This window comes from Dama dama, chromosome X, assembly GCF_033118175.1.
Source record: "Dama dama isolate Ldn47 chromosome X, ASM3311817v1, whole genome shotgun sequence".
In the NCBI taxonomy this organism is placed as follows: Eukaryota; Metazoa; Chordata; class Mammalia; order Artiodactyla; family Cervidae; genus Dama; species Dama dama.
The window spans coordinates 123,549,578-123,693,334 of record NC_083714.1 but is presented as its reverse complement, the minus strand read 5'-3'; the positions used below and the strand labels follow the sequence as shown (position 1 = coordinate 123,693,334).

Sequence of the window (143,757 nt, the reverse complement as noted above, 5' to 3'; positions counted from 1 at the left end):
CTAATGTCTATTAATTGGAATTTAGCAGTCATGTTGCTAAAACATCTTTTCACTATCCACTGTGTGCAAAGTGCTACACAAACCTGCTTAAAGGTTTAAAACCCCAACTGCTTAATAAGTTCCTTGTCATTCCTTCATGCTTTCTTTTTATTTCTGTACTTTCTATTTCCAGTATTTACTTTAACATGAAAGAGGGATATGCTATATATACATATATAGAGAGAGATAGATAGACAGATATAAAAATAGAATTATAGATTTAAGTTATATATATATAATCTATATATCTCTTTCCCCCAACAATTTCAAATGTTTTTTCCATTTCAGTGCTTTTCTTTGTATGTTTTTGTTTTATAATCTAGAATATCTTTTCTTTTTCTGAATATACAACTCCTACCCAGTTCAAATGTCCTGTTGTCTAAGTCTTTCCTGGATAAATCAAAATAGAGTTATTTATTCCTTTTTGAATTTTCTTAACACTCTCTTGCAGGGGCAATTCCTTTGCCCTTGGACATGGGGTATCTTTTTTTGGTGGTATTCAACATTCTTCTGTCGATGCTTGTTCAGTAGCTAGTTCCAATTTTGGAGTTCTTGCAGCAGAAGATGAGCACATGTCCTTCTATTCCACCATCTTAATCACAGCAAAAACAGTCAGCAAAAACAAGACAAGGAGTGGACTGTGGCTCAGATCATGAACTCCTTATTGCAAACTTCAGACTTAAATTGAAGAAAGTAGGGAAAATCACTAGACTATTCAGGTATGACCTAAATCAAATCCCTTATGATTATACAGTGTAAGTGACAAATAGATTCAAGGGTTGAGATCTGATAGACAGAGTGCCGGAAGAACTATGGTCAGAAGTTTTTGACATTGTACAGGAGGCAGTGATCAAGACCATCCCCAAGAAAAAGAAATGCAAAAAGGCAAAATGGTTGTCTGAGGAGGCCTTACAAATAGCTGAGAAAAGAAGAGAAGTGAAAGGCAAAGGAGAAAAGGAAAGGTATACCCATTTGAATGCAGAGTTCCAAAGAATATCAAGGAGAGATAAGAAAGGTTTCCTCAGCAATCAATGCAAAGAAATAGAGGAAAACAATAGAATGGGAAAGACTAGAGATCTCTTCAAGAAAATTAGAGATACCAAGGGAATATTTCATGCAAAGATGGGCACAATAAAGGACAGAAACGGTATGGACCTAGAGAAACAGAAGATATTATGAAGACATGGCAAGAATACACAGAAGAACTATCCAGAAAAGATCTTCATGACCCAGATAACCACGATGGTGTGATCAATCACCTAGAGCCAGACATCCTGGAATGCGAAGTCAAGTGGGCCTTAGGAAACATCACTATGAAGAAAGCTAGTGGAGGTGATGGAATTCCAGTTGAGCTGTTTCAAATCCTAAAAGCTGATACTGTGAAAGTGCTGCACTCAATATGCCAGCAAAACTGAAAAAGTCAGCAGTGGCCTCAGGACTGGAAAAGGTCAGTTTTCATTCCAATCCCAAAGAAAGGCAATCCCGAAGAATGTTCAAACACAATTGCACTCATCTCACACATTAGCAAAGTAATGCTCAAAATTCTCCAAGCCAGGCTTCAATAGTACATGAACTGTGAACTTCCAAATGTTCAAGCTGGATTTAGAAAAGTCAGAGGAACTAGAGATCAAATTGCCAACATACATTGGATCATCAAAAAAGCAAGAGAATTCCAGAAAAACATCTACTCTGCTTTATTGATTACACCAAAGTCTTTGACTGTGTAGATCACAACAAACTGGAAAATTCTGCAAGAGATGGTGATACCAGACCAAATGACCTGCCCCCTAAGAAATCTGTATGCAGGTTAAGAAGCAACAGTTAGAACTGAGCATGTAACAACAGACTGGTTACAAATTGGAAAAGGAGTACATCAAGGCTATATATTGTTGCCCTGCTTATTTAACTTATATGCAGAGTACATCATGGAAAATGCCAGGCTGGATGAAGGACAATTGGAATCAAGATTGCCGGGTGAAATATCAATAAACTTAGATATGCAGATGACACAACCCTTATGGCAGAAAGCAAAGAAGAACTAAAGAGCCTCTTAATGAAAGTGAAAGAGGAGAGTGAAAAAGCTGACTTAAAACTCAACATTAAAAAATGAACATCATGGCATCTGGTCCCATCACTTCATGGCAAATAGATGGGGAAACAATGAAAACACTGACAGACTTTATTTTTGGGGACTCCAAAATCACTGCAGATGGTGACTATAGTCATGGAATTAAAAGACGCTTGCTCTTTGGAGGAAAAGTTATGACCAACCTAGACAGCATAATAAAAAGCAGAGACGTTACTTTGCCAACAAAGGTCCATCTAGTCAAAGCTATGGTTTTTCCAGTAGTCATGTATGGATGTGAGAGGTGGACTATAAAGAAGGCTGAGTGCCAAAGAATTGATGGTTTTGAACTGTGCTGTTGGAGAAGACTCTTGAGAGTCCCTTGGACTGCAAGAAGATCCAACCAGTCCTTCCTAAAGGAGCTCAGTCCTGGGTGTTCATTGGAAGGACTGATGTTGAGGCTGAAACTCCAATACTTTGGCCACCTGATGCAAAGAGCTGATTCATTTGAAAAGACCCTGATGCTGGGAAAGATTGAGGGCAGGAGGAGAAGGGGATGACAGAGAATGAGATGGTTGGATGGCATCACCGACTCAATGGACATGAGTTTGAGTAAACTCCAGGAGTTGGTGATGGACAGGGAGGCCTGGTGTGCTGTGGTTCATGGGGTCGCAAAGAGTCGGACACCACTGAGCAACTGAACTGAACTGAACTGAACAGGAATCTCTCTTTCCAGTGGCTATAAAATCAATTTTCTGAACTGAACATTCTCTTCACCTATCATCTTTTCCTTTGAGATTAAAAATATTTATATATCTGTTTTAGCTCTCCTTAGATATATTTTTAAAAATAATTTAACTTATTTATTTTTGACTGTGTTAGGTTTTTGTTGCTGTGTGAGATTTTCTCTCTTTGTGACAAGCAGGGGCTACTCTTCATTGTGGTGCACAGGCTTCTCATTGCAGTGGCTTCTCTTACTGCAGAGCATGGTCTTTAGGCATATGGGCTTGGTAGTTGTGGCTCCCAGCATCTACAGCACAGGCTCCATAGCTGTGGCCCACAGACTTAGCTGCTCAGTGGCATGTGAGATCCTCCTGGACTGGGGAATGAACCTGTGTCTCCTGCATTGGCAGGCAGATTCTTCACCACTGAGCTACCAGGGAAGCCCCTCCTTAGATATCTTGAAAGTAGGAACAGTCTTGGACATTTTTATTTATGTGCTTTGCGCACCTTGGGTGCTCAGAAAATATTTATTGAATGAAGCAAAAGATTTATCCTGTGGGTGTTGAATAATGATTTAAGAGTTAGAGGATAAGGTAATATTTACAAAAATGAGTCCACCAGGTCATTAATTGGTCTCTGTTTTAAGGAGTCTTCATTATTCCTAAAGATTTCTTTGAGTATAGATTAAAACCTTAAACATAGTGTTGAGTTTCATTTGTGTGCTTATGTTAGAAGGAAGAAGAGGGTTAAGCACAGATGGATGGCTGAAGAGACAGGGAGGCAATTGAGTGGCCTGAATCCCCTCCTTTTGGCATGGGGAAATGTAGGAATTTCCAGTGGTCATGGCCAGGATTACCTGGCTAGAGCAATTTTGCTAATAACCCAATCAAGGAGGCTGGCTATCAGATGAGGCACCTTAGCAACAAGAGGCGACAGGATGTTCTGCTACATGGGGGCCTCTTTTGTCAGAGAGCAGCAGAGGAATAAGGCTTCTTGGAGACTCATGAAGAACTTCAATGTATGTCCAACAAGCAGATCAGTATTTAGGCATTGTCGCACAGAGGGCATCTTCAGCCTGTCAACATGAGAGAAACTGGAATAGCCACAGTGAGGATTAAGCTTTAAAGAGAGAGGAAGGGGACTTCCCTAGTGGTCCAGTGGTTAAGATCCCATGGTTTCAATGCAGGGGATCCAGGTTTGATCCCTGGTCAGGGAACTAAGATCCCACATGTGGCGTGGTGTGGCCAAAAATAATTCTTCTTTTTAAAAAAAGGAAGGAGGTGTCTCAGAGCCAGACCCTGCCAACACCTTTCATCTCAAACCCCATAGTCAGGACCACCACTCAAGCCTCACCTGAAGATAAGAAAAGATGATGAGATTTTTTTTTTTTAAAACTTGGAAGTTAATGCTTTAATTCAAACCAAATTTTAAACCCCAACATGGCCACAAAACTAGGGAATCTTCATGAGATCATATTTCTGTACTAGAAAGGGAGATTCAACAATCCCCTAGAGAAGACAGTACAGTAACTGGCAACACTGCAGCCACTTTATTTTCAGATTCCACCAAGCTGAAACTTCTCAGTAAAGCCAGTTACATTAGTCAACAAAGGACTGTCTTAGTCTTCTAGGGCCATACACTGGGTGACTTAAACAACAGATATTTATTTTCTCACAGTTTTTGGAGGCTGGGAAGTCCATGATCGAAGTTCTGGCAGGTTTGGTGTCTAGTGAGGGCTCTTTCTGTTTTGCAGAAGGCCACCTTCTTGCTGGTGGGGTGGGTGGGGGTGTGGGATGAGATGAGATGAGGTGAATCTCTAGAGTTTTTACCTTTTTTTTTAAGTCACCAGTTCTATCAGATTAGAGCTCCAACCTGATGACCTCATTTGACCTTTCTCACCTCTTTAAAGGCCTTATCTCCAATACAGGCTCATGGTGGGTTGTAGTGCTTCAACATATCAACGTATGACTTTAGGGGTACACAATTCATTCCACAGCAAAGACCTCTTACCATGAAGCAGAAACTATTTACCAAGACAACAGAACAGAGCAAACCAGTCTAAAAAATGATTTCCCATTCTATCCCAAATGCCTGTGTGCTAAGTTGCTCCAGTCGTGTCTGACTCTCTGCAACCCCAAGGACTGTAGCCCACCAGGCTTCTCTGTCCATGGGATTTCCCAGGCAAGAATACTGGAGTGGGTTGCCATTTCCTCCTCCAGGGGATCTTCCCGATTCAGAGATTGAACCTACATCTCCTTTGTCTCCTGCATTGCAGGTGGATTCTTTACCTGCTGACCTATCGGGGAAGCCCCAAATATCCCAAATGCCTGGATATTGCAATTTCAAATGGAAGCAAGAGCTTTCAGACCTTCATTAAATAAATCTTGGATATATGGTCATGATTAAGACCAAAGGAACTAAAAAGCTGATTGGAAATTCAGAGGCTCAGTCATTTGTCTCCAATGCCAAGGTAGTTGATGCTGCCAAATACCGGGGGACTTGGGGGAGTGAATTTTCAGAATAATTTATCATGGCTTAAAAGTCAAAATATGTTCTTCAAAAATTAACATGTGCCATTGGCAATCTAGAACTCAACAGCAGCAAGCCAAAACCTACAATCGACAATACATTGGAGAATACAGATAGTAGGAGTTAAATTGAAATTTTAAGGCCAAGTCCCCTCCCACCTAAAAAGGTTGCAACTGAAATCCACTTGTTAAGTCGGAATAGAAAGTCTGATCTTAAGAGATGTTTCTGACTTCCAGTTTTAGTTCTGACATGTAAAGAGCTTAGAAGTACTCACAACAAGAAAACAACTGTTCTCAAGGAAAAAATCAACAATTTTTGTATTCATCAGAGAATGGAGCTCCTTAGCAAACTCCTGCCCTCCCAACTGGCGAGACAGAGAAAAAGCCATAACACTAGAGGAAATTTTAGCCACTGACATCACAATTACAGCAAAAAGTGTACACAGCCTACCCCTTCCTAGTCAGATAAATTTAAATTTCACACTCTCTCAGATCCTTTTACCCAATACATCATGTTTGGCTTTCAATTTTTAAAAATCACAAGTCATACAAAAAGACAAAAAGCACAATCTGAATGAACAAAGGAAGCATCAGAACCAGACTCAGATATGGCAGAGAGTTTGGAATTATCAGACTGAGAATTTAAAATAACTACGATTAATATGCTAAGCGTTCTCAAGGGAACAGTAGACAAATGCAAGAAAAGACAGGGAAGATAAGAGACATGGAACTTTAAGAAAGAATCAAAAGAAAATGCTAGAAATCAAAAACACTGTAACAGAAATGATGAGTGTGTTTGATGGATTCATAAAGAAAAGAATCAGTTAACTTAAGGATATATCAATAGAAACTTTCAAAACTGAGAAACAAACAGAAAAGAATGAAAAAAAAAACTGAGCAGAATGTTCAAGGACTGTGGGACAGTTACAAAAAGGGTACATATATGTAATATCAATACTGAAAGCAGAGAGAAAGGAACAGAAGAAATATTTGAAGTTTTAAAGGCTGAGAATTTTCCAAAAATAAAGACAGACACCAATCCACGGATCCAGGAAGCTCAGAGCACAACAAACAGGATAAATAACCCCCAAAATCGATATGTAAGCATATCATATTCAAACTGCAAAAAAATCAAAAAGAAAATCATGAAAGAAGTCAGAGAAAATAATGCTTACCTATAGAGGAATAAGAACAATTCAACTGGACTTACCTTCAGAAACCATCGAAACAAAAAGAGAATAAGGTAAAATGTTTAAAGTATTGCTGACTGTGAGGATGGCCGGAAGGGGAAAGCTAATGGCAGTAATGGGAGATGAGGACACCATGACTGGCTTCCTGCTGGGTGGCATAGGGGTGCTTAACAAGAACTGCCACCCAAATTTCCTAGTGATGGACTTCCTTGGTGGCTCAGATGGTAAAAGCATCTGTCTAAAATGCGGGAGACCCAGTTTCAGTCCCTGGGTCAGGAAGATCTCCTGGAGAAGGAAATGGCAACCCAATCCAGTGTTCTTGTCTGGAAAATTCCATGGATGGAGGAGCCTGGTAGGCTACAGTGCATTGGGGTCGCAGAGAGTCGGTCACAACTGAGCAACTTCACTAGTGAAATTGAAGACACAGACACTTTCCAGCAGTTTCTAAACTGGGATGACATCAGCAGCATCCTTATCCACCAGTACATTGCAAAGATGGTGCAGGCATGCACTTGATGCCCTCTGGCACTGCATTCCAGCCATACTGGAGATCCCATCCAAGGAGCACCTCTGTGATGCTGCCAATGTCTCCATCCTGCACAGGGCCAGGGGCATATTCATGGCTGAAAACCCGCACTAAGGGACTCTCTGCAGCCATGTAGCCTCTCCCTAGGCTTGCTATCAACCCTTGTCTAAGATGTGAGCCTCTGAGTTCCAGTTCCCTGCCCCTTCCCACTCCACTGAGAGGCTAGGTGAGGTGCTTCCAGGTACCAGGGCTCTGCCATTAAAATCAAGGCTGGTTAGGGTAAAAATAAATAAATAAATGAAAATAAAGAGAGGAGACACAAATTACTGGTGTCAGAAATGAAAGAGAAACTAGCACTACTGATCCCATGGACAGTAAAATGATAATTAAAAAATACAGTTGACCCTTGAATGACACTGGTTTGAACCATGAAAAAATTTTTCCAATAAATACAACAGCACTACATGATCCACAGTTGATTGAATCTTGGATGCAGAACCATGAATGTGGAGGGCCTACTATAAAGTTGTGCATGAATTTCTTACTGCACAATGAATCAGTGTCCCTAACCCCCATGTTGCTCAAGGGTCAACTATGTTTTGAACAACTCTACAACCACTAATTTGATAAAAGATGAAATGGACCAATTCTTTGAAAGACAAACCTATAACCATTAAAGAAATTAAAATCAATAATTAATAACCTTCCAAAACAGAAAACACCAGGCCCAAATGGTTTCACTATTTTTTTTTAATAAAAAAAAATTTTAACACCAAAAACATTTTGTATTGGGGTATATATGTACCACATCTTCTTTATTCATTCCTCTGTCCATGAACATTTAGATTGTTTCCATGTCTTGGCCATTGTAAACAGGGCTGCAATGAGCCTTGGGGGTACATGTATCTTTTTGGGCCATGTTTTCCTCTGTATATATGCCCAGGAGTGGGATTGCAGGGTCATATAGTAGTTCTAACTGTAGTGTTTTAAGGAACCTCCATATTGTTCTCCATAGTGGCTGTACCAATTTACATTCCCACCAACAGTGCAGGTGGGTTCCCTTTTCTCCACACCCTCTCCAGCATTTGTTATTTGTGGATTTTTTGATGATAGCCATTCTGACTGGTGTGAGGTAATATCTCATTGTGGTTTTGATTTGCATTGTTCTAACAGCAATTTTGAACATCTTTCCATGTGCCTATTGGCCATCTGTATGTCCTCTTTAGAGAAATGTATATTCAGATGTCTGCCCATTTTTTGAGTGGGTTGTTTGTTTTGATGCTATTAAATGTCATAAGCTGTTTATAAATTTTGGAGGCTAATCCCTTATCAGTCACATCATTTGCAAATATTTTCACCCAATCTGTGGGTCGTCTTTTTGTTTTGTTTATTGTTTCCTTTGCTGTGCAAAAACTTTTGAGTTTAAGTAGGTCCCATTTGTTTATTTTTGCTTTTATTTCCATTATTCAGGGAGCTGGATTAAAAAAGATGTTGCTGTGATTTATATCAGAGAGTGTTCTGCCTATGTTTTCCTCTAAGAGTTTTACAGTATCTGGACTAACATTTAGGTCTTTAATCTATTTTGAGCCCATTTCTGTGTATGGAGTTAAGGAATGATCTAATTTCATTCTTCTACATGTGACTGTCCAGTTTTCCCAGCACCATCCATCAAAGAGACTATCTTTCCAATGTTGTGTAGCCCTGACTCCTTTGTCATAAATTAATTGACCATAGGTGCATGTGCTTATTTCTGGGTTTTCTATCCTGTTCCATTGATCTATATCTCTATTCTTGTGCCAGTATCATACTGTTTTGATGATTGTGGCTTTGTAGCATAGTCTGAAGTCAGGGAACCTGATTCCTCTAGCTCTGTTTTTCTTTTTCAAGATTGCTTTGGCTATTTGGGGTCTTTTGTGTCTCCATACCAAATGGTTCCACTATTGAATTTCATCAAACATCTAAGAAACAAATGATACCAATTCTCTGCAGTCTGTTCCAAAAGATAGATGCAGAGTGAACACCTCCTAACGCATTTTATGAGGGTCAGCATTATCTAATACCAAAACCAGGCACAGACATTATAAGAAAGGAAAACCACCAATCAGTATCTCTCATGGGCATAGATTCAAAAATCCTCAGCAAAATATTAGGAAATCAAATCCAACAATGTATAAAAAGGATATGACCCCACAACTCAGTGTGTATTCTAGATATCCAAGGGAAGCTCAAAATTTTAAAGTCAATTAATGTAACCCATTACATTAATAGGTAAAGCAGAAAAATCACATGATCACAGTAATAGATACAATAAAAGTATTCAGCAAGATACTACACCCTTTCATAGTAAACTCTAAGTCAACTAGAAAGAGAGGAAATTTCTTCAACTTGATAAAAGAAATCTGCAAAATGACTACAATTAACATAATTCTTAATGATGAGAAATTATAAATGATGCTTTCCCCCCTAAGATGGGCAACAAAGCAGGTATGTGCCCTCTCACTGCTCTTTATCCAAATTATACTGTAAGTCCTATCTAATGTAATAAAGATAAAAAGAGTAAGGAAAAGTGTACAGATTGAGAAGAAGGGGATAAACTCTCTTTGTTTGTAGGTGATATTATTGTCCATATACAAAATGTCAAAAAAATTAACAAAAAAACCCTTTCTGGAACTAATAAGCAATTGTTGCAAGGGTGCAAAGTCCAAGGTTAATATATAAGAGTCTGTTACTTTCCTATATGTCAGCAGTATACATTTGGAATTTAACAATAAAAAGCATGATATCATTTATGTTAGCAGCAAAAAATCAAAATCAGTCAGTCAGTTAATACTTAGGTATAAATCTAATAAAATTTTATAAGGTCTACATAAGGAAAACTGATGAAAGAAATCAAAGGTCTAAATAAATGGAGAGATATTCCATGTTCTTGTACAGGATGACTTGATACTGTTAAGGTGTTAGTTATCCCTAATGTAATCTATAGATTCAACTCAATCCCAGTAAAAATCCCAGCAATTTACTTTGTGGATATCAACAAACTGGTCGTAAAGTTTATATGGAAAGGCAAAAGATCCAGAACAACCAATTCAACACTCTAAAGAACATAGTTGGGGGACTGAAAATTCTCTAATTCAAGACTTACTCTAAAGCCACAGTAATCATGACAGTGTGGTATTGTTAAAAGAATAGACAAATCAATTTAATTGGGCCAAAGAGCCCAGAAATAGACCCATACAAATATAAGCAACTAATTGTTGACAAAGGAGCAAAGGCAATCCAGTGGAAAAGAATAGTCTTTTCAACAAATGGGGCTTAACAGCTGCAGATTCACATTCAGGAAAATGAATCTAGACACTGACCTTGCATCTTTTATGAAAATTGACTCAAAATGAACCATAGACCAAAATGTAAAATGCAAAAATATAAAACTTCTAGGAGATGATAGAAGATAAAATCTAGGTGACCCTGAGTTTGGCAATGAGTCTTTAGATACAATGCTAATTCTTTCTTTCCATGAAAGAAAAAATAGCTACGTTGGATGTCATTAAAGTGAAAAACTTTTGCTCTGCAAAAGATACTCTCTTAAGATAATGCAAAGACAAGCCATGCCCAGGGAGAAACTATTTGCAAAAGCACATCTGATAAAGGACCTGTATCCGCAACATATAAAGAACCATTAAACCTCAACAACAACAACAAATGGACAACCCAATTTAAAAGCTGGTGGACAGTTTATCAAAGTAAATATACAGATGGCAAGTATGGCACATATGAAAAGATGCTCTACATTATATGTTATTAGAGAATTATAAATTAAAATATTAGTGATATACTACTACATACCTACTAGCATGGCCAACATCCAAACCTCTAACGACATCTAATCCTGGTGAGGATATGAAGCAACAAGAATTCTCCTTCATTGCTGGTGGAGATGTAAAATGGTATAGCCACTTTGGAAGACAGTTTGGAAATTTCTTACAAAGCTAAACATAGTCTTGCCATATTTTAGCGTTCATGCTCTTTGGGACTTATCCAAATGCATTGTTAATTATGTTCACATAAAAACCTGCACAGGAGTATTTATGGCAGATTTACTTATAAATGTCAAAATTGGAGGCAACCAAGATGTTTTTCAGTAGGTGAATGTAAAAACAAATTGTTATGCAGTCATGCAATAGAATATTATTCTGTGATAACGAGAAATGAGGTATGAAGCCATGAAAAAACATGGTGGAAACTTACAAGCATAGTGTCACCTGAAAGAAGCCAATCTGAGAGAATTCCCCAGTGATCCAGTGGTTAAGACTGTACTTCCACTGCATGTGGCCTGACTTTGATCCCTGGTCAGGGAACTAAGATCCCACGTGCTGTGTGGTGGGGCAAAAAAAATTGTTTTTTCAATTAAAAAAGAAGAAACCAATCTGAAAAGGCTACATACTATGTAATTACAACTATATGACATTTTGGAAAAGACAAAACTATGGAAACAATAGAAAGATCAGTGGCTGCCTAGTGTTGAAGAAAGGGGAAAGGATGAATAGTTGGAGCATAGGGAATTTTTTAGAGCAATGAAATGCTTCTGTATCAGAGACAGAGGAACAAGAGGGAGGGAGGGAGGAAGTGGGGAGGGGAAAGGGAGAACAATTCATGCAGATCAACATTTTCTACATAAATGGACATGCTCTATATCTGTGCTGTCCAATATGAGAGCCCTATATAACTACTGCCCCTGGAGAAGGGATAGGCTACCCACTCCAGTATTCTTGGGCTTCCCTTTTGGCTCAGCTGGTAAAGAATCTGCCTCCAATGCGGGAGATCTGGGTTTGATCCCTGGGTTGGGAAGATGCCCTGGAGAAGGGAAAGGCTACCTGCTCCAGTATTCTGGCCTGGAGAATTCCATGGAATCTATAATAGTCCATGGGTTCGCAAAGAGTCAGACATGACTGAGTGACTTTCACTTGTAACTACTGAATACTTCAAATGTGGATAGTGCAGCTAAAGAACTGAATTTAAAATTTTATTTAATTTTCATTCATTTAAATTTAAATAGTCCCATGTGACTAATGGTTAATATATTGAATAGCACATGTATATATACTTTTCTCAACTGAGAATATTCAGTGTTTAAAAAAACTCATTGGATAAGTCATTTTGAGAGTGTACTACACTTAAAATATTAACTTTAAATATTTTGGATATTAAAAGTAGATTTATGTTCCATCTCCTGGAAATTTATTTGAGGGAAAAATGCATGAACAATGAAATAACAACTGAAATGTAACGTATACACATAAACTACAGACACTATTTTCAGCTCTGTGAGGATATAAAGACAATTATAAAGATAAAAACAAAAAGAGGTTAATAAATATTTTTGTTGTTGTTCAGTTGCTAAGTTGTGCCCAACTGTTTGTGACCCCAAGGACTGCAGCACACCAGGCCTCCCTGTCCTTCACTATCTCCCAGAATTTGCTCAAACTCATGTTCATTGAGAGTTCCATATATAAATATATGGAGAAGTCTTAAAAAGGAATGGAAAAAGAATATTTTGTGTGACCTAAAACCTGTTTTTATTCTTACCTACCAAAAATTCTAAATGTTAATAGTGCCCTAGGAAGGTTTCAAGTAACATTTTGAGCCATTCTCATTTTATTCATCCTGTCACAGTTTGGACAGTTTGAGGCTTGTATTTTAATAAATGTCCGTAGCTAGCTAGAAAATATTCATTACTGAAGGAAAACTCAGCAGTTGAAAATGATCACCAAAATGTTCATAGAAGTTCCAGGATAGCTATGGACTTCCAATTATTATATTTGAATTTAAGTGAAAAACACCTTATCTTCTGGGAAAGTCTTATCCTCTAAAAGTTTAATACTTCATTGAAATATGTCTTTTTAAGAACTTGCAATTTCTGTTGCCCACTGCTTTTCCTCAACTAATGCTGAGAGACTGGGAAGAACCCACCACTGCCCCAATGTCTGGTCATTTTGTTTACTTCCAATGTTCTCACTTCCCATCCGACTCGCTCCAGCACACAAACTCTGCTTTCCCTACATCATTTGTGTGAGTCTCTGCAGCATGACTGTGCATTCTAGACATGTGAATAGACTCTGAATTCAACAAAACTCTCCTTTAATTTAAACAGAACCCTAATTAAAACAGTGCTGCTTTAATTTCAACACCTATTTATTTATATTGGTGGCTCAACAGTAAAGAATCCACCTGCCAATGCAGGAGACGCAAGAGACGTGGGTTTGATCCCTGGGTAGGGAAGATCCCCTGGAGGAGGAAATGGCAACCCACCCCAGTATTCTTGCCTGGAGAATCCCATGGACAGAGGAGCCCGGCAGGGTTATAGTCCATAGCCCATGATGTCACAAAAGAATTGGACACAACTGAGCGACTAAAACAATATCTTTGTATCCTTCATTGATCATTGGATATTGTTCTAGATATTGACTACTTCATTACTCTTCATGTGGACTCCATTTTGTTCTTTAAATAGCTTACCTGTGTGTTCATCTTCAGCAAAGAGCTGAAAGCCAGGGAAGTCTCGGTTCTATCAATTTGGACTTGAATGCACATTTGATAAAATCCAGAACTTAAGGCCCCACCTCTTTGGATCACAGACACTTGATCTAGATCTCTTGCTTTCAGTCACGAATGTCACATTCAATCCAACTCATTAAATAAATCTAACAAATATAGGCCCCTTGGTCATTGAGTGTTTAGTAGATATTAAAGTCTGAAGAAAAATTACATTCTGCATTCTATATTACATTCCTCACATCCATCACTGACAAAGCCTGAAGTTCAAATCCTGATACTGGATTTTTGTTTTCCTTTATTGTTGCTCTCTGAATAGCATATGCAATTTTCAAGTTATTGTCTCTGTAGGATTCTTCTTTTCAAAGAAAAATCATTGTCAATGGTTTAAGGAAAACCCTGCCATGATCAAAGCAGTCATAGTCATTGGATGACAAAAAATAGGGAGGAATAATTTGAAGTGCAGCAATCTTTTTCTGGGAGCTGAATTTCTTTAGCCATCTGCAAACTGAAAGGAACTAACTAGGTGGTAGAATTCCACCATTGTTCACTACGTGGTTTGTGTATGCCAAGCTGAGATATTTTCAGAGTCTTTCAAAACTGCCTGATAACAAATAGAAAGAATAGTTTGATGACAGCTGATGTCTCTGAGTAGTGGAGATTATATTGTTGTCTTCCTTTGTGCTGTTCCTATTTCCCTCCCTCTCTATTAATGATCAATTGAAACATTAATATTCTGGGATAGATTTTTATAACGAGATGGAAAAATCAACAGAAACTTAAGAATGATTTCTCTAAAACTAAACTGGGATTTTGAAAACCTGATAATCCACTTAAACATTGATGGAGATATTTTTATTTTGATCTGGGTTGCTTGCTCTATAATGAAAGAATGGTATATGGTAGCACATAATTATAAAACTTGAAGTTGTCTCCCAGTATCAGTGGATACCTAAAGATGTGCTTTCAAATGAAGAGAACTTTAGTAAAGTCACAAAGCCTTGTTTCAGTTCATTGATGAATGATTTTATAATATTATAAAATCATATATACATCCAAATGTCACAGAGGGAAATATTAAAATACTAAAATCCTATTGAAGAGGCTTTGCTAAAATATATGCCGGAGGCACAGATTTCAGAAATGGTTCTATTTAATATCTTTATTAATTAGCTAGTACATGACTAAAACAATATATTAACGACAGGCATGAGTTTTGTTCCACTGAAAGAAGACGCTAATGAATACTAAAATTACCCAGGAGATGCATTATGCATTAATATAGCTCTAAATATGTTACTCATATGCTGTTTTTTTTAATGTTAGCTATCTTGAACCCCCACCTTGTTTGAAATCCTTTGAAATGCAGCATTTTAGAAAGTAACTTGATCAAATCAATGCATTTCTAATTACCTGGCTAGCCTAAGTCCAGATCACAAGATAAGACTGGGTTTGTGTTATAGCTTTGCCTGGGAAACTACTTTCGTTTTTAAATTTATTGGAACTGTAAAGAGGAAAGTGGATAAGTGCTTTCAGCTGTACTCTACACTTCTACAGGCATCTCTGGGTCATGGCTCTGAAACCCTGTCTCTACTCTCTGTCTTTGCCCTTCCCAGATCTACTATGTGTGTCTTCTGCAGGAACTTGGCCTGCTCCAGTTTCTGAACTGGTCATTGTAAGAATAGCAGAGACGATACCAGTAACTTCAACCCTCACATCTGGAGAAGTCCAGAATCAGGTCTTTTGAAGGACACAGTACACTGTACCACTTGGATGAATCACAGACATTCGTGTAACATCCTTATTACCACATCCCATTGCCACTCCCACTATGCAAAACTGGTTCCTCACATGGAATTTCTCTCTTGTGGTTTCCAAACATTCCCATTACCCACTGAACCTGAATGCCTACCCTGGATTCACACCTTTTTTGAGTAGGTCCCCTACAACTGGGCTGACTCGAGCATATTATCTCCTTTAGAGCTTTGGATGCTTACAAAATATGCATCTACTTTCCTTTGAGTAGCCATAATATAGCATTGTTCTTTGGTGAATTTGGGATGACCTATAGTTACCATGGGCTTCCCAGGTGGTTCAGTGGCCCGCCTGCCAATACAAGAGACAAAGGTTCGATTCCTGGGTCAGGAAGATCCCCTGGAGGAGGAAATGGCAACCCACTCCACTATTCTTGACTGGGAAATCCCATGGACAGAGCCCGGTGGGCTATAGTCCGTGGGGTTGCAAAGAGTCGGACACGACTGAACAACTGAGCATAGTTAACATATGACCCTTAGAGTATGTCTCTCAGTGATCAAATATGTCAAGCAAGTTTTGGATGTGGTTTGGAATTCTGGAAAATATAGAGAGTTAATATTTCATGTCACTTATTAAGCTCCTTGTGTCTTAGATATCATCTTTATTGGCACTAAAGAAGCTATTTTGTTTTGAAAATGTCCCTGGCCTGAATTTCTTGCCCCATCCAAGGGCCACTACACTGTCACTGAAAATAGCAGAAAAACATAAGCTGAAGATCTGCCAGGAACATTGCAGACAGCACCTCCAAAATGTTCAGTGCCGAAGTCCTGAGAATCAGTGTGAAAAAAAAAAAAAATGGCAAGAGGACATGTTTTGATAGTCAAATATGTTCAGAAAACTTATCACGCTATATTATCCTTCTTGGAGTTTCTCAGTACATATTGGCATGTTGAGAGGTTTGGGAAGTCTTGCAGTGAAAACAAAACTAGAACTTAACTTTGTTTAAATGATTTGCTGTTTTATGAATAGCACCTAATACTATTTAACAGGCCCTGTTTTTGAAAATACTGATGTCAGCACCACTCCAGCACTGTTTAGGGGATACATTTGATTCCCTGTAACAATGTCTCAGCAAGACAGGCTGGCACAGTATGATGTTCCACCCATCACTGCTGTCATTCCCTCCCCAATAGGTCCCTGGTACATCCTCAAACCTGCTTTGCACCGCGTACCATGATTTCTCCAAATATCTCCCATATGAACTGAGAATAATACAGCTCCAGAAGGGAGGAACTTCAGAGGTCTGCGCCAGCCCTGCTGTGAGACCTGGGAGGCCCAGGCAGAGTTTCAAGCTAAGGACCCTCACTTCCCCCACAGGTCGATTTGCCAGACATCCTGTTAATGAAAAAACAGGTCCTATATTTCTTTGTCCGGTGTTATTTTCTCCTCAGACAACTCAAGGAAGTGAGGTATGAAGGGGATGACCCTGTTAGGCAGAGGGGGGAATTCCATACTCTGTCAGGAGTCAGGGTGAGCAACCAGCATGAGCAGTGAAGGGACAGCTGCTGCTGCTGCTGCTAAGTCGCTTCAGTCGTGTCCGACTCTGTGCGACCCCATAGACGGCAGCCCACCGGGCTCCACTGTCCCTGGGATTCTCCAGGCAAGAACACTGGAGTGGGTTGCCATTTCCTTCTCCAGTGCATGAAAGTGAATTTGCTCAATCATATCTGACTCTTCATGACCCCATGGACTGCAGCCTACCAAGCTCCTCCGTCCATGGGATTTTCCAGGCAAGAGTAGTGGAGTGGGGTGCCATTGCCTACCCCCATAGAGAAGGTGTCCCCCAGAGTCAAGGCCACACCATCAACCTTGGGAGGACCCAGATGGAGGTGACCATATGAGGTGCCTCCCTCACTTGCTTGTTAGAGTTTCAGAAAGATGAAGGCCTTTGTCTGAAGGGAGATGGCCTCGGGTCAGTACAGTGTCCCAGTAACTGCTAGGAGTCACAGGGAGGACCCCGAGTGAGAACTGAGGGGACCACCCACTGTAATACAGGTGCACTTAACAGAGCCCAATTCTGCCCACCCTACTGTGAGCTCTGAAAGTGAAAGAAAGAGTTAGTCCCTCAGTCGTGTCCAATTTTTTGTGACCCCATGGACTGTAGCCCATCAGGCTCCTCTGTCCATGGAATTCTCCAGGCAAGAATACTGGAGTGAGTTGCCATTCCCTTCTCCAGGGAATCTTCCCAACCCAGGGATTAAACCCGGGTCTCCTTCATTGCAGACAGATTCTTTACCATCTGAGCCATCAGGGAAGCCCACTATGAGCCCTGAGAAGTCTCCAATTGGGTTAGCTGGTGGAGCTGTGAAATGCCTTCTCAGTTTCTTCAAGTGCTTATGGGACAAACAGGCCAGGAGACCCATGAGGCTCTAGAATACCACACTTAGAAAAAGTCTGGTGGAGTTGGCCTTCATCAGAGCAAGCAAACTTAGTTTACCAGCTGACACCACTTCTACCTTCCCCCTCTTCCTTAGCCTGCGGTGTCCCATTGCCATGCCTCCTACCCACACTCTTGCTTACTGGTACCAACAAAAGCCATCATGCCTCAGTATGAGAACCAGTGGTGCAGCACATATGAGCAGTGCTTTCAGGACCACAAGGAGACCCAAAGACTCAGCATCAGGAGTGTTCATAGGCACCTCATCAAGCATATCAGCTGAGAATTCCGGTGGTCAAGCAGAGAACAAAGTCAGAGAACCACGCAGCTTTGCCAGACACTGAGAAGTTACCCAAACATACTTTCAATTAGAAAGTGGTTTTGTTGGTGATTTTCCTGGGACTCAGTTATCAAATGAAAGAGCCCCTCACAAATTCAGACATGGTGAATGTCAGAAAAAATGATAAGGAGCACTTCACTTCCTGGTATCCCTAGGAGAGCCTCTGAGCATATGCAGCTGGTCTTTGGGGGTGGATGTGAAGGAAGTGGACAACTCCTGTGTCCTTCTCAGAAAACTGGACCTCACCTAAGATGCGAAGCTGAGTTATGTAAAGGGCATGCATGCATAAGATCAAGCCCTTGGTGACTGTTCTGAGCCTAATATTCATGACTGTATCACAGTGGGAGGGATGGGATGCCCTGTGCTCTTGTCCCAGAGCAGGTGAACACAGTATGCAAATTAGATATTTCATTCACGTCGTTTCCCGGGAGCTTCTGAGAAATAAATGTGATTCTCCTTCGAGGCAGGATGGTAAGAAGCCACTGGGCACCTTTGCCCTGGGCGGGGAGGGTCAGAGCCCTCAACATCAGACTGGCATTTAAATTAGTTATTGTGTATAATTTGCCAAACCCTGTATGTTCTAGGTTTTAGGTGGTGATTAAATGAATGAAAACAAGGGTAGATTAGATGGAAGGACTTTTCATAGGGAGGGAAGTTGGTGATCCTTTACACAGATTTAGGGGATTTGTGTTGCATCTAACTGGGGATGTGTATCTTATACCCATATTGAATAATTTATCATGTGATAGGGAAATATTACATAGTGTTTCTTGCTAATCAGCATTTTGAGTGATTGGATTTTATTTATTTTTAAAAACATATTCATTTATTATTTATTTATTTGGCTGTGCCGGATCTTACTTGTGGCATTTGGTATCTTCAATCTTCATTGCACCATGCAGTATCTTTAGTTTCAGCATGCAAACTCTTAGTTGTGGCATGTGGGATCTGGTTCCCTGACCAGGGTTTGAACCCAGGTCCCCTGCATTGGGAGCATGGAGTCTTTGTCACTGGACTACCAGGGAAGCCCCTAGATTTTTTTGGTTCTAGGATGCTACATATTTTCTGGCTTCTGCTGGAGTTAAAAAAAAAGCAACAGACTGAATTATGTCATCAGGGTCCAAATTAATCACAGTAATAAATGCCATGTTGAAGTCTCAACACAGGCCAGTCAATGTGCCAGATACTTAACACATTTTAACTACATCCTACCAGTTCTACAAGACAGAGCTTATATCAAACTTACTTCACAGATGCAGAGCCTGGTGCTCACAGAGTTGTCATGTGCCCTAATTTATGTGACTGTTAAGGGACAAATTTGAAACTTGATCCAGGTTGGGATTAGTCAAGGGCCCAGTCAAGAGCCCACATTACTCCAGTTCTTCCAGTCTGAGGCCCACCTGTGTTTCTTATATTCATTTTTTTTTCCTTCCTAAAAATGCAACTCAGGTAATTAAAAAAAAAAAAACAAAAACCCGTGCTTATACTACTGGATTGGAATACTTTCCCAGAGCAATGTGAGTACCAAAATAAATGACAGGCATGAATAAAGAAAAGAAAGCTAGTACTCAGTAACAAAATGATCATCTACATATGCAATGTCAGCTAACTCAAAAAATCAGAGGCTCAGATAATCATGCTGGACAGTCCCTTCCCCATAAATATATAAATCTCTCAGAAAAGAATTTACATCAGAATCTAAGTCTGGCTGGTGAAGAGAAGGAAAATATGAGTGTATTTTTCCCACATGACAGAATACCACCTGTATGGAACTCCTGCCTTATGCTTCAGCTTCTCCATCTCACATCACTCCTAAGACAGGGACCAAGGTTTGTGGTAAGGACACTGCTCCGTGTTTGTAGGAATGAGGCATTTCTCAGGAAACCTTTAACCCAAGAGGAAAGAGCCAAGAGGAGGGTCTCAATGTTAGAGGGCATGGAAGACTAAGACCCCAGAATACAGGGGAGTCACACCTAGACAGTTTTCCATCTGCTATTGGACTTAGCCCCAGAGAGAGCTGGCAAGCTGAGCACATCCTCACGTATTCTTCAGGTTTCTCAGGGACTTAACAGCCTTGGCCTAAGAACAACAGAAAGAGGTAAGTAAAAAGAGTGCCAGTCTTTGATAGATATGAAGGTGGGGACCCTGAATGAGGAATGATGGAAGGACCCAGTCAGAAGAGTGGGGTTTCTGTGAAGTCTGGCTCAGGCCATCAACCCTTAGAAGTCCAAAACAGTCCTGGCTCAATGTGGCTAATCCTGGCTTCCAGTTGGAGGGTCCCAGAAGGGGAGTATCTTGATTTAATGGGAGAAGCTTCAAGTTAGCAGAGAGTAGAGTCCCTTGCCTGGTCAGGTTCAGATTCTGACCAGAATCTGAACAAGTATAATGGAAGCACTCACCCCAGAACAGAGAAGCCCCATGAATTCCCCAATGCTGTCAGCCCTGAGATGCACAGGACAGATGTTTGAGGTAGAGGAACCCCCTCAGTCTCCCTAGACAGTCTTATGGAGATGAGGACCCTGGACTGGTGGGACAGTCACAGATCTGCAGAGAGAAAACCCAGGCCTTAACAAGAGTCAAAGAAAGTATTAACAGGAGACCTCCAAAACTAGAGGGAGACAAATAGAATTCAGTAAATTCTTAGCCCTGAGAGACCCAAAAGAGCTACTTGTGAGTGGTCCCCTCATTCCACCAGTGTGATCTCAGGGAGGGCAAAGCCTTCTCTAGCAAGATCGGACCCCAGTTCTGCAGAGTGGGTAATCTTGACCATAACCGGCCTTAAGGTGAGGACCATCAGTATAATGAGAGGATCTCTCCACCAAAGAGGGAGGCTCACAGAGTGGTGCCCCTCCTGACAAGCAGAGATGCTCAGAGCAGCGCCCTGACTCCCCCCACTAGGGACTCAGGGAGGCGAAGGCTTTGGGGACTGGAGAACTCAGGTTCATAGGTGGAGGCGTCCCGGGCTCTGCACAAGGAGGACTCGGGGACGGATGAATATTGAGCTACCAGGGTTCCCGTAGCACGCTGCCCCTGCCGTCGACCGCACGTATGACCTTACGCAGCTCCCTTCCACTTCCGCTTCGAAGGCGAGAAGCTTGACCGATAGCCGCAGCGACCGTTTGGCGGAGACTTAGTGTCCAGGACTCGTCCGGAACCAAGGTGAGGACCTGAATGTAGCTGAAAGGACTTTCCCAGCCCTCCCAGTAATAAAAGTGACCCATCCACATCCCACCCTGTGATATGGCTCTTGTGGGCCCCTCAGAGCTATCGGCTGAGTGTGGTCTAGCGTGTCTCTGGCGAAGGCGTTGGTCTGTGGGGGTAGGCCCGGATCTACCCGCGCAGGAGCTCTAGGTCCTAGATAACGGCCCTGAGGGCCAATGAGCAGACTTTGACACCGCAAGGGGGCCGCAATGAGCGGCTCCCCTATACTGGGCTCTAGGAGGCCCCGGGTAGAGCTGGCCAACTGTGGTGCCCCCTGGTGTACTCTGGAGGTGGTATCGGGGAGGTGAGAGCCTTGCTCTAATGGAATAAACCCAGTTTAACAGAGGGACCTAGTCCCCAACAGGATTCATGGCTGTGACACTGAGTGAGGATGGGGGCCCCTCCCAAAAGAAACGGGGCCACGTAAAGCGCCAGCCCTGTTTTCAGGCCTGGGAGAATCGGACATTTTGACACTTCCCAGGTCATCTCAGGGAAGTGACAGACCAGGTCAAAGGGGGCAGCCTCAGGTTGGCAAGCGAGGGTTTCGGGTTTACCAGGTGTCATGGTGAGAAACTCGGAGGCTGTGGGGGATGTACCACACCACGTCATTCTGACACATCCTCCGTGTTGTCATCCATGGCACACTTCAGGGATACATGTCGGTTCCCACTGCGGGCTAATGGGGAAGTAAGGGTCTTGGTCTGAGGGGAGTGGCCAGCAGAGGGAGAAATCTTAGACTCTGTCATGGAGTCAAATGTAGACCATAGTTGCTTCTATGTCCTGGCTATTATAAATAGTGCTGCAATGAACACTAGAGTACAAGTGTCTTTTTCAGCTACTGTTTCCTCAGGGTATATGCCCAGTAGCGGGATTGTTGGCTCATGTGGTAGTTTTATTCCTAGTTTTTTATGCAGAGTGAATTAAGTCAGAAAAAGGAAAGCCAATATCATATATTAATGCATATATATGGAATCCAGAAAGATGGTACTGATGAACCTATTTTCAGGGCAGCCTGGAGATGCAGACATAGAGAACAGACTCATGGGCACAGTGCGGGAAGGAGAGGGAGGGGCAGATTGAAAGAGTAACATTGAAAACACACACATTACCATATGTAAAATAAATAACCAGTAGAAATTAGTTTTACGACTCAGGGAGCTCAAAGCCAGTACTCTGACAGCTTAAAGAGGGGTGGGATGGGGTGGGAGGTTGGGAGTGAGTTTCAAGAGGGAGGGGACATACAGTATACCTATGGCTGATTCATATTGATGTGCGGCAGAAAATGACACAATATTGTAAATAAATTTATTTTTAAAAAGACATATAGAAGAAAAGAGAAGCAAAAAAACATATTTTAGACTTTGAATTGGGATCTTGTGTGGGACCACAGGAACATCAACCTACCTGCAACAGCTTCCATTCTTAGGAAACGGTGTTTGGTAAGATGAGGTGATCTTCACTTCCTCCTGTTGGGACACAGGGTGGTTGGCTTTTACTATCACTCAGGCATCAGTTCAGGAGAAAGTAGAGGTTCTCTACCAGGAGCCCAATTGAGGAACCTGAGTGAGGACTCAGAGCGTCTGTCCCAACCCTTGCATTTCAGCCCAGGAAATCTCATGGAAGGGCTGTGAGGTTGAGCATCTGTTTCACTGCTTTATACCAAGTCTAGGGGAGGGGAAATATCTAGTCTGAAGGTGCAGCCACCAGTTAGCAAATGGATAATAGTGCCCAACGTTTTAAGGAGCCAAGGTAAGACCATGAATGATGATCCCAGTGAGCTCAGGATAGGAAAGACCCTACTGAGCTCTCAGCACTGGGTATCCCCTCGGAAGGAGGTGGACTGAGGCATCCTTTCACTTGCTTCTGGATCATGTGGAGGTCTGAAGTGTCTGCATCGGAGTAGCAGAGGGAAGGGTGCCCAGGCTCCGCCAGGACTTGATGTAAAAATACTGGAAATGAGCTGAGAGGACCCCACTGCCAGCACCTGCTATCACCTCAGTAAATCCAAAGCAGGGCTGAGAGGATGCAGAGGAAAAATCTAAGGCCTCTGTTCTTCCTCTGTGGGATTCTCAGGGGACACGCTGACCAGGAAAACAGGAGCCTTGTGGATTCCTAGGGCAGTGTCCTCAAGGACGCCTGCAGAGGCAGCCTTTGATTAAGCCAAGGTAGAATCTCCCTGTTTTAAGGTGCTCATGTCACCTCATTCTCCATCCTCCAGGTGCCCCAATCCCCTGTCTATTGGCCCAGACTCCTGCCTACAGTCCCTGAGCACGGCCGTCATGCCTCGTGGGCAGAAGAGTAAGAACCGTGCTCGTGAGAAACGTCGCCAGGCCCGGGCTGAGACCCAGGGTCTTCATGATCAGGCCACCACATCTGGGGGAGAAGAGACCACCCCCTCCTCTCCTCCTGATTCAGAGAGCGCTCCCTCAAGCTCGTCTGCTGCTGGCACCCCCAAGGGGCCTCAGGGAGCCCAAGGCACCACCAGTGCTGCTACAGGTGCTATACGCAAAAGATCTGGTGTCGGTGGCAAAGCACACTCAAGATCTGATGCAGGTGGCAAAGCACGCTCAAGATCTGGTGTAGATGCTGAGGGCCAAGTTCAGGAAGGTGAAAATTCCTCCCAGGCCTCAGCTGGTGAGAGTGCTCGCACAGATCTTCTGACCAGGAAAGCAGAGATGTTGGTGCAGTACATGCTGTTTAAGTATAAAGTGAGGGAGCTCATTAAGAGGTCCGAAATGCTGAAGGCAGTCAATAAAAGGTACAGGGAGCAATTCCCTGAGATCCTCAGCAGGGCCTCTGAGCGCATGGAGCTGGTGTTTGGCCTGGTGCTGAAGGAAGTCAGGCCCAACAGTCACTCCTATACCCTGGTGAGCCCCCTAGATCTCGGCGACAGTGAGTCTATGAGAGGTGACTGGGGGCTGCCGAAGAATGGTCTTCTGATGCCTCTGCTGGGTGTCATCTACCTCAGTGGCCGCCGCGCCTCTGAGGAGGCGGTCTGGAAGTTCCTGAATGTGCTGGGCATCTATGATGGAAGAAGGCACTTCATCTTTGCAGACCCCCGGAAGCTCATCACAGAAGATCTGGTGCGGGAAGAGTACCTGGAGTACCGCCAGGTGCCAGGCAGCGATCCCCCTCGCTATGAGTTCCTGTGGGGTCCGAGAGCACTCATGGAAACCAGCAAGACGAAAGTCCTGGAGTTTTTGACCAAGGTCAAGGATTCAGTCCCCGATGCCTTACTGCCGCATTATGAGGAGGCTTGGAGAGAGGAGGTAGAGAGCACTGGAGCCAGAGCTGCAGCCAGTATTGGCCTTTCTGCCTCAGCCAGACATGGCACTTGTGCCTCAGCCAGTGCTGGCCCTTCTGCCTTGGCCAGACCTGGCACTTCTGCTACAGCCAGGGCTGGCACTTCGGCCTCGGCCAGGGCTGACATGTCTGCCTCTGCCAGTGCTGGCCCTTCTCCCTTGGCCAGTGCTGGCCCTTCTGCCGCAGCCAGGGCTGGCACTTCTGCCTCAGCCAGTGCCCACTCCAGGGCCACATCCAGCCGCTCATCTTGCCCCTAGTGTGGTCTGAAGCCCATTCTTCACTTTGTGGTTGGAAAAGCCTGTCAACCTGTGTTCCTGATATGCATCAATAACTTGTTGACTTTTTATTCCTCAATTTTCAATTGTTACTTTTTTCAACAAAGTTTATTTTAGGTTCATGATAGAAGTATATGAATTAAATGGGTCACATGCAGTTCGCTGTTTGTCAGATTTAGGATTAAGAGTTCTGTTTTTTGAAATACAGATTGGAAATCCTCAAATCATTTTGTGACCCAGGATGAGAATAACTACACTTTAGGATAAGGATATGCTTAGAAATGTGAAAGACACCACACTAATAGAGGCTCAGAACATTGATACATTAGTAGAGAGCTGAAAGTTTGTCATTTTTTGGTTTGCTTTACTCTCTGTTTAGTTTCCCTTTATGTAAATGTAAAAGATATATACTTTGATCAGATTATATTTTTCAAGAATGTTTGAGAATATAAATTATAGCAAATGATTTATACGTGGTCTTCTTTTACACAAACATTAATTGAGCATCTGCTCTTAAAGCTTCATGCTTGTACTGGCAATGTTTAGTCAAAAAAAAAAAAAAAAGCATTGCACGCCTCTGCCCATGCAGTTATAGTTTCTCAGAGAAGCTGTCATTGTTTGGAAGAGGCTGAGTTACTATCTAAATCAGGAAGAACAAGAAAGAAGCAAGGTAAAGAGGGGGTGGCGAGAACATATTACTTTGGTTTCATTGCTAGGCAGAAGTTTGGCTGATTGGGGAGGTTGGATCATTTTTTGTTTTGTATTTTCTTCAGTTGGAACACTGCATAGTCCCTGACATCTCTTAGATGCCAAAAAAAAAAAAAAATCCCAGCTGATGTAACATCTGAGGTCAAGGTAATCATAGTAATAGCTGCCATTGCCCCTAATGTCTCAATAGAGACAGGTGTCATGCCCGATGCTTTCCAAAAATACATATATTCCACCAGTCCAACCAGACAGAGCTTATCAAACTCACTTCACAGTGGAGAGCCCGAGGCTCATAGTTAAGAGTTTGGTTTTGTGCCGAAATACTTAAGGCTGGTAAATGACAGAGCTGGGACTAGACTCCTGCCCTAAACTACTTTAGCACTCATACTATTCTCTCCCCACCCTGAGACATACCTTTGTCTTTTTTTTAAACAAGTACTTTTAACATTTGACATTTCATTTCCTTTTCCTTATTTATTTACTATTTATTTGGCTGTGCTGGATCTTACTTGCAGCACGTGGGGTCTACTTCCCTGACCAGGGATCGAACCTGGGGCCCCTGCAGTGGGAGCCTGGAGTACTAGCTACTGGACCACCAGGAAAGTCCCCACCATGTATCTTTTATTTTAGTGTTTTTCTCAGTACTTCAAAATTTGTCCTAGGTGATAAAAAAATGAATGCCCTTGTGCTCAAGCTACTGGATTGGAATGTGTAGCCAGAGCAGTAATACCAAATATATTTAACAAAAAATACAAATACCTTATTCATTACTCACAGATAAATGAAAGAGACAGTATTCAGTGCCAGTATAAGCATGTACATTGGCCATGTTAGATAACCTCTGAAGACCAAGGGCTCTCCATATCATGCCTACAGTCTCTTGCCTATAGAAAGTAAATCTATCAGAACAGAAATGACATGAGAACCTTCATCTGGCTGATGAGGAGGTAGAGTGATGTACTTTTTTTTCCCCTGATGGGCTACCACCTCTCCTGGGACTCCTTGGGCTATAGCTTGTCCATCTCCCATCACTCCTGGAACAGGGACCCATTCATTCTCTGTAGCATTACAGAGCAAACATGGCTCAAGAGTTTGCAGAGATGTGGAATTTCCCCAGAACCCTTTGATCCAAGACACAGAAAGCAAGATGAGGACCCCATGTAGGAGGATTGAGGAGAGCAAGACCCAAGAATATGGGGAGAGTCACTGGGACAGCACTCTCGTCTGCTCTCAGACACAGAGGATCTCAGAACTGTTAGGCTAGGCATGCCTTGCTTATTCTTCAGGCTTCTCAGAGACCTAAGAAACTTGGTCTTGGGGTAGAGTTCTGAGGTTGGATAGTAGAAAGGGTCAGTCTCTCAGAAAAGATGGTGATTAACCTGAATGAGGGTGATAAAAAGACCCAGCCACAACAGTAGCAACCTGTAAAGACCCATCGTCCTTGGCGATCCCATGAAGTCAGAACAATCCAGGCTGCTGTGGCTAACATTCTCCTCAGGTCCCGGGAAGGTGGGGACATAGGGAATCAGCAGAGTCCTCAGCCTCAGATCATCAGAGACTAGAACCCCAGGAAGGGTGCAGAGTCAAATTGAAGACCCAGGGCCCACCAGAAGTCAAATTGTGAAGCCCGAGTGGAGACTGAGGGGTCTACCCATCCTTGAATAGAGACAAAGAGTGTCATGCTGTACCCTTTGATATCAGTTCTAGAAAGCTCAGGGGAGGACTGTCAGGCAAGGCTCTCCCTCACTTCTTTATATCAGGCATTCTTCTTTTTGTCGTTGAATCACTGAGTCGTGCCTGACTTTTTTTTTTTTAATGTTAGCTCATATCTTTATTAACCAATATACAATTACTTGTCTTCTGGTTTGTTGAAACAATAGGTCAGACAACATTTGCCACAATAATGTCTGTCGAAGTGACTGGCCATAAAAACTCCAGCACCACGTTCATCTGAGGGACACTCCTGGCGAAGGTGGCTGATTTTGCCATTCTCATCCACCTTGTAGTATTTCAGAACAGCCAATTTAACCTTCTTTCTCTTATGCTTGTTCTTCTTGGGAGTAGTGTAAGACGACTTCTTCCTTTTCTTAGCACCACCATGAAGTCTCAACACTAGATGAAGAGTGGACTCCTTTTGAATGTTGTAGTCAGACAAAGTACGTCCATCTTCCAGTTGCTTGCCAGAAAAGATCAGTCTTTGCTGGTCAGGAGGAATTACTTCCTTATCCTGGATCTTGGCCTTTACATTTTCTGTTGTATCCGAGGGCTCGGCCTCGAGAGTGATGGTCTTCCCCGTCAGGGTCTTCACGAAAATCTGCATCTTGGCGGCTCCACTGCAGATGGCGGATCTGAAAGCTGTGCCTGACTCTTTTTTGACCCCATGGACTGTAGCCCCTCAGGCTCCTCTGTCCATGGGATTCTCCAGGGAAGAACTGGAGTGGGTTGCCGTTTCCTCCTCCAGGGAATCTTCCCAACCCAGGGACCGATTTAGGTCTCCTGCATCTCCTGTATGTACCACAGGCAGATACTTTACTGCTGAGCCACCAGAGTGGCCCTATATCAGGCCTAAGAGAGATCAGATCTTTGCTGTAAAGTACAGCCACCAGTCATGAGAAAGGAGGGATATGGTGCCTGCCAGGCACTGCAGTAGATGCTTTACAGTTACCACCACATGCCATCAGTCCTTCCAGACGGGGTTTGTCAAACTCACTTCACAGATAAAGAGCCTGAGGCTCTCTCAGAGAGTTTAATGACGTGACAAACTTCCCATGGCTGGTAAGTGACAAGGATGGTTGTAGGCCCTTGAGTTGAGTTAGTCTAAAGCTCACCCTCTCCTGCAAGCCTGAGCTGACCTTGTGCCCTTAATTCCCTTTTTATTTTCATTACTGTGAAATGAATCGGAAGCAATAAGAAGGACTCTCATGTCAAACTATTATATTGTAATACATAACTAGAGCAATAATAATAATAAAACTAAATGTGACATATGAAGAGAGGAAACAAAGCAATAATGTTTGCTGACAATAGGATCATCTGTCCATATATATGAGGTCTCGGATAAGCTTAAAAGATCTGAAAGCTTTAAAGTTACACGTAAGCTCAAAAGATCAGGATTCAAAAACAAATAGTCTCACAGCCATTTCTTTGTATAAAGAAATATCTATTAGACATAAAATAAAAAGTTTATTTATTAGAACAGAAGTTGCCTGTGAAGTCTGGTTGAAGGAGAGAAGGGACAGGTTACCATGTTTGTTTCTCTCACGGGTCTCTACTGGGCCCCCTTACTTAGGCCATGGATTTCCCAGCTCTCATCACTCCTAGGACAGGGACTCCTCCTCTGCAACACTTGCAGTAGGGAAACTGTTTGGGGCTTTTCAGAGATGTGACATTTCCCAAGAAGCCATTTATCAAAGGGCCTATAGGAAGATACCCATGCATCTGGACTGAGGAAAGCAACACCCCAGAATATTAGGTATAAGAAGGCTCCAGGCAGAGCTCTCAAGCTAAACATCTCGCTCACAGTACAGTTGTCAGAGACTTGAGACCTTTGGTCTAAGGAGGGCAATCTCAGGTCAGAGAAGGAATTGTCAGATATATATGTAAAGCCCCTTAAAAATAAGTGAAAGAAATAGCCACCCAGAACCACTGGGGTTCTGTAGTGTCCAGTTACTGATATCAGCCCTGGGAGGTCCTGAATTCCATCATAGAATGAGGAACAGAGAGGCTTTGAGAGCTGAGAAAGAGAGAGTGCTACTGCCATGGGTAGGGCACGTTCCAGATCCAAATACGGCAGCTCCTCCCACATACTGACATCTAGGGCAGATCCTTCATCTTGTAGTTGAAATGAGAAGTCTTTGAAGTAATTGAGTGCCAAGGTGGAGCTGAAGGGAACATATTTCATGACTTTTTTTGTTCTCGCTTGACCTCAGTAACTGGGAGATGTATTTTTGTTTGTTTGTTTGTTTAGGGCTTTCTTTTTCTTTTTTGGTACTCTTAAAATACTCTTCCTTGTAATTGAAAGTTTATTTGACTTCCATATCTTTGTTTATGAACAAAGTATATCCCATTTATTGCTGTATTTCAGTATAAGTATAAAGGTTTTGGTATTTTGTATAATGAATCAGAAATCCTTGAATCTCCTTCTGTGGTTCAGAACAAGATAATGTGTCAAGAGAACTGGCATTTCCATGCCAATATGAATGAACACAGAAAAATTGTTGGTATCAGGAAATAAAGGGTCCTGACTGAGTGGCATCTGTAATATAGTTGAATGGGAATTCCCAGCCCCTGTATACCCTCAGCAGCCCAGATTTTAACATTGTATAAGTAACATAATACCTTTATAGAAGGTCCAGAATGCAATTAAGAAATTGCAGTACCACAGGTAAGCATATAACTTAGATCAGCTACACTTGAAATGGGTAAGAACAGCAATTTGACGTTATTGGCATCAGCCCTTGTCTCAGGCTGGCACAGTTCAGTACCAAGAGAGATTGTTACCTTTCTTGGTGGGGGAAAGTGAGAGTGTGGTGAATGTTCCGAGTGTCCAGGAAAATGTTAGAATTAAGAAATGAATTCAAGAAAGCTGCAGGACACAAAATAACACACAAAAATGAGTTGTGTTTGTAAACACTAACAACAAACTATCTGAAAAAGAAATTAAGAAAACAGTTTTATTTCAAAAATGTCAAAAAGAATAAAATACTTAGAAATAAATTTAACCAAGGAAGTAAAAGATCTATACACTGAAAACAAGGAGACATTGATTGAAGAAAGTGGAAAAGACACAAATAAAATGATGTCCCAAGTATATGGATTGGAAGAATTCACATTGTTAAAATATTCATACTACCCAAAGTGATCTACAGATTTAATGTAATGTGTGTCATAATTCCAGTGGAATTTTCCAGAGTAATAGAAAGGCTAAAATTCATATGACACCTCAAAAGACCTTGAATAAATAAAGTAATCTTGACAAAGAGGAACAAAGGTGTAAGCATGGTGCTTCTTGATTTTGAACTATATAGTATAAGACAGTGTGATACGAGCATAAACATAGACACACAGACCAACAGAACAGAATAGAGCCAGGTATCAACCCACTCATATTTAGGCAAGTAATCCTTAACAAAGGCACTAAGAATACAAAGGGGGAAAAAAGTATCCTCAATCAACAAATAGTGTTGAAAAAACTGAAAGTCTGCCTGCAAAGAGTAAATCTAGAGTCTTATCTTACATCATACTCAAAAAAATGGATTCAAGACTTTAAAATGAGGCCAGAAATCATAAAATTCTTAGAAGAAAATACGGGGGAAAGCTCCTTGTCATTGGTCATGGTTTTTTTTTTTTTTTTAATTTGACAACAGAAACACAGACAAGAAAAAGAAAAATCAGTGGAGCTACATCAAATTAAAAAGATTCTGTATAGCAATAGAAACAATCAACAAAATGAAAAGGTGAAATAGAAAAAATTTGCAAGCCATATATCTGATAAGTTTATATCTAAATTATAAAAGGAACTCATACAACTCAATTACAGACTAATTAATTAAAAATAACTAAAAAATGAGCAAAGAACCTAAATATTTTCTAAGGAAGACATAGAAATAGCCAACAGCTATGTGAAAAGGGGCACAGCATCACTAATCATCAATGAGATGGTAATCCAGACCACAATAACAGATCACTTCATACCTGTTGGGAGAGCTATTATCAAAAAGCCAAGTGATAACAAGTGTTGGCAAGGGTGTTGAGAAAAGGGAACCTTTGCACACAGCTGCTGGGAATATAAATTGGCACAGCCACTATGAAAAACAGTATGGAGGTTCCTCAGAAAATTACAACTGTAATTATTGTATGACTCAGCATTTCTAATTCTGAGTATGCAGTTGACCCTTGAACAACACAAGATTGAACTGTTCAGGTCCACTTATAGATGAATATTTTTTCAATAAATACATTGGGAAACTATTCCGAGATTTGAGATAACCTGAAAAAACTCACAGGTGACTCTCATAGCTTAGAAATACAAAAAATTAAGAAAAAGGTGTCATGAATGCATAAAATTTATGTAGATACTAGTCTATTTTATTACTTACTGCCATAAAATATATACAAATATGAAAAGGTTAAATTTATCAAAAGTTGTGCACACAAACACAGACACACACACACTTATGGACCATTGAATAGCACTATTCATCTCTGATGAGCAGTTTCTGTAGTAAACTGTGATCTCAAAAAAAGTGATCACCAATGATTCTCAGGTATTTCTCTGTGTTTAGTACGATACCATAAACCTTGAATAACACCATTGGACTCATATGAAGTGCTGCTAGTGGTACTGGAAGTGCTCTCAAGAAACAGAAGTCATGATGTTATACGAAAAAGTTGAATTACTTGTGTACCACACTTTGGGTCTGCAGTCATGGTTGCCACCATTCCAAGATGACGTACTCCTTTCCCTATTTGGAACCAGTCTGTTGTTCCATGTCCCCTTCCAAGTGTTGCTTCCTGACCTGCATACAGATTTCTCAAGAGGCAGATCAGGTGGTCTGGTATTCCCATCTGGGTGATTCACATAGTCAGAGGCTTTGGCATAGTCAATAAAGCAGAAATAGATGTTTTTCTGGAACTCCCTTGCTTTTTTGATAATCCAGTGGATGTTGGCAATTTGATCTCTGATTCCTCTGCCTTTTCTAAAACCAGCTTGAACAACTGGAAGTTCATGGTTCACGTATGGTTGAAGCCTGGCTTGGATAATTTTGAGCATTAATTTACTAGCGTGTGAGATGAGTGCAATTGTGCAGTAGTTTGAGCATTCTTTGGCATTGCCTTTCTTTGGGATTTGGAATGAAAACTGACCTTTTCTGTCATGTGGCTGTCTAGGTTGATCAAAGCTTTTCTTCCAAGTAGCAAGCGTCTTTTAATTTCATGGCTGCAGTCACCATCTGCAGTGATTTTGGAGGGCAAAAGAAAATAAACTCTCACCGTTTCCATCGTTTCCCCATCTATTTGTCATGATGTGATTGTATCATGTCATCTGCAAATGGTGCCAGTTTTACTTCTTTTTCAACTTGGATTCCTTTTATATCTTCTCTACTCTGATTGCCACAGCTAGGGCTTCTAAAATCATGTTGAGTAAAAGTGGAGACAATGGACATTCTTGAGATTTTCATATTAAGTGAAGTCAGACAAATATCACTCATGTGGAAATATAATTTTAAAAAATGATACAAAGGAACTTATTTAAAAAATAGACTAAACAGATATAAAAAATGAACTTATAGTTACCAAAGAGCAAATAGGGCAGGGAGCAATAAATTGGAAGTTTGAGGTGAACATATACACATACTGTATATAAGGTAGATGGCCAACAAGTATCTACTCTATAGAGCAGGAAACTCAATATTCTGTGATAACTTATATGAGAAAAGATTCTTTAAAAGAATGGATATATGTATATATATAACTGAATGACTTTGCAGTACACCTGAAACTTATACAATATTGTAAATCAACTGTACTCCAAGAAAATTTTTTTTTTCCAAGAAAATTTTTAAAAAGAAAATTACTGGAGAGAAAGGAGATCTGTCTGGACATGTTTTAAGGCAGATGAAAGTGCCCTATTCTGGGGGAAATGCCACAAAGTACATGCATTGGTAAGGAAGGGAAGTGAGAGCCAAGATTTGAGACAGAAATAGATAGGCAAATTCTCTGATTTTGTGCAAATGCTGTCAGGGTTTTGTGCAAATGATCAGGACTCCCCTAATCTATAGAGCTGCTAACCCTGAGCCTTCAAGGGAAATTATAAACACCATCTGCCAGTGTTTCAGTTGTACAACAAGAAGGCCGGACAGCAGGAACCTTTGGGGGGATTGGTTTCATCAGTGCTTGGTCCCTGAATTCAGGAAGTACCTTGCCAGTAAGGGACTGCCTTTTAAAATTCTTTTGATATTGGACAATGCCCTTGGCCATCCAGAACCCCGTGAGTTCAACACTGAAGGCGTCAAAGTGGTCTCCTTTCCCCTAAACACAACATCTCTAAGCCTATAGATCAGAGGGTCAAAGGGACCTTTAAGGCTCAGTACACATGGCACTCTATGGAAATGTTTGTCAATGCTATGGAAGAGAACCCTGATAGAACATCATGAAGTCTGGAGGGATTGCACGACTGAAGATGCGATTGTTCACACACACACACACACACACACAAAAAGCCCATGAAAGCCCAAACAATAAATTCCTGCTAAAGAAAACTGTCCAGGTGTTGTACTTGCCTTCATAGAATTTGTGAAAGGGTCCGTCAAGGAAATCATGAGAGAGACTGTGGATATGACATGAAAGGGTGGGAGGGGGTGAAGAGTTCCAAAATATGGATCTTGGAACAATCCAAGAGCTAACAGACACAACAGCAGAGGAATTAACAAAATACGACTTGATGGAGATGAGTGGTTCTGAACCAGAGCTGGATGATGAAGAATAAGACATAGAAGAAGCAGTGCCAGAAAGCAAATTGACATTAGACAATCTGGCAGAAGTGTTCAGAGTACTCAAGACTGCTTTTGACTTCTTGTATGGCATGGACCCGTCTATGATAAGGGCACCGAAACAAAAGCAAATGGTGGAAGGAGGACTGATAATACACAGAAACATTTTTTAGACAAATGAAAAAGCAATATCTTCGGAGAGAAATTACAATGTATTTCCATAAAGGTACACTGAGTGTGCCTGCTTCTCCTGTCTCCCCTTCCACCTCCTCCGCTCTTCCATCTCTGCCACTCATCAAGGTCATCCCCTCCTCTTCCTCCTCCTCCTCAGCCTACTCAGCATGAAGGTGATAGGAATGATGACCTTCATGGTGATCCACTTCCACTCAACGAGTAGTAAATAATCATCATGCCATACAGGTAATAATCTTATCTGTTAAGTATATGTTTGAGTGTCTTTGTGCTAAGTGCTAATAACTGTATGGCAAGGACTGTATGAGATGCTTCTGTGTCATCATCTTCATCATCACCACCAGCTAAGTATTCATCATGTAGAACATTGCGTGCAAGACTTGTATTGAAATGGATAGCCTACCATTGCATAGGCAGAAGGTGAGTGATATTTAATATAAAATTAATAATGTTTTCATTTTATTATTGTCTTATAACTTTAGTTTCAAAGAATTATATTACTGCACACCATCCCTCTCGTGAATGAATAAACTGCACATCAGCCTGTCATCACAGGTAAGTGTTTTCTCTTAAAGTAACAATGTTTTCAGTACTGTATTATAAATATTGCCATAATAGTATATGCTATAAAAATTTTTGGCGATTCATTCCTTACTGTATATGCTTGGCTACCATGAAGCAATCCTATTGATTGCACTGAAGTCGCTCAGTCATGTCCGACTCTTTGAGACCCCAAGGAGTGTAGCCTACCATGCTCCTCCATCCATGGGATTTTCCAAGCAAGAGTACTGGAGGGGGTTGCCATTTCCTTCTCCAGAGGGTCTTCCCTACCCAGGAATTGAGCCCAGGTCTCCCACATTGTAGTCAGATGCTTTACCGTCTGAGCCACCAGGGAAGTCTTGATTACACTAGGCTACTATAAAGCAGTCATTTTGCTGCTTCTTCATTATCAAAGCTTGAATCATTATACCTGTAAATAAATATGAATTTATTTTCATATTATTTTTTCATGTTTGATATTTAGTGTCTTATATGTATAGTCTTTTGTGTCATATGAGACAATATAGATGTTGGTACTTACAGCCAATTTTTCTTATAAATGGATGCTGTAAACTTACAGTGTTGATAAATACAGTACTGTGAATATATGTTCTCTTATGATTTTCTTAATAACATTTTTTCTCTGGCTTACTTTATTGTAAGAATACAGTAGAAAATACTTATAGCATACAAAATATGCATTGACTGTTTATCAGTAAGGCTTCTAGTCAATGGTAGGTTATTATTAAGTTGGGGCAGAGTAAAAATTTTACAGGGATTTTGACTGCATGGGAGTTGCATGGTTCTAAACTCCACATGGTTCAAGGGTCAATTGCATATCCAAAGGAAGTGAAGTCAGTGTCTTGAAGAGACATCTTCACTCCTGTGTTCAATGCACCATTATTTACAATAGCAAAGATATGGTAACAACCCAAAATCTACCAACAGATAAATGGATAAAGAACATATGGTAGATACAGACAATTGGACATAATTTCACCTTAAAAATTAAAGAAATCTTGTCATATGGAACAACATGGATAAACAACAGGGACGTTATTCTAAATGAAATAAGCTAGTCTCAGAAGGGCAAATGCTGCATGGTTTCACTTATATGAGGCATCTAAAGTTTTTAAACACATAGAAACACAGAGGGGCCATGGGAGGGAGAAATGGGCAGTTGCTTTTCACTTGATACAATGTTTCAGTTATTCATTGAATAAATTCCAGAAATCTGCTGTGCAACATTGTGCCTGTATTTAACAGTACTATATTGTGTGCCTAAAATTTTGAGAGTAGATTTGATGTTAAATGATTTTACCACAACAATAATTTGACAAGTTGATTGTTTTGCTCTCTCTCCAGTAGAGAGTAAGCTGATTAAGTGCAAGCATTTAGAAAACAGAACTCTTTTATACTGTTAATGAGAATGTCAATGGGTGAAACCACTGTGGAAAACAGTATTGAAGTTTCTAAAAAAATTAAAAATCAAATTATGATATGATTCAGCAAACCCACTTCTGGGTATCTATTCAAGAAAGGAGTTAAAATTAGACTCTCCAAGAGATACCAGCATTCCCATATTTGTTGCATCATCATTCACAATAATCAAAACAGGGAAACAGCCTAAATGTCCTTTGATGAATAAATAGATAAATATGTGCTATATATATATATATATAAAATTGAGTGTTGTGTGTGTGTGTCCTCAGTCACTCAGTTGTGTCTGACTCTTTCTTGACCCCATGGAATGTAGCCTGCCAAGCTCCTCTGACCATGGGCTTCTCCAGGCAAAAATACTAGAGTGGGTTGCTATTTCCTCCTCCAGAGGATCTTCCCAATCCAGGGGTCGAACCCGAGTCTCCTGTGTGTCCTGCATAGGCAGGTGGATTATTTACCACTGAGCTACCTGGGAAGCCCATAATGGAGTAGTATTCAGCCGTAAAGAGAAGGAAACTTTGTCATTTGCCATAATAGAGATGATCGAGATGACATTATGCTAAGTGAAATAAGCCAGACACAGATTGACAAATACATGATACCACTTAAATGAGGAATCTAAAACAGGCAAACTGACAGAAGCAGGGTAGGATGGTGATTGCCACGGCCTGGGAAGAGGCATAGTGAGAAAGTGATTGTCAAAGGACACAGATTTTCAGTTATATAAGATGAATAATTTCTAGAAATGTAATGTGTAGCATAGAGCCCATAGTTAACAATTCCATATTAGATACTTAAAGTTTTGCTAAAAGGGTAGATATTATGTTAATTGTCCTTGGTCCTCCTCACTGCCACAAAAATAAATGAGTAAATTAATAAAGAGTGTAGGAGGAAACTTTTGGAGGTAATGGACACGTTTATGGCATAGATTGTAGCGATGGTTCAGAAGTGCATATTTATTTCCAAACATGGAGTTGTATACATTAAATGAGTACAGCTTTTTTATATGATAATCATATCTCAATAAAGTGTTTTTTTAAAAAAAGAGCAGATATTTGGTCTTATTTGGGGTTGTAGTCTGAGCATAGTGCAAAATGTACAGTAGGCACTTTATATTTAATCAATAAAGGCTGAAAGAAAGAGTATAAATAAGGAAAAGATTCTTAATTTTTGGTTTACCTAACTCCTTTTTTTCCTAAAAATTAAATTACCTAACTGCTTTTTTCCCTAAAAATTAAAGTTATATGCTTGTATTTGCTTATATTATTTAGGAATGTAAGATAAATTCTAATGGATTAGGCCACATGCTTATTCTCTTGTTTATTTCCCAATTATTATTTGAGAAGGAGCTCTTTTTTTTTTCTTTTGGCTGTGAAGCATGCTGGACCACCCCCAACCAGAGATTAAACCCACCCATGCCCTGTGCATTGGGAGCAGGGAGTCTTAAACACTGGACCAAAAGGGAAGTTCTGAGAATGAACTTTTTGGTAGGCTGACTAGTACTGTGGATGCTTTTTAAAAAACTGGAACAATAGCAACCTCCAAAACAAGATCTAGCCCCTGTCCATTGAATTTTAGAGTCTAGGAGGTACTATAATATGAAAATATGGTGAGATATTCTCTATGACCAAAAGCAGGGGTCCCCAAACTTCAGGCCTCCAACCAGTACTTCCTGTGAGATCAGCAGAAGCATTTAGATTAGAAATAAAATTCATAATAAATGTAATGTGCTTGAATTATCCCAAAACCATCCCCCACTCCCAGTCTGTGGAAAAATTGTCTTCTACAAACCAGTCCCTGGTGCCAAAAAGGTTGGGGACTGCTGAAAGAACAAGTAAAAAGCAGGGTAAAGAGGGCAGGCAGTTGGAGTTGAAAGCAAGTGTAAATGGCCTGTGGTGAGGCAGTTTGGAGCCTTGTTGTTGCTCAGTCATTAATTCATGTCCCACTCTTTGTGACCCCATGGACCGCAGCTCACCAGGCCTCCCTACCCTTCACTATCTCCCAGAGTTTTCTGAAACTCAAGTGCATTGTCAGTGATGCCATTAAACCATCTCGTCCTCTGCTGCCCCCTTCTCCTCCTACCCCAAATCTCTCAGGGTCTTTTCCAATGAGTTGGTTCTTTGCATCAGGTGGCCAAAGTATTGGAGCTTCAACTTCAACCATCAGTCCTTCCAATGAATATTCAGGGTTGATTCCTTGAGGATGGACTGGCTTGATCTCCTTGCTGTCCAAGAGACTCTCAAGAGTCTTCTCCAAGACCACAGTTAGAAAGCATCAATTCTTCGACACAGCTTTCTTTATAGTCCATCTCTCACATTTGTACATGACTACTGGAAAAACCATAGATTTGACTATAGGGACCTTTGTCGGCAAAATGATGTCTCTGTTTTTTAATACAATGTCTAGGTTTGGAACCTTAGGAAAATGCAGAGCCTTCAGTGAGAAGTCATTTTACGTGAAGTTGCCTGGTTGGCTAGAGAGACAGTGGGAATGGTGGGCATGGCCAGATTCTCAGATGGAGGGCCTCAGAGAGTCCAAAGTCTCCTGTACTGGTGACCTTTACCCTGGGTTGAGGGAGCCAGAGACCTTTCCATCAAGAAGGTACTCGATTATTTTATCTTGTGTGTAATTGGGAAAATTCTAGGCAACTTCTAGATTTTTAGTTGGTACTTAAATACTTGGAAATACTGGTTATTTAGATGAAATGGTAGCTAGGAGGGAAGATATTGATCAATGACAAAAATTCTAAAAATTTTGAGTTGTTTCCAACTGGGAAAGATTCTACCTCAAACACATTCTATGTTATATCCTCTGGTGTGACTGTTACATGATTGTCCTTGCTAGGCAACATTTTAGTTCAATGTGATTTTCTTTGTCTTGGAGTTTGGCTAATGTGCTGGAGTTCAGGAGGCTAGTGAAACAGCATGTGAAACAATTGACCAGCTTAAACTGTTTTTGCCTCCTCAAAGAGATTATTGATTAATCACACCTTGAATCATTTTGCAAAGAAAGAACTGCATGTGTCCAAGAAGGAAGGCATGACCTCAGGATGACCCCGGAGCAAAGATCTTCAATCTGGGGAACTCAGAGAATACAAATGTTGCTCCAAGGGCTATTGCAAAATGAGAAGTCCTTCAATAAGGAAAGCCTGGCTTCCTGTAACCTGAGTAGCTGATATGGACTAATTAAAGACTAGCCAATTAGCTTCCAAGTTAGAAATTCCTGTGACCCCTTAGATTTCACCCAGGCTGCTGGGTTGAAGAGAGATTTGAAACCTTACCTCCTGCACTGGTTGGCCTTGCAGTAAAGCTCTTTTCTCAAAAGCTCTTGCCATAAGTACTGGCTTCTATGTGCATCTGTCAGTGAGCCCATGTTCAGTGAGTTTGGGCAGCCTAGTTGAGATTTAGGACTTGTGACCATCTGCTTGATTCACTGTAGCCCCTGGTGGCTTCTCAGCATCAACCCTGAGTGGCCATCTCGACTGAGTTTGTCTAGAAAGTCGGCTCTCAGGTTCCTGTTTCCTAGCCATGGCACTCTGGGCTCCTTGGGCTTCTTTGGCTCCTTTCACTTTTAAGAAAAGAAATAGCTCCTGGATCATATATCTTTGGGGTGAGTAACCTCATTATAATGTTCCTATAGCTAAATGTGCTATATGTATTTAGAATGTGTCTGTAGTCTAATAATCTCATCAGGACTGTGGGTTAGAGAGGATTGGACTGTTGGATGGCATCACCGACTCAACAGAAACAAGTTTGAGCAAACCCCAAGAGATGGTGAAGGACAGGGAAGCCTGGCATGTTATAGTCTATGGGGTGGCCAAGAGTCAGACACACCTGAGCAACTGAACAATGACAACAACACTGTGGGTTAGGGTCCCGCCTAGGGGAGTTCCTTCCATCTGGATAAAATCCAAAGGCTAGGATGAGGGGTTGGTTAGGGACCCTCCTAAGGGGACAGTGCAAGAGGTTAGAGCTGCTGAGATATTCAGTGATTGGGTTAGAGCCCCAAATGGCTACGTTAAGGTCGCAGGTCTTTGGATTTATTTGCCTATGTTTAACTATGTCTGACTGTTATATGTGTTGGAATTGGCTAATAGGAAGTTGGCTATTGGATGCCTGTGACAAAATTTTATTAAACCTGATCCTCTGAATCGGGAGATAAACACCTTGCTCCTGGACTCGAAACCTTGCTTTATGGAGGTGATGGAGTGTTTTACTCATGCCTTTGGCCACCTGATGCAAAGAGCTGACTCATTTGAAAAGACCCTGATGCTGAGAAAGATTGAGGGCAGGAGGAGAAGGGGACGACAGAGGATAAGATGGTTGGATGGCATCACCAACTCAATGGACATGGGTTTGGGTGGACTCCGGGAGTTGGTGATGCACAGGGAGGCCTGGCATGCTGCAGTTCATGGGGTCGCAAAGAGTTGGACATGACTGAGCGACTGAACTGAACTGAAGGTGATTTCCTGTAGGTATTGTTATAGATGGATATCCTTTAAAAAAAAAAAAAAAAACTTTTACTGGAGAGTTGTTGATTTACATTCTTGTGTTAGTTTCAGGTGCACAGCAAAGTGATTCAGTTACATATATATTCAATCTTTTCCAGATTCTTTCCCATATAGGTTATTACAGAATGTTGAGTAGAGTTGCCTATGCTATATAGGAGGTCCTGTTCGGTTATCTATTATATATATTGCTGGTTTGTGTATGTTCATCCCAATTTCTAATGTATCCATCCCCCCATGTTTCCCTTTTAGTAATCATAAGTCTGTTTTCAAAATGTGAGAGTGTGTTTCTATATTTTAAGTAAGTACATTTGTGTCATTTTAAAAAATTAGATAGTACCTATGAGTGATATAATATGATATTTGTCTTTGTCTGACTTACTTCATTCATTATGAAAATCTCTTAAGTCCATCCAGTGCTGCAAATGACATTATTTCATTCTTTTTTATGGCTGAGTATGATTCCATTGTATGTATGTATCACATTTTTATTCATGGACCTGTAGGTGGTTTCCATGTCTTAGCTATTGTAAACAGTGCTGCAGTGAACATGGGTGTGCTTGTACCTACTCAAATTATGGTTTTCTTCAGATATATGCCCAGGTAGTCTATTTTTTAAATTTTATTGGGGTACAGTTGATTTACAATGTTGTGTTAATTTCAGGTATATAGCAAAGTGGTTCAGTTATACATATATGTACATTCATTAATTTTCAGTTTCTTTTTTCTTTTTTTTTCTTTTTTTTTTCAGTGGGTTTTGTCATACATTGATATGAATCAGCCATAGATTTACACGTACAGAATATTCATTAGAGTTTCCTGTGCTATGTAGGAGGTCCTTGTTGGTTATCTTTCATATATAGTGGTATGTTTATGTTCATCCCAAGCTCCTGATTTATCCCTCCCTCACTATGTTTCCCCTTTAGTGTCCATCAGTTTGTTTTCATCATCTGTCTTTCTGTTTTATAAGTAAGTTCATTTTTATCATTTTTTAAAATTAGATTCCACATATGAGGGATATATTTTTCTTTGTCTGACTTAATTCGCTTAGTATTACAATCTCTAGGTACATCCATGTTGCTGCAAATGGCATTCTTTCATTCTTTGTTATGACTGAGTAATACTCCTTTGTATTTACAGACCACATCTTTATCTACTCCTCTGTTGATGGACATTTAGGTTGCTTCTGTGTCATAAGTATTGTAAATAATGCTGCAATGAACATTGGGTGCTGTAACTTTTTTGAATTATGATTTTCTCTGGATATATTCACAGGAGTGGGCTTGTTGGATATTATGGTGGTATTATTTGTTTGTTTTATTTTCTTGGAGTATACCTGATTTACAGCATTGTGTTAGTTTCAGGTGTATAACAAAGTGACTCAGGACTACACATGTATTCCTTCATTTTCAGATTCTTTTCTCATACAGTTTATTACAGAATATTGAATAGAGTTCTCTCTGCTATACAATAGGTCCTTTTTGGTTATCTCTATTATATATAGTTGTGTATGTGGACTTCCCAGGTGGTGCAGTGGTAAAGAATCCACCTGCCAATGGAGGAGACACAAGAGAAGCAGGTTCGGTCCCTTGATCAGGAAGATCCCCTAGAGTAGGAAATGGAAACTCACTCCAGTATTCTGTCCTGGAAATTCCATGGACAGAGGGGCCTGTTGGACTGCAGTCCATGGAGGCACAAAGAGTCTGACATGACCGTTGTATATGTTTATCTCAAGCTCCTAATGTATCTCTCCCACAAAATTTCTCCAATGGTAACCATAAGCTTGTTTTTGGTATCCAAAAGTCTCTTTCTATGTTGTAAATAAGTTCATTTGTGTCATTTTTAAAAATTAGATTCCACATATGAATGTTGTCATATGATACTTGTGTTTCTGTGTCTTACTTAGTATGACATTCCCTAGGTCCATCCATGTTGCTGCACATGGCATTATTTCTTTTTTATGGCTGAGTAATATTCCATTATACCACATCTGCATTATTCATTTCTCTGTAGATGGACATTTAAGTTACTTCAATGTCTTGGCTAATGTAAATAGTGCTATAATGAAGATTGGGTGCATGTGTATCTGTGAATCATAGGTTTCTCTGGATATGTGCCGGGAGTGGGATTGCTGGATCATATGGTAACTCTCTTTTTAGTTTTTCATGGAACTTCCATAATGTTCTCCATAGTGACTGTGTCAATTTGCATTCCCACTGAGAGTGCAATAGTGTTCCCTTTTCTCCACACTCTCTCCACCACTTATTGTTTGTAGATTTGGGCATGATGACCATTCTGACTGGTGTGAGGTGATACCTCATTGTAGTTTTGATTTGCATTTCTCTGATAATTAGCAATGTTGAGTATCTTTTCATGTGCTTTTTGGCCATCTGTATGTCTTCTTTGAAGGAATATCTATTTATGTCCTCCACCCATTTTTTTTTATTAGGTCGTTTATTTGACATAGAGGTGCATGAACTATTCATATATTTTGGAGATTAATCCCATGTTATTTGCTTTATCTGCAAACATTTCCTCTCATTCTGAGTTGTGCTTTTGTTTATGGTTTATTTTGCTGTGCAGAAGCTTTTAACTTTAATTAGATGCCACCTGTTTATTTTTTTTTTTATTTTCATTACTCTAGGAGGTGGATCAAAAACCATATTGCTAAAAGAAAAAAATACTGCTGCAACTTATGTCAAAGAGTGTTCTGCCTAGGTTTTCCTCTGAGAGTGTTATAGTATCTGGCTTTACATTTTGGTCTCTGATCCATTTTGAGTTTATTTTTGTGTATGGTGTTAGAGAATGTTCTAATTTCATTCTTTTCCATGTAACTGTCCAATTTTCACAGCACCACTTATTGAAGAGACTGTCATTTTTGGTTTGCGAGTATTCTGTTCAGGATTTTTGCATCTATGTTCTTCAGTGACATTGGCCTGTAATTTCCTTTTTTGGTGAATCTTTGTCTGATTTTGCTATCAGGGTGATGGTGGCCTCATAGAACAAGCTTGGGAGTGTTCCTTCCTCTGTAATTTTTTGGAAAATTTGAGATTGATAGGTAATAACTCTTCTCTGTTTGATAGAATTCACCTGTGAAACCATCTGGTCCTGGACTTTTGGACATTGGGAATTTTTAAATCACTATTTCAATTTCAGTACTTGTGATAGGTCTGCTTACATTCTCTATTTCTTCCTTGTTCAGTCTTGGAAGGTTGTGCCTGTCTAAGAATCTGTCCATTTCTTCTAGGTTATCCATTTTATTTGCATATAGTTGTCTGTAGTAGTCTCTTATGATACTTTGAATGTCACACGAGTGCGTTCTTAATGAAATCAGCCCTGATTACCTTGGTGTGGTGAGAGCATAGAGGTAAAATGAGGGAGTATAAAGCAGGAAAATCTGGCCCCCCTGCCATAAGAATATACCCTGATCCCTGGTTAAAGGAATTTCATACAATTGGACACATTCTGGTGTTTCCTAACTGAAAAGTCTAGTCCTCTTCTGTATGAGTCAGAATAGCAGGGAGGTAGCATTGAACTGCTTATAAATGTGTGTGCGTGATGTTAAAAATGAAATTTTACCAGGAGAAATAACCATTGGTTGTGGTCTTAAAGGTAATGGGCTACATAGAGGCCTGGAAATTGCCAAGGCATCTAGAATTGCTTGTCTTTGTGTGATCTCTGCTGGAGTGGTAAAATATTTTGGTCATCTACCAGAAAGATTAAAACCCAGCATGCTCAGAAAGGAAGTGAGGAAATCAGTGTTTAAACATGTGTGCTCCTGAGTTGTTCTCTCAAACTCAGCTCTGACTGAGTTTAAGACAGCTTCCTCTTTCACTTTCTTCAACATGATGCAATCACTCTTTCACCTTCCTCCTCACTAGGTAAGTTTTTCAAGGTAGAGAGTGAGACAGAGTCTAAATTTCCATATGCCCCTCTTCAGTAGACAAGCATGCCCTCAGCACGTGGCAGAGTGGAAATATTAGGAGCTTCTGACCAAATGGGCTCCAGTCTTGGAACTGGTGGGACAGATTCCTTGGAAGCTTGGTAGCACACGTGCCTCTCAAGCTACAGTTTGACAACCACATATAATGGAAAACTTTTCAGGGTTCTTTAAGTGAACCCTCAGATCCGAGTTGCTCACCTTGAGACTGTCCATTCTTCTCAGTGGTTTCTCCAGGGAATTCATACAGCCAATTCCTCCCAGAAACCAAACTAGGAGATGGAATTGGGTCCTAAATTAAGGGACGATGGCTCTAGTTTGCTCATTTTCTTCCTAGAAAGGAACAAAGCACTCTGAGCCACAGATAGATAAGTCCTGATGGCTTTTCTACAGCTCCCATGAATGCAGGGGTTTTCTGGGGGAAGCCAACATTTCTGCCTCATCCAGAGACCTCAAGTTCCTGATAAGAGTGCTGGTTGATGTTGGCTGCAATCCATGAAGGCTGGGAAGAGGCAGCAAGCATTGGTTAAGGCAGTTGGTCCAGGATCTGTTTGCTGGCCAAGATGTAAACTATTTTGAGCACTACAGTGGAAGAAATCAGTCAGTCAACGGCAGAGTTCAGTTTGGGCTGATGAGTGGCCAGGAAAAGCCAGGACAGCTGACCCAATAGTAATAAAAGTCCATCCAGGCACCAAAACTCCAAACTTAAAGCAATAGCCTATAAAGAGACATGTGAAGGAAGTTAAATCTGATAATTACCTTTCTTAAATACCAATTAATCCAACCTTGTCAGTGCTTATATCATACTCCAGTCTGGTTGGTACACAGATTTGAGACCTGGGATTATAATTTTGTACAGAATTTGAGAATCATTAACCAAATTGATTTCCCACAAGATTGAAGAATGTACAAAGAGAGATGGGGGGAATTGAAACATAAAACATCAACCAATTTAAACTTGTTTTGCTTCCTTAAAACAGGTTGTTGGTTAATGATACCTTGAGTTATTTTTAGAGACAGCACCAGGCATGTACAAAAAGGAGCCCATTTCCAGGATGACCCCTGAACCAAGAGGGTTCAGTCTGTGGAACTCTCAGAGTAGGAATGTTGCCATGGGAGAACTGTATGAAGTCCTTCAGTATGGAAAATCTGGCTTCTAGCAGCATGAATAGCTTAAATGAACTAATTCAAGACTAGCCAATTAGCTTCCAAGTTTGCAGTTCCCCTAAGCCCTTTAATTTTACCTCAAACTCTGGATTGAGGAGACAGATTTGAGAGCCCTGCCTCGTGTCTTCTTGCCACTCCACCTTGGAATAAAATTTTTCTCTCAAAAGCCCGTTCCATAGTATTGGCTTCTATGTGCATCAGGCAGCGAGCCCTTGCTGGGGAACACTCGTGACTGATAGGCCTGGAATTAGATTCTTCTCTGAATTCCTCTAGATTCCACACTGTTAGACTCCCCTTGACCTAAAGCAGAGCTTGTGTTCCTTAACACTCAGATGTATCTTGGGATAAAAGTAAGGACTCTGGATATATTCCAATGCAGTTCTTTAGGCACAAAGCCTTGAAGGCTACCTCAGGAAATGAGAGCAATGAGGAGGAGAAACAGATGATAGTGACAATAAGATCGTCTCTCTATGCAGTGTCAGATAACCTCAATTAGAATAGCACAAAGCCATCTTAGATGGCTCCTCTCCTTTAGAAGTGTGCGCATATCTCAGATATCGTGGGTTGGGTTCTAGATCACTGCAATAAAGTGAATATTGCCATAAATTAAATCACAGGAATTTGGGGGATTCCCATGCTTATAAATGTTCTTAATCCTATTGTATACACTTACTAGAAAATCTCTAAAAAATGTACATAGCCTAATTAACATATATAAGACAGTTACAATAGTAACAAAGAAAACTGATCAGAGCACCATAAGAAATAAAATAAGGAAAGAATTTAAAATATTTAAAGAATTAACAATATATGGAACAGGGACCCCACATAAACACTCGGTTTCGGAAAAACGGTGCCATAGATATGTTCAATGCAGGGTCATGTAAACTTAAAGTTTGTAATGAAGCATGATTAAGTGAAGTACAGTGTTTTAAAGGTATGCATGTAAATCAATTAAAACAAGTCACAAAAGAGACTGACTATGGCTTTTGAAAAGGATCGGTCAGCATTTTTCTCTGGGAGCACACCCAATCCTGCCCCCTGCCTTCTGTGTTTTTTTCCCCATCTCAGGTCCAGTCTGGGACATGAAACTGTAAGGTTTGCATTAGGAACACTGCTCAAGAGTTTGCAGGGGTGTGGTCTTCCCCAGGAATCATTTAATCCTTGAGATAGACAAAATGAGGGCCCCCATGAGTGAGGACTGGAGAGACAACAACCCTAAAATACAGGTCATTCAGAGACCTGCCCAAACTTGCTCTTGGACTTAGAGTGCCCAGAGTGGACATTGTCTCTTATAAGCCTTGTAGTTCTCTGTGAGGTCAAAGTCTCAGGCTAAGAAGAATGGCCTCAGTTCAGTGGAGGGATAATCTCAGGTTGGAGGGTCAGGTCCCAGGACTGGGCAGGATCATGGTGAGGTCACTTAGTGGATAGAGGAGTATCAGTAGACCCACAAATGAGGAGACTTTACAGACCCCTGCCCCATTCTTAACCCCAGAGGCTCCAGGGAGAGTTACAGGGATGAGAAGCCTCTTCATTTTTGTCTGGTCTCAGGGAGAGAAGGTCTTGTCTGTCAGGATCAAACCCCAGTTCTGCAGAGGGGGCTGTCTTGGCCATCACCACAGTGAAGGTGAGGACCATCAGTGCTAATGAGAGGGTCCCCCAAGGATGGAGTCTGGCAGAGTGGTGCCCCTCATGTCAGGGAAAGATGCTCAGAGCAGTGCCCTGACACCCCACTAGGGACTCCAGGAGGCGAGGGCTTTGGGGGCAGGAGGACTCAAGTCCGTAGAGCAAGGGTTCCCAGGCTCAGATAGATGGTACGGGGAGGACCCTAAAGGATGACCCACGGACAGCTGAACACTGAACAATGGGGTCCCCACAGAGCCCCGTCCCTGGAATCATCCCCCAGAGATCCCACACAGGGCAGCCTTAGCTGGAAATGGTTCCCCCAACAATTTGTGCTGGTGGCGGGGAGCTCTGACTGCTGTTCAGGGTGTTCATTTGGACGAGAGTGGATTCCCAGGACTGATCTGAAGGCATGGTGAGGACCTGAATGTGGACTCAAGGGACCATTGCCCCCTCCTGTAACAAAGCAAAACCCTGTGGTCGACAGGGAATGGTTCCTACAATGCTGTTAGGCTTCCTTTTTTGGTAATTCTTGATCTAAGAGATTCTTTAAGATCTAAGAGATTTCTTGATTCTGGAAATGAAGGAAATCTAGGCTCTAACTCCAGTCACAGGGAGAGCCCCGAGTGCTAAAAGGGCACGGGCAGTAAAGATGGTGACAGAAAGCAGCCCCCTTGCACTCAATTCCCGGACTTCTCCCCTGCTGAACTCTAGGAGGTAAAGCTTTGTTTGGATGCTTCTGGACACAGTTCAGTAAAGGAAGGTGTGTTATTCTCTGATAGATAGGAAGATGGGGATGCCGAATGAGAACCATAGAACAACCACCCGCCCCCCGGCCCTGGATTTTCCCCCACCCCTATAGTACTATCTGAGAGCCTAAGCATCATGGTGGGATATGAGTCATCCTCACTTCTGATCTACAGTTACTAGGAAGTAAGGACTTAAGTTTGAGGGCCTGGCCTCTGGCCGGCAGAGGGTGGATTCCCAGCGCTGATCCAGATTTGAGGTGAAGACTGAGTTGGGACTGAGGCCGGGGACCACTCAGCCCATAACATAGAGGGCTGCACCAAGTCTCACTGCTGCTGTAAGCCCTGGGAAGCCCTGACAGAGCCATCAAACTGAGTTCTCCCTGGGAAGTCTCAGGGATGGGAGGGCTTTGGTCAGGAGGAGTCCCTGTTTGCAGATGGAGGATACCTCTGTCCTAACTGCAGTGAAGTGAGTGCCCTAAGTACTGATTGGGGGCCCCTCCCCATTTAGGGGTGGTATCACAAAGTAGAGTGCCTACGTATCTGGGAGGCTCCAGTGAAGGGTAGTCACTTATGTAGTACCCTGACTTTGCCCCTCCGGGGACTCGGGGAATTGAGGACTTTGCTCTGAGGCTGAACAACCCAGGTTATTGGTGGGAGGAGTCCTAAGTTCTACCCAGACCTGAGTGAGGACTAAGGTGAACACCAACTCTAAACTTAAGTTCTCATAAATATTGGCCCTTTTCCATGTAGAAACCTAGAGTATCTGTAAAGATGAAGTCTTCTCACTTCTGTCTGGAGAGTTCAGAGAAGTGAGGATGTTGGACTAAGTGAATGACCTCAATTCTGCCAAGGTAGGAGGCCCAGGGCTTTAGAGGAGTCAGGGTGAGGACTCTGAAAGAACTGATATTTGCACTCACCCACCAACAGGGGATCAATAGAGAGTACCCTCCGCACCACCTGCCTCCTGGCTCAAAGCACTGAGAAGCCCAGGCATGAAGTCAGGTGTATGTGAACCCTCCTTTCCTTCTGATGGTACGGGATTGGAGAGAGCCTTTGTCTGAGAGGAGGTACACCAGGGCAGCAGACACGGGTGTCCCAGGCTCTACCTAGAGCCAAGGCAAGGCCGTGAAAGAGGACGGAGAACCCCAGTGAGCCCAGGATAGAGTTCCCTAGAGCTGACTGCTGTGGGTGCCCCCTGCCAGGGACACAGGGCTGAAATGCCCCTTCACCTCTTAAGGTATCATAGGAAGATGAAGACCGGGCTTTGGGGTATAAGCTTAGACCACACAGAGGAGGGGGCCCTGCACCTGCCAAAAGTTGATACGATTGTCCTGAATATGAACCGAGAGGACCCCACCCTCCAGAATGGAGGGGGGTGCCCACAAGGACTAGATTGGCCCATTGCTCCTCAAGCCTCAGGAGGCAGCTGGCAGGGCTGGCAGGCTGAAACCTGAGTCTCACCTTAATTATTCCAACAGAGTTTTCAGAGGACAGGGCAATCAGAACAGTAGTCCTTTGGGTTCGCAGGGCAGGGCAGGCATGGAAACCTGCAGAGTGGGCCTTCTTAAAGGCAGAGTGGTGCCTCCCTGCCACAGGTGCTTCATCCTCTCATCCTCTCTCCTCTCTACCCAGATCACGTGCTGTTCTACCTGTGCTCCTGCCTGTTGTCCCTGACCACAGTCACCATGCCTCGGGGTAAGAGGGGTAAGAAGGGTAAGCCCCACACCTGTAAGAAACGCCGCCAGGATCAGCATGGCACCCAGGATGTGAGGGGCGCTCAGGTCACTGCCACCACGATGGAAGCACACTCCTCTTCCTCCAGTCCTGGTCCAGGGGTTGATGCTAAAGGAAAATCCAGTGCTAGGTCTGGTAACCATCTCAAGCGTCCTCGGGGGGCCCTGGCCACCACCACTGTGCCTGCAGGTGTTTCTTCCACAAGATCATCCAAAAGAGCCATTGGGGAAATTGGGAAAACACATAATTCCCCTCAGGCCCCTCTCTCCAACGTGCGGTCTAGAAAACGCTCACTAGCCAGGCCGACGTATCTGTTGGTGCAGTTCCTGTTAAGCATGTATAAGATGAAAAAGCCCATTACGAAAGTGCATATGCTGAAGATCATCGATAAAAAGTACCAAAATCGATTCCTCAGGATCCTCAAAAGAGCTTCTGAGAGCATGGAGGTGGTATTTGGTATTGACGTGAAGAAAGACAACACTGCCAAGCATTCTTATGTCCTTGTCAGCAAGATGAATCTCCCCCGCAACGGAATCGTGCACCGTGGCAGGGGTTTTCCCAAGACCGGTCTCCTGATGAATCTCCTGGGTGTGATCTTCATGAAGGGCAACTGCGCCACAGAGGAAGACATCTGGAATTTCCTGGGTAAGATGGAAATCTATGCTGGGAAGAGGCACTTCTTATTTGGGGAGCCCAAGAAGCTCATCACCCAAGATTTGGTGCAGCTGAAGTATTTGGAATATCGGCAAGTGCCCGGCAGCAGTCCAGCATGCTGTGAGTTCCTGTGGGGCCCGAGAGCGCATGCTGAAACGAGCAAGATGAGAGTCCTGGAGTTCCTGGCCAGGATTAACCATTTGGATCCCAGTGACTTCCACTGTCGTTATGAAGAGGCTTTGAAAGATGAGGAAGAGAGGGCCCAAGCCAGTGGATGACCCAGCATTCCTCCAGCAGTTCCTTCCACACCTAGTGAAGTTGAGGCAAATTCTGCCCTTTGTAGCTGAAGAGAGTATTCACAGTGCTCCAAGTACTATAGGACTGGACGTCACCGAGGGTTCACAGTGTAAAATACCCTGGTGTTCCTGTTCTGTATGGGGAATTGAGAGATAAATCTGTGTTTTTATGTTCTTGCTACTTTTCAAATGTTTCTCCTAAATGAAAGCTTATCTAGCATATATGTGTACAAATTCATCAGTCACACTTAACCATTTTTTGTTGGTCTTAAGGATAAGAGTTTTTCGGTTGTGTAAAGCAAATGGGGAAGCTTCCATCTTATTTAGTAAGCCAGTGAAAGATAACATGGCATTGCAATATGTTATTTCCTTGAAAATACAAAAAAAGTTAAGCAGTAAAATATGTGGGATCAAGAAATAGAGGAAAAGGAAGATGGTCGGTATTTGGTTTCCTCATCCATTGTACTCTGTGTTTTACAAAATTATAAACAACAATGTATGCCTGGTTAATTCAAAATATTGAAATAAATTCTAATAATTTCAACCTCATGCTCACAGGCTCATTTATTCCCCAAACATGAACTGAGCCTCTGCTCACTGTATGCTCCATGCTAGTACTTAGAGAGCTGAGAAAAAGATCTAGCCAATGACCATAAAATTATAGAGTCGAGAAGCAGCTGTCATATAAAGAAAATGGTGACATGACAGCAGTCAAATGTGAATTCCCTGATGCAAGGTGGTGGTGGGCCTTGGGAAAATATAAGTCCTTCAGTGGTAAGTAATTATAAGTTGAGGGCATGGTGGGTTGGATGAGGCTGTGGTAATCCTGACCAGGGACCAGGTTCTCGCATGGTGGGCCCCATAGTTTAAAGACAAACCCTGGGATGGGAAACTGCCCTTAACAGTTATAGGCACACCTCACTCTGTTGCACTTTGCTTTATTGTATTTCACAGGTACTGTTTTCCTTTTCTTTGTTCTTTTTCTTTAACAAACTGAAAGTTTGTGTCAACTGTGCTTCCAACAATTCTTCCAGCTCCATGTTTCCAACACCATTTGCTCACTTCATGTCTGTCACATTTTGATACCTCTCGCAATGTTCACACCCTCAGCAGCAAAAAGATGGACTCACTGAAGGCTCTGATAATGATTAGCATGTTTTTTTAGCAAATGGGTGTTTTTAATTAAGATATCTATATTGTTCTGAGGCATAATGCTATTGCCCACTTAATAGCCTACAGTATAGTGTAAACATAAATTTTATGAAAACACTGTGAAACCAAAAATTTCTTGTGACTCAGTTGTGATTTGGACTTTCCTTTGGGGGTTGAGAATCAAACTTGTAGTATTTTCAGAGTCTGCCTGTGCTTTGGGATTGTGAGTAAATCAGAGAGAAATCATGTGAGACTGGCATGGAATGTACCCTGTGCTCTTGTTCCAGTACAGGTAAACACTGTGCAGATGAGATGTTTTATTCACATTGCCTTCTCTCCACGGAGTTTCCCAGAAATCAGGGTGGCACTCCCCTGAAGTGGGATGATGCCTTGAAGCCGCTGAACTGCCACACTCTGCCCTCGCTGGGGGAGCCAGAGCCCACACCACTAAAAAAAAATAATCATTCTAATCAAGTTATCGTGACTGTAATTTGGCAAACAATAGGCAAGGAATAGATACTTGTGGGTAGTTAAATGAATGAAAGTGGGAGTGGTTTATAAAAAAAGGGCAAGTGAGAGATAGGTAAGTTTGGGCCCCTTGAAACATTTTGGAACTTTGTGTTACATCCACTGAGGATGTCTACTTCATGGTGACCTTCAGTGACATACTCTTAAATGGGATATACTAGTTTTCCTTGTTAACCAGGATTTTGCCTGATAGGGGTTCTTTGCCCTAGACCCCTGCTTATTCTTTGACATCTCCTGGGTTGAAAATTGAACCACAATGTAGTGGGTTGAATCTCCAGGGGACAAATTGATCACAGTAAGGACTGGCATCTTTGACAGTCTCAGGACAGGCCAGGCAATGGGCCAGGCATTTTACAGGTATTATTCTCAGTCCCCGAGACAGAACTTCTGAAACCCATGTCACCGATGAAGAAATTGAGGCTCGCAGAGTTTGGTAAGGTATTCAGTTTCACACAGTTCCTAAATGACAGAGTTGGAAGTAGACTCCTGGCCTAAATAAGTCTGATGCCCACACTTTGCCATTCCTTCTAGCTGGAGGCCAGCTTTGTGTTCCTTCAATTCGCCTTACTTCTTATCGACTGGTCCAACGTGTATGTCAGGTGATAAAAAGAACTCTGTGCCCAAAATACTGGATGGAAATATGTAACCACAGCAATAAGCATATCAAAATAATTGAGAAGTCTGAATAAAGCAAAGAAAGGTAATATTTAGTGACAATATAATCATCTGCATATCCAAAGTCACAGAACCGAAATGATCAGGGGCCCAGAAAATCATGCTGGACAGCCCCTTGCTTTTGGAAGTTTAAACTATTCAAAGAGAAGTTCCATAAAAGGTGAAGCGTGGCTAGTAAAGAGAAGGGGTAGATGAAGGTGTTTTATCCTTTGTCAGCACATCCATCCTGCCTTGCCTTACAACTTCCCTACGTCACATCACTCCTGGGACGGGAACCTGGTCTCTGAAGGGTTTTCAATAGGGAAATGGGTCGAGAGGTTGCCAGGATGTGGCCTTGCCCAGGAAGACTTTTAAGAAAGAAACAGGAGCCAGGAGGAAGAGGCCCTTACAGGTGGGCTGGGGAGGGCAACATGCCCCAGGCAAAGTTCTCAGCCTGAGCAATCACTCACTTAACTTTCAGGTTCTCAGGGACTTGTGACTCCCGCCTTGGAGGGTGCCCAGGTCAGCAGACCTATATCTGAGATTGGCCGGCTCAGGTCAGTAGAGAGAAATATTTCTAAGGTGTGCCAGGAGGAAGGAGGGCAGCCCTGCCAAGCCCATATCAGCAGAGACCTCACAGAATCCTCCCTGTTGCCATGGCAGATCCTTGCAAATGTCAGAAAGAGATGGCCTCATATCCTTCTCAGGGTAACAGAAAAGTGATGAGCTTGCTTTGAGGCGGAGGTCTCAGGTCAGCAGAGGGGGAACTCTTAGGCCTTCACCTGAGTCAGATTTAGGATATAGAGTCAGCACCCCTAGTGGGATCACCATCATATGCATACTCAACCTGCCTGATGCAGTTGTCACTCATAGCATGGCAGGTGTGGTCAAGCGATGCCACCGTCACATCGTTTTGGATCTGAGGAAGTGTTCTCAGATCCAAAAAGAGGGGAGCCTCGGGCTCTGCCAGCATCCAAATCAAGCAAACTGAATGAGGGTTGAGAGGCCCACCCACTTTTGGATAGAGGGGAAAGAGGGCCTGGCCCTGCACTCAAGACTGAAATCCTGAGAGAAGGATGTGGGACTGAGCCACCACCCCAGGCCCAAAAGTTTTTTAAGTTTACTTTTTTAAAGCAGTTTTAGATTCACAGCAAAATGGAGCAGAAAGTACAGAGTTCCCATATGTCTTCTTCCTGGACATGTGTACAGCCTCTGCCACTGTCAATGTTCCCCAGCAGAGTGGGCTGTTTGCTACAATCTAGGAAGCTACTTTAGCAAACAAAGTCCTGACCTAGCACACTTACTTGCATTACCTTCATTCTTGGTATTGTACCCTCTGTGAGTATAGACAAATGGATGATGACTTGTATCTAGCCTTATGAGCTTCTCTGGTGGGTCAGTGGTAAAGAATCCACATGCCCATGCAGGAGACATGGGTTCCAACCCTGGATGGAAAGATCCCCTGGAGAAGACAAAGGCAACTCACCCCAGTGTTCTTGCCTGAGAAATCCCATAAACAGAGGAGCCTGGCAGGCTACAATCTGTGAGGTCACAAAGAATTGGACATGACTGAGCAACTAAACAACAGCATCCACCCCTATAAGGTCATACAGAGCAGTTTCACAACAGTAAAACCTCTCTGTGCCCTGTTCATCCCTCCCTCCGCCCACCCCCACCCAGTCCCAGGCAGCCATTGGTCTTTTTACTGTTTCTGTAGTTCTGCTTTTTTCCAGGAGTCATGTGGTTGGAATCATGCAGTGTGTAGGCTTTTCACCTTAGTTTCTTTACTTAGTAATACACATCTAAGGTTCCTCCATGTCTCTTCAGGGTTTGGAAACTTATTCATTTTTAGCACTGAACAGTATTCCATTACTTATCCTGTTACCTACTAAAAGACACCATTGTTGCCTTTTAAGTTTTTGAAAATATGAGTTAAGCTGCTATAAACAACTGCATGCAGGTTTTTGTGTGGATGTAAGTTTCCAGCTCGTCTGGCTAAACACCAAGGAGCATGACCACTAGATTGTAGGGTAAGAGAATGTTTGTTGTTTAGTTACTCAGTCATGTCCTACTCTTTGTGACCTCATGGACTATAGCCCACCAGGCTCCTCTATCCATGGGATTTCTCAGGCACAAATACTGGAGTGGGTTACCATTTCCTTTTCCAGGGAATCTTCCCAACTCAGGGATCGAACCTATGTCTCCTGCAATGCAGATGGATTCTTTACCATTGAGCCACCTTGGAAGCCCAAGAATATGTTTAGTCTGTTAAAAAATTATTAAAGTATGATTGACATACAATAACCTGTACATATTTAATGTACACAAATTGATGAGTTTGGAGTTAAGTCTACTGTGAGACTACCACTGCAGTTTATGCCATAAACATATCCATTACCTCCAAAATTTCCCTCTCACCCTTTTTTAAGTTTATTTTTAATTGGAGTATAGTTGTTTTACAATATTGTGTTGGTTTCTGCCATACATCAACACGAATCAGCCATAGGTATACATATTTCCCCTTCCACTTGAAACTCCCTCCCACCTGCCACTCCTTCCCACCCCTCTTGGTTATCACAGACCAATGATTTGAGCTCTACGTCTGCGTCTCCATTCCTGACCTGCAAATACATTCATCAGTACCATCTCTCAAGATTCTGTAAGTATGCGTGAGTATACGATATTTATATTTCTCCTTCTGACTTACTTCACCCTGTATAATAGGCTCTAGGTTCATCCAGCACATTAGAACTGACTCAAATATGTTCCTTTTTATTGCTTAGTAGTATTCTGTTGTATAAATATGTACCACGGCTTCTTTATCCATTCATCTGTCAATGGACATCTAAGTTGCTTCCATGTCCTAGCTATTGTAAATAGTGCTGCAATTAACATTGGAGTACATGTGTCTTATTCAGTTATGGCTTCTTAAGGGTATATGCCCAATAATGGGATTGTTGGGTCATGTGGTAGTTTTATTCCTAATTTTTAAGGAATCTCCATACTCTTCTCCATAGTGGCTATTTCAATTTACATTCCCCACCAACAATGCAAGAATGTTCCTTTTTCTCTACACCCTCTCCAGCATTTATTGTTTGTAAATTTTTTGATCTATTCTAACAGTTGCCTTCTCACCCTTTATGTTTTCTGTGTGTGATAAGAACATTTACCATAGTGTTTGCCCTCTTAGAGAGTGTACAATAGAGTATTCTTAACTGTAAGCTCTATATTATATAGTGGTTTCCTAGAACTTATTCATTTTGTATAATTAAACTTTGTAATTTTTGATTAATAATGAGAATTGGAACACTGCCTGCCATATCAATGAATAAACATTGTCATTTATCAACAGTTGCAGCCCCCACAGATGGTAAGCCTTGAGGGAACACAAGATGTAAAACTACAGGATACAGATAGGTGAGGTTCATATCAAAGGAATGATTTCAGTGAGCCCAGATTCTTGCATCTTCCCATACAAGGAAAAGCGCTAAATTCCTCAACTTGGGTTATCTGGTTTTCCTTCATTTATGATAATCTTTTGATATTCAGACTACCTACCCTTTGTTCCAAAACTTCTATATAACCTGGCTCCTTCCCTCCCTTCCCCAGAGCAGTTCTCTCAGGGTTACTCCAGATGCTGCCTCCTGGGTAGAAGTCCTAAACGTTTCTACCAAATAGAACATAACTGTCAACTTTGAGGTTGTGAATGTTTTTTAAGTCTACATTTCCTTCCCATCCACCCTCCCATAGCCTCTGGCAACCACCACTCTATTCTCTGCTTCTTTGACTTTGACCATTTTAGATTCCTCATATAAATGACATGCAGTATTTGTCCTTCTTTGTCTGGCTTATTTCACTGTAGCATAAATTCCTCTAGTTATATCCATGCTATCATAACTGGAGAGGTTAGCTTCTTTTTAAGGCTGAATGATATTCCATTGTATGTATATTTTACATCATCTTTATCCATTCATCTGTCCCTGGACACTTAGGCTACTTCCCTCTCTTGGCTATTGTTAATAGTACTGCAATGAACATGGGAGTGCAGAATTCTCTTCAAGGTCCTGATTTCAATTCCTTTGGATAGTAGTGAAATTGCAGACAACATTATGTATTATTTTTTATTTTTTGAGGAACCTCGATACTATTTTCCATAGTGGGTGTACCAATTTACATTCCTACCAGCAGTGTTGAATATGTATAATTTAATAAGAAACTTGCAGACTGTCCTCCAAAGTGGCTCTACCATTTTGTATCACCACCAGCAAGGAATGAGAATTCTTGTTGATTCACATTCTTACCAGCATTTGTTGTTGTCAGTCCTTTGGATGCTGGCCATTCTGAAAGGCATGTTGTGGTATATGCTTGTTTTTTTAATTTGCAGCCCCCTAATTAAAAGACACTTACTCCTTGGAAGGAAAGTTATGACCAACATAGATAGCATATTAAAAAGCAGAGACATTACTTTGCCAACAAAGATCTGTCTAGTAAAGGCTATGGTTTTTCCAGTGGTCATGTATGGATGTGAGAGTTGGATTGTGAAGAAAGCTGAGTGCCAAAAAATTGATGCTTTTGAACTGTGGTGTTGGAGAAAACTCTTGCGAGTCCCTTGGACTGCAAGGAGATCCAATCAGTCCATCCTAAAAGAGATCAGTCCTGGGTGATCATTGGAAGGACTGATGCTAAAGCTGAAACTCCAATACTTTGGCCACCTCATGCAAAGAGTTGACTCATTGGAAAAGTCCTTGATGCTGGGAGGGATTGGGGACAGGAGGAGAAGGGGATGACAGAGGATGAGATGGCTGGATGGTATCACCGACTCGATGGATATGAGTTTGAGTAAGCTCCGGGAGTCGGTGATGGACAGGGAGGCCTGGTGTGCTGCGATTCATGGGGTCGCAAAGAGTTGGAGACGACTGAGTGACTGAACTGAACTGAACTGAACTGAATGGTATATGATGCAGAGCATCTTTTCATATGCTTGTTGCCATCTGTTTATCCTCCTTGCGGAAGTATCTATTCATATCTTTTGTCCATTTTTTATTAGATGTTAGTTTTCTTCTTATTACTTTTAAGAGTTCTTTGTATATTTTAGGTTAGAGTCTTCATTAGATACATCTATGGTTAATATTTTCTCCCAGACTATGGCTCATCTTCTTGTTCTCTTGATGGTATATTTTTACAGAGCAGAAGTTCAAAGGGAATGAAATCTAGCTTATCAATTATTTCTTTCATGGATCCCCATCACTTTTTTTCTATGTTGGTATTTCGTTGATTGATTGATTGTTATGTGAAACATGGAATCTTTTTTTAATATAAATTAAGTTATTTTAATTGGAGGCTAATTACTTTACAATATTGTAGTGGTTTTGCCATACATTGACATGAATCCACCACGGGTGTACATGTGTTCCCCATCCTGAACCCCCCTCCCACCTCCCTCCCTATCCTATCCCTCTGGGTCATCCCAGTGCACCAGCCCTGAGCACACTGTCTCATGCATCAAACCTGGACTGGCGATTCATTTCACATTCATTTCACATGCTGCGGTTCATGGGGTTGCAAAGAGTCAGACACGACTGAGCGATTGAACTGAACTTTGTCAGTTGCTTCATTTGCTATTATTTTCTCCCATTCAGAAGGCTGTCTTTTCACCTTGCTTATAGTTTCCTTTGTTGTGCAGAAGCTTTTAAGTTTAATTAGGGCCCATTTGTTTATTTTTGCTTTTATTTCCAATACTCTGGGAGGTGGTGCATTGAGGATCCTGCTGTGATTTATGTCAGAGAGAGTTTTGCCTATGTTTTCCTCTAGGAGTTTTATAGTTTCTGGGCTTACGTTTAGACCTTTAATCCATTTTGAGTTTATTTTTGTGTATGGTGTTAGAAAGTTTTCTAGTTTCATTCTTTTACAAGTGGTTGACCAGTTTTCCCACCACCACTTGTTAAAGAGATTGTCTTTTCTTCATTGCATATTCTTGCCTCCTTTGTCAAAGATAAGGTGTCCATAGCTGCATGGATTTATCTCTGGGCTTTCTATTTTGTTCCATTGATCTATATTTCTGTCTTTGTGACAGTACCATACTGTCTTGATGACTGTAGCTTTGTAGTAGAGCTTGAAGTCAGGCAGGTTGATTCCTCCAGTTCCATTCTTCTTTCTCAAGATTGCTTTGGCTATTCGAGGTTTTTTGTATTTCCCTACAAATTGTGAAATTATTTGTTCTAGTTCTGTGAAAAATACTGTTGGTGGCTTGATAGGGATTGCATTGAATCTATAGATTGTTTTGGGTAGTATACTCATTTTCACTATATTGATGCTTCGAATCCATGCTCATGGTATCTTTGTCCATCTATTTGTGTCCTCTTTGATTTCTTTCACCAGTGTTGTGTAGTTTTCTATATATACGTCTTTTGTAGCTTTAGGTAGATATATTCCTAGGTATTTTATTCTTTTCATTGCAGTGGCAAATAGGATTGTTTCCTTAATTTCTCTTTCTGTTTTCTCATTGTTAGTGTATAGGAATGCAAGGGATTTCTGTGTGTTAATTTTATATCCTACAACTTTACTGTCTTCACTGATTAGCTCTAGTAATTTTCTGGTAGAGTCTTTAGGGTTTTCTTTGTAGAGGATCATGTCATCTGCAAACAGTGAGAGTTTCACTTCTTCTTTTCCTATCTGGATTCCTTTTATTTCTTTTTCTGCTCTGATTGCTGTGGCCAGAACTTCCAAAACTATGTTGAGTAGTAGTGGTGAGAGTGAGCACCCATGTCTTGTTCCTGACTTTAGGGGAAATGCTTTCAATTTTTCACCATTGAGGATAATGTTTGCTGTGGGTTTGTCATATATAGCTTTTATTATGTTGAGGTATGTTTCTTCTATGCCTGCTTTCTGGATTTTTTTTAAATCATAAATGGATGTTGAATTTTGTCAAAGGCTTTTTCTGCATCTACTGAGATAATCATATGGTTTTTAACATTCAATTTGTTAATGTGGTGTATTATGTTGATTGATTTGCAGATATTGAAGAATCCTTGCATCCCTTGGATAAAGCCCACTTGGTCATGATGTATGATCTTTTTATATGTTGTTGGATTCTGTTTGCTAGATTTTTGTTAGGGATTTTTGCATCTATGTTCATCAGTGATATTGGCCTGTAGTTTTCTTTTTTTGTGGCATCTTTGTCTGGTTTTGGTATTAGAGTGATGGTGGCCTCATAGAATGAGTTTGGAAGTTTACCTTTTCTGCAATTTTCTGGAAGAGTTTGAGTAAGATAGGTGTTAGCTCTTCTCTAAGTTTTTGGTAGAATTCAGCTGTGAAGCCATCTGGTCCTGGGCTTTTGTTTGCTGGAAGATTTCTGATTACAGTTTCGATTTCTGTGCTTGTGATGGGTCTGTTAAGATCTTCTATTTCTTTCTCGTTCAGTTTTATAAAGTTGTACTTTTCTAAGAATTTGCCATTTCTTCAAAGCTGTCCATTTTATTGGCATATAGTTGCTGATAGTAGTCTCTTATGATCCTTTGTATTTCAGTGTTGTCTGTTGTGATCTCTCCATTTTCATTTTTAATTTTGTTGATTTGATTCTTCTCCCTTTGTTTCTTGATGAGTGTGGCTAATGGTTTGTCAGTTTTATTTATCTTCTCAAAGAACCAGCTTTTGGCTATGTTGATTTTTGCTATGGTCTCTTTTGTTTCTTTTGCATTTATTTCTGCCCTAAGTTTTAAGATTTCTTTCCTTCTATAACCCTGGGGTTCTTCATTTCTTTCTTTTCTAGTTGCTTTTGGTGTTCAGTTCAGTTTCTCAGTCATGTCTGACTCTTTGAGACCCCATGAATCGCAGCACGCCAGGCCTCCCTGTCCATCACCAACTCCCGGAGCTTACTCAAACTCATATCCATCGAGTCGGTGATACCATCCAGCCATCTCATCCTCTGTCGTCCCCTTCTCCTCCTGTCCCCAATCCCTCCCAGCATCAAGGACTTTTCCAATGAGTCAACTCTTCGCATGAGGTGGCCAAAGTATTGGAGTTTCAGCTTCAGCATCAGTCCTTCCAATGAACACCCAAGACTGATCTCTTTTAGGATGGACTGATTGGATCTCCTTGTAGTCCAAGGGACTCTCAAGAGTCTTCTCCAACACCACAATTCAAAAGCATCAATTTTTAGGTGCTCAGCTTTCTTCACAATCCAACTCTCACATCCTACATGACCACTGGAAAAACTATAGCCTTGACTAGACAGACCTTTGTTGGCAATGTAATGTCTCTGCTTTTTAATATGCTGTCTAGGTTGGTCATAACTTTCCTTCCAAGGATTAAGCATTTTTTTATTTCATGGCTGCAATCACCATCTGCGGTGATTTCGGATGGATATTTCTCATGAAGTGATGGGACCAGATGCCATGATCTTCGTTTTCTAAATGTTGAGCTTTAAGCCAACTTTTCCAACTCTCCTCTTTTACTTTTGGTGTAGAGTTAGGTTATTTATTTGACTTTTTTCTTATTTCTTTAGGTAAGCCTGTATTGCTGTGAACCTTCCCCTTAGCACTGCTTTTACAGTGTCCCATGGGTTTTGGGTTGTTGTGTTTTCATTTCCATTCATTTCTGTGCATATTTTGATTTCTTTTTTGATTTCTTCTGTGATTTGTTGGTTATTCAACAGCGTGTTGTTCAGCCTCCATATGTTGGAATTTTTAATAGTTTTTCTCCTGTAACTGACATCTAATCTTACTGCATTGTGGTCAGAAAAGATGCTTGGAATGATTTCAATTTTCTTGAAATTACCAAGGCTAGATTTATGGCCCAGGATGTGATCTATCCTGGAGAAGTTTCTGTGTGCACTTGAGAAAAAGGTGAAATTCATTTTTGGAGGGTGAAATGTCCTATAGATATCAATTAGGTCTAGCTGGTCTACTGTATCATTTAAAGTTTGTGTTTCCTTGTTAATTTTCTGTTTAGTTGATCTATCCATAGATGTGAGTGGGATATTAAAATCTCCCACTATTATTGTGTTACTGTTAATTTCCCCTTTCATACTTTTTAGCATTTGTCTTACATATTGCGGTGCTCCCATGTTGGGTGCACATATATTTGTAATTATTATATCTTCCTGGGTTGATCCTTTGATCATTATGTAGTGTCCTTCTTTGTCTCTTTTCACAGTCGTTAGTTTAAAGTCTATTTTATCTGATATGAGTATCGCTACTCCTGCTTTCTTTTGGTCTCTATTTGCATGGAATATCTTTTCCAGCCCTTCACTTTCAGTCTGTATGTGTCCCTTGTTTCGAGGTGGGCCTCTTGTAGACAACATATATAGGGGTCTTGTTTTGTATCCATTCAGCCAGTCTATGTCTTTTGGTTGGGGCATTCAACCCATTTACATTTAAGGTAATTATTGATAAGTATGGTCCCATCGCCATTTACTTTGTTGTTTGGGGTTCGAGTTTATACGCCCTTTCTGTGTTTCCTGTCTAGAGAAGATCCTTTAGCATTTGTTGAAGAACTGGTTTGGTGGTGCTGAATTCTCTGAGGTTTTGCTTGTCTGTAAAGCTTTTGATTTCTCCTTCATATCTGAATGAGATCCTTGCTGGGTACAGTAATCTGGGTTGTAGATTACTCTCTTTCATTACTTTAAGTATGTCCTGCCATTCCCTTCTGGCCTGAAGAGTTTCTACTGATAGATCAGCTGTTATCTTTAATAGAGTCTCCTTGTGTGTTATTTGTTGTTTTACCCTTGCTGCTTTTAATATTTGTTCTTTGTGTTTGATCTTTGTTAATTTGATTAATATGTGTCTTGTGATGTTTCACCTTGGGTTTATCCTGTTTGGGACTCTCTGGGTTTCTTGGACTTGGGTGACTATTTCCTTCCCCATTTTAGGGAAGTTTTCAACTATTATCTCATCAAGTATTTTCTCATGGTCTTTCTTTTTGTCTTCTTCTGGGACTTCTGTGATTCGAGTGGTGAGGTGTTTAACATTGTCCCAGAGGTCTCTGAGGTTGTCCTCATTTCTTTTGATTCTTTTTTCTTTTTTCCTCTCTGCTTCATTTATTTCTACCATTCTATCTTCTGCCTCACTTATCCTATCGTCTGCCTCTGTTATTCTACTGTTGTTTCCCTCCAGAGTGTTTTTTATCTCATTTATTGCATTATTCATTATGTATTGACTCTTTTTATTTCTTCTAGGTCCTTGTTAAACATTTCTTGAATCTTCTCAATCCTTGTCTCCAGACTATTGATCTGTAACTCCATTTTTTTTTTCAAGATTTTGGATCATTTTCACTATCACTATTTGGAATTCTTTATCAGGTAGATTCCCTATCTCTTCCTCTTTTGTTTGGTTTTGTGGGCATTTATCCTGTTCATTTAGCTGCTGAGTATTTCTCTGCCTTTTCATCTTGTTTATATTGCTGTGTTTGGGGTGGCCTTTCTGTATTCTGGCAATTTGTGGTTCCTCTTTATTTGGGAGGCTCCTCTCTGTGGGTGGGGTTGGATGGGTGGATTGTCACGGTTTCCTGGTTAGGGAAGCTTGTGTCAGTGTTCTAGTGGGTGAAGCTGTATTTCTTCTCTCTGGAGTGTGGTGTCCAGTAGTGAGTTTTGAGATGTTAGTGAGTTTGGTGTGACTGGGCAGCCTGTATATTGAAGCTCAGGGCTATGTTCCTGCGCTGCTTGAGAATATGCATGGCATGTCTTGCTCTGGAACTTGTTGGCTCTTGGGTGGTGCTTGGTTTCAGTGTAGGTATGGAGGCTTTTGATGAGCTCCTATCAATTAATGTTCCTTGGAGTCAGGAGTTCTCTGGTGTTGTCAGGATTTGGACTTAAGCCTCCTGTCTCTGGTTTTCAGTCTTATTCTTACAGTAGCCTCAAGACTCCTCCATCTATACAGAACCAATGATAAAACATCTAGGTTAATGGTGAAAAGTTTCTCCACAGTGAGGGACACCTGGAGAGGTACACAGAGTTACATGGAGAAGAGAAGAGGGAAGAGGGAGATAGAGGTGACCAGGAGGAGAAGAGAGGGTTTCAAAAGGGGAGAGCACAAGCTAGCCAGTAATCACTTCCCTATGTGCTCTCCACAGTCTGGGTCCCTCAGAGATGTTAATAGATTTACACAGAGAAGAAAAGAGGGAGGAAGGAGACAGAGGTGGCCAGGAGGATAAAAGGGGGAATCAAAAGGAGAAAGACAGTTCCAGCCAGTAATCAGTTCCCTAAGTGTTCTCCACAGCCTAGAACACACAAAAAGATTCACAGAGTTGGGTAGAGAAGAGAAGGGGGAGGGAGGAGATAGAGGCGACCCGGTGGAGAAAAAGGAGAGTCAAAAGGGGAAGAGAGCAATCAAGCCAGTAATCTCGCTCCCAGGTAAAAATGGGTACTGAAGATTGAGTTCTTAAAGGTACAAAATTGATAACAAATACCAAAAAGCAAAGATTAAAAATCTAGAGTAAAGGTTAGATTCTCAAAAATGCAATATTAAGAAAAAAAAAAGTCACAAAAATTATAATATATATATGTGTGTGTATATATATATATATATATATGTATATATATATATACATATATATATATGAAGTTTGCTTTAAAAATAGGGTTTTTTTGGCAAGGAAATAGTAGGTTATAAAAAAAATTAAAGGAGTAATAGAGGACTTAAAAATTTTTTTTAATTAATTAAAAAAATTATAATAGTAAAAATATATCTAGGACTTTCTCTGGAGCTGTTGTGGGCAGTGTGAGGTCAGTTCATTTTCAGATAGTTCCTTTATCTGGCTTATACTTCTCAAGATCTATAGGCCCCTTCCTATGTAGTCAGTTCTAACTGCAGGGTTTTAATCGATTGCACCTGTCACTTCCAAAGTGGTTCCCTCTGTTTATTTTAGCTTCTTCTGTTTGCTGGTCTCTTTGGTGTCTAATTTCCACCCTGACACAAGGGGGCGAAGGTGGTCACTTTTTTAGGCTCACTTGTTCAGTCATGCTGTGTGGAGGGAGGAGCACTGCAAACAAACATCACTGGTATGTGTGGGGCGTGGTCGCAGGGTTTGGGCCACACTGGGTTTGGCCCTGCTCACGGCATGTGTGCTTTCCCAGTCTACACTGCTCAGGCTCTAGGTTGCTCTGCCGGGAACTGTCTGAGGCAGGCCCTGGGTTGCGTGCACTTCCCAGGTCTAAGCCACTCAGGTTCAGGTTCTCAGGTACTCCACAAAGGCGCAGACTTGGTTGAACCTGCGTTTTGTGCCCGTCCCAGGTCTGAGCAGCTCAGGTGACCAGGTGCTTGGTGAGCTCAGTCACCCCCAGTTGGAGGCTGCATCTTATTGCCTCCCCTGTACCAGCTGCTTGGTTTTCTGGGTATACAATGGGCACACCTTCTCAGGTGTGCCATGTGTCTCTTCTGGGGAGCTGATCTCTGACTGTGACCCTCCCGGCGGATGTCAACCATCCATAATCCCAAGAAGTCTTGGTTAGCAACGAAGCCTGCTTGCAGTTTCATAGAGGATGGCTCTCTGGGGCCGCAATTGCCCCCTTCTAGCTCTGGTTGCCCTCGCCTGCCTGTCTCCGGCAGAGGATGGGCCAGTCTGCAGCCAGCTAGCTCTGCTCAGTCCTTTGTTCTGTGAGCGGGCCTGGCGGTGTCTTAGGTTAGGGCTTTTTGTGAGATAGCTATCCCACAGTCTGCGTTGCTATTTCAAGTCGTTAGTTCCCTCAGATTGGCCTCGGGGCATTCAGGCCTGGTCCTTGCCCTAAGCAATGCAGCCCATGCCTCCCTGCCCAGCCCTTGCTTGCTAGTGGCAGATGCGAGCGTCTGGGCTGCTTCTCCACTGGGAGTTGCCCTTAGGCATGTAATCTGTGGGTTTTAATTAATTATTTATTTATTTATTTTTCTTCCCAGTTATGTTGCCCTCTGAGATTCCAAGGCTCGCCACAGACCCACTGGTGAGAGTATTTCCTGGTGTTTGGAAACTTCTCTCTTTTTTAAGACTCCCTTCCCAGGATGGATCTCCATCCCTACCTCTTTTGTCTCCCTTTTTATCTTTAATATTTTGTCCTACCTCCTTTTGAAGACAATGGGCTGCCTTTCTGGGTGCCTGATGTCCTCTGCCAGCATTCAGAAGTTGTCTTGTGGAATTTGCTCAGCATTCAAATATTCTTTCAATGAATTTGTGGGGGAGAAAGTGGTCTCCCCATCCTATTCCTCCACCATCTTAGGACTGCCCCTTGAAACATGGGATCTTAATTCCACAACCAGGATTTGAACTCACACCCCTTGCATTGGAAGCACAGTTTTGTTTTTTATAATTTGAACTTTTATTTTTTGCTTGGGGATAGCCGATTAACAATATTGTGACAGTTTCAGATGAAAAGTGAAGGGACTCATCCATACATATACATACATATACATACATCTATACATATACATGTATATACTCTCCCCCAAACTCTCCTACCATCAATATTGCCATATAACATATAACCAAAATAATTAAGAGAGATAAAGGAGAGAAAGAGATAATGCTCAGTAACCATATGATCATCTGCATGTGCAAATTCAGACACCCTCAAGTCATCAAGGGCTTACAAGATTATCAGGTGCTATCCTTCTATGTAGAAAGTAAATACTTTATTTTTTTAATTAAAAATATTTATTTTTATTTATTTTTGGCTGCTCTGGGTCTTAGCTGTGACACTCAGGATCTTTATTGCCACATATAGGCTCTTTAGTTGTGGCATATGAAAGTTTTAGTTGTGGCACGTGAACTCTTAGTTCTGGTATGTGGGATCCAGTTACCTGACCAGGGATCGAACCTGGGCCCCCTGCACTGGGAGCACAGTCTTAACCACTGGACCAATAGGAGGGTCCTGAAAGTAAAGATTTTAGAACTACCCTAAATCTGGTGGCTCAGAAAGTAAAGAATTCACCTGCAATGTGGGAGTCCTGGATTCGATCTGTGGGTTTGGTACATCCCCTGGAGGAGAGCACCCCACTCCAGAATTCTTGCATGGAGAATCCCCATGGACAGAGGAGCCTGTCAGGCTACAGTCCATGGGGTTGCAAAGAATAGGACATGACTGAGCGACTAAGCACACACCCAAAATCTGGTTGAAGAGAAGGAATATATCAGCTCTTTTTCTCTGACAGCATAACATCTGTCCTGAGTTCCTTGGTTTCTGCTGCATTTTCCTAATCTTACATCACTTTTGGGACTGAGTCCCGTTTTCTCCCAGATTTCCTAGAGGGTAACTGCTCAAGTGTTTGTAGGAATATACATTTCCCAGGAAGTCTTTAATCAAGCGACAGAAGCTGATATCGGAACTCCATGAAGGAGGACTGTGGAGACAGTGACTCCTGATTACAGTGGTCACCCAAAGAGGTATCTTACATCAGTAGAAAGAGCAGTCCCAGGCTGTGGTAGATGTAGTGGGGATGCTGAGCAAGAGGAATCCAGAAAGACTCGAGTTGCATCCCCACTGCCTGTTTTTTGGAGGCCCTTATGGACTACGATCACATGAGGGTCACCCTGACTTCCAACTTGGAATTCTCAAGGAGACTTGGACCTTGATGTAAGACAAGCAGTTTCATAAAGCAGACAGTGGAGTTACAGGATTCATTACGTGTCAATGTGAGGACATGAAAGTGGACTCACAGTAGCACACACTGCATAAAAGGAGGCCCTGAAAAACCTCTGTCGCTGTGCTCCCGAGGAAGCTCAAGTCACAGATGTCAGGTTGATTTCAGTCTGGAAATTCTCAGTGAGGTAAGGCCTCTGTCTAATAGGATCAGCCTAGTTTAGTGGGTGGACGAACCTGAGCCCAAGCAGGACCTCAGATGACAATGCTGAGTGTTAGAGGGGACCCCTGGAGAGGGAGCCAAACAGCATTCTGTAAATTCTTAGCTCTGAGAGACCCAGAAGAGCTACTTCTGAGTGGTCCCCTCATTCCACCTGTGTGATCTCAGGGACGGCAAGGCCTTCTCTAGCAGGATAGGGCCCCAAATCTGCAGAGGGGTGTCATCTTGACCATAACCAGACTTAAGGTGAGGACAATCAGTGCTAATGAGAGGATCTCTCCCCAAAAGAGGGAGGCTTACAGAGTGGCGCCCCTCCTGACAAGCGGAGATGCTCAGAGCAGTGCCCTGATTCCCTCCACTAGGGACTTGGGAAGGTGAGGGCTTTGTTTGGGGGCTGAAGGACTTGGGTTCATAGATGGAGGCTTTCAGGGTTCTGATAAACTGCACATGGAGGACCCTGAGAGAGAATCCCGGGACGGATGAATATTGAGCTACCGGGGTTCCCGTAGCACGCTGCCCCTGTCGTCGTCCCTAGGAGACCGCACGTAGGACCTTACGCAGCTCCCCTCCACTTCCGCTTCGAAGGCGAGAAGTTTGACCGATAGCCGCCGCGACCGTTTGGCGGAGACTTGGTGTCCAGGACTCATTAGGAACCAAGGTGAGGACCTGAATGTAGCTGAAGGAGCTTTCCCAGCCCTCCCAGTAATAAAAGTGACCCATCCACATCCCACCCCTGTGATATGGCTCTTGTGGGCCCCTCAGTGCTATTGGCTGAATGCGGTCTAGCGTCTCAGGTGAAGGCATTGGTCTGTGGGGGTAGGCCCGGATTCTACCCTCGAAGGAGCTCTAGGTCCTAGATAACGGCCCTGAGGGCCGATGAGCAGACTTCGACACTGCAAGGGGGCCGCAATGAGCGGCCCCCCTGCACTCAGCTCTAAGAGGCCCCAGGTGGAGCTGGCCGATTGTGGTGCCCCCTGTTGTCCACAGGAGGTGGTCCTGGGGAATTGAGAGCCTTGCCCTAACAGAATAAAACCAGTTCAACAAAGGGAGCTAGTCCCCAACATGATTCATGGTTGTGACGCTGAATGAGGCTGGGGGCTACTTCCTTAAGAAATGGGGCCACATCAAGCACCAGCCCTGTTCTCAGGCCTGGGAGAATTGGGCGTTTTGACATGACACTTCCCAGGACATCTCAGGGAAGTGAGCGACCAAGTCAAAGGAGGCAGCCTCAGGTTGACAGGGGAGGGTTTCAGATTTGCGAGGGGTCATGGTGAGAACCTCAGAGGCTGTGGGGATGTTCCACACCACATCATTCAGACCAAATCCTCCCTGTCGTCATCCCTGGCAGACCTCAAGAATACATGTCGGTCCCCACTGTGGGCTAAGGAGTGGTCATCTAAGGGAGTGGTCAGCAGAGGGAGAAATCTTAGACCCTGTCATGAGTCAAAAGTAGACCTTGGTTACTTCTATGTCCTGGCTATTGTAAATAGTGCTGTAGTGAACATTTGAGTACAAGTGTTTTTTTCAGTTAGTTTCCTCAGGATATATGCCCAGTAGTGGTACTGTTGGCTCATGTGATAGTTTTATTCCTAGTTTTTTATGCAGAGTGAATTAAGTCAGAAAAAGGAAAGCCAATATCATATATTAATGCATATATATGGAATCCAGAAAGATGGTACTGATGAACCTGTTGGCAGGGCAGCCTGGAGATGGAGATGTAGAGAACACACTCATGGACACAGTGGGGGAAGGAGAGGGAGGGGCAGATTGAGAGAGCAACATTGAAAACATACATATTACCATATGTAAAATAAATAACCAGTGGGAATTAGTTTTATGACTCAGGGAGCTCAAAGCCAGTACTCTGACAGCTTAAGAGGGGTGGGATGGGGTAGGGGGTGGGATGGGGTGGGATGTGGGAGAGTTTCAAGAGGGAGGGGACATACAGTATACTTATGGTTGATTCATATTGTTGTGGGGCAGAAAATAACACAATATTGTAAAGGTATTATCTTTCAATTAAAAATAAATAGGTTTGTTTTAAAAAAGACACATAGAAGAAAAGAAAAGCAAAAAAAAATTAACTTTGAATTGGGATCTTGGATGGGACCACAGGGACAGCAACCTGCCTGCAACAGCTTCCATTCTTAGGAGACCATGTTTGGTAAGATGAGGTCATCTTCACTTCCTCCTGTTTGGACACAGTGTGGTTGGCTTTTACTATCACACAGGCATCAATTCAGGAGAAAGAGGAGGTTCTCTACCAGGAGCTCAGTTGAGGAACCTGAGTGAGGACTCAGAGCATCCGTCCCAACCCTTGGATTTCAGCCCAGGAAATCTCAGGGATGGGCTGTGAGGTTGAACATCTGCTTTACTGTTTTATACCAAGTCTAGGGGAGGGGAAATGTCTAGTCTGAAGGTGCAGCCACCAGTTAGCAAATGGAGAATAATGCCCAACATTTTAAGGAGCCAAGGTAAGGACCATGAATGATGATCCCAGTGAACTCAGGGTAGAAAAGACCCTACTAAGCTCTCAGCACTGGTTATCCCCTGGGAGGGAGGTGGACTGAGGCTTCCCTTCACTTGCTTCTGGATCATGTGGGGGTCTAAACTGTCAACATCAGAGTAGCAGAGGGAAGGATGCCCAGGCTCCGCCAGGATTTGATGTGATAATAGTGAAGATGAGCTGAAAGGAACCCACTGTCAGCACCTGCTGTCACCTCAGTAAATCCAAAGCAGGGCTGAGAGGATGCAGAGGAAAAGTAAGGCCTCTATTCTACCTCTGTGGGATTCTCAGGGGACACGCTGACCAGGAAAACAGGAGCCTTGTGGGTTCCTAGGGCAGTGTCCTCAAGGACACCTGCAGAGGCAGCCTTTGATTAAGCCAAGGTAGAATCTCCCTGTTTTAAGGTGCTCATGTCACCTCATTCTCCATCCTCCAGGTGCCCCAATCCCTGATTGGCCCAGACTCCTGCCTACGGTCCCTGAGCACGGCCATCATGCCTCGTGGGCAGAAGAGTAAGAACCGTGCTCGTGAGAAACGTCGCCAGGCCCAGGCTGATACCCAGGGTCTTCATGATGAGGCCACCACATCTGGGGGAGAAGAGACCACCCCCTCCTCTCCTCCTGATTCAGAGAGCGCTCCCTCAAGCTCATCTGCTGCTGGCACCCCCAAGGGGCCTCAGGGAGCCCAAGGCACCACCAGTGCTGCTACAGGTGCTATACGCAAAAGATCTGGTGTCGGTGGCAAAGCACGCTCAAGAGCTGGTGCAGGTGGCAAAGCACGCTCAAGATCTGGTGTAGGTGCCAAGGGCCAGGTTCAGGAAGGTGAAAATTCCTCCCAGGCCTCAGCTGCTGAGAGTGCTCGCACAGATCTTCTGACCAGAAAGGCAGAGATGTTGGTGCAGTACATGCTGTTTAAGTATAAAGTGAGGGAGCTCGTTAAGAGGTCCGAAATGCTGAAGGTTATCCACAGAAGGTACAGGGAGCAATTCCCTGAGATCCTCAGCAGGGCCTCTGAGCACATGGAGCTGGTGTTTGGCCTGGTGCTGAGGGAAGTCAGGCCCAACAGTCACTCCTATACCCTGGTGAGCAACCTAGATCTCGGCGACAGTGAGTCTATGAGAGGTGACTGGGGGCTGCCGAAGAATGGTCTTCTGATGCCTCTGCTGGGTGTCATCTACCTCAGTGGCCGCCGCGCCTCTGAGGAAGAGGTCTGGAAGTTCCTGAATATGCTGGGCATCTATGATGGAAGAAGGCACTTCATTTTTGGAGACACCAGGAAGCTTATCACAGAAGATCTGGTGCGGGAAGAATACCTGGAGTACCACCAGGTGCCCGGCAGCGATCCCCCTCGCTATGAGTTCCTGTGGGGTCCTAAAGCACTCACAGAAAACTGCAAGATGAAAGTCCTGCAGTTTTTGAGCAAGGTCAACGATTTGGTCCCGGATGCCTTACTGCCGCATTATGAGGAGGCTTGGAGAGAGGAGGTAGAGAGCGCCAGAGCCAGAGCTGTAGCCAGTGCTGGCCCTTCTGCCTCAGGCAGTGCTGACCCTTCTGCCTCAGCCAGTGCTGGCCCTCCTGCCTCAGCCAGACCTGGCACTTCTGCTGCAGCCAGGGCTGCCACTTCGGCCTCAGCCAGGGCTGATATGTCTGCCACGGCCAGGCCTGGCCATTCTGCCTCAGCCCATGCTGGCCATCCTGCCTCGGCCAGGCCTGGCCCTTCTGCCTCTGCCAGGCCTGGCCCTTCTGCCTCTGCCAGTTCTGGTCTTTCTGCCTCAGCCAGACCTGGCACTTCTGGTGCAGCCGGGGCTGGCACTTTGGCCTCGGCCAGGGCTGACATGTCTGCCAGGGCCAGGCCTGGCCCTTCTGTCTCAGCCAGTGCTGGCCCTTCTGCCTCAGCCAGTGCTGGCCCTTCTGCCTTGGCCAGACCTGGCACTTCTGGTGCATCCAGGGCTGGCACTTCAGCCTCGGCCAGGGCTGACATGTCTTCCAGGGCCAGGCCTGTCCCTTCTGCCTCAGCCAGTGCTGGCCCTTCTGCCTCGGCCAGACCTGGCACTTCTGGTGCAGCCAGGGTTGGCACTTTGGCCTTGGCCAGGGCTGACATGTCTGCCATGGCCAGGCCTGGCCCTTCTGCCTCAGCCAGGCCTGGCCCTTCTGCCTCAGCCAGTGCTGGCCATTCTGCCTCGGCCATACCTGGCCCTTCTGCCTCGGCCAGACCTGGCACTTCTGGTGCAGCCAGGGCTGGCACTTCGGCCTCGGGCAGGGCGGACGTGTCTGCCAGGGCCAGGCCTGGCCCTTCTGTCTCAGCCAGTGCTGGCCCTTCTGCCTCGGCCAGACCTGGCACTTCTGGTGCAGCCAGGGCTGGCACTTTGGCCTCGGCCAGGGCTGACATGTCTGACAGGGCCAGGCCTGGCCCTTCTGTCTCAGCCAGTGCTGGCCCTTCTGCCTCGGCCAGACCTGGCACTTCTGGTGCAGCCAGGGCTGGCACTTTGGCCTCGGCCAGGGCTGACATGTCTGACAGGGCCAGGCCTGGCCCTTCTGCCTCGGCCAGTGCTGGCCTTTCTGCCTCGGCCAGGCCTGGTCCTACTGCCTCGGCCAGTGCTAGCACTTCTGCCTCAGCCAGTACCCACTCCAGGGCCACATCCAGCCGCTCATCTCACCCCTAGTGTGGTCTGAAGCCTGCTCTTCACTTTGTGGTTGTAAAAGCCTGTCAACCTGTGTTCCTAATATGCATCAATAACTTGTTGACTTTCCCCCATAATTTTCAGTATTACTTTTTTCAACAGAAACTTTATTTAGTTTAATGATAGAAGTATATTAATTACATGGGTACACACTGTTTGCTGTTTGTCAAATTTAGGAGTAAGAGTTTTGTTTTTTGAAATACATATTGGAAATCCTTAAATCACTTGTGATCCAGGATGAGAATAACATCACTTTAGGATAAGAATGTGCTTAGAAATGTGAAAGACACCACACTAAGAGAGGCTCAGAACATTGATACATAAATAGAGATATAGCTGAAAGTTAGTCAGTTTTTGGTTTGCTTTCCTCTCTGTTTAGTCTCCCTTTTTGTAAAGGTAAAAGTTATATACATGGATCTGCTTATGGTTTTCAAGAATGTTTGAGAATATAAATTATCTCAAATGATTTATTCGTCGTTCTTCTTTTACACAAACATTAATTGAGCATCTACTCTTAAGAAGTCTTCATGCTTATACTGGTGATATTTAGTCAAAAATGTCCCACCCTCTGCCCATTCAATTATAGTCTCTCAGAGAAGCCGTCATTCTATGGAAGAGGCTGAGATGCTCTCTACCTCAAGAAGAAAAAGTAAAAAGGGTAAAGTGGGGTTGGAAACAGCATATTACATTGTTTTCATTGCTAGGCAGAATTTTTGCTAGATTCAGGAGGTTGGGTATTTTTTTTTTCCTTCAGTTAGAATGCTGCATAGTACCTGATATCTGTTAGATGCAAAAAAAAAAAAAAAAGAATACCAGCTGATGTAATCCCAGCTGATTATCTGAGGTCAAGATAATCATAGTAATAACAGCCATTGCCCTTAATGTCTCAGTAGAGTCAAGCACCATGACAGATGCTTTCTGTAAATACATATATTCCACCAGTCCAGCAAGACAGGGCTTATCAAACACAGTTCACGATGGAGAGCCCGAGGCTCATAGAGATAGTGTTTGATTTTTGCCGAAATACTTCAGGCTGGTAAATGACAGAGCTGGGACTAGACTCCTGCTCTATAAACTACTGGAGCACTCATACTATTTTCACCCTCCCCCCCACCCCAAGACATACCCTTGTCTTTTTTTAAAAAACAAGTACTTTTAACATTTGATATTTCATTTCCTTTTTCTTATTTATTTATTTGGCTGTGCTGGCTCTTAGTTGTGACACGTGGGGTCTACTTCCCTGACTAGGGATCAAACGTGGGCCCCCTGCATTGGGAGCCTGGAGTCCTAGCCCCTGGACCACCAGGAAAGTCCCCACCCTGTATCTTTTATTTCAGTGTTTTTCTCAATACTTCAAAATTTGTTCTAGGTGATAAATAAAGAATGCCCTTGTGCTCAAGCTACTGGATCAGAATGTGTAACCAGAGCAGTAAGAATACCAAATATATTTAACAAAAAATACATATCACTTATTCATTACTCACAGATAAATGAGACAATATTCAGTGCCAGTATAAGCATGTACGTTGGCCATATTAGATAACTTCTGAAGACCAAGGGCTCTCCATATCATGCTTACAGTCTCTTGCCGGTAGAAAGTATATCTATCAGAAGAGAAATAACATGAGAACCTTCACCTGACTGATAAGGAGATAGATTGATGTACTTTTTTTACCTAATGGGTGACCACCTGTCCTGGGACTCCTGCCATGGGCTATAGTTTCTCCATCTTCCAGCACTCCTAGGAGAGAGACCCATTGTCTGTAGCACTGCAGAGCAAACACGGCTCAAGAGTTTGCAGAGATGTATAATTTCCCCAGAGCCTTTAATCCAAGATACAGAAAGCAAGATGAGGACCCCGTGTAGGAGGATTGAGGAGAGCAGCACCCCAGAATATGGGTGGGGGGGTCACTGGAACAGTATTCCCGACTGCTCTCAGACACACAGAATCTCAGAACTGTTAGGCAAAGCACAGCCTCGCTTATTTCTCAGGCTTCTCAGAGACCTAAGAAACTTGGTGTTGGGGCAGAGTTCTGAGGTCGGATAGGAGTGAGGATCAGTCTCTCAGAATTGACGGTGATTAACCTGAATGAGGGCAATAGAAAGACCCAGCCACAACAGTAGCAACCTGTAAAGACCTGTCCTCATTGGCAAGCCCATAAAGTCCAGAAAAATCGAGGCTGCTGTAGTTAATGCTTTCAGATTAGGTCCCAGGAAGGTGAGGACATTGGGAATCAGCAGAGTCCTCAGCCTCAGATCAGCAGAGAATAGAACCCCAGGAAGGGTGCAAAGCGAGGACCCAGGATGTGGACATGGAAGCCCCTCAACTCACAGCCAACAGGGCTACACTTAGTCCTTCCTCTCCAGTTAGCCCTGGGAAGCATAGGTAAGTGCTGGCCAGCTCAAGGGTCCCCTGACTTCTGCCTGGAGGGTGTCAAGGAGATGTGGACATTGATTTATAGGCTGGCTCTTCAGAGAGTGGAAATCCCAGGCATGACATTTGCACAGTCCTGTATAAGGAGTGTGGCCGCCAACTACCCCGTTACAGATAAATTCTTAGAAAGTCCTGCAAATGTAATGGGCCCTGGGAGGGAACAGGCAGGGCTTTCAGACTAGGTTTATCCCTTATTTTCTGAAGGCAGATGGCTTCAGGGCCTTACAGTCCTTGGGCTAATGGAGGGAGCCTCTATCAGCTGAGGAAGGGTACCCAGTTCCTAACAGGAGTCAGTTGATGATACTGACCAACAACAAAGGATCCCTCCCAGAAAGAAGGGGGCTACAGAGGGCACTGTCCCTGTTGTCAGGCCTGAGAGTGTGCCACATAGGCCTGGTGACATGGTGAGTCCTACTCACTTCCTCCCAGAGGATCACATGGACGTAACGAACCTCATCCTGATCAAAGGGAGCAGCCAAAGCTCAGCAGAAGGATGATTTCCAGGTTGTGCCAGAAGTCAAGGTAAGGAACCTAAAGACTGAAAAGATCACCTGCCTCAAAACAGTGGGGCAGAACATATTCCTTCCACTGCGGTTAGCCTTGGAAGACCATGGGCTGGGTGGGCCATGAGGCAAATTCCACTTCTATCTTGAGAGTCTCAGGGAATTGGGGGCCTGATTGGAAAAGCATTAAGGCAATTCAGGGAATATTTCCAGGTTATTTTCAATCAGATTGAGGATGGTAAAGAATGTGGAAACACACATACCAGGATGTCCACACACAATCCTCCCTACTGTCAGGCTAGAAGGCTCCAGGCAGAGTTGTCAGGCCAAGGGGCCCTTCAGTTCTGACCAAGGAGTAGCAGGAAAATTAGGGTTTTCTTTTCATGGTGGTGGTCCCATGTTAACAAGGGGGAATCTTGGGCTTGGCTGAGAGTCAAAATTTGAGACTCTGATTTGGGACCCTGAGAGGAATCATCTGTCGTCCTCAACCAGCTTCCAGAGCTTTCATTCTTGTGAGACTATTGGCAGGTATGGCTAGTTAAGGCCACCCTTATTTCTTCCTCCAGGCTCACAGGAAGGTATGGGTCTTACTATGAGGAAATAGGCCTGAGATCGAGAAGGAGGGGATTCCCCAGGCCCCACCAGAATTCAAATTGTGGAGCCGGAGTGGAGACTGAGGGGTCTACCCATCCCTGAGCAGAGGGGACAAAAGAGAGTCATGCCCTACCCTTTGATGTCAGTTCTAGAAGATCAGGGCATGGCTGTAAGCTCTCTCCCTAACTTCTTTATATCATGCCTTTTTGTTATTATTGAATTGCTAAGTCGTGTCTGACACTTTTGTGACACCATGGACTACAGCCCACGAGGCCCCTCTGTCCATGAGATTTTCCAGGGAAGAATTCTGAAGTGGGTTGCCATTTCCTCCACCAGGGGATCTTCCCGACCCAGGGATCAAATCTATGTCTCCTGCGGTTCCTGTACCACAGGCCGCACCATTGAGCCACCAGGGAAGCCCTGTATCAGGCGTAAGGAAGGTCAGATCTTTGTTGGAAAGTGCAGCCACCAGTCACGAAAAGTGAGGGGTATGATGCCTGCCAGGCACTGCAGCAGATACTTTACAGTTAGCACCAAGGCCACCAGTCCTTCCAGACCGGGCTTGGCACGCTCCATTCACAGTTAAAAAACTGACGCACTCTTCAGTTTAATAATGTGACAAATTTCCCATGGCTGGTAAGTGACAGTGATGGTTGTAGGCCATTGATTTGAGTTAGTCTAAAGCTCACCCTCTCACTCCTGCAAGCCTGAGCTGACCTTATGCCCTTAATTCCCTTTTTATTCTCATTACTGTGAAATGTATCTGAAGCAATAAGAAGAGGGACTCTCATGTCCAACTATTATACTGTAATACATAGCCAGAGCAATAATAATAATAAAAGCAAAATATATGTGACATATGAAGAGAGGAAAAAGATATTATTCACTGACAATAGGATCATCTATCCATACACACTAGGTCTCAGATAAGCTTAAAAGATCTGAAAGCTTTAAAGATTCAGATAAGCTCAAAAGATCAGGATTCAAAAAAAATCATCTCACAGCCATTTCTTTGTATAAAGACATATCTATTAGATCTGAAATATAAAGTTTATTTATTAGAACAGAGGTTGCCTGAGAAGTCTGGCTGAAGGAGAGAAGGGACAGGTTACCATGTTTTGTTTCCCTCACAGGTCTCTACCTGGACCCCCGTTACTTATGCCATGGATTTCCCATCTTTCATCACTCCTAGGACAGGGACTCCTTCTCTGCAAGGTTTGGAGCAGGGAAACTGCTCAGGGCTTTTCAGGGATGCAGCATTTCCCAAGAAGTCTTTAATCTAAGGGACAAGGGCCTATAGGAGGACACCGTGCACCTGGACTGAGGAAAGCAACACCCCAGAGTATTAGGTGTAAGAAGGCTCCAGGCAGAGCTCTCAAGCTGAACATCTCCTTGCTGTGTTGTCACAGTATAGTTGTCAGGGTTTGAGACCTTAGGTCTAAGGAGGGCAATCTCAGGTCACAGAAGGAATTGTCAGATATATATGTGAAGCCCCTTGAAATGAACGGAAAGAAATAGCCACCCAGAACCACTGGGGTTCTGTAGCATCCAGTTCCTGATATCAGCCCTTGGAGGTCCTGAATTCCATCATAGGATGAGGAAGAGGGAGCACTACTGCCATGGGTAGGACACATTCCAGAACCAAGTCCACCAGCTCCTCCCACATAGTGACATCCAGGGCAGATCTTTCATCATGTGATTGAAAAGAGAAGTAAGTATTCCAAGTAGCTGAGTGCCAAGGTAGAGCTGAAGGGAACACATTTTATGTCTTTTTTTGTTCTTGCTTGACCTCAGTAACTGGGAGATGTATCTTTTTCTGTTTAGGGCTTTCTTTCTGATGCTCTTAAAATACTATTCCTTATAATTGAAGGTTTATTTGACATCCATATCTGTGTTATGAACAAAGTATATCCCATTTATTGCTGTATTTTCGTATAGGTATAAAGGTTTTGGTATTTTGTATAATGAATCAGAAATCCTTGGACCTCCTTTTATGGTTCAGAACAAGACATGTCAAGAGAGTTGGGATTTTCTTGCCAGTGTGAAAGAACACTGAGTAAAATTGTTGGTATCAGAAAATAAAAGGATCTTGACTGAGTGGCATCTGCAATACAGTGGAACAGGAATTCCAAGCCCCTTTCCCTACAGCAACCCAGATTTTAAAATTGTATAAGTAACAAAATACCTTTATAGACAGTCCAGAATGCAATTAAGAAATTGAAGTATCACAGGTAAGCATATAACTTAGATCAGCTGCACTTGAAATGGGTAAGAACAGCAATTTGACTTTATTGTCATCAGGCCCTGTCTCAGGCTGGCAGAGCTTAGTAACAAGAGAGATTGTGACCTTTCTTGTTGGGGGAAAGTGAGAGTGAGGTGAATGTTCCGAGTGTCCAGGAAAATGTTAGAACTAAGAAATGAATTCAAGAAAGCTGCAGGACACAAAATAACACACAAAAATGAGTTGTGTTTGTAAACACTAACAACAAACTATCTGAAAAAGAAATTAAGAAAACAGTTCTATTTGAAAAGTGTCAAAAAGAGTAAAATACTTAGGAATAAATTTAACGAAGGAAGTGAGAGAGCTATACACTAAAAGCAACAAGACATTGATGGAAGAAAGTGGAAAAGACACAAATAAAAAGATGTCCCAAGTATATGAACTGGAAGAATTCACACTGTTAAAGTATTCATACTACCCAAAGTGATCTACAGATTTAATATAATGTGTGTCATAATCTCAGTGGAATTTTCCAGAGAAATATAAATGCTAAAATTCATATGAAACCACAGAAGACCTTGAATAGACAAAGTAATCTTGACAAAGAGGAGCAAAGGTGGAAGCATGGCACATCTTGACTTGAACTATAGCATGAGACGGTGTGATACCAGCATAAACATAGACACACAGACCAACAGAGCAGAATAGAGCCTAGAAATAAACACATGCATATATAGGCATGTGATCTTTGACAAAGGCACTAAGAATACACAACAGAAAAAACATACATCCTCAATCAACAAATAGTGTTGAGAAAATTGGATATTTGCATGAAAAGAGTAAAACTGGAGTCTTATCTTACATCATACTCAAAAAAAATACAAAATGGATTCAAGACTTAAAAATGAGACCAGAAACCATAAAACTCTTAGAAGAAAACATGGGGGAAAACTCCTTGTCATTGGTCTTGGCAATGTTCTGGGTGTGTGTGGTTTTTTTTTTTTTTGTATTTTGTTTATTTGTTTTTAATTTGACAGCAGAAACCCAAGCAAGAAAAACAAAAATAAGTTGGACTACATCAAATTAAAAGATTCTGTATAGCAAAGGATATGATCAACAAAATGAAAAGGTGAAATAGGAGAAAATATTTTCAAGCCATATATTTGATAAATTAATATCTAAATCATAAAAGAAGTCATACAACTCAATAACAGAATAATTAATTAAAAATAACTTTAAAAATGAGCAAAGAACCTAAATATTTTCCAAAGAAGACATACAAATGGCCAACAGCTATGTGAAAAGGGGCTCAGCATCACTAATCATCAGGGAGGTGATAATCCAGACCACAATAAGAGATCACCTCATACCTATTGGGAGAGCTATTATCAAAAAGCCAAGTGATAACAAGTGTTTGCAAGGGTGTTGAGAAAAGGGAACTTTTGTACACAGTTGCTGGGAATATAAATTGGCACAGCCACTATGGAAAACAGTGTGGAGGTTCCTCAGAAAATTACAACTGTAACTATGCTATGACTCAGCATTTCTACTTCTGAGTATGCTGTTGACACTTGAACAATACAAGACTGAACTGTGCAGGCCCACTTATAGATGAATTTTTTTCAATAAATACATTGGAAAACTATTCAGAGATTTGAGATGATTTGAAAAAAACTCACAGGGGACTCGCATAGCCTAGAAAAACAAAAAATAGGTGTCATGAATGCATAAAATTTATGTAGATAGTAGTCTATTTTATCACTTACTATCATAAAATATACACAAATATAAAAGGATTAAATTTATCAAAAGTTATGCACACACACACACACACACACACACGCACACACACACTTATGGACCATGAATAGCACTATACATTCCTGATGAGCAATTTCTATAGTAAACTGTGATCTCAAAGTGATCACTGATGGTCCATGGGTATTTCTCATTGTGTTCAGTACAATACCGTAAGCCTTGAATAACACCATAGGACTCAAATGAAGTGCCCCTACTGGTGCTGGAAGTGCTCACAAGAAACAGGAAGAAGTCATGACTTTATACAAAAAGTTGCTTGTTATGTACCACAGTTTGGGTCTGCAGTCGTGGTTGCCACCATTTCAAGATGAATGAATCCAGCATAAGGACCACTGTAAGAAAAATAAATTTATGAAGCCATCACTGCAGCTACACCAGCAGGTGTGAAAATCTTGTGCTTTTTGTGAAATACCTTATCTTGTACTGAAAATATAGCTTGTATATGGGTGCGGGATTGCTATAAGCAAGGCATATCTATAGATTCTAATATGATTGAAGAAAAATCAAAGTCATTATGGCAAAGTCACTAAAGCAAAAGGGGGGTGAAGGGTCTAAAGCTGGAGAATTTTATGCCAGCAAAGGTTGGTCAGATAACTTTAGAGAGAGATTTGACTTAAAATATCAAAATAATAGTAGAAGCAGCTTTTGAGAAATCAAGAGGCAACAGATGCATTCCCAGGTGCCATTAACAAAATCACTGGGTATTAATCTTATGGTGTTCCTGCAACTTTACCAATTTATTGATGAGCTCTAATAGTTTTCTGGTAGCATCTTTAGGCTTTTCTATGTCTAGTATCATGTCATCTGCAAACAGTGCCAGTTTTAGTGGTTTTCCAACTTGGATTCCTTTTATTTCTTCTCTTCTCTGATTACCACAGCTAGGACTTCTGAAATCATGTTGAATAAAAGTGGAGACAATGCACATCCTTGCGATTTTCATATTAAGTGAAGTCAGACAAAGACAAATATCACATCACTCATATGTGGAAATATAATTTTAGAAAATTGATACAAAGGAACTTATTTACAAAATAGAAACAGACTGAACAGATCTCAAAAATTAACTTATGTTTGCCAAAGAGGAAACATGGTAGGGAGGAATAAATCATGAGCTTGGGATGAACATATACACACTACTGTATACAAGGTAGATAACCAACAAGGACCTACTGTATAGAGGAGGAAATTCAATATTCTGTGATAACTTATATGAGAAAAGATTCTTTAAAAGAATGGATATATGCATATATATCACTGAATCACTTTGCAGTACACCTGAAACTTATACAACATTGTAAATCAACTGTACTCCAAGAAAAAGTTAAAAAAGAAAATCACTGAGGAGAAAACAGATATGTCTGAACAGGTTTTAATGCAGATGAAAGTGCCCTATTCTGGGGGAAATGCCACAAAGTACATGCATTGGTAAGGAAGGGAAGTGAACTCCAGGATTTGAGATAGAATGAGATAGGCTAATTCTATGATTTTGTGCAAATGCCATCAGGGTTTTGTGCAAATGATCAGGACTCCCCTAACCTATAGAGCTGCTAACCCTGAGCCTTCAAGGGAAACGATAAACACCATCTGCCAGTGTTTCAGTTGTACAACAAGAAGGCCAGACAGCAGGAACCTTTGGGGGGATTGGTTTCATCAGTGCTTCGTCCCTGAATTCAGGAAGTACCTTGCCAGTAAGGGACTGCCTTTTAAAATTCTTTTGATATTGGACAATGCCCTTGGCCATCCAGAACCCCATGAGTTCAACACTGAAGGCATCAAAGTGGTCTCCTTTCCCCTAAACACAACATCTCTAAGTCAGCCTATAGATCAGAGGGTCAGAGGGACCTTTAAGGCTCAGTACACATGGCACTCTATGGAAATGTTTGTCAATGCTATGGAAGAGAACCCTGATAGAACATCATGAAGTCTGGAGGGATTGCACGACTGAAGATGTGATTGTTGTCACACACACACACACAAAAAAAAAATCCCATGAATGCCCAAACAATAAATTCCTGCTAAAGAAAACTGTCCAGATGTTGTGCATGCCTTCACAGGATTTATGACAGAGTCAGTCAAGGAAATCATGAAAGAGACTTTGGATATAGCATGAAAAGTTGGGAGGGGGTGAAGAGTCCCAAAATATGGATCTTGGAACAATCCAAGGGCTAACAGAAATTACAGCAGAGAAATTAACAGAATACAACTTGATGGACATGATATTGGTTCCAAACCAGAGCTGGATGATGAAAAATAAGACATAGAAGAAGCAGTGCTGGAAACCAAATTGACATTAGACAATCTGGCAGAAGTGTTCAGAGTACTCAAGACTGCTTTTGACTTGTATGGCATGGACTCTTCTATGATAAGGGCACTGAAATGAAAGCAAATAGTGGAAGGAGGGCTGATAATACACAGAAACATTTTTAGAGAAATGAAAAAGCAATATGTTTGGAGAGAAATTACAGTGTATTTCCATAAAGGTACACTGAGTGTGCCTGCTTCTCCTGCCTTGCCTTCCACCTCCTCCGCTCTTCCATCTCTGCCACTCTTCAAGGTCAACCCCTCTTCTTCCTCCTCCACCTTAGCCTACTCAGCATGATGGTGACGGGAATAAAGACCTTCATGATGACCCACTTCCACTCAATGAGCAGTAAATAATCGTCATGCCATACAGGTAATAAACTTATCTCTTGAGTATGTGTGTGAGTGTCTTTGTGCTAAGAGCTAATAACTCTATGGCAAGGACTGTATGAGATGCTTCTGTGTCATCATCACCTTCATCATCACCACCAGCTAAATATTCGTCATGTAGAACATTGCATACAAGACTTGCATTGAAGTGGATGGTCTACCATTACATAGGCAGAAGGTGAGGATATTTAATATAAAACTAATAATGTCTTCATTTTCTTACTGTTTTATAACTTTACTTTCAAAGTGTTATATTACTGCACAGGGTCCCACCTCTCTCTTATCAATGGATAAGCTGCACATCAGACTGCCATCATAGGTAAGTGTTTTCTCTTAAAGTAACAAGGTTTTCAGTACTGTATTATAAGTACTACCATAATAGTGTATGCTATAAAAATTTTTAGCGATTCATTCATTATTGTATATGCTTGGCAACCATGAAGCAATCCTATTGATTACACTAGGCTACTACAGAGCAGTCATATTACTACTTCTTCATTATCAAAGTTTGAATCATTCATTATACCTGTAACTAAATATGAATTTCTTTTTACATTATGTTTTCATTTTTTATATTTAGTGTTTTGTATCTATAGTCTTTTGTGTCATGTAAGATAATATAGATGTAGGTACTGACAGATAATTCTTATAAATGGATGCTGTAAACTTACAGTATTGCTAAATACAGTACTGTGAATATATTTTCTCTTATGATTTTTTTTTCTGTTAATGAAAATAAGCTTTATTATATCAAGTAATAAATACAAAGACACAAACAGTTCCATTTTCTTCCAGATGTTTGGGTCAACCCTCAGAAAAGGCAGAACTGAAATCTACATACAGTCTTAGGAAAAATTTCAGGGGTCCTTGTTAGGTTTGGTTTGGGAGGTTGCTCTTTCTTCTGTATTTATAACTTGTGCATTTTAGAATGGACTTCAAAGCACTAATAATCATGCAAATATGCTTAAGCAAAAAAGAAGTTACATTAAGCAGAATCTATACCGTATGGCAAACGAGGGGACTGGCTACTAGGTTAAGTGTGCTGTCAAGTCGGTACTACCGAAAAAAAAACTTCAAGTTGTATCAGCTTGTGAAAAGGAACACAGAACAATCTGGGTTAACATAAATGTATTCAAAAGAAAACCAGACACTGGTATCTCAGAGTCAATACTAGTTTGCTGTAAGACAGGTAACTTCTACGTGCATCTTTTGAATCAATGCTTTTTAAAAAAGAAAACAGGACACCTTATTTTTGACAAAGGAGGCAAGGATATACAATGGAAAAAAGACAACCTCTTTAACAAGTGGTGCTGGGAAAACTGGTCAACCACTTGTAAAAGAATGAAACTAGAACACTTTCTAACACCATACACAAAAATAAACTCAAAATGGATTAAAGATCTAAATGTAAGACCAGAAACTATAAAACTCCTAGAGGAGAACATAGGCAAAACACTCTCCGACATAAATCAAAGCAAGATCCTCTATGACCCACCTCCCAGAATATTGGAAATAAAAGCAAAACTAAACAAATGGGACCTAATGAAACTTAAAAGCTTTTGCACTACAAAGGAAACTATAAGTAAGGTGAAAAGACAGCCCTCAGATTGGGAGAAAATAATAGCAAATGAAGCAACAGACAAAGGATTAATCTCAAAAATATACAAGCAACTCCTGCAGCTCAATTCCAGAAAAATAAATGACCCAATCAAAAAATGGGCCAAAGAACTAAACAGACATTTCTCCAAAGAAGACATACAGATGGCTAACAAACACATGAAAAGATGCTCAACATCACTCATTATCAGAGAAATGCAAATCAAAACCACAATGAGGTACCATTACACGCCAGTCAGGATGGCTGCTATCCAAAAGTCTACAAGCAATAAATGCTGGAGAGGGTGTGGAGAAAAGGGAACCCTCTTACACTGTTGGTGGGAATGCAAACTAGTACAGCTGCTATGGAAAACAGTGTGGAGATTTCTTAAAAAACTGGAAATAGAACTGCCATATGACCCAGCAATCCCACTTCTGGGCATACACACTGAGGAAACCAGATCTGAAAGAGACACGTGCACCCCAATGTTCATCGCAGCGCTGTTTATAATAGCCAGGACATGGAAGCAACCTAGATGCCCATCAGCAGATGAATGGATAAGGAAGCTGTGGTACATATACACCATGGAATATTACTCAGCCATTAAAAAGAATTCATTTGAACCAGTCCTAATGAGATGGATGAAGCTGGAGCCCATTATACAGAGTGAAGTAAGCCAGAAAGATAAAGAACATTACAGCATACTGACACATGTATATGGAATTTAGAAAGGTGATAACGATAACCCTATATGCAGAACAGAAAAAGAGACACAGAAACACAGAACAGACTTTTGAACTTTGTGGGAGAATGTGAGGGTGGGATATTTGAAAAGAACAGCATGTATACTATCTATGGTGAAACAGATCACCAGCCCAGGTGGGATGCACGAGACAAGTGCTCGGGCCTGGTGCACTGGGAAGACCCAGAGGAATCGGGTGGAGAGGGAGGTGGGAGGGGGGATCGGGATTGGGAATACATGTAAATAAAAAAAAAAAAATAAAATAAAATAAAAAAAAAAAGAAAACAAAACCACAAACACCTGGAAAGTTCCTATTTCCAATGTAACTCCTAATCAATTGCAAAATCTTTCCTCAATCTTAAAGAGACTGTAGATTCAGAGCCTAAATGAACCACGGGAGGGGCAGAGGGACGAGAAACTGAACTGGTTAACCAACTTGAAAACAAAAGTTTCATCTCAATAAGGGAGGTGAACTGTAACTTCTCCTCTGGGAAGAAGCTGGAAAACCTTCCAGGCTCACAAGGCAGCTAGGACCTGGCGTTTCGTTCCGTTTCAGCCAGGCACTCCCGCACCAATCCTCGGGCATGGATGATGCCCCGTTTTAGTCTCTCCATCGCACTCTTGCTGCCCGCGTAGGTGGGTCTGATCTCCTTCCCCAGCTCTTCGATGATGGCCAGCAGCTTGGCATATTTGCTCTGGGGCACCTGGCTGTTCCCAGTACCCTGGGTGTAGCCTAGAGATGGCGGCCCGTAGTCACTCAGCAGCTGGCGGTACTGTGAAGACGTGGCCATGCTGGTGGAGGGCGGGTGGACGCTCCCAGCGGCGTTGAGGAAGGCGGCGGGCATGTGTGCGGTCAAGTTCGGTTTGTAAGACCCCGAGCGGCGAGGCGCGCCGGGGCGCAGCGGGGCCCGGCCCGCTAGGGCGGCGGCGGCGAGGCGGTCCCGGCGTCCGTGCGCCCGTCCGTGCGCCCGCCGAGCTCCCGCGCCCTTTTTGTTGTTGACGGCTCGGGCCGCACTGGCAGATATGGCCGTCCCTCACCCTGACACCCGCTGCAGTATATCACCCATACATCCGGCGGGCGCGCGGGCGCAGGGGCGGCCGCAAACTTTGAGCGGAGCCAGCGGGCCGGCCCGGGCCGGGAGGGGGCGGCCTGGCGCGCCGCGGCCGGGCGTCCTCTTATGATTTTCTTAATAACATTTTAGTTTCTCTACCTTACTTTATTGTAAGAATACAGTAGAAAATACTTACAGCATACAAAATATGCAATCACTGGTTATCAGTACGGCTTCCAGTCAACAGTAGGTTATCAGTAGTTAAGTTTGGACAGAGTGAAAAGTATACAGTTATTTTTGACTGCATGGGGGATTGGTGCCTCTAACCTCCGCATGGTTCAGGGTCAATTGTACATCAAAGGAAGTGAAATCAGGATCTCGAAGAGACATCTTCACTCCTGTGTTCATTGCACCATATTTACAATAGCCAAGATATGGTAACAGATTTATCTACCAACAGATAAATGGATAATAAAAATGTGGTAGACACAATGGGATATAATTACACCTTAAAAATAAAAGAAATCTTGTTATATGGGACAACATGGAGAAGCCACAGGGGCATTATTCTAAATGAAAAAGCCAGTCACAGAAAGACAAATGCTCCATGGTTCCACTTATATGAGGTATCTTAAATTTTTAAAAACATAGAAATCATGTCAATGTATGGCAAAACCCACTACAATATTGTAAAGTAATTAGCCTCCAACTAATAAAAATAAATGAAAAAAAAAAAAAAAAACACAGAAACACAGAAGGCCCAGGGCAGGGAGAAATGGGCAGTTGCTTTTCACTTGGTATAATGTTTCAGTTATGCAAGATGAATAAATTCCAGAGATCTGCTGTGTAACATTGTGCCTGTATTTAACAGTACTGTATTATGTGTCTAAAAATTTAAGACAGTAGATCTGATGTTAAGTGTTTTTACCACAACAATAATTTGAAAAGTTGATTGTCTTGCTCTCTCTCCAGTAGAGAGTAAGCTGATTAAGTGAACGCATTTAGAAAACTCTTTTATACTGTTAGAGAGTGAGAATGTCAATGGGTGAAGCCACTGTCGAAAACAACATTGAGGTTCCTCAAAAAATTAAAAACTGAATTACCATTTGATTCATCAAACCCACTTCTGGGTATCTATCCAAAGGAGTTAAAATTACACTCTCCAAGAGATATCAGTATTCCCATATTTGTTGCAGCATTATTCACAATAACCAAGACAGGGAAGCAGCCTAAATGTCCTTTGATGAATGAATGGATAAATATATGGTGTCTACATATCATGGAGTGTTGTGTGTGTGCGTTCTCAGTCGCTCAGTTGTGTCCAACTATTTTCCAACCCCATGGAATCCAGGCTCCTCTATCCATGGGATTTTCCACGCAAGAATACTAGAGGGGGTTGCTGTTTCCTCCTCCAGGGGAGGATGCCATTTCCTTCTCCAAGGGGTTACCTCTTACAAGTGGGTTACCATTTCCTCGTCCAGGGGATCATTCCAATCCAAGGACTGAACCCAGGTTTCCTGTGTGTCCTGCATTGGCAGGTGGATTATTTACCACTGAGCTACCTGGGAAGCCCATAATGGAGTAGTATTCAGCCTTAAAGAGAAGGAAACTTTGTCATTTGCCATAATAGAGATGATCAAGATGACATTATGCTAAGTGAAATAAGCCAGACACAGATTGACAAATACATGATACCACTTAAATGAGGAATCTAAAACAGGCAAACTGATAGAAGCAGGGTAGGATGGTGATTGCCAGGGCCTGGGAAGAGGCATAGTGAGAAAGTGATTGTCAAAGGACACAGATTTTCTGTTATATAAGATGAATAATTTCTAGAAATATACTGTATAGCATAGAGCTTATAGTTAACAATTCTATATTGGATACTTAAAGATTTTCGGAAAGTGTGGATGCTACATTAATTGTTCTTATTCCTCCCCACCTCCAAAAAAATAAATGAGTAAATAAATAATGAGGGTAGGAGGAAGCTTTGGAGATAATGGACATATTGTAGGCATATATTGTAAATATGGATCACAAGCAGGGGTGCCCACCATCCAGGCCTTGGATCAGAACCTCCTGTGAGAGCAGTAGGGACATTTAGATTAGAAATAAAGTTCATAATAAATGGAATGTGCTTGAATTATCCCAAAACTATCCCCCACTCCCAGTCTGTGGAAATATTGTCTTCTACAAAACCAGTCCCTGGTGCCAAAAAGGTTAGGCACTGCTGATAGAAGATGTCAAAAGCAGGGGTAGAGAGGGCAGGCAGTTGGAGTTGAAAGCAAGTGTAAATGGCCTGCGGTGAGGCAGTTTGGAGCCTTGTTGTTGTTCAGTCATTGTCATGTCCCACTCTTTGTGACACCATGGACTGCAGCTCACCAGGCCCCCCTGCCCTTCACTATATCCCAGAGTTCTCTCAAACTCATGTGCATGGAGTCAGTGATGCCATCCAAGTATCTCATCCTCTGCACCTCCTTCTTCTCCTGCCCTCAATCTTTCCTTCCTAGCATCAGGGTGTTTTCCAACAAGTCGGCTCTTTGCATCAAGTGGTTAAAGTATTGGAGCTTCAACTTCAGCATCTGTCCTTCCAATGAATATTCAGGGTTGATATCCTTTAGGATGGACTGACTTGATCTCCTTGCTGTCCGAGGGACTCTCTAGAGCCTTCTCCAAGACCACAGTTCGAAAGCATCAATTATTTGGTGCTCAGCCTGCTTTATGGTCCAACTGTCAAATTCATACATGACTACTGGAAAAACCATACCTTTGACTATAGTGACCTTTGTTGGCAAAGTGATGTCTCTGTTTTTTAATACACTGTCTAGGTTTGGAGCCTTAGGAAAATGCAAAGCCATCAGTGAGAGGTCATTTTAAGTGAAGTAGCTGTGGGGTAGACAGACAGTGGAAGTGGTGGGCATGACCAGATCCTCAGATGGAGGGCCTAAGAGAGTCCAAAGTCTCCAGGACTGGTGACCGTTACCCTGGGTTGAGGGAGCCAGAGACCTCTCCATTAAGAAAGTACTCAATTATTTTATCTTGTGTGTAACTGGGAAAATTCTAGGCAAGTTCTAGTTTTTTTGTTGCTACTTAAATACGTGGAAATATTGGTTATTTAGGTGAAATGGTAGCTAGGAGGGAAGATACTGGTCAATGACAAAAATTCTAAAAACTTTGAGTTGTTTCCAACTGGGAAAGATTCTACCTCAAGGACATTCTATGTTACATCCTCTGGTGTGAATGTTACATGATCGTCCTTGCTACACTGTGATTTTCTTTGTCTTGGAGTTTGGGTAATGTGCTGGAGTTCATGGGGCTAGTGAAAGAGCATGTGAAACAATTGACTAGCTTAAACTGCTTTTGCCTCCTCAAAAAGATTGTTGATTAATCACACCTTGAGTCATTTTACAAAGAAAGAAGTTCATGTGTCCAAGAAGGAACGCATGACCTCAGGATGACCCCAGAGCAAGATCTTGAGACTGCAGAATTCAGAGAAGAGAAATGTTGCCCCGAGGGCCCTTTACAAAGTGAGAAGTCCTTCAGTGAAGAAAACCTGGCTTCCAGTAACCTGAGTAGCTGAAATGGACTAATTGAAGACTAGCCAATTAGCTTCCAAGTTAGAAATTCTCCTGACCCCTTAGATTTCAGGGGCTTCCATTGTGGCTCAGCTGGTAAAGAATCCACCTGCAATGCAGGAGACCTGGTTCGATCCCTGGGTTTGGAAGATCGCCTGGAGAAGGGAAAGGCTACCGACTCCAGTATTCTGGCCTGGAGAATTCCATGGACAGTCCATGGGGTCGCAAAGAGTTGGACACGACTGAAAAACTTTCACTTCATTTCACTTAGATTTCACCCAGGCTGCTGAATTGAAGAGAGATGTGAAACCTTGTCTTCTGCATTGGTCAGCCTCTCTTTTCTCAAAAACTCTTGCCTTAAGTATTGGCTTCTGTGCACATCAGGCAGTGAGCCCATGTTCATTGAATTTGGGCAGCCCAGTTGAGATTTAGGACTTGTGACCATCTGCTTGAGGCACTGTAGCCCCTGGCAGAGTGTGGGCCCTCAGCACCCACCCTGAGTGGCCACCTCGACTGAGTTTGTCTAGAGAATCATCTCTAGGGTTCCTGTTTCCTCACCATGGCACTCTGGGATCCTCAGGCCCCTCTCACTTTTAAGAAAAGGAACAGCTCCAGGATAATACATCTTCGGGGTGAGTAAACTCGTTAAAATGTGCCAGTAGTTAAATGTGCTAAATGTAGTTAAAATGTGCCTGTAGTCTAGTAATCTCATCAGGACTGTGGGTTAGAATGGATGAGATGGTTGGATGGCATCACCAGTTCAATGGACTTGACTTTGAGCAAACCCCAGAGTATAGTGAAGGACAGGGAAGCCTGGTGTTCTGCAGTCCATGGGGTCGCAAAGAGTCGGACATGACAGGATGACTGAAGAATGATAACAACACTGTGGGATAGACTCCCACCTAGGGGAGTTTATTACATTTGGTTAGAATCCTAAGGCTACAACCATGGGTTAGAGACCCACCTTAAGATGACAATGCAAGAGGTTAGAGCTGCTGAGGTACTCAAAGGATTGGGTTAGAGCTCCGACTACTGGGTTAAGGTCCCAGGCCTTTGGATTTACTTGCTTGTTTGTCTGTGTCTGACTGTTATATGTGTTGGGATTTGGCTAATAGGAGTTGGCTTTTGGTTGACTGTGACAAAACTTTATTAAACCTGATATTAATGAGGGTTCTCTGAATCAGGAGATAAAACACCTTGCTCCCGAACTGGAAACATTGCTTTATGGAGGTGATGGGGTTTTTCCCCCTTGCCTAAGTGATGACCCAGAGGTATTGTTACAGATGGATATTCTTTTTTTTTTTTTTTTTTTTTTAATTATTGGAGAATTGTTGATTTACAATCTTGTGTTAGTTTCAGGTGTACAGCAAAGTGATTCAATTACACTTATATTCAGTCTTTTCCAGATTCATTTCCCATATAGGCTATTACAGAATATTGAGTAGAGTCGCCTATGCTATATAGGAGGTCCTGTTCGGTTATCTATTTTCTGTATTGGTGGTGTGTGTATGTTCATCTCAGGTTTCTAATGTAACCCTCCCACCAAAGTTTCCCCTTTGGTAATCATAAGTCTGTTTTCAAATTGTGTGAGTGTATTTCTGTTTTGTAAATAAGTCCATCTGTGTCATTTTAAAAAATTAGATTGCACCTATGAGCAATATACTATGGTATTTGTCTTTGTCTGACTTCACTCAGTATGACAATCTCTAGATCCATCCATGTTGCTGAAAATGACATTATTTCATTCTTTTTTATGGCTGAGTATTCTTCCATTGTATTTATGTATCACATCTTATTCATATGTTGATGGACCTGTAGATGGTTTCCATGTCTTAGCTATTGTAAACAGTGCTGCAGTGAACATGGGGGTGCTTGTTCCTATTCAAATTATGGTTTTCTTCAGATATATGCCCAGGTAGTCTATTTTTAAAAATTTTATTGGAGTAAAATTGATTTACAATGTTGTTTTAGTTTCAGGTGTATAGCAAAGTGATTCAGTTATATATATATATATACATATATTCATTCACTTTCAGTTTATCATATAGGTTATCAAAGAAAATTGATTAGAGTTCCCTGTGTTATGCAGGGTGTCCTTATTGGTTACCTATTATATATATAGTGGTGTAAGTTTATCCCAAGCTCCTGTTTTATCCTTCCCTCACTGCATTTCCCCTTTAGTAACTAAAATTTTGTTTTCAATGTCCGTAATTCTTTCTGTTCTGTAAATAACTACATTTTATCACTTTTTAAATTTAGATTCCACATATAAGGGCTATATTTGTCTTTGTCTGACTTACTTCACTTAGTATGACAATCCCTAGGTCCATCCATGTTGCTGCAAATGGCATTCTTTCATTCTTTGTTATGGCTGAGTAATGTTCCTTTGTGTTTATGGACCACGTATTTATCTACTCTTCTGTTGGTAGACATTTAGGTTGCTTCCATATCTTGGCTATTGTAAATAAGGCTACAGTGAACATTGGGGTGCTTGTACCTTTTTGGAATTATGGTTTTCTCTGGATATATGCCCTGGATTCAGATTGCCGGATATTATGGTAAAATTATTTTTCTGTTTTATTTTATTGTAGTACAATTGATTTATAATGTGTTAGTTTCAGGTGTATAACAAAGTGATTTAGTTATACCTACACATATATTCATTCATTTTCAGATTCTTTTCTCATACAGGTTATTACAGAATAATGAGTAGAGTTCCCTCTGCTATACAGTAGGTACTTTTTGGTTATTCTGAAGCGACTTAGCAACAGCAGCATTATACATAGTAATTGTGTATGTGGGCTTCCCAGTGGTAAAGAATCCACCTACCAATGGAGGAGACACAAGAGAAGTGGGTGCAATCCCTGGATCAGAAAGATCCCCTAGAGCAGTAAATGTCAACTCACTCCAGTATTTTGACCTGGAAAATTCCATGGACAGAGGAGTCTGGTGAGCTACAATCTATGGAGTCATGAGGAGTCAGACACGAGAGTTGTGTATGTCTATCTCTAGCTCCTAAAGCATCCCTCCCCCAACATTTTTCCAGTGGTAACTACAAGCTTGTTTTTGATATCCAGAAGTCTATCTCTGTTTTGTAAACAAGTCCATTTATGTCATTTAAAAAAATTAGGTTCCATGTTTGAGTGATATTATATGATATGTCTTTCTCTGTCTTACTTAGTATGACATTCCCTAGGTCCATCCATGTTGCTGCAAATGGCATTATTTAATTCTTTTTTATGGCCGAATAATATTCCATTGTATGTATGTACCACATCTGCTTTATTCACTCCTCTGTCGATGGACATTTAAGTTACTTCCATGTCTTGGCTAATGTAAATAGTGCTGTAATGAAGATTGGGTGCATGTATATTTATGAATCATAGATTTCTCTGGATATGTGCCAGGAGTGGGATTACTGGATCATATGGTAACTCTATTTTTAGTTTTTCAAGGAACTTCCATAATGTTCTCCATAGTGGCTATGTCAATTTGCATTCCCACCGAGCGTGCAAGAGTGTTCCCTTTTCTCCACACTCTCCATCATTTATTATTTGTAGATTTGGGGATCAGAGAAGGCAGTGGCAACCCACTCCAGTACTCTTGCCTGGAAAATCCCATGAACGGAGGAGGCTGGTAGGCTGCAGTCCATGGGGTCACAAAGAGTCAGACACGACTGAGTGACTTCACTTTCACTTTTCACTTGTATGCATTGGAGAAGGAAATGGCAACCCACTCCAGTGTTCTTGCCTGGAGAATCCCAGGGACAGGGGAGCCTGGTGGGCTGCTGCCCATGGGGTCGCACAGAGTCAGACACGACTGAAGCGACTTAGCAGCAGCAGCAGATTTGGGGATGATGACCATTCTGGCTGGTGTGAGGTGATACCTCATTGTAGTTTTGATTTGCATTTTTCTGATAATTAGTGATGTTGAGCATCTTTTCATGTGTTATTTGGCCATCTGTATTTCTTCTTTGAAGGAGTGTTTATTTATATCTGCTGCCCATTAATGATTGGACTGTTTATTTGACAGAGTGTGTGAACCTTTTATATATTTTGCAGATTAATCCCTTGTTGTTTGCTTTATTTGCAAATATTTTCTCTCATTCTGTGAGCTTTATTTTTGTTTATGGTTTCTTTTGCTTTGTGGAAGCTTTTAATTTTAATTAGATGCCACCTATTTATTTTTCTTTTTATTTTGATTATGAGGTAGATCAAAAATCATTGCTAAAAGCAAAAAAAAAGTAAGCCAGAAAGATAAAGAACATTACAGCATACTAACACATATATATGGAATTTAGAAAGATGGTAATGATAACCCTATATGCAAAACAGAAAAAGAGACACAGAAATACAGAACAGACTTTTGAACTCTGTGGGAGAAGGTGAGGGTGGGATGTTTCGAGAGAACAGCATGTATATTATCTATAGTGAAACAGATCACCAGCCCAGGTGGGATGCATGAGACAAGTGCTCAGGCCTGGTGCACTGGGAAGACCCAGAGGAATCGGGTGGAGAGGGAGGTGGGAGGGGGGATCGGGATGGGGAATACATGTAACTCCATGGCTGGTTCATGTCAATGTATGACAAAACCCACTGAAATATTGTGAAGTAATTAGCCTCCAACTAATAAAAAAAAATTTAAAAAAATACTGCAATTGATGTCAAAGAGTGTTCTTCCTAGGTTTACCTCTGAGAGTTTTATAGTGTCTGGCTTTACATTTCGGTCTTTGATCCATTTTGAGTTTATTTTTGTGTATGGTGTTAGAGAATGTTCTAAATTCATTCTTTTCCATGTAGCTGTCCAGTTTTCACAGTACCACTTATTGAAGAGACTGTCTTTTTTGGTTTGTTAGTATTTTGTTGAGGATTTTTGCATCTATTTTCCTCAGTGATATTGGCCTGTAATTTTCTTTCTTTCTTTTTTGTGGTGGTTCTCTCACTTTTCTATCAGGGTGATGGTGGCCCCATAGAATGAGCTTGGGAGTAATCCTTCCTCTGCAATTTTTTGGAAGAGTTTGAGTTGGATAGGTGCTGACTCTTCTCTAACTATTTGATAGAATTCACCTGTGAAAGCATCTGGTCCTGGACTTTTTATTGGAAATGTTTAAATCACCGTTTCAATTTCAATACTTGTGATCCGTCTGTTCACATTGTCTATTTCTTCCTTGTTCAGTCTTAGAAGGTTGTACCTCTAAGAATCTGTCCATTTATTCTAGTTTGTCCATTTTATTTGCATATAGTTGTCTGTAGTAGTCATTTATGATCCTTTGAATTTTACATGAGTGTATTCTTAATGAAACCAGCCCTGATTACCTTGTTGTGGTGAGGGCATAAAGGTAAAATGAGGGAGTGTAAAGCAGGAAAATTCTTCCCCACCCCCAGAAGAATGTACCTTGAGCCTGGGTTAAAGAATTTTATACAATTGGACACATTATGGTGTTTCCTCACTAAAAATTCTAGTCCTCTTCTGTATCAACCAGAATAGCAGAGAGTTAGCTTGAACTGCTTTTATGTTTGTGTGTGTGTGTGATGTTAAAAATGAAATTTTACCAGGAGAAACAGCCACTTGTTGTGATGTTAAGGCCACGGGCTACATAGAGGCTTGAGGTGAATGTGTTCCACCTGGAAATTGCTCAGACATCTAGATTTGCTTGTCTGTGATCTCTGCTGGAGGGATAAAATGTTTTGGTCATCAACCAGAAAGATTAAACCACAACATGCTCAGAAAGGAGGTGAGGAAATTGGTGTTAAATGTGTGTGCGCCTGAATTGCTCTCTGAAACTCAGCTCTGACTGAGTTTAAGACAGCTTCCTCTTTCACTTTCTTCAATGTGATGCAATCACTCTTTCACCTTCCTCCTCATGGCATATGTTTTTCAAGGTGGAGAGTGAGACAGAACCTAAAATTCCATAGGACCTTGTCAGTAGACAAGCTTGTCCTCAGCACGTGGCAGAGTGGAAATATTAGGAGCCTCTGACCAAGTGGGCTCCAGTCATGGAACTGGTGGGACAGATTCCTTTGAATTTGGGTAGCATGTGTAACTCTCAAGCTAAAGTTGGAAAGCCACCTCTAATACAAAACTTTTCAGGGTTCTTTAAGTGAACGCTCAGATCCAAGCTGGTCACCTTGAGACTGTCTATTCCTTTTAGTGGCTTCTCCAGAGAATTCATACAGCCAATTCCTCCCAGAAACCAACCTAGGAGATGGAATTGGGTCCTAAATTAAGGGACACTGCCTCTAGTTTGCCCATTTTCTTCCTAGAAAGGAACAAAGCACTCTGAGCCACAGATAGACAAGCCCTGATGACTTTCCTACAGCTCCCATGAAAGCAAGGGTTTTCCAAGGGAAGCCAACATTTCTGCCTCATCCAAGACCTCAAGTTCCTGATAAGAGTGCTGGTTGATGTCAGCTGCAATCCATGAAGGCTGGGAAGAGGCAGCAAGCATTGGTTAAGGCAGTTGATCCTAGCTCTGTTTGCTGGCCAAAACGTAAACTTTTTGAGCACTACAGTGGAGGAAATCGGTCAGTCAACTGCAGAGCTCAGTTTGCGCTGATGAGTGGCTAGGAAGAGCCAAGACAGCTGACCCATTAGTAATAAAAGTCCATCCAGGCACCAAAACTCCAAACTTAAAGCAATAGCCTATAAAGAGACATGTGAAGGAAGTTAAATCTGATAATTACCTTTCTTAAATACCAATTAATCCAACTTTGTCAGTGCTTATATCATACTCCAGTCTGGTTGGTACACAGATTTGAGACCTGGAATTATCATTTTGTGCAGAATTTGAGAATCATTAACCAAATTGAGGATGATTTCCCACAAGATTGAAGAATGTACAAAGAGAGATGGTGGGGATTGAAACATAAAACATCAACCAATTTAACCTTGTTTTGCTTCCTTAAAACAGGTTGTTGGTTAATGAAACCTTGAGTTATTTTTAGAGACAGCACCAGGCATGTACAAAAAGGAGCCCCAGTTTCCAGGATGACCCCCGAACCAAGAGGGTTCAGTCTGTGGAACTCTCAGAATAGGAATTTTGCTGTGGGAGAACTGTATGAAGTCCTTCAATACGGAAAATCTGGCTTCTAGCAGCATGAATAGCTTAAGTGAACTAATTCAAGACTAGCCAATTAGCTTCCAAGTTTGCAGTTCCCCTAAACCCTTTAATTTTACCTCAAACTCTGGATTGAGGGGACAGATTTGAGAGCCCTGCCTCGTGTCTTCTTGCCACTCCACCTTGGAATAAAATTTTTCTCTCAAAAGCCCGTTCCATAGTATTGGCTTCTATGTGCATCATGCAGCGGGCCCTTGCTGGGGAACACTCGTGACTGATAGGCCTGGAATTAGATTCTTCTCTGAATTCCTCTAGATTCCACACTGTTAGACTCCCCTTGATCTAAAGCAGAGCTTGTGTTCCTTAACACTCAAATGTATCTTGGGATAAAAGTAAGGACACTGGATATATTCCAATGCACTTCTTTAGGCACAAAGCCTTGAAGGCTACCTCAGGAAATGAGAGCAATGAGGAGGAGAAACAGATGATAGTGACAATAAGATCATCTCTCTATGCAGTGTCAGATAATCTCAATCAGAATAGCACAAAGCCATCTTGGATGGCTTTTTTCCTTTAGAATTGTACTCATATCTCAGATATCGTGAGTTTGGTTCTAGATCACTGCAATAAAGTGAATATTGCCATAAAGTAAATCACAGGGATTTCAGGGTTTCCCAGTGCTTATAAAACTTGTTAACCCTATTGTACACCTACTAAAAAATGTCTAAAAAATATGCATACCTTAATTTAAAATTATAATACAGTTACAATGTAACAAAGAGAATGGATCAGAGCACCATAAGAAATAAAATAAGGAAAAAGTTTAAAATATTTAAAGAAGTAACAAAATGTGGCCCAGGGACCCCAAGTGAACACACGGTTTTGGGAAAATGGTAACATTGACATGTTCAATGCAGGGTTACTGTAAACTTTCATTTTGTAATGAAACACAGTATTTGTGAAGTATGATTAAGTGAAGTACAATGTTTCAAGGTATGCCTATTAATCAATTAAAACAATTCACATAAGAGTCTGACTCTTGCTTTTTAAAGATATTACTTTGTTTTAATTGGAGGCTTATTACTTTACAATATTTTAGTTGTTTTTGCCATACATCGACATGAATCAGCCACAGGTGTACATATGCCCCCCCCATCCTGAATCCGCCTCCCACCTCCCAAAAAGGACAGATCAGCATTTTTCTTTGAGTGTACCCCATTCTGCCCCATGCCTTCTCTGGCAATTCCCCATCTCACCTCAAGTCTGGGACATGAGACTGTAAGGTTTGCATTAGGGACACTTCTCAAGATTTTATAGGCATGTGGTTTTTCCCAGGAATTGTTTAATCCAAGAGATAGGCAAAATGAGGACCCCCATGAGTGAGGACTGGAGAGACAACCACCCTAAAATATAGGTCATTCGGAGACCTGCCCAAACTTGCTCTTGGACTTAGAATGCCCAGAGTGGGCATTGTCTCTTATAAGCCTTGTAGTTCTTTCTGAGATCAAAGTCTCTGGCTATGAAGAATGGCCTCAGGTGAGTGGAGGGAGAATCTCAGGTTGGAAGGTAAGGTCCCAGGACTGGCCAGGAGCATGGTGAGGTCCCTGAGTGAAGAAAGAAGTATCACTAGACCCACAAATGAGGAGGCTTTACAGACCCCTGCCCCTATTCTTAACCCTGGAGGCTCCAGGCAGAGTTATAAAGATGAGAAGCCTCTCAATTTTTGTCTGATCTAAGCGAGGGAAGGGCTTTGTCAGGATCAAACCCCAGTTCTGCAGAGCAGGGCACCTTGGTCATCACCACAGTGAAGATGAGGACCATCAGTGCTAATGAGATGGTCCCTCCCACCAAGGAGAAAGGCTCAAAGAGTGGCACCTCTCCTGTCAAGGAGAGATGCTCAGAGAAGTGCCCTGACTCCCCACTAGAGACTCAGGGCGGTGAGGGCTTTGATTGGGGGCTGGAGGACTCCAGTCCATAGAGCAAGGGGTCCCGAGCTCTGACACATGGCACGTGGAGGACCCTAGGGGATGACCCAGAGATCGCTGAACACTGAACGATGGGATCCCCACAAGCCCCACCCCTGGAATCATTCCCCAGAGATCCCACACAGGGCAGCCTTAGCTGGAAGTGTCTCACCCACCAACTTCCATGCTGGCGGTGAAGAGCTCTGACTGCTATTCAGGACGTTCATTTGGACGAGAGTGGATTCCCAGGACTGATCTAAAGGCATGGTGAGGACCTGAATGTGGACTCAAGGGACCATTGCCCCCTCCTGTAACAAAGCAAAACCCACAAAGTCTCGCCTCTGTGGTCAACAGGGAATGGTTCCTACAATGCTGTTAGGCTTCCTTTTTTGGTAATTCTTGATCTAAGAGATTCTTTAAGATCTAAGAGATTTCTTGATTCTGGAAATGAAGGAAATCTAGGCTCTAACTCCAGTCACAGGGAGAGCCCCGAGTGCTAAAAGGGCACGGGCAGTAAAGATGGTGACAGAAAGCAGCCCCCTTGCACTCAATTCCCGGACTTCTCCCCTGCTGAACTCTAGGAGGTAAAACTTTGTTTGGATGCTTGTGGACACAGTTCAGTAAAGGAAGGTGTGTTATTCTCTGATAGATAGGAAGATGGGGATGCCGAATGAGAACCATAGAACAACCACCCGCCCCCCGGTCCTGGATTTTCCCCCACCCCTATAGTACTATCTGAGAGCCTAAGCATCATGGTGGGATATGAGTCATCCTCACTTCTGATCTACAGTTACTAGGAAGTAAGGACTTAAGTTTGAGGGCCTGGCCTCTGGCCGGCAGAGGGTGGATTCCCAGCGCTGATCCAGATTTGAGGCGAAGACTGAGTTGGGACTGAGGCCGGGGACCACTCAGCCCATAACAGAGGGCTGCACCAAGTCTCACTGCTGCTGTAAGCCCTGGGAAGCCCTGACAGAGCCATCAAACTGAGTTCTCCCTGGGAAGTCTCAGGGATGGGAGGGCTTTGGTCAGGAGGAGTCCCTGTTTGCAGATGGAGGATACCTCTGTCCTAACTGCAGTGAAGTGAGTGCCCTAAGTACTGATTGGGGGCCCCTCCCCATTTAGGGGTGGTATCACAAAGTAGAGTGCCTACGTATCTGGGAGGCTCCAGTGAAGGGTAGTCACGTATGTAGTACCCTGACTTTGCCCCTCCGGGGACTCGGGGAATTGAGGACTTTGCTCTGAGGCTGAACAACCCAGGTTATTGGTGGGAGGAGTCCTAAGTTCTACCCAGACCTGAGTGAGGACTAAGGTGAACACCAACTCTAAACTTAAGTTCTCATAAATATTGGCCCTTTTCCATGTAGAAACCTAGAGTATCTGTAAAGATGAAGTCTTCTCACTTCTGTCTGGAGAGTTCAGAGAAGTGAGGATGTTGGACTAAGTGAATGACCTCAATTCTGCCAAGGTAGGAGGCCCAGGGCTTCAGAGGAGTCAGGGTGAGGACTCTGAAAGAACTGATATTTGCACTCACCCACCAACAGGGGATCAATAGAGAGTACCCTCCGCACCACCTGCCTCCTGGCTCAAAGCACTGAGAAGCCCAGGCATGAAGTCAGGTGTATGTGAACCCTCCTTTCCTTCTGATGGTACGGGATTGGAGAGAGCCTTTGTCTGAGAGGAGGTACACCAGGGCAGCAGACACGGGTGTCCCAGGCTCTACCTAGAGCCAAGGCAAGGCCATGAAAGAGGACAGAGAACCCCAGTGAGCCCAGGATAGAGTTCCCTAGAGCTGACTGCTGTGGGTGCCCCCTGCCAGGGACACAGGGCTGAAATGCCCCTTCACCTCTTAAGGTATCATAGGAAGATGAAGACCGGGCTTTGGGGTATAAGCTTAGACCACACAGAGGAGGGGGCCCTGCACCTGCCAAAAGTTGATACGATTGTCCTGAATATGAACCGAGAGGACCCCACCCTCCAGAATGGAGGGGGGTGCCCACAAGGACTAGATTGGCCCATTGCTCCTCAAGCCTCAGGAGGCAGCTGGCAGGGCTGGCAGGCTGAAGCCTGAGTCTCACCTTAATTATTCCAACAGAGTTTTCAGAGGACAGGGCAATCAGAACAGTAGTCCTCTGGGTTCACAGAGCAGGGCCCGCATGGAAACCTGCAGAGTGGACCTTCTTAAAAGTAAAGTGGTACCTCCCTGCCACAGGCGCTTCATCCTCTCATCCTCTCACCTCTCTGCCCAGATCATGTGCTGTTCTACCTGTGCTCCTGCCTGTTGTCCCTGACCACAGTCACCATGCCTCAGGGTAAGAGGGGTAAGAAGGGTAAGCCCACACCTCTGAAAAACACTGCCAGGCTCAGCATGGCACCCACGATCTGAGGGGCGCTCAGGTCACTGCCACCATGATGGAAGCACTCTGCTCTTCCTTCAATCCTGATCCTGGGGTTGATGCAAAGGGAAAGCCCGGTGCTAGGTCTGGTAACCATCTCAAGCGTCCTCGGGGGGCCCTGGCCACCACCACTGTGCCTGCAGGTGTTTCTCCTATACGATCATCCATAAGAGCCATTGGGAAAATTGGGAAAACACATAATTCCCCTCAGGCCCCTCTCTCCAACGTGCGGTCTAGAAAACGCTCACTAGCCAGGCCGACGTATCTGTTGGTGCAGTTCCTGTTAAGCATGTATAAGATGAAAAAGCCCATTACGAAAGTGCATATGCTGAAGATCATCGATAAAAAGTACCAAAATCGATTCCTCAGGATCCTCAAAAGAGCTTCTGAGAGCATGGAGGTGGTATTTGGTATTGACGTGAAGAAAGACAACACTGCCAAGCATTCTTATGTCCTTGTCAGCAAGATGAATCTCCCCCGCAACGGGATCGTGCACTGTGGCAGGGGTTTCCCAAGACCGGTCTCCTGATGAATCTCCTGGGTGTGATCTTCATGAAGGGCAACTGCGCCACAGAGGAAGACATCTGGAATTTCCTGGGTAAGATGGAAATCTATGCTGGGAAGAGGCACTTCTTATTTGGGGAGCCCAAGAAGCTCATCACCCAAGATTTGGTGCAGCTGAAGTATTTGGAATATCGGCAAGTGCCCGGCAGCAGTCCAGCATGCTGTGAGTTCCTGTGGGGCCCGAGAGCGCATGCTGAAACGAGCAAGATGAGAGTCCTGGAGTTCCTGGCCAGGATTAACCATTTGGATCCCAGTTCTTTCCACTTTTGGTATGAAGAGACTTTGAAAGATGAGGAAGAGAGGGCCCAACCCAGCAGATGTTCCAGTGTTCCTCCAGCAGTTCCTTCCACACCTAGTGAAGTTGAGGCAAATTCTGCCCTTTGTAGCTGAAGAGAGTATTCACAGTGCTCGAAGTACTAGAGGACTGGACGTCAACGAGGGTTCACAGCTTAAAATACCCTGGTGTTCCTGTTCTGTATCGGGAATTGAGAGAGAAATCTGTGCTTTTATGTTCTTGCTACTTTTCAAATGTTTCTCCTAAATGAAAGCTTATCTAGCATATATGTGTACAAATTCATCAGTCACACTTAACCAGTTTTTGTTGGTCTTAAGGATAAGAGTTTTTCTGTTGTGTAAAGCAAATGGGGAAGCTTCCATCTTATTTAGTAAGCCAGTGAAAGATAACATGGCATTGCAACATGTTATTTCCTTGAAAATACAAAAAAAGTTAAGCAGTAAAATATGTGGGATCAAGAAATAGAGGAAAAGGAAGATGGTCGGTATTTGGTTTCCTCATCCCTTGTCCTCTGTGTTTTATAAAATTATAAACAACAATGTATGCTTGGTTAATTAAAAAATGTAGAATTCTAATAATTTCAACCTCATGCTCACAGGCTTATTTATTTCCCAAAGATTAATTGAGCCTTTGCTCACAGAAGGCTCCATCCTAATACTTAGAAAGCTTAGAAAAAGATCTAGCCACTGACCATAAAATTATAGAGTTGAGAAGCAGCTGTCATGTAAAGAAAATGGTGACATGACAGCAGTCAAATGTGAATTCCCTGATGCAAGTTGGTGGTGGGCCTTGGGAAAATATAAGTCCTTCAGTGGGCAGTAATTATAAGTTGAGGGCATGGTGGGTTGGATGAGGCTGTGGTAATCCTGACCAGGGACCAGGTTCTCGCATGGTGGGCCCCATAGTTTAAAGACAAAGCCTGGGATGGGAAACTGCCCTTAACAGTTATAGGCACTTCGCTCTGTTGCAGTTTGATTTATTGTATTTCACAGGTACTGCTTTTCTTTTCTTTGTTCTTTTTCTTTAACAAATTAAAAGTTTGTCAGCCAACCCTGCTTCCAGCAAGTGTTTTGGCTCCATGTTTCCAACACTGTTTGGTCACTTCATGTCTGTGTCACATTTTGATAACTCTTGCGATGTTCACACCCTCAGCAGCAAAAAAAAAAAAAAAAAAAATGGACTCAGTGAAGGCTCAGAAAATGGTTAGCATTTGTTTTAGCGAAGAGATGTTTTTAATTAAGATATCTATATTGTTCTGAAGCATAATGCTATTGTGCATTTAATAGCCTACAATATAGTATAATCATAAATTTTATGAAAGCACTGGGAAACCAAAAATTTGTGACTGCATTGTAATATGGACTTTTCTTTGGGGGTTGAGAACCAAACCTGCAGTATTTTCTGAGTCTGCCTGTGCTTTGGGATTGTGAGTATATCAGACAGAAATCACATGAAGCTGGCATGGAATGTGTCCTGTGCACTTGTTTGGGTACACATAAACACTGTGCAGATGAGATGTTTTATTCACGTTACCTTCTATCCACAGTTTCTGAGAAATCAGGGTGGCACTCCCCTGAGGTGGGATGATGCCCAGAAGCTGCTAGACTGCCACACTCTGTGCTGTCTGTGCATAACTGTCAACTTTTAGATTCTGAATGTTTTTTCAGTCTACAGTTCATTCTCATCTACCCTCCCATAGCCCATGGCAACCACCACTCTTCTCTCTGCTTTTTTGATTTTGACCATTTTATGTTGCTCATATAAATGACATCACGCAGTATTTCTCCTCTGTGTCTGGCTTATTTCACTGTAGTATAATGTCCTCTAGACAGAGGTTAGCTTCTTTTTAAGGCTGAATGATATTCCATTGTATGTGTATTTTACATCTTCTTTATCCATCCATCTATCACTGGACACCTAGGCTGCTTCCCTCTCTTGGCTATTGTGAGTAGTGCTGCAATGAACATGGGAGTGCAGAGCTCTCTTCGAGGTCCTGATTTCAATTCCTTTGGATAGTAGTGGAACTGCAGAGAATATTATGTGTTATTTTTGCTTTTTGCGGAAACTGGATACTGCTTTCCATAGTGGCTGTACCAATTTACATTTCTACTAGCAGTGTTGAATATGTATAGTTTACTAAGAAAATTGCTAACTGTCTTCCAAAGTGGCTCTCCCGTTTTGCATCACCACCACCAAGGAATGAGAGTTCTTGTTGATTCACATCCTTACCAGCATTTGGTGGTGTCAGTCCTTTGGATGCTGGCCATTCTGAAAGGCATGTTGTGGTATCTTGTTGTTTATTTTAATTTGCAGTTCCCTAATGGTATATGATGCTGAGCATCTTTTCATATGCTTGTTTGCCATCTGTGTATCTTCCTTGGTGAGGTATCTAATCATATGTTTTGTCCACTTTTATTAGATGTTAGTTTTCTTATTAATTTTTAAGAGTTCTTTGTATATTTTAGATTAGAGCCTTCATCAGATATACCTTTTGCAAATATTTTTTCCCAGACTATGACTCATCTTCTTGGTCTCTTGGTGTATTTTTATAGAGCAGAAGTTTAAAGGGAATTAAATCTAGCTTATCAATTATTTCTTTCATGGAGCCCCATCACTTTTTTCTATGATATTTTATTGATTGATTGATTGGTATGTGGCACATGGGGTCTTAGTTCCCCAACCAGGGTTTGAACTCACACTCCTTGCACTGGAAGCACCATTTTTCTCTAATTTTAACTTTTTATTTTGTGTTGGGGTATAGCAAATTAACAATATTGTGACAGGTTCAGGTGAACAGTGAAGGGACTCAGCCATCCATATACATTGTATCTATTGGCTCCCAAACTCTTGTCTCATCAATACTGCCACATAACATATAACCAAAATAATTAAGAGTGATAAATAAAGGAGACAAAGAGATAATGCTCAGTAACAATATGATCATCTGCTTGTGCAAAACTAAACACCCTCAAGTTATCAAGCCTTGCAAGATTATCTGCCACTATCCCTCTCTGTAGAATGTAAATATTTATTTAATTAAAATATTTATTTTTATTTATTTTTTGACTGCTCTGGGTCTTAGTTATGACACTCAGAATCTTTGTTGCCATGGGCAACAAAGTTGTGGCACATGAGATTTTTAGTTGTGGCACATGAACCCTTAGTTGTGGCATGTGGGATCCAGGTACCTGACCAGGGATCAAACCCAGGCAGGGAGCACAGAGTCTTAACCACTGGATCAACAGAGTGGTCCCAAAATAAAGATTTTAGAACTAACCTAAATCTGATGGCTCAGATGGTAAAGAATGCCCCTGCAATGCAGAAGACCTGGATTCGATCCCTGGGTTGGGAACATCCCCTGGAGGAGGCAACCCACTCCAGGATTCTTGCCTGGAGAACCCACATGGACAGAGGAGCCTGGCAGGCTACAGTCCATGGGGTTGTAAAGAGTTGGACATGACTGAGCTACTAAACACACACCCTAAATCTGACTGAAGAGAAGGAATATATCAACTCTTTTTCTCTGACAGCATAACATCTATCCTGAATTCCTTGATTCATGCTGCATTTTCCTAATCTTATATCATTTTTGGGACCAAGACCCATTTTCCCCAAGATTTGGTAGACGTTAGCTGCTGAAATATTTGTAGGAACATGCATTTCCAAGGAAACCTTTAATCAAGCGACAGAAGCTAATATAGGAACCTTCATGAAGGAGGACCGAGGAGACAGTCACCCCTGAATATAAGGGTCACCCAAAGACTGAGAAGAAGAATCTTAGATCAGTAGAGAGAGCAGCCCCAGGCTGTGGTAGAGGTAGTGAGGATGATGCTGAGTAAGAGCAGTCCAGGAGGACTCGAGCTGCATCCCCACTCTCTGTTCTCGGAGGCTCCAATAGACTATGATGGAACGAGGATCACCCTGACGTCCTACTTGGAATTCTCAGGAGACTAGGACCTTGATGTAAGACAAGCAACTTCATAAAGCAGAGAGTGGAGTTACAGGGTTCGTCACGTGTCTATGTGAGGACCTGAAAGTGGACTCAGAGTAGCACACACTGCATCAAAGGAGGCCCTGGAAAATATCTGATGCTGTGGTCCCCAGGAAGCTCTGGGCACAGAAGTTAGGTTGATTTCAGTCTGGAAAGGCTCAGCAAGGTGAGACCTCTGTCTAATACGATCAGCCTCATTTTCACAAAGGGAGGGACCTGAATCCAAGGAGGACCTCACGTAATAACGCTGAGTGTTAGAGGGGACCCCTAGAAAGGGAACCAAACAGAATTCTGTAAATTCTTAGCCCTAAGTGACCCAAAAGAGCTACTTCTGAGTGGTCCCCTATTACACCTGTGTGATCTCAGGGAGGGCAGGGCCTCCTCTAGCAGAATTGGACCCCAGATCTGCAGAAGGAGGCATCTTGACCATAACCGAACTTAAAGTGAGGAGCGTCGGTACTAGTGAGAGGGCCTCCCCCAAAAGAGGGAGGCTCACAGAGTGGTGCCCCTCCTGACAAGCAGAGATGCTCAGAGCAGTGCCCTGACTCTTCCCACTAGGGACTCAGGGGAGGCGAGGGCTTTGTTTGGAGGCTGGAGGACTCAAATTCATAGACAGAGGCGTCCCGAGTTCTGATAGGCTGCACAGGGTTGACTGTGAGAGAGGATCCAGGGACAGATGAATATTGAGCTATGAGGGTTTCTGTAGGTCCTTGCCCCTGCCGTTGTCCCTGGGAGACCTCACGTAGGACCGTATGCCCCGCCTCTCCACTTCCACTTCTGAAGCGAGGCGCTCAACCGCTTGCTGTGGCGTATGTTCTGCAGAGATTGATTGCCCAGGACTCGTCCGGAGCCGAGGTGAGGACCTGAGTGTAGCTGAAGGGAATTTCCCAACCTTTCCCAGTAATAAAAGTGACCCAGCCCCATCCCACCCCTGCAATCTGCAGTTTCTCTGACCCTGTCCTGAATTACAGGGCCGAGCAGCCATCTTGTCATTGCCACGTAGAGGGCCGCAGCAGGTCGGGCGGCTTTGTTTAAAGAGGGCGGCCTCTTTAGGTGAAGGGAGTAGTCTTGTTCTCAAAAGGTAAAAGGATGGGGCCTTCAGAGCTCACTGGGGTATCTCTTTCCAAAGAGGTGACTGCACAGAGGCCCCTCCTGCCACCATTGCTGCAGGGACCTGGAGTAGCGGCCCCCAATCTTTTTAGCACCGGGGACCGGTTTTTTAGAAGTCAGTTTTTGCATGGGGTGGGGTGCGCTGGTGGGATGGGGCTCGATGGGGTGGACAATGGAGGGTGGGGTGGCATGGGGGTAGGGTGGGTTTAGGTAAAGGGAGGGTTTCAGGATGCTTCAAGCGTATTACATGGTTACTTTATTTCTGTTATTATTACATCCACTCCAGTTTAGATCATTAGGCATTAGATTGGGAAGGTTTGGACTCCTACCATAGGGGTCCAAATTACCATAGAGTAATTCAGGCTGAGAGAACCCATCATTTTTGTGGTGGGGGTTATGGCTGGCATTGGGGGTAAGGGACGTTCAGGTAGAGAAAGGCATTTATATAAAAGGGTATGGACCTAGAGAGTATTACGTATGCTAAGTGAAGTAAGTTAGAGAAAAACAAACTATGTGATTTCACTTGCATGAGGAATCTGTAAAACAGTTGTAGATGAAGAGAAAAAAAGGAGGTGGTCATTGATGGGAGTTAGGGTTGGGAGTGTGAGGGAGACAAATAGATGAGAAAGATCAAGATGTACTAACTACCAGTTACATAATAAAAGCAATGGGTGTGAAATGTAAATAAATAAAGAGATAGAAAGATAGATAAGGTAACCCCGATAGGCATAGGGAGGAGTCTCAGTTTTAGAAGAAGTCAAACTAGGACTGTCAGTGCTAGTCAGCAGGCCTGGCATGCAAGCGGATTGCTGCACTAAGGAGCAGCCCCACTCTCAGATCTGGGCATCCAAAACAAGGTAGCTGGGTGTGGAGCCCCCAGCATCTCCTCTAGCCACTCAGGGAGATGAGAGCTTTGCTCTGGGGATTATAGACTCAGGTCAGCAGAGGGAGGGCTCCCAAACCCTACCCAAACTGGAGGCCAGAATCCTGAGTGAGGACAGAGGGAGCCCCTGACTCCAGAACTGGGAGGGTTGAGAGACCCACCCTTGTGGTTAGCAGCATAGCCCCAAATCAGTTTTGGCAGGATGTGACTCACTTTGTCAGCTCTGGTCCCAGAAAGATAAAGACTTTTTGCAGGGTTTTGGGCTCAGGTCGGCAGAAGGCAGAGTCCCAGGAAGGAGGCGGAGTCGAGGGAAAGATCCATACACGGTAGAGAGAGCCACATCTGATGTTGCCTCTACTATCAGCCCCGGGGATTCCAGGGCAGAGCTGGCCAGCTCTGGTGCCCCTGACTTCTGCCTGTGGGGTCCCAGGGAGAAGAGAGCCTTGGTTTCAGGTCCGGCTGCCCAGGTCAGCAGAAAACGAGGAGTCCCAGGCCATGACAGATATTGAGGCACCAATTCTATGTGAGGAAGGAGACAACTGACTCCCACAGAACAGCAGAGCCCACACAGAGTGCCACCTCTGCCGTCGCCCTGGGAAGCCGGGTTAGAGCTCTCAGGCTGAGGTGCCCTCTCATTTCCTCCAAGGATGGTCTCAGGGACATCAGGGTTTTGGTCTGATAGGTGAGGCCTCATTCAACATAGGGAGGAAGCCCCGTTCCTAAAATGAGTCATAGTATAACACTGAATGAACATGCGAGAACCCCACCCAGACGGAAGTGAACCACATAGTCACATCACTCCTCTCAGACCTGGGAGACCCAGGCGTGGGGACCAGATGACCCACATTCGCTTCTGCCCAGAGCCTCACAAGGAGGTGAGGAACCTCACTGATGGGGGTATGGGTTCAGGTCCACTGCTGGAGCATTTGCTGCTAGTAGCAGGGGCACAGGAGAGGACCTAAGAATTGAGGGGACCACCCACCTACCCCACGACAACAGAGGGCAGTGCAGAATCTCTTCCTGACTGTCCACATCAGGAGTCCACACACAGCTATAGCTAGAGAGATCAGAAAAATGTTGCTGCTTTCTAGTGGGTCTCAGGGAGATGTGGGCCTTAGTGGGAGCGGAGAGACCTCAAGTCGAGATAGAGATTTCCTGGTCCTGCCAGGAGTCACGGTAAGGACCCAGAGAGATGACTTAGATGAGCACCTACCCAAAGCAGTGGGGGCCCGCAAAGTCGCAGCCCCTGTCAGTCCTGAGACACCCCAGGCAGAGGTCTCCAGATGTCACCCCTCACTTCCAGTCCCAGGAACTCAGGGAGATGTGGGCCTTGATCTGAGGCCGGAAGACTCAGGGTGGACTAAGAGAGGAGCATAGGTCCCATCCAAGTGAGGACAAAAGGGGCCAGTGATGACAGAACAGTAAGAGTCCCACAGAGTCCAGCCCCTGCTGCTGTCCCAGGGAGGTCAGGGACAGGGGTGACTGGAGTTGGCTCACAATTTCTTTCACCTTGGGAACCTCAGCATGCTCAGGTCAGCAGCGGGAGAATTTCTAGCATTTGCCAGGACTCATGGAGAAGATGCTGAGGACTGTGGAAAACTCCCAGAATTCCTCTCACTGTCACTCCTTGGCACCCCCAGGCATACATGGCGGGCAGCAGTGTTTCTCACTCACAGCTAACAGGAAAGCGAGCGCCTTAGTCTAATGGGTCAGCAGAGGAAGGAATCTTAGACTCTCCCCTAAGTAAAATCTGGGGACCTTACATGAGGACCACACATTACAAGGCCTCAACCCCCAGCTACACCTTTTCAGGCCCCAGAGACCGTGGGCGGTAGGGCCAGGTAAGGCCACCCTGGCTTCCCCCATTCAATCTCAGGGAGCTGTTGGCCTTGCTGAGAGGAAAGGTCCTCAAGTCAGGAGAGAAAGGAGCCCCCAGATCCTCCCAGGAGTCAAAGTGGGGACTCATTTCTTTGTGTCATTTCTAAGGGAGATGAGGTTCTTCACCTGAAGGGGCGGCACTGGAGGCAGGAGGGAGGGGGCCACACCCTCAGTGTTGACAAGATGAGGACCCTGAATGGAGAAGCAATGAGTTCAGGACAGAGTAGGCCCCCAGAACTGCCAGTGCCATCCTCCCCAACAGTGCCCATGACTCGGTTCCTTCTCTTGCGTCCCAGGGAGCTTGAGGCGTCACCATTCACGTGGCATATGGCAGGGGTCCCGGCTCTACTAAGAGCCGATGTGACAGTTGTGTGTGTAAACGAAGGGGCCTAGAGAGGGCCCCGCTCCCAGGATCTGCTGTCACTGCAGGCAGCCACAGGCAGGCTGTGGCCTGAGGTTGGCTCACTCACTTCTTTCACTGGGTTCTCAGGGGATAGGCTGACCAAGAACAAGCGGCCAGTGGTTCCTGGAGCAGGGCTCTCAAGGAAATGGGCAGAGCAGCCTTCTTCCCTCCCCGGTGAAGGAACTCATCCACTCATCTTCCCTTCTCCAGGTTGAAGCATCACCTACTTGCCTGCCTGGTCCCCTGCCCGCTGTGCCTGCTGATAGTCATGCCTCGGGGACAGAAGAGCAAGCTCCGTGCACGTGAGAAACGCCGCCAAGCACGCATGGAGACCAAGGATCTCGGGGATGCTCAGGCTGCTGCCTCCCCCACCCCTACTTCTGGGAGTACACCCCCGGGCTCCCCCACTGCTGGTGCGGGCCAGAATCCTCAGGGAGCTGCAGCCACTAGCTCTCCTATTGCAGGGGCTTCACGCCCAAGATCTAAAGCACATGCCAGGTGCCAAGCTATGCAACGTAGAAATTCTTCCCAGGCCTCGACCCCTGCTAAGCCCGCTCCCCCAGATCCTCTGACCAAGAAGGCAGGGGTGTTGATACATTTCCTGCTTCAGAAGTTTAAGATGAAACAGCCCATTAGGAAGAGAGATATGCTGAAGCTTTTTCCCAAAAGGTTCAAGACATGCTTCCCCGAGATCCTCAGGAGAGCAGCTGAGTGCATGGAGCTGGCCTTTGGTCTTGAGTTGAAGGAAGTCAAGCCGAATGGTCACTCCTATACCCTGGTCAGCAATCTAGGCCTCACCAATGATGGCATGCTGAGCAGCAGCTGGGGGCTGCCGAAGAATGGGCTTCTGATGCCTCTGCTGAGTGTGATCTTCCTGAATGGCAACCGCGCCTCTGAGGCTGATGTCTGGGAGTTCCTGAATATTCTAGGCATCTATGATGGAAAGCAGCATGTAATCTTTGGGGATCCCAGGAAGCTCATCACGGAAGAGCTGGTGCAGCAGAATTACCTGGTGTATCGTCAGATTCCCGACAGCGATCCCCTGAGTTATGAGTTCCTGTGGGGCCCAAGAGCCCATGCTGAAACCAATAAGATGAAGGTTCTGGAGTTTTTGGCCAAGATCGATAGTACCATCCCTAGTGCTTTCCCGTTCCATTATGCGGAAGCTTTGAGAGAAGAGGAAGAGAGATCCCGAGGTAGATCTCTAGTTAGGTCTCGTCCTGCTGCCAAGGCCAACCAGCCCAAGGTCCCACCCAGCAATCCGTCCAGTGCCCAGTGAGTTCTTAGGCAGCTTCTTCACTTTGTTTGACCGATACTGCCAACCCTTTAAGTAGTAAGAGGCTAAAGTGGGGCTGGAAAGGTCATAATATGTATCTTCTTTGTGTTCCTGTTTTACACTATTACCTTTCAAATGTTGTTTCTTTTCCTAGAATGTTTATTAAGATTCAGAATCCAAGTTTATGAATGACATGGATCACAGATTTGTTGTTGTCTGTCAGATCTAAGAGTAAGAGTTTTGGTACTGTGTAGTGTAATTCAGAAAATCCTTGCATCTTTTTGGGATCCAGAACAAGATAACATAGCTTTGGAATAGGAATTTTCTTGGAAATGTGAAAGAATGCTGTGGTTTTAAAACAGATGAAATAAGCTGTAGTCAAGTTTTGATTTATCTTATTCATATTTGTCTTTCTCTTTGTAACATTCAACAATATCCACTTAGATGTTCTTAGCTTATTCAAGAATGCCGATAAAATTAAACAATAAGAAACTACATTCCTTGCTTGGTGGCTCCTTTATTCCCATCTTTACTTGAGCATCTGCTCTTCAGAAGGTTCTGTGCTGGTGGGGGTGATGCGAAGATAAAGGAGAACCTGCACCTACCTGCAGATGTCTTGAGTATATGAGCAGTGATTCCACAAGGAAGGTGGTGTTATGATCTCAGACAAGTGACAAAAAGCACGCAGGATGCTGGGGAGGGAGTTGGGATGAGAGCAGTGAGGTCTAAATTCTCTCAGCCTTTATTCTCTCAAACCAAAACTTTGAGGTTTGGTATTTTGGCCAAGGTCAATGGTAACATCCCCAGTGCCTTCCAACCCCATTATGAAGAGGCTCTGAGAGATGATGACAAGAGATCCCGAGCTACAGTCAGGAGTTGTAGTCCTTCCAAGGCCAGTGTGTGCTCCAAGGTCATGCCTAGCAGTCCCTCCAGCCCCTAGTGTGGTCTGAGGCAACTTCTTCCCTTTGTGTTCAACCAACACTCCCAATCTTTTTAAGTTGTGAGAGGCTAAGGTGGGGCTGGAAAGCTAATCATAACATACATCTTTGCATTCCTGTTCCTTCCTGGGAGGTCATTTTAAGTTGGCTGCGTGGTGGGCTGGATGAGCCTGTGATAATGGTGAGCTGGGGCCAAATCCCTAGATGGTGGACCTCAGAGTTGGGAGGCTGCAACTGAAATGAGAAGCTGCCCTGAACAGTTACCCTAAGATTGTGAGTCAATCGGAGGGAATCTCCACCTGGGGAAAGAATGGAAGGTGTCCAGTGCTCCTGCCCCAATGCAGGTGAACACAGTCCACAGACCAGCTGTTTGATGCCTATTATTGTCTGCTTTCTGATGGGATGTTGAGAAGTCACTGTGTTGGCATTCTGGTCCCTGAACGGAAGGAGCCCCAGCACACTCCAAACATGAGGGTATCTCGAGTGTAATCTAGTAGACCTCCTGAGAGGGGCTAGATTTTAGTGGTGGTGAAATACATGAAAATTGGGGTGTTTTGTTGGGAGGGCTTTGGGAGGCAGGGGAATTACTGGTCCTTGACATGAGTTCTATAATGTTTTGAGTTACATCCTGGTAAAATGCTTGCCTCTAAATTCAATAACATATTCTCTGATAGAGAAAATTTACTTAGGGTTACTTGTTTAAATGCTAAGTCGTGTCTGATTCATTATGTCCCCATGGACAGTAGCCTGCCAGGCTCCTCTGTCCATGAAACTTTCCAAGCAAGAATACTGGAGTGGATTGCCAATTCCTTCTCCAGGGGATCTCCACAACCTAGGGATTGAACTGGCATTTCCTGGTTGTCAGGTGGATTTTTTACCACTGAGCCACCGGGGAAGCCCTAGGGTTTCTTGCTAAGCAGCAGTTTGATTGACTTAGCTTTCTTTGTTTAAAAGACCACATGGTCTGTAGTTTCTCCTGGATAAAGAAAAATTCCCATAGATGAAGGTAGACATTCCCATAGATTTTCTTCTGGTATGAAAATAAGCGTTATAAAACCTAAACATTGCCAGCTGCAGTGCCAGGTGCTTTACACAAGCTACATATGTTCTGATAATTCTGTAAGACAAGTCTTACCAAACTCACTTAGCAGACAAAGAACTTCTATTCTCCAGGCTGATAAAGTGACAAAACTGAGTGTAGAGCCTGGTCTGAATTGCTCTAGAGTCCATAATGTTTCACTCCTCCCAGTCTGAGGCTGACATTTTGTTGATTCATTTCTCTTCACACTGCCTGGCCGCTATCCCCCTCGCTATGGGGGATCCGAGAGCGCTCCTGTGGGGTCTGAGAGCAGTTATGGAAACCAGCAAGGTGAAAGTCTTGGAGTTTTTGCCAAGGTCAATGATAGTGTCCCCACTGCATTCCTGCCCCATTATGAGGCGACTTGGAGAGAGGAAGTAGAGAGCACTGGAGCCAGAGCTGCAGCCAGGGCTGGCACCTCTGCCTTGGACAGTGATGGCCCTTCTGTGGCCAGCGCCCACTCCATGGCCACATCGGGCCACTCACCCCTAGTGAGGTCTGAATCCGTTCTTCACTTTGTGATCACAAAAGCCTGTCAACCTGTGTTCCTGATAATGCATCAATAACTTTTTGACTTATCCTTTTCTTGTGGGGGGTGAGGTGGTAATTTTCAAGTGATTTTCCTTTCAGTAGAAAGTTTATTTAGAGTCAGAACATAAACTTATGAATGACATGGGTCACACACTTATTGCTGTTTATCAGATTTAGAAATAAGAATTTTGCTTTCTGAAATACAAACTGAAAAAATTTTAAATCATCTGTGTGACCCAGAGCAAGATTACATGGCATTGGAACAGGGGTATCCTTGGTAATGTGAAAAACCCCACACTAAGATAAGAAGAGAAAAAAATTAAAGTGGTTCAGTTGTGGATCTAGCTTACTATATTCAGTCTCTCATTCCTAAATTTCAAAGATATATACCTTTTAAATTTAGAAACATATATTTAGGGTATACTTAAGTTATTAAAGAAAATGTGAGTTTATGAAGATGTAAATTGATGCAGCCACTATGGAGAACAGTATAGATGCTCATAAAAAAATTGAAAATAGAACTACCATGTGATCTGGCAACTCTACTCCTGGAAATTTAGCTGAAAGAAATGAAGCCAACACTTGGAAAAGATATCTGTACCCTCCATGTTCGTTGAAACATTATTTACCATAACCAAATTATGAAAACAGCATATCTGTCCATTAATGGATGAACGGATAATGTCACACACACACACACACACACACACACTCATCCTCACTCAGATATTATTTAGCCAATAAAAGAGAAAAAGGAAATCTGACCATTTGCAGTAACACAGATGCACCTTGAGGGCACTATGCTAAGTGGAATAAGTCAGACAAAGACAAATACTTTATAGTCTCACTTATATGTGAAAATTTTTGAAAAATGAACTCACAGAGAATAGATTGGTGTTTGCCGCAAGTGGGGGTTGGAGGATGGATGAAATGGGTGTAAGTGGTCAAACGGCATAAACTTTCACAACTTTCATGTACAAAATAAAGAAGTCCTGGGGACATAATATACAGCATAGTGACTGTAGTTAATAATTCTTGTTAAGTTGCTAAGTGGTTTCCTACTCTGCAACCCCACAGATTGTAGCTCACCAGGCTCCTGTGTCTATGGAATTTTCCATGCAAGGATACTGGATTCAGTTGCCATGTCCTTCTCCAGGGGACCTTCCTGACCCAGGAATCAAACCCTCATCTCCTGCATCAACAGGCAGATTCTTTACTGCTGAGACACCAGAGAACTCCATAGTTAATGATACTGTATTGCATATGTGAAAGTTCCTGAGAAAATAGATTTTTTTAAAGTGAGATATAGTTGATGTGGGCTTCCCTGGTGGCTCAGATGGCAAAGAATCTGCCTGCAAGGCAGGAGACCTGGCTTCAATCCATGGGTCAGGAAGATCCCCTAGAGAAGGGACTGGTTACCCACTCCAGTATTCTTCCCTGGAGATTTCCATGGACAAAGGAGCCTGGCGGTCTGCAGTCTATGTGGTCAACAAGAGTTGGACAAGACTGAGCAACTAATACTTTCACTTCATTTTCATAGTTGATGTACAATATTTTATAAATTACAGGTGAACAACAAAGTGATTCACAGTTTTTAAAGGTTATGTTCCATTTACAGTTATTATAAAATATTAGCTATATTCCCTTTGTTGTACAATATATCCTTGTTGCTTATTTTATACATATTAGTTTGCACCTCTTAATCTTCTGTCCCTGCCCTTCCCCTCCTGCTTGCCACTCCCCACTGGTAACCACTAGCTTGTTCTCTATATCTGTGAGTCTGCTTCATTTCCCTAGTCTGATTTATTTTTAAAATTCTCCATGTCAGTGGCATCATACAGCATTTGTCTTCCTCTAGCTCACTTATTTCATTAATACCATCTAACTATTTACTAATTAATAGCAAAATACCCTCAAACTCCATACATGTTGTTGAAAAATGGCAAAAGTTCATCCTTTTTAATGACTAATATTCCACTATGCATGTATGTGTGTGCATGTGTGTGTGTGTATAGGTTGTATACATATAAATTACTTTTGTACCTTGGTAAATGTCAGTAATGCTGCTATGAACATTAGAGTGCATGGAATTTTTGAATTAGTGGATTTTTTTCATTTTAAACAGTAATTTAAAGTTTATTCAAGCTTTAATGCAGGTTATTCTAACTTTAAGTTAGCATCACATGGCATACTTCTGAGTGCATTCCTAAAAAATTCTGTTGTACTTATCTCTGTCTGTTTTATAGATCTCTGTGACCTCTGGCACTGGGGAGGGGGTCATCTGGGTTCGGATCACATAGCAGGGAACAAATGGATACCAGAACTTTAGAAATCATGAAAGCAAGAGACCACCGTGATCTTAGAATATTGAACCAAGTGCTGCCATTAGTGTTCATGTCTGGATGATAAATTCTGTTGCAAATGCAACCTTAGGTAGTGTGAACGGGTAGTCTTTAGGGAAATGAATTGTCACGCAGAATACACTGCCTTGATGTGGGCTGCCGTCCTTTTTCATAATTGTGGTCTGCCAATGAAATGTATCCTCTCCAACTGGACCTGCAGAATATTGGGCTGGAGGGTCACTGGCCACATCGCTAAGTTCCTTACTAATCCATTTCAGCGCCATAGTCTGTGCTTTTTGTCTGACTCCTCACAGTCTCAGTGTGTGCTCAAAGGTCCGGCCAAAACTCCTGATTATCTGGTGGCTGGCAAGGGCTCTCTCTTCATCTCACACTGGCTCTGCAGACACAGGTGCCTCTTAGTGAACAGGGAGGTTGGACTGGGGCGGGGTCGCCTATGGAGAGTAGATGGGGGGAGGGGAGATGAGCAGTGGAGACCCTCAGACTCGGACAAGCGTCGAGTACCATCCAAATGGATGAAGGAGACCATCCAAATGAGTGGGCCATTTTTCTTTAAATATACATGCAGGAGTGGGATGGCTGGGTCATTTGCTAGTTCTCTTTTTAGATTTGGAGGAACCTCCTTACTGTTATCCATGGTGGCTGCACCAGTTGACGTTCCCACCAACAGTGTACAGACCTTCTCCACATGCTCACCAACATTTGTTACTTCTGTTCCTTTTGGATCAGAGCCCTTCTGATAGGTATAAGGTAAATACCTCATTGTGGTTTTAATTTGCATTCGTATGATGATAATGATGGTGAATATCTTTTCATGTGCCTCTCGGCCATTTGTATGTCTTCTTTGGAAAAATGTCTATTTAAGTCTTCTGCCCGTCTTTTTCTTGATTTTTTTAAACTGTTGTATAAACTGTTTATATATTTTGGATATTAACCCCTTATTGGTTATATCATTGGCAAATATTTTCTCCCATATAGTAGGTTGGCTTTTCATTTTGTCGATGGTTTCCTTTGCTGTGCAAACGTTTTAACTTTAATTACAACCAATTTATTTCTTTTTGCTTTTATTTCCCTAGCTTTACGAGACAGATCCAAAAAAATATTGTTATGAGCAGAACACTCTTTGACATAAATAATATTATCTTCTAGGAGTCTTATGGTTTCCACTCTTACATCTAGGTCTTTAATCCCTTTTCCGTTTACCTTCGTATGTAGTGTTAGAGAATGTACTGATCTCATTCTTTGACAGCTACATATCAAAGAATGAGATGAGAGCATAAATACAATTTGGTAATGTCAGAAAATTAAATATGCTTTTACATTTGAGCCAGTAATTCAGTGTTTTCAGAAATTTACCTGAAGAGACATCCACAACCATATGAAAAGACATAAATGCCCATGCACATGTTAATTGAGGGAACATGATATATCCACTGAGTGGAGTACTACACAGCTATAAAAAGGAATGAGTACAATTTTGTAAAGTAATAAGGGATGCTTCCATGATAGATATAGATATACAAAAGAATGTGGGAGTTTGGGGCTAATGTCAGTGATACTAAGTCCAGTGCCTCTGCATCCTGGTACGAGGAGGCTTTGAGAGCTGAAGAAGAGAGAGCCAGAGCCAGAGCTGCAGCCAGGGTTCCTATGGTGCCAGGGCCAGTGCACTTTCCCGAGCATGACCAAAGCTGCTCCCACCCCTAGTGACGTCTGAGCAGATACTTCACATTGCATTTCAAGAAAGCAGGCAGTCTTCCAACTAGCGGAGGGCCAAGGTGGGGCTCATGGAAATTCAGCATATAACGTACTTGTGTTCCTATACAATATGCACAAATTGGAGATTTTTCTTTTTGTCTGTTTTTAAATGTTGTTCCTTTTAATCAAAGATGTGTTTAGCTTCAGAGTCTAAGCATACTAATGGCACAGCTCCCACATGTACTGCATATTATCAAGTTGAAAAGTAAGAATTTTCGTATTACATAGCACAGACTGAAATCCTTGGATCATTTCTTGTCATTCAGAACAAGACAACATGATATTGGAATATGGATTTTTTTGTCAAAATGGAAATATTTCCACAGTGAAGTCTGTGTGATTATAAGATACAGAAAAAAAAATCTTGAGAGGTATTCACTTTTTGGTTTGTTTTATTCGATTTAGTCTTTCTTTGTAAAATTGAAGTGTATTTACCTGGATTGCCTTCGCTTATTTAAGAATGTAGGAGAAGTGAAATCCCAGTAAAATTGACTTCTTGCACACTTACACTATAATTGTTCAAATATCAATTTAGCATCTGCTCTTTGGAAGGCTTCTGAGTGGTTTTGGGGATGCTAAGAGAAAGAAACTCAACCCCTTCTTATAGAATTTTAGAGTCTAAGAGCAGTATTCATATAAAGTAGCTGGTGAACTAAGATCTAGGGGCCCAATAAAAATGAGGTGTATGGAGGTGAGGGGACTGAGGGCTTCCTCATGAGGAGTCTAGTGTAAATACACTGAAGCAAGGCACTTGGAGACTTTAGGATAATAAAAGTCTGGCAGTGGAAGGTAGTTTTAAGTTAGGCTACATGTTGAGCCCACCTGGGATGCTGTAGAAACACTAAATAGAAGCCAGACCCTCAGATGGTGGGTCTCAAAGTTGAGAGACTTAGGCCTGGAATGGAAAACTACCCTGAAAAATTACTTTTCAATTATCAGGCTTCCCACACAGCTCAGTGGTCAAGAATCCACCTCCCAATGCAGGACATGTGGGTTCATCCCCTGGATCAGGAAGATCCGTTGGAGGAGGAAATGGCTACCCAATCCAGTAGTTTTGCCTGGAGAATCCCGTGGACAGAGCAATCTGTTCAGGCCATGGAGTAGAAAAGGGTCAGACACGACTGAGGGACTAAACAGCAACATGAGTAAACCAGAGAGAAATCCCCCGTGGGGTAGGGGCTGGAATGTGCCGTGTGCTCCTGTCCCAGTGCACGTGAACACAGTGCTCAACCCAGACGTTTCATGCTCATCAACTGCAAGGAGATTCTGTGAAATAAAAGTAATAGTGAAATGAAACTGGAAACTCAGAAGCCAGTCGGCTGACACTCTTTGCTGTGAGTCATGGAGACAGAGCTCATGTTATTGAAAGGGCCTTCCATTCAGCGGTTTTGGCTGTGTTGATAACTCCACAAAGTGTATGAGATGAGTATATTTTAGGTGATGGTGAAATTGATGAAGATAGGGGCTTATTTTATTTGGTTACTTATTTATTTGGCTGTGTTTGGTCTTATCTTTGCCATCCAGGATCCTCGAACTTCCTTGCAGCTTGAGAGTACTTTAGTTCCAGCATGAAGAATGTTTTAGTTGTGGCTTATAGGATATTTTTCTTGTGGTGTGTGGGATGGGGTCTAGTTCCCGGATCAGGGATGGAACCCAGTCCCACTGCATTTGGAGCACAGATTCTTAGCCGCTTAGCTACTGGGCCACCTAGGCAAGCCTCTAGGAGTTGTTTAAATGAAAGAGCAGCTTGGAAGGAAGGAAGAGTTAGTCTAAGAACCAAATTCTAGATTATTTTAATTTCATTCAGTGAAAAAAACTACCCCCACACTCAAAATATGATTTAGTAGTGGAAATGAAAGATTCTTTCTAAACAGCATTTTGGACTGGTTTGGTGTTCTATGTCCAAGAATGCCAGAGATTCTCTGACATCTCCTAGTTTTAAAAAATGCATCAGGGTAGGTGGTATCCTCTGGGAACAAAATAATCATAATCATAGTAAAAACAGATATTGTGTAAAGTCTCAGTGTGGTCCAGGCACTGTGCCAGGTGCTTTAGCTACATGCCACTAGCCCTACAAAAGCCACTTCACCTGAGGCTCCCAGAGTTTGGGGATGGACCCAAGTCCACACAACTGATAAGAGACAGAGCTGGGACTAGAGTGCTGGTCTGAACTTGTCCAGAGCACATACCCTTCCATTTGTTCCAGCCTGAGGTGCTCAGGAGGCAGTTAATTCACTGTCTTCTAGCACTCCAAAACGTATCTTGAGTGATAGAAAGAAGGACTCTGTGAGCAAAACACTGGGTTGGGATACATAGCCAAGGCAATACAAACACCAAAATAATAAAGAGGTATGAATAAGGGAGAGAAGGAGATAATGCTCAGCAACCACATGATCATCTGCATGTGCAAATTCAGACACCCTCAAGTGATGGAGGGCTTACAAGATTACGTGGCACTATCCTTCCATGTAGAAAGTAAACATTTTATTTTTTATTTAAAAATAGTTATTTTTTGGCTGCGCTGCATTTAGTTGTGACACTCGGAATCTTTGATGCCACATGCAGGCTCTTTAGCTGCAGCATGTGATGCTTTTTGTTGTGGCACATGAACTTTTAGTTCTGGCATGTGTAATCCAGTTACCTGACCAGGGATCGAACCCAGGCCCTGTGCCTTGGGAGTGTGGAGTCTTAACCACTGGACCAACAGGGAGGTGCCGAGACTAAATACTTCAGAACTACCCTAAATCTACTGGCTCAGAAAGTAAAGAATCCATCTGCAATATGGGAATCCTGGGTTCAATTCCTGAATTTGGCAAATCCCCTGGAGGAGGGTATGGCCACATACTTTAGTATTCTTGCCTGGAGAATTCTCATGGACAGAAGAGCCTGGCAGGCTACAGTCCATGGGGTCACAAAGAGTCAGACACAACTGAGCGACTAAGCAGATCCCCTAAATCTGGCTGAAGACAAGGAATATATCAGCTCTTTTTCTCTGACAGCATAATATCTGTCCTGAGTTCCTTGATTTCTGCTCCGTTTTCCTAATCTAACATCACTTTTGGGACCTAGTCCCCTTTTCTCCAAGATTTTCTAGAGGGTATCTGCTCAATGTGTGTAGGAATATGCATTTCCCAGGAAGCCTTTAATCAAAGGACAGAAGCTGATATGGGAACCTCCATGAAGGAGGGCTGAGCAGACAATCACCCCTGAATACAGGGGTCACCCAAAGACTAAGAACAGGAAACTTGGATCAGTAGAGGGAGCAGTCCCTGACTGTGGTAGATGTAGTGAGGATGCTGAGCAGGAGGAATCCAGAAGGACTCAAGTTGCATCCGCACTGTCTGGTCTCAGAGGCCCTGATGGACTAGGATCACAAGAGGATCACCCTGACTTCCAACGTGGAATTCTCAGGAGACTAGGACCTTGATGTAAGACAAGAAGCTTCATAAAGTAAAGAGTGGAGTTACAGGATTTATCATGTGTCAGTATGAGTTCCTAAAAGTGGACTCATGGTAGCACACACCATAAAAGGAGGCCCTGGAAAATATCTGATGCTGGGCTCCCTGGGAAGCTCTGGAGACAGATGTCAGGTTGATTTCAGTCTGGCAAGTCTCAGTGAGGTGAAATCTCTGTCTAATAGGATCAGCCTCCATTTCACAGAAGAATGGACCTGAGCCCAAGCAGGACCTCAGAAGACAATGCTGACTGTTAGAGGGGACCCCTGGAGAGGGAGCCAAACAGAATTCTGTAAATTCTTAGCCCTGAGAGACGAGAAGAGCTACTTCTAAGTGGTCCCCTCATTCCACCTGTGTGATCTCGGGGAGGGCAGGGCCTCCTCTAGCAGGATTAGGCCCCAGATCTGCAGAGGGGGACATCTTGACCATAACCGGACTTAAAGTGAGGACCATCAGTGCTAGTGAGAGGGTCTCCCCCATCGAGGGAGGCTCACAGAGTGGCGCCCCTCCTGACAAGCAGAGATGCTCAGAGCAGCGCCCTGACTCCTCCCACTAGGGACTCAGGGAGGCGAGGGCTTTGTTTGGGGGCTGGAGGACTTGGATTCATAGCTGGAGATGTCCCGGGCTCTAACACACTGCGCAAGGAGGACCCAGGGACGGATGAATATTGAGCTACCGGGGTTCCCGTAGCACCAGGCCCCTGCCGTCATCCCCGGGAGACCCCACGTAGGACCGTACGCAGCTCCCGTCCACTCCGCTTGAAAGGCGAGGAGCTTGACTGGGAGTCGTGGCGTCTCTTCGGTGGCGTTTCAGTGTCTGGGAATTGTCCGGAACCAAGGTGAGGACCGGAATGTAATTGAAGGGACTTTGCGAACCCACTATTAAGAAAAGTGACCCAGCCGCATCCCACCCCTGTTATCTGGCTCTTTCGAGTCCCTCGGAGCTATCGGCTGAATGCAGTCTAGCGTGTCTCAGGTGAAGGCGTTGGTCTGTGGGGGTAGGCCCAGATTCTACCCGCGAAGGAGCTCACGGTCCTAGATAATGGCCCTGAGGGCCAATTATCAGACTTTGAAACCGCATGGAGGCCACACTGAGCGGCCCCCCTGCACTCAGCTCTGGGAGGCCCCACGTGGAGCTGGCTGACAGTGGTGCCCCCTATCGTTTGCTGGAGGTGGGATCAGGGAGGTGAGAAGCTTGCTCTAAAGGAATAAACCTAGTTCAACAAAGGGATCTAGTCCCCAACATGATTCATGGTTGTGACGCTGAGTGAGGATGGGGGATCCTCCCGTAAGAAACGGAGTCGCAGTCAGGCATTTTGCCATGACACTTCCCAGATCATCTCAGGGAAGTGAGAGAGCAGGTCAAAGTGGGGAGTGTCAGGCTGGGAAGGGAGAGTTTCGGGTTCCCTGGCGGGATGGTGAGAACCTCAGGGGCTGTGGGGATGTTCCACACCACATCATTCAGACCACATCCTCCCTGACATCATCCCTTTGAGACCTCAAGAATACATGGCGGTTCCCACTGCGGGCTAAAGGGGATGCAGCTCCCCTCAGACCACTCCACCCTGGTCTGTGGGGCGTGGTCAGCAGACTGAGAAATCTTAGACCCTGTCATAAATCAAATGTAGGCCTTCGTTGCTTCTATGCCCTGGCTATTTTAAAGATGCTGCAACGAACTTTGGAGTACAAGTGTTTTTTAAGTTACTATTTCCTCAGGGATGTGCAAAGTAGTGGGATTGTTGGCTCATGTGGTAATTTTAGTCCTAATTTTTTATGCAGAGTGAATTAAGTCAGAAATAGGAAAGCCAATATTGTATATTAACACATATACATGGCTTTCAGAAAGATGGTACTGATGAACCTATTTGCAGGGAAGCAGTGGAGTTGCAGACATAGAGAACAGACTCGTGGACACTGGGAGAAAGAGACGGAGGGACAGACTGAAAGAGTAACATTGAAATCACACACATTACCATATGTAAAATAGATAACCAGTGAGAATTAGTGGTATGACACAGAGAGCTCAAACTCGGTGCTCTGTGATAGCTTAGAGGAGTGGGATCGGCTGGGAGCTGGGAGGGAGTTTCAAGAGGGAGGGGACATAAGCTATACCTGTGGTTGATTCATATTGATGTGTGGCTGAAACAAAAACAATACTGTAAAGCGATTATCCTCCAATTAATAGTAAATAAATTTAATTATGAAAAGAGATAGAGAAGAAAAGAGAAGCAAAAAGATATTATAGACCTTGAATTGGGATCCTGTGTGGGAGCACAGGGACATTAACCTGCCTGTAATAGCACCTGTTCTTAGAAGACTGTGTTTGGTAAGATAAGGTCATCTTACTTCCTCCTGTTGGGACACAGGCTGATTGGCTTTTACTATCTCACAGGCATCAATTCAGGAGAAAGAGGAGCTTCTCTGCCAGGAGCCCAATTGAGGAACCTGAGTGAGTACTCGGTGCACTTATCCCATCCCTTGGATTTGAGCCCAGGAAATCTCAGGGAAGGGCTGTGAGGTTGAGCATCTACTTCACAGCTTTATACCAAGTCTAGGGGAGGGGAAATGTCTAGTCTGAAGGTACAGCCACCAGTCAGCAAATGGAGAATGGTGCCCAATGTTTTAAGGAGCCAAGGTAAGGACCATGAATGGTGATCCCAGTGAACTCAGGATGGAAAAACCCCTACTGAGCCCTCAGCACTGGGTATCCCCTGGGAGGGAGGTGGCCTGAGATATCCCTTCACTCGGCTTCTGGATAATGTGGAGGTCTAAAGTTGTCTGCCTCAGAGTAGCAGAGAGAAGGGTGCCCAGGCTCTGCCAAGGCTTGACATGGTAATACTAAAGATGAGCTGAGAAGACCGCAATGCCAGTAAATCCAAAGCAGGGCTGAGAGGATGCAGAGGGAAAATCGAAGGCCTCTGTTCCTCTTCTGTGGGATTCTGTGGGGACAGCTGAGCACGAAACAGGAGCCTTGTGGGTTCCTCGGGCAGTGTCCTCAAGGACACCTGCAGAGGCGGCCTTTGATAAAGGCAAGGTGGAATCTCCCCATATTAAGTTGCTCACATCGCCTCATTCTCCATCCTCTAGGTGCACCAATCTCCTGTCCTTTGACCCAGACTCCTGCCTGTAGTTCCTGTCCAGGGCCATCATGCCCCGTAGGCAGAAGAGTAAGGTCCGTGGTCATGAGAAACATCACCAGGCCCGGGCTGAGACCCAGGGTCTTCATGATCAAGCCACCACATCTAGGGGAGAAGAGACCACCTCCTCCTCCCCTGCTGATGTAGAGAGTGCTCCCTCAAACTCCTCAGCTGCTGGCACCCCAAAGGAGCCTCAGGGAGCCCAAGGCACCACCAGTGCTGCTGCAGGTGCTATACCCAAAAGATTTGGTGTCGGTTCCGCAGCACGCTCAAGAGCTGATGTCTGTGGTGCAGCACGCTCAAGAGCTGATGTCTGTGGTGCAGCACGCTCAAGAGCTGATGTCTGTGGTGCAGCACGCTCAAGAGCTGATGTCTGTGGTGCAGCACGCTCAAGAGCTGGTGTCGGTGCCACAACACATGCAAGAGCTGGTGTCAGTGCCACAGCACGCTCAAGAGCTGGTGTAGGTGCCGAGGGCCAAGGTCAGGGAGGTGGAAATTCCTCCCAGGCCTCAGCTGCTGCTGAGAGCTCTCACACAGATCCTCTGACCATGAAGGTGCAGGTGTTGGTGCAGAAGATGCTGTATAAGTATAAGGAGAGGGAGCTCATTAAGAGGTCCGAAATGCTGAAGGCAATCAATAAAAGGTACAGGGGGCAATTCCCTGAGATCCTCAGGAGAGCCTCGAAGCACATAGAGATGGTGTTTGGCCTGGTCCTGAAGGAAGTCAGGCCCGACGGTCACTCCTATATCCTGGTGAGCAACCTAGATCTCAGCGACAGTGAGTCTATGAGAGGTGACCGGGGGCTGCCGAAGAATGGTCTTCTGATGCCTCTTCTGGGTGTCATCTACATGAATGGCCACCGCCTCTCTGAGGAGAAGATCTGGAAGGTCCTGAATTTTCTGGGCATCTATGATGGAAGAAGGCACTTCATCTTTGGAGATACCAGGAAGTTCCTCACAGAAGATCTGGTGCGGGAAGAGTACGTGGAGTACCGCCAGGTGCCAGGCAGCGATCCCCCTCGCTATGAGTTCCTGTGGGGTCCAAGAGCACTCATGGAATCCAACAAGATGAAAGTCCTGGAGTTTTTGGCCAAGGTCAATGATACGGTCCCTGCTGCCTTCCTGGAGCATTTTGAGGAGTCTTCGGGAGAGGTAGTAGACAGCACCAGCGCCAGAGCTGTAGCCAGCGTTGGCACTTCTGCCTCGGGCAGGGCTGGCACGTCTGTCTGGGATACTGCAGGCATTTCTTTCTCGGTCTGGGATGGCCCTTCTGCTGTAGCCCAGGCTGAGCATCCTGCCTCAGCCATGCCTGGCATTTCTGCTGCAGCCAGTGCTGGCCCTTCTGTCTTGGCCAGTGCCCACGCTAGGGCCACATCCAGCTGGTCATCTCGCCCCTAGTGTGGGCTGAAGGCCATTCTTCACTTTGTGGTCAGAAAAGCGTGTCATCAGCCTGTGTTCCTGTTGACTTGCCCCCCCACCCCCAGTTTTCAGTTCTTTCTTTTTTCCACAGAAAGTGTATTTAGGTTGATGATACAAGTATTTGAATAACATGGGTCACACACACTTTGCTGTTTGTCAAATTTATGAGTAGGAATTTTGGTTTTGGAAATGCATATTGGAAATCCTCAAATGACTTTTGTGATCCCGGATGAGAATAACATCACTTTAGGATAAGAATAGCCTTAGAAATGTGAAAGACACCACACTAATAGAAGCTCAGAACATAGATACATAGAGAGAGAGCTGAAAGTTCTTCAATTTTTGCTTTGCTTTACTCTCTGTTATAGTCTCCTTTTTTGTAAATGTATAAGATATATCCTTGGATCTGCTTATGGTTTTCAAGAATGTTTGAGAATATAAATTATAGCAAATGATTTATTTGTGGCTCTTCTTTTACACAAACATTAATTGAGCATCTGCTTCAAAGAAGTCTTTTAGGCCTGTACTGGCGCTGTTTGGTCAAAGAAACTCCCAGTCTGCCCATTCAATTATAGTTTCCAGGGAAGCTGTTATTCTACAGAAGAGGCTGAGATACTCTCTATTTCAAGAAGAACAAGAACGAAGCAGGGTAAAGAGGGAGTGGAGAGAATATATTACTTTGGTTTCATTGCTAAGCAGAATTTTGGCTGATTGGGGAGGTGGGGTCATTTTTATTTTTCTTTCAGTTAGAATGCTGCATAGTTTCTGACATCTGATAGATGCAAAAAGAGAAACCCAGCTGATGTAATATCTGAGGTCAAGGTAATCATAATAACTGAATTGCCTCTAATTTCTCAATAGATACAGCTGCTGTGTTAGATGCTTTCCATAAATACATATATTCCACCAGCCTGACATGGCAGGGTTTATAAAACTCACTTCACAGTGGAGGGCCCGAGGCTCATAGAGTCAGAGTTGCGTTTTGTGCCAAAATACTTAAGGCTGGTCATTGACAGAGCTGGAACTAGACTCCTGCTCTAAACTACTGTAGCATACATACTGTTCTTCTTCCCCGACCCTGAGACATACTCTTGTCTTTTTTAAACAAGTACTTTTAAGATTTGATATTTCATTTCCTTTTTCTTATTTATTTATTTCGCTGTGCTGACTCTTAGTTGCAGCACATGGGGTCTACTTCCCTGACCAGGGATGGAACCTGGGACCCCTGCAGTGGGAGCCTGGGGTACTAGCCACTGGACCACTAGGAAAGTCCCCACCATGTATGTTTTATTTCAGTGTTTTTCTCAATACTTCAAAATTTGTCCTAGGTGATAAAAAAGAATGCCCTTGTGCTCAAGCTACTGGATCAGAATGTGTAGCCAGAGCAGTAAGAATACCAAATATATTCAACCAGAAATATGTATCCCTTATTCATTACTCATAGATTAATGAAAGAGACAATATTCGGTGACAGTATTAGCATGTGCATTAGCCGTGTGAGATAACCTCTGAAGACCATGGGCTGTCCATATCATGCCTACAGTCTCTTGTCTGTAGAAAGTAAATCTATCAGAACAGAAATGAAGTGAGAACCTTCCCCTGGCTGATGAGATAGATTGATGTACCATTTTTCCCTGACGGATGACCACCATCCTGGGACTTCTGCCTTTGGCTGTAGCTTCTCCATCTCCTATCACTCCTGGGAAAAGGACCCATTCATTCTCTGTAGCACTGCAGAGCAAGCATGGCTCCAGGGTTTGCAGAGATGTGGAATTTCCCCAGGAGCCTTTAATCCAAGACCCAGAAAGCAAGATGAGGACCCCATGTTGGAGGATTGAGGAGAGGAACACCCCAGAATATGGGGGTTGATCACTGAAATAACACTCCCAACTGCTCTCAGTCACAGGGGATCTCAGACCTGTTAGGCTAAGCATAGCCTCGCATATTTTTCAGGCCTCTGAGACCTGAGTAACTTGGTCTCGGTGCAGAGTTCTGAAGTTGGGAGAGGAGATAGGATCAATCTCTCAGAATTGCCAGTGAGAAACCTGAATGAGGGTGAGGGAAAGATGCAGCCACATAGTAGGAACCTGTAAAGATATACTTGTCCTCACTGGCAAGCCCATGAAGTCCAGAACGATGTGGGCTGCTGTGGTTAACACTTTCAACTCAGGTCCCTGAAAAGTAGGGACTTTGGGAATCAGCAGAGGATAGAGCAGCCCCAGGAAGGGTGCAGAGTCAAAGTGAAGACCCAGCGTATGGACATGGAAGCCCCTCAACTCACAGCCAACAGGGCTACACTTAGCCCATCTTGTCCAGTGAGCCCTGGGAGGCAGAGGGAAGTGCTGGTCAGCTCAAGGGCCCGCAGACTTCTGCCTAGTTTGTGTCAAGGAGGTGAGGACCGTCGTTTATAGACTGGCTGTTCATGAGAGAGTGGAAATGCCAGGTATGAGAGTGGCACAAACTTGTCTGAGGAGTGCAGCAGGCAACTACCCCGCTACAGAGAAATTCTTAGAAATTCCTGCAAATGTAATGGGCCCTTGGGGGGAACAGGCAGGACTTTCAGACTAGGTTTATCCCTCATTTTCTGAAGGCAAATGGCTTCAGGGCCTTACAGTCCCTGGACAAGTGCAGGAGGCCGCATTCAGTTGAGGTCGGGTACCGAGTTCTGAACAGGAGTCAACTGATGGCACTGGCTGACAACGAAGGATCCCTCCCAGAAGGAAGGGGGCCATGGAGGGCACTTTCCTTATCTGGCCTGAGACTCTGCCACTTAGGCCTGGTGTCATGGTGAGTCCTACTCACTTCCTCCCAGAGCGGCTCGTGGAGGGAAGGAACCTCATCCCGGTCAACAGGAACAGCCACAGCTCAACAGAAGGACAATTTCCAGATTGTACCAGAAGGCAAGGTCCCTGATGACTGAAAAGACCATCTGTCTCAAAACAATAGGGGTAGAACATATTCCTTCCACTGCTGTTAGCCTCGGAAGACCACAGGTTGTGGTGGACCGATGAGGCAAATTCCACTTCTTCCTTGGGGGTCTCGGGGAATTGGGGGCCTGAGGGGAGAAGCCTTAAGGCAAACCAGGGAATATTTCCAGTTTATGAATATTTCCAGGTTATTTCCAAGTCAGGGTGAGGACGGTAAAACTGTTTAAACACACATACCAGGATGGCCTACAGAATCTTCCCTACTGTCAGACCAGAAGGCCACAGGTAGAGTTGTCAGGCCAAGGGCCCCTTCAGTTCTGACTGTGTAATAGCAGGGAAGTTGGGGTTTTGGTCTGATGGTGGTGGTCCCATGTCAACAGAGGGGGGAGTTTTGGGCTTGGCTAAGAGTCAAATTTTGGACCCTGACTTGGGACCCTGAGAGGAACCGTCTATCATCCTCAAGGAGCTTGCCATAGCTTTCATTCTTGTGAGACTATGGGCAGGGGTGGCTAGATAAGGCCACCCTATTTCCTCCTCCAGGCTCACAGGGACGTATGGGTCTTACTATGAGGAGGTAGGCCTCAGGTCAAGAAGGAGTGGATTCCCCAGGCCTCACCAGAAGTCAAATTGTGAAGTCCAAGTGAAGGTTGAGGGGTCTACTCATCCCTGAATAGAGGGGACTAAAGAGAGTCATGCCCTGCCCTTTGATGTCAGTTCTAGAAAGCTCAGGGGAAGACTGTCAGGCAAGGCTCTCCCTCACATCTTTATACCAGGCCTCCTTCTTCTTGTTGAATTGCTAAGCCATGTCGGACTCTCTTGTGACTCCATGGACTGTAGCCCACCAGGCTCCTTAGTCCATGGGGTATTCCAAGGAAGAATTCTGGGGATGGTTGCCATTTCCTCCTCCAGGGCATTTCCTGATCCAGAGACTGAGTCTGCATCTCCTGCAACTGCGGTATCACAGGCGGACACTTTACTGGTGAGCCACCGGGGAAGCCCTATATCAGGCCTAAGGGAGGCCAGGTCTTCGTTGGAAAGTACAGCCACCAGTCATGAGAAAGGAGGGATATGGTGCCTGCCAGGCACTGTGGCAGATGCTTTACAGTTACCACCACATGCCACCAGTCCTTCCAGGCAGGCCTTGCCAAACTCCCTTCAGAGTTAAAGAGCCCAAGGCTCTCTCAGGGAGTTTAATGGTGTGACAAACTTCTCATAGCTGCTTAAGTGACAGGGATGGGCATAGCCCCCTGATCTGAGTTATTCTAAAGCTCACCCTCTCACTCCTGCAAGCCTGAGCTGACCTTGTACCCTTAATTACCTTCTTCTCATTATTGCGAAATATATTGGAAGCAAAACGAAGCAAGACTCTAGGTTTAAACAGTTACATTCTAATACATGGCCAGAGCAATAATAATAATAATGCCATAACAAATGTGACATATGAAGAGAGGAACGAAAGAGATAATATTTGCTGGTATTAAGATCATCTATGCATACATATGAGGTTTCAGATAAGCTTAAAAGATCAAGGACTCACAAAACAATCATCACATAGCCATTGCTTTGTATAAAGAAATCTCTGTTAGATCTAAAATATAAAGTTTATTTATTAGAGGTTGCCTGAGAAATCTGGCTGAAGGAGAGAAGGGACAGGTTTCCACGTTTTGTTTCTCTCGCAGGTCTCTACCTGGCCCCCCTTACTTATGCCATATATTTCCCATCTCTTATCACTCCTAGGACAGGGATTCATTCTCTGCAAGTTTGGAGCAGGGAAAGTGATCGGGGCTTTTCAGGGATGTGGCATTCCCCAAGAAGCCTTTAATCAAAGGGGTAAGGGCCTATAGGAGGACACCCATATGTCTGGACTGAGGAAAGCACCCCCAAGAATATTAGGCGTAAGAAGGTTCCAGGGAGAGATCTCAAGGTGAACATCTCTTTTCCCTGTTGTCACAGTAGAGTTGTCAGGGACTTGAAACCTTTGGTCTAAGCAGGACTTGTCCAATATATATGTGAAGCCCCTGACAAAGAAGTGAAAGAAATAGCGACCCAGAACCGCTGGGGTTCTGTAGCATCCACTTCGTTCTGTCAGCCCTTGGAGGTCCTGAATTCCATCATAGGATGAGGTAGAGAGAGGCCTCGAGAGCTAAGAGAGAGTGCTACTGCCATGAGCAGGGCACGTTCCAGATCTCAGTCCTCTTGCTCCTCCCACATAGTGACATCCAGGACAGATCCTTCATCTTGAGGTTGAAAAGAGAAGGAAGTATTTGAACTAATTGAGTGCCAAGATGGAGATTAAGGGAATACATTTTATGTCTTTTTTTGTTCTTGCTTGACCTCAGTAACTGGGAGATGTATCTTTTTCTGCTTAGGGCTTTCTTTTTCATAGTATTGAAATATACTTCCTTGTCATTCAAGGTCTCTTTTACTTCCATATCTGTGTTTATGAACAAAGTATATCCCATTTATTACTGCATTTCAGTATAAGTATAAAGGTTTTGGTATTTTCTATAACGAATTGGAAATCCTTGAGTCTCTCTTTGTGATTCAGAGCAAGATAACATGTCAAGAGTATTGGGAGTTTCTTACCATTGTGAATGAAGACTAGGTGAAATTGTTGATATCAGGAAATAACGAAAAGGGTCTTGAGTGTGTGGCATCTGCAATACAGTGGAGCAGGAATTCCCAGCCCCTGTTTCCCCACAGCAACCCAGATTTTAAAATTCTGTAAGTAACAAAATACCTTTATAGAAGGTCTAGAACCCAATTAAGAAATTGCAGTACCATAGGTAAGCATAAAATTTACATCAGCTGCACTTGAAATGTGTAAGCACAGCAATTTGACTCTTTGGCATCACCCCCTGTCTCGGGCTGGTACAGCTGGGTACCAAGAGAGATTGTGACATTTCTTGGTAGGGGGAAGTGTCAGTGTGGTGACTGATTTGAGTTTCAGTCCTGTTAGTACTAAGAAATGCATTCAAGAAAGGTACAGGACACAAAATAACACAGAAAAATGAGTTGTGTTTCTAAATACCAGCAACAAACTATCTGAAAAAGAAAATAAGAAAACAGTTCTACTTCAAAAATGTCAAAAAGAATAAAATACTTAGAAATAAGTTTAATCCAGGAAGTGAAATATCTCTACACTGAAAGCAACAAGACACTGATGGAAGAAGTTGGAAAAGACACAAATAAAAAGATGCCCCAAGTATATGAATTGGAAGAAGCCATACTGTGAAAGTATCCATCCTGCCCAAAGTGATCTACAGACTTAATGTACTGTGTATCATAATTCCACTGGAATTTTCCAGAGAAATAGAAATGGTAAAATTCTTATGAAACCACAAAAGACCTTGAATAGACAAAATAATGTTGAGAAAGACGAGCAAAGGTGGAAGCCTGGCACTTCTTGCCTTTGTTCAAGACAGTGTGATACCAGCGTATACATAGACACACAGACCAATAGAACAGAATAGAGCCTAGGAATACAACCATGCACATAAAGTCAAGTCATCTTTGACAAAGGCACTAAGAATACACAGTGAAAAAAGGGTATCCTCAGTCACCCAATAGTGTCGAGAAAACTGAATATTTGCATGAAAACGGTTAAACTTGAATTGTATCTTACATCACTCAAAAAATGCAAACTGGATTAAAGACTTAAAAATGAGACCAGAAACCTAAAAACACTTAGAAGAAAACATAGGGGAGAACTCCTTGCCATTTGTCTTGGCAGTGTTCCAGGGAATTTTTTTTTGTTTTTTTGTTTGTTTGTTTTGTTTTGTTTTTCAATTTGACATCAGAAACACAGGCAAGAAAAACAAAGCTAAATGGCACTCCATCAAATTAATAAGATTCTGTATAGCAATGGAAACAGTCAACTAAATGAAAAGGTGGATTAGGAGAAAGAGTTTGCAAGCCATATATCTCATAAATTAATATCTTATAAAAGGAACTCAGACAACTCTATGACAGACTAATTAATTGAAAATCACTAAAAAAGGAGCAAAGAACCTAAACGTTTTCCAAAGAAGACATACAAATGGCCAGCAGCTATATGAAAAGGAGCTCAGCATCACTAACCATCAGGGAGATGACAATCCACACCACAGTAAGACATCACCTCATGCCTGTTGGCACAGCTATTATCAAAAAGCCAAGTGATAACATGTTTTGGCAAGGCTGTTGAGAACAGGGAACCCTTGTACACAGTTGCTGGAAATATAAATTGGCACAGCCACTATGGAAAACAGTGTGGAGGTTCCTCAGAAAATCACAAATGTAACTATCGTACGGCTCAGCATTGCCACCTCCTTGTATGCAGTTGACCCTTGAACAACACAAATTTGAACTGTGCAGGTCCACATATAGACGAATTTTTTTCAATAAATACACTGAAAACTATTCAGAGATTTGAGATGACTTGAAAAAACAGGTGAATCACATAGCCTAGTAATAAATAAAGATTAAGAAAAAGGCATCATGAATGCATAAAATTTATGTAGATACTAGTCTATTTTATCACTCACTACCATAAAATATACACAAATATGAAAAGCTTAAATTTATCAAAAGTTATGCGCACACGCACACACACAACTTATGGACCATGAATAGCACTATTCATCCCTGATGAGCAGTTTCGGTAGTAAGTTATGATCTCAAAAATCTGACCACCAGTGGTTCTCAGGTAGTTCTCATTGTGTTTACCATGATATTGTAAACCTTGAATAACATGATAGGACTCATATGAAGTGCCCCTAGTGGTGCTGGAAGTGCTCTCAAGAAGCAGAGAGAAGTCACGACATTATGCAAAAAAGTTGAATTGCTTGTTATGTACCACAGTTTGGGTCTGCAGTTGTAGTTGCCACCATTTCAAGATGAATGAATCCAGCACAAGGACCACTGTAAGAAAAAGAGCAGGAAATTTAAGAAGCCATCACTTCAGCTACACCAGCAGGTGTGAAAACCTTGTGCTTTTGGGGAAATATCTTTTTATCTTATGTTGAAAATATAGCTTGTATATGGGTGCAGGATTGCTATAAGCAAGGCATATCTATAGACTCTGATATGATTGAAGAAAAATCAAAGTCATTATGACAACCTAAAGCAAAACGGGGGTGAAGGATCTAGAGCTGGAGAATTGAATGGCAGCAAGGGATGGCCTGACAACACTAGAAAGAAGTTTGATGTAAATTATCAAAAGAATAGGAGAAGTAGCTTTCGCAAAATCAACAGGCAACAGATGCATTCCCAGATGCCATTAAGAAAATCACTGGGTATTAATTTTGTATCCTGCAAATTTACCAATTCATTGATGAGCTCTAGTTGTTTTCTGGGAGCACCTTTCGGCTTTTCTATATCTAGTATCATGTCATCTGCAACCAGTGCCAGTTTCACTTCTTTTCCAACTTGGATTCCTTTCTATTTTTCTCGTCTCTGATTGGGACAGCTAGTATTTCTGAACTCATGTTGAGCAAAAGTGGAGACAGGACATCCTTGAGATTTTCATATTAAGTGAAGTCAGAAAAAGAGATCACACCATTCATGTGGAAAGATAATTTTTTTAATTGAAGGATAATTTCTTTACAGAATTTTGTTGTTTTCTATCCAACCTCAACATGAATCAGCCATAGGTATACATATATCCCCTCCCTTTTGAGCCTTACTCCAATCTTCCTCTCCATCCCACTCCTCTAGATTGATACAAAGCCCCATTTTAACTTCCTGAGACTTAGAGAAAATTCCCATTGGCTATATATTTTACACACATTAATGTAAGTTTCCATGTTACGCACTCCATACATCTCACCCTCTCCTCCCCTCTCCCCATGCCCATAAGTCTATCCTCTATGACTGTTTCTCCATTCAGTTCAGTTCAGTTCAGTCGCTCAGTCATGTCCAACTCTTTGCAACTCCATGAACTGCAGCATGCCAGGACTCGCTGTCCATCACCAATTCCTGGAGTTCACCCAAAGCTGTGTCCATCGAGTCGGTGATGCCATCCAACCATCTCATCCCTTGTCACCCCCTTCTCCTCCTGCCTTCCATTTTCCCCGGCATCAGGGTCTTTTCAAATGAGTCAGCTCTTTGAATCAGGTGGCCAAAGTATTGGACTTTCAGCTTCAAACTCAGTCATACCAATGAACACCCAGGACTGTTCTCCTTTAGGATGGACTGGTTGGATCTCCTGGCAGTCCAAGGGACTCTCAAGAGTCCTCTCCAACACCACAGTTCAAAAGCATCAATTCTGCAGTGCTCAGCTTTCTTTATAGTCCAAATGTCACATCTGTACATGTGAGAAACCATAGCCTTGACTAGATGGACCTTTCTTGAAAAAGTCATGTCTCTGCTTTTTAATATGATGTCTAGGTTGGTCATAACTTTCCTTCCAAGGAGTAGGCATCTTTTAATTTCATGGCTGCAATCACCATCTGCAGTGATTTTGGAGCCCAGAAAAAGAAAGTCAGCCACTGTTTCCCCATCTATTTGCCATGAAGTGATGGGACCAGATGTCATGGTCTTAGTTTTCTGAATGTTGAACTTTAGGAAAATGGGGGTGAAGGCCAACTTTTTCACTCTCCTCTTTCAGTTTCATCAAGAGGCTCTTCAGTTCTTCTTCACTTTCTGCTATAAGGGTGGTGTTATCTGCATACCAGAGGTTATTGATATTTCTCCTGGCAATCTTGATTCCATCTGGTTCTTCTTCCAGCCCAGCATTTCTCATGATGTAATCTGCATAGAAGTTAAATAAACAGGGTGACAATATACAGCTTTGACATACCACTTTTTCTATTTGGAAGCAGTCTGTTGTTCCATGTCCAGTTCTAACTGTTGCTTCCTGACTTGCATATAGGTTTCTCAAGAGGCAGGTCAGGGGGTCTGGTATTCCCATCTCATTCAGAGTTTTTCACAGTTTATTGTGATCCACACAGTCAAAGGCTTTGGCATAGTCAATAAAGCAAAAATAGATGTCTTTCTAGAACTCTCTTGCTTTTCAAATATTCAGCAGATTTTGGCAAATTGATCTCTTATTCCTCTGCCTTTTGTAAAACCAGCTTAAACATATGGAAGTTCATGGTTCACGTATTGCTGAAGCCTGGCTTGGAGAATTTTGAGCATTACTTTACTAGCGTGTGAGATGAGTGCAATTGTGTGGTAGTTTGAGCATTCTTTGGCATTGCCTTTCTTTGGGATTGGAATGAAAACTGACCTTTTCTGGTCCTGTGGCCACTGCTGAGTTTTCCAAATTTGCTGGCATACTGAATGCAGCACCTTCACAGCATCATCTTTCAGGATTTGAAATAGCTCACCTGGAATTCCGTCACCTCCATTAGCTTTCTTGGTCTCCATTGCTGACCTGTAAATAAATTCTTCTGTACCATTTTTCTAGATTCTGTATATATGCCTTTGAATACAATATTTATCTCTGTCTTTTTGACTTACTTCACTCTGTATAATAGGCTCTAGGTTCATCCACCTCATTAGAACTGACTCAAATATGTTCCTTTTTATGGCTGAGTAATATTCCATTGTGTATATGTACCACAACTTCTTTATGCATTCATCTGTTGACGGACATCTAGGTTGCTTCCATGTTCTAGATACTGTAGATAGTGCTGCAATGAGCAATGGGTATATGTGTCTTTTTCAATTTTGGTTTGCTCAGGGTATATGCCAGGGAGTGGGGTTGCTGGGTCATATGGTGGTTTTATTCCTAGATTTTTAAGGAATGTTTATATCGTCTTTCATAGTGGCTGTATCAATTTACATTCCCACCAGCAGTGCAAGAGCATTCCCTTTTCTCCACACCTTCTCCAGCCTCTACTTTTTGTAGACTTTTTGATGATGGCCATTCCGACTAGTGTGAGGCGATAGCTCATTGTAGTTTTGATTTGCGTTTCTCTAATAATGAGTGATTTTGAGCATCTATTCATGTGTTTCTTACCCACCTATATGTCTTCTTTGGAGAAATGTCTGTTTAGGTCTTTTTCCACTTTTTCATTGGGTTGTTTGTTTTTCTGGTATTGAGTTGTGTGAGCTGCTTTTATATTTTTAAAATTAATCCTTAGTTGTTTCATTTGCTGTTATTTTCTCCCATTCTGAGGGTTGTCTTTTCACCTTGCTGATAGTTTCCTTTGCTGTGCAAAAGCTGTTAAGTTTCACCAGGTCCCACTTGTTTACTTTTATTTTTATTTCCTTTACTCTGAGAGGTGGGACATAGAGGACCTTGCTTGATTTATGTCATCGAGAATTCTGCCTATGTTTTCTTCTAAGAGTTTTATAGTTTCTGGGCTTACATTTAGTTCTTTAATCCATCTTGAGCTTATCTTTGTCTATGGTGTTAGAAAGTGTTCTAATTTTATTCTTTTACACGTAGCTGTCCAGTTTTCACAGCACCATTTATTGAAGAGGTTGTCTTTGCCCCACTGTATATTGTTGCATCCTTTGTCAAATACATGGTACCCACAGGTGCATGGGTTTATTGCTGGGCTTTCTATCTTGTTCCATTGGTCTATATTTCTGTTGTTGTGCCAGTACCATACTGTCTTGATGACTGTAGCTTTGTAGTAGAATCTGAAATCGGGAAAGTTGATTCCTCCATCTCCATAGTTCTTTCTCAAGACTGCTTTGGCTCTTTGGGGTCTTTTATGTTTCAATATGCATTGTGAAATGTTTTGTTCTAGTTCTGTGAAAAATGCCATTGGTGACTTCATGGGTATCACACTGAATCTGTAGATTGTGTTTGGTCATGTAGTCATTTTCACAATATTGATTCTTCCTATGCAGGAACGTGGAATGTCTCTCCATCTTTTTATGTCATCTTTGATTTCTCTCATCAGTGTCTTACAATTTTCTGTGTACAGTCATTTGTCTCCTTAGGTAAGTGTATTCCTAGATATTTAATTCTTTTTGTTGCAATGGTAAGTGGGATTGATTCCTTGATCTGCCTTTCTGATTTTTCATTATTAGTATATAGAAATGCAACTGATTCCTGTGTATTGATTTTGTATCCTGTAACTTTGCTAAATTCACTGATTAGTATTAGTAATTTTCTGATACTATCTTTAGGGTTTTCTACGTACAGTATCATGTCATCTGCAAACAGTGAGGGCTTTACTTCTTTTCTGATCTGGATTCCTTGTATTTCTTTGTCTTCTCTGAGTGCTGGAGCTAGGCCTTTCAGAACTATGTCGAATAATAATGGTGAAAGTGGACACCCTTGCCGTGTTCCTGATTGTAGGGGGAATTCTTTCAGTTTTTAACCACTTACAGTGATATTTACTGTAGAGTTATCATATATGGCCTTTACTATGTTGAGGTAGTTTCCTTCTGTGCCCATTTTTTGACGAGTTTTAATCATAAATGGGTGCTGAATTTTGTCAAAGGCTTTTTCTGCATCTCTTGAGATTATCATTGGTGTTTATCTTTCAATTTGTTTATATGATGTATCACATTGATTGATTTGCGTATAATGAAGAATTCTTGCATCTCTGAAATAAACCCAGGTTGATCATGGTGTATGAGCTTTTTGATGTGTTGCTGAATTCTGTTTGCTAAAATTATGTTGAGGACTTTGCACCTATATTCATCCCTGATATTGGCCTGTAGTTTTCTTTCTTGGTGTTGTCTTTTTCTGGTTTGGTATCAGGGTGATAGTGGCCTTGTAGGATGAGCTTGGACGTGTTCTTTGCTCTGCAATTTTTGGAAAGAGTTTTAGAAGTATAGGCATTAGCTCTTCTCTAAATGTTTGATGCAATTTTCCTGTGAAGTCATCTGGTCCTGGGCTTTTGTTTTTTGGAAGGTTTGTTATCACAGCTTCAATTGCAGTGCTTGTAACTGGGTCGTTCATAATTTCTATTTCTTCCTTTTCAGTCTTGGAAGATTGAATTTTCTAAGAATGTGTCCATTTCTTCCAGGTTATCCATTTTATTGCCATACAGTTGTTCAATGGCCTCTTATAATCCTTTCTATTTCTACATTATCTGTTGTAACCTCTCATTTTCATTTCTAATTTGTTTGATTTGATTCTTCTCCCTTTCGTTCTTGATGAGTCTAGCTAAAGGTTTGTCAATTTTATCTTCTCAAAAAACCAGCTTTTACATTTATTAGTATTTACTGTTGTTTCTTTCCATTCTTTTTCAATTATTTCTGCTCTGATCTTTATGATTTCTTTGCTTTTACTAATTTCGGGATATTTTTTGTTCTTCTTTTCCAGTTGTTTTAGGTGTAAAGTTAGATTGTCTGTCTGATGTTTTTCTTGTTTTTTGAGGTAGGATTGTATTGCTATAAACTTCCCTCTTAGAACTACTTTTGCTGCATCCCATAGGTTTTGAGTTGTCATGTTTCCATTGTCATTTGTTTCTAGAAATTTTTCGTTTTCTCTTTTGCTTTCTTAAGTACCCTGTTGGATATTTACGTGTTGTGTAATCTCCATGTGTTATTGTTTCTTACGGTTTTTTTCTTGTAATTCATATATAGTCTCATAGCACTGTGGCCAGAGAAGATGCTTGATATGATTTCAGTTTTCTTAAATTTACTGAGGTTTGATTTTTGCCCCACGATGTGGTCTATGCTAGAGAATGTTCCATGTGCCCTTGAGAAGAAGGTGTATTCTTCTGCATTTGGATGGAATGTCCTGACAATGTCAATGAGATCCATCTCATCGAATTTGTCATTTAAGACTTGTGCTTCCTTATTAATTTCCTGTTGATGATCTGTCCGTTGGTGTGAGTGGGGTGTTAAAGTCTCCTACTATGTTTGTGCTACTTTCAATTTCTCGTTTTATGTCTGTTAGTGTTTGTCTCATGTATGAGGTGCTCCTATGTTGGGTGCATAGATATTTACAATCATTACATCTTCCTCTTGGATTGACCCCTTGATCATTATGTAGTGTCCTTTCTTATCTCTTGTAAACTTCTTTATTTTAAGGTCTGTTTTGTCTCACATGAGGATTGTTACTCTAGCTTTCTTTTGCTTCCCGTTTGCATGGAATCATTTTCCATTTTCTCACTTTCAGTCTATATATGTCTTTAGGTCTGAGGTGTGTTACTTGTAGACAGCATATATATGGGTCTTGTTTGTATGTCCATTCAGCCATTCTGTGTCTTTTGGTTGGAGCCTTTAATCCATTTACATTTAAGGTAAGTATTGATATATATGTTCCTATTGCCATTTTCTTCATTGTTTGGGGTTGATTTTGTAGACCTTTTTTCTTCTCTTGTATTTCTTGACTGTATAAGTCCCTTTAACGCTTGTTGTAAAGCTGGTTTGCTGGTACTGAATTCTCTTAACGTTTGCTTGTCTGAAAAGCTTTTTATTTCTCCATCAATCTTGAATGAGATCCTTGCCAGGTACAGTACTCTTTGTTGTAGATTTTCCCTTTTCAGTACTTTAAATATTTCTTGCCATTCCCATCAGGCCTGCAGAGTTTCTGCTGAAGGATCAGCTATTAAACATATGGGGTTTACCTTGAATGTTACGTGTTGCTTTTCCCTTATTGCATTTAATATTCGTTTTTGTGTGTTTAACCTTTGTTAGTGTGATTAGTATGTATCTTGGCATGTTTCTCCTTGAATTTATCCTGTATGGGACTCTACACCTCTTTGACTTGATTGGCTATTTCCTTTTCCATGTGAGGGAAATTTTCAAATATAATCTCTTGCAAAATTTTCTTCTACCCTTTCTTTTTCTCTTCTTCTTCTGGGACCCCTATAATTCGACTGTTGGTACGTTTGATATTGTCCCAGAGGTGCGTGAGACTATCCTCAGTTCTTTTCATTACTTTTACTTTATTGTGCTCTTCAGAATGTATTTCCACCATTTTATCTTCCAGCTCACTGATTCCTTTTTCTGCTTCAGATATTCTGCTCTTTATTCCTTCCAGCATATTTTAATTTCAGTAATTGTCTTGTTTGTTTCAGTATGCTAATTCTTTGATTCTTATAGGACTTTGTTGGTTGATATTTGAATTTTATCCATTTTGTTTTCAAGGGTTTTGATCATCTTTACTCTCATTATTCTGAATTATTTTTTTCAGGTAGTTTGACTATTTCCTCCTCATTTATTTGGACTTCTGTGTTTCTGCTTTGTTCCTTCACTTCTGTAGTATTTCTCTGCTTTTTCTTTTTTTTTTAACTTATTGTGTTTGAAGTCTCCTTTTCCCAGGCTTCAAGGCTGAATTCTTTCTTCCTTTTGATTCATGCCCTCCTATGTTGGTCCAGTGGTTTGTGTAACCTTGTATATGGTGAGTTTTGTGCTTAGATTTCTTGTTTGTTTGTTTTTCCTCTGATGGGCAAGGCTGGGTAAGGTTGGTAATCCTGTCTGCTGATGATTGGGTTTGTCTTTTTGATTTGTTTGTTGTTTAGATGAAGTGTCCTGCTCAGGGTGCTACAGGTGGTTGGGTGATGCTGGTTCTTGTATTCAGGTGGTTTCTTCTGTGTGAGTTCTCACTATTTGATACTCACTAGGGTTAGTCCAGAGAAGGCACTGGCACCCCACCCCAGTACTCTTGCCTGCAAAATCCCATGGACGGAGGAGCCTGGTAGGCTGCGGTCCATGGGTCTCTAAGACTCGGACACGACTGAGCGACTTCAGTTTTACTTTTCACTTTCATGCATTGGAGGTGGAAATGGCAACCCACTCCAGTGTTCTTGCCTGGAGAATCCCAGGGACAGGGCACCTGGCGGGCTGCCATCTACGGGGCCACACAGAGTTGGACATGACTGAAGTGAATTAGCAGCAGCAGCAGCCACCCTCTACATGTGACTCAGTAGTATCGCCTTACTTCCACGGCTGCCTGTCTTTCCTCCACAGGCATTGCCCACCACAATCTCCTGTCTCACATCACCTCAGTTGTTCTCTCCACAGTCAAGAGCAGCTCTCGCCATGAGATTGCTCCACAGTCCCTAAACTCCAGCTCCCAGCCATTGTGCCTTCTAGGGGACCTGTGTCCCAGTTCGGGGTGTGTGTGGCAGCGGCAAGGATTGTCGTTCTCAACCCATTTAAGCTGCCACAGATCAGCTGTTCCACTCTCAGCCTTAATGTTTCCTCTCTGACTCAGACAGTTGCCCCGATGTTGGGATCAAACCTTCCTTCAGTGCCCCCACCCGCTGAGGGCAGGTCCAGTCCTACTAACACCCCTGTTTTCCCCCCTAGTTCCTTCCTCCTATCGAGTTTGGCGTGGTTCTAGATATTCTTTTCTGCTGGTCAGGTACTCCTGTTCACTCTCAGTTGATGTTCTGCATGCACTTCTGTGTCTGAAGGTGTATTCCTGATGTATCCATGGAGAGAGATGTACTCCACATCCACCTATACCTCTGCCATCTTGTTCTCATCTGGAAATATAGTTTTCTTTTTTTTTTTAATTACACGAATGAACTTCTTTAGCAAATAGAAACAGACTGAACACATATCAAAGGCAAACTTCTGGTTACCAAAGAGGAAACGAGAGAAAATGTGGCAAGGAGAGGTAAATCAGGAGCTTGGGATGAACATATACACACTATTGTATATAAGGTAGATAACCAACAAGGATCTACTGTATAGAGCAGGAAACTCAATATTCTGTGATAAGTTATATGACCAAAGACTCTCTGAAAGAATGCATATATGGGTATGAATAATTGATTCACTTTGCAATATACCTGAAACTAACACTCCGTTGTAAATTAAATATACTCGAATAAGATTTTCAAAAGAAAATCACTGAGGAGAAAGGAGATCTGTCTAGACAGGTTTTAAGGCAGATGAAATTCCCTGTTCTGGATGAAATGCCCCAAAGTACATCCATTGGTAAGGAAGGGAAATGAGCTCCAGGATTTGAGACAGAAAGAGATAGGCTAATTTTATGATTTTGTGCAAATGTCA

The 143,757-nt window shown here is 42.8% G+C and overlaps 7 protein-coding genes and 3 pseudogenes across 7 annotated transcripts; 7 read left to right on the top strand and 3 right to left on the bottom strand.

The window, feature by feature from the left end:
* The first annotated feature begins 6,630 nt into the window (after positions 1-6,630).
* LOC133052867 (V-type proton ATPase subunit F-like) lies at positions 6,631-7,185 on the top strand (annotated as a pseudogene).
* Positions 7,186-23,632: 16,447 nt separating this feature from the next.
* On the top strand, positions 23,633-24,913 carry LOC133051456 (melanoma-associated antigen B2-like). Its single transcript, XM_061135878.1, has 2 exons — positions 23,633-23,876; positions 23,907-24,913. The coding sequence occupies exons 1-2, from the start codon at positions 23,633-23,635 to the stop codon at positions 24,911-24,913; spliced, it is 1,251 nt and encodes a 416-aa protein (XP_060991861.1).
* A 2,537-nt stretch (positions 24,914-27,450) lies between these two features.
* On the bottom strand, positions 27,451-27,962 carry LOC133051926 (ubiquitin-ribosomal protein eS31 fusion protein-like). The gene has a single exon (XM_061136609.1). It carries the CDS (start codon positions 27,957-27,959, stop codon positions 27,489-27,491), a length of 471 nt encoding a protein of 156 aa, XP_060992592.1. The 5' UTR covers positions 27,960-27,962; the 3' UTR covers positions 27,451-27,488.
* A 22,009-nt stretch (positions 27,963-49,971) lies between these two features.
* Positions 49,972-50,952, top strand: LOC133052866 (melanoma-associated antigen B3-like). Its single transcript, XM_061137690.1, has one exon. The coding sequence runs from the start codon at positions 49,972-49,974 to the stop codon at positions 50,950-50,952; it is 981 nt and encodes a 326-aa protein (XP_060993673.1).
* A 20,113-nt stretch (positions 50,953-71,065) lies between these two features.
* On the top strand, positions 71,066-73,234 carry LOC133052865 (melanoma-associated antigen B10-like). The gene is made up of 2 exons (XM_061137688.1): positions 71,066-71,309; positions 71,340-73,234. Exons 1-2 carry the CDS (start codon positions 71,066-71,068, stop codon positions 73,232-73,234), a joined length of 2,139 nt encoding a protein of 712 aa, XP_060993671.1.
* Positions 73,235-86,337: 13,103 nt separating this feature from the next.
* LOC133052864 (cyclin-dependent kinase 2-associated protein 1-like) lies at positions 86,338-101,801 on the bottom strand. The gene is made up of 2 exons (XM_061137687.1): positions 101,764-101,801; positions 86,338-86,866 (listed from the first exon to the last, which is right to left on the bottom strand). Exons 1-2 carry the CDS (start codon positions 101,799-101,801, stop codon positions 86,380-86,382), a joined length of 525 nt encoding a protein of 174 aa, XP_060993670.1. The 3' UTR covers positions 86,338-86,379.
* A 105-nt stretch (positions 101,802-101,906) lies between these two features.
* LOC133052863 (melanoma-associated antigen B3-like) lies at positions 101,907-102,847 on the top strand (annotated as a pseudogene).
* An 8,438-nt stretch (positions 102,848-111,285) lies between these two features.
* Positions 111,286-112,296, top strand: LOC133052861 (melanoma-associated antigen B1-like). Its single transcript, XM_061137686.1, has one exon. The coding sequence runs from the start codon at positions 111,286-111,288 to the stop codon at positions 112,294-112,296; it is 1,011 nt and encodes a 336-aa protein (XP_060993669.1).
* Positions 112,297-117,019: 4,723 nt separating this feature from the next.
* Positions 117,020-117,466, bottom strand: LOC133051579 (ubiquitin-conjugating enzyme E2 D3-like; annotated as a pseudogene).
* Positions 117,467-125,557: 8,091 nt separating this feature from the next.
* LOC133051832 (melanoma-associated antigen B2-like) lies at positions 125,558-126,943 on the top strand. The gene is made up of 2 exons (XM_061136480.1): positions 125,558-125,801; positions 125,973-126,943. The coding sequence occupies exons 1-2, from the start codon at positions 125,558-125,560 to the stop codon at positions 126,941-126,943; spliced, it is 1,215 nt and encodes a 404-aa protein (XP_060992463.1).
* Positions 126,944-143,757: the final 16,814 nt, after the last annotated feature.

Excerpts from the sequence above, each read along its gene's own strand:
- LOC133051456 (XM_061135878.1), top strand. The coding sequence starts at position 23,633 with ATGCCTCGTGGGCAGAAGAGTAAGAACCGTGCTCGTGAGAAACGTCGC. Across the intron at positions 23,877-23,906 it reads ACGCAAAAGATCTGGTGTCG|GTGGCAAAGCACGCTCAAGA; the intron begins GTGGCAAAGCAC and ends GATCTGATGCAG.
- LOC133051926 (XM_061136609.1), bottom strand. The coding sequence starts at position 27,959 with ATGCAGATTTTCGTGAAGACCCTGACGGGGAAGACCATCACTCTCGAG.
- LOC133052866 (XM_061137690.1), top strand. The coding sequence starts at position 49,972 with ATGCCTCGGGGTAAGAGGGGTAAGAAGGGTAAGCCCCACACCTGTAAG.
- LOC133052865 (XM_061137688.1), top strand. The coding sequence starts at position 71,066 with ATGCCTCGTGGGCAGAAGAGTAAGAACCGTGCTCGTGAGAAACGTCGC. Across the intron at positions 71,310-71,339 it reads ACGCAAAAGATCTGGTGTCG|GTGGCAAAGCACGCTCAAGA; the intron begins GTGGCAAAGCAC and ends GAGCTGGTGCAG.
- LOC133052864 (XM_061137687.1), bottom strand. The coding sequence starts at position 101,801 with ATGGTGACTGTGGTCAGGGACAACAGGCAGGAGCACAG. Across the intron at positions 86,867-101,763 it reads GACAACAGGCAGGAGCACAG|TGCGGCCCGAGCCGTCAACA; the intron begins GTAGAACAGCAC and ends CATATCTGCCAG.
- LOC133052861 (XM_061137686.1), top strand. The coding sequence starts at position 111,286 with ATGCCTCGGGGACAGAAGAGCAAGCTCCGTGCACGTGAGAAACGCCGC.
- LOC133051832 (XM_061136480.1), top strand. The coding sequence starts at position 125,558 with ATGCCCCGTAGGCAGAAGAGTAAGGTCCGTGGTCATGAGAAACATCAC. Across the intron at positions 125,802-125,972 it reads ACCCAAAAGATTTGGTGTCG|CTGGTGTCAGTGCCACAGCA; the intron begins GTTCCGCAGCAC and ends CACATGCAAGAG.